Here is a 107,792-nt window from a genome sequence, read left to right on the forward strand (position 1 = left end):
AGGACTCAATGTATTTAAGTAAACTACTTAAGAACTTTTTAAAAGCTATTATTAATGCTTTTGGAGAGAGTGATTTAGATGCATATCATATTTTTACTGAGTTAAGTATTGTATGTAATTAGTTTTGCTACAACAAGTGTATGGGACATTGGAAAAAATGTTGAATTTCCCCATGGGGATGAATAAAGTATCCATCTATCTATCTATCTATCTAGAGTAAGTTACATGGTCGGTACAACATTGTGGGCCAAAGCATCGGTAATATGTTGTAGATTTCGATGATTCTATGAAATTCAAGAGAAATCTCCTACCCACGGAGTGGTGACTAGTTGCAATCTGTCATCTCTGGGAGAGTGAGAGAGGAACGGCAGAGGTAGATTTTGATATAATGATATGGAACAGACTGCAGGAGCCAGATGGGCCGAGTGGCATTTCTAGTGTACATTGTGAGTGTGGTAGAGACAATAAGTACCTGCGACACGGGACCTGATACAGAACTGATTTATCTTTCACAGATCCACAATATTAAACGCCAGTCTAGATTAAGACTAACATCAGCAGAACAGACTCCTCCAATGCTCAGTGACCAGGGTTCAGTCCTGGGTGCGATGAGCAGCCGCAAGAACTGCAGAATCTGACAGTAACCGTCCCTCATGAACCTGCAGCTGCCTTCAGTCACCGTGATGGTTAAACATTTAACACAGAGCTGATTTGAACTTCCTCCCTGATGTGAAGTTGCTGGTGTTGCAGCAGCTGGGATGATTGAGTAAAACTCTTTGCTCACTCCGGACAGAAATGTGGCCTCTATTTATTGTGAACTCACCGGAGCATCACAAGGTGGGTTAACTGAATGAGTCTCTTCGCACACACGGAGCAGGTGAACGGCCGCTTCCCAGTGCGAAGCTGTTGGTGTATCTGCGATGGCTGACTGACTGAATCCCTTCCAAAATGAGAGCCAGTGAATGACGTCACAGTGCTCTGAACGTCATGGCGGTGTATCCAATCAGATCACGGACATGGACACATGGATCACTCCTTGTAGCGGGTGGGGCGCTGTCTTCTCCAGCATCTCCGCCTCCACATTCAAGGATCGGCGGCATTCAAGCGCTGGTGAACTGACAGATACAGCGGAACTAACGAGCAATCACAAAGCAACTAACGTGTTTGTGATTCCCATACACAGATCTTTTGACTTTTCTACACTGCTAAAATTTTACAAAGCACGTCAGTGGGTGAAGGACAACAATTCAACTGAAATAATTTGAGTCTTCATGGTGCCTTCTGATAAAAACACTGTCACAACTCAAAACATTTTGAAGGAACAAAGCTTCATCTTTTAACTGGCCACAGTTCCGGTATCATGCACAATATCAAACTCTCAGCTTCCCTCTCTGTGTCAAAATGGATCACTCCTCCCCTTCATCAGTCTGTGACTTGGCTCAGTTTGTCTGTCTCCTTCGCATTCTGAGCATGCGCCACACACCTACTGAGATCACATTTTATTTACACGGCTGTGACTAGAAACTTTCTGATTATTATGTCCCTCCCGGCATTTGACGGTGGTAAACTCAGAGTCAGCAATGGTATTGAACATCGGGAGTAGGTGATTAGGCTTTTTCGTTGGAGATCGATAAACTGCCGGTAGTGTGTGTCTGGATGAGTGGGTCATTTTCAGACTGGAAGGAGGTAGCGTTTGGAGTACCCCAGAGATCAGTCCCTGACCACAGTTGTTCACAGTTTAATGTCCTGGCGGAGGCAGCGAGATGTGAGATGCCCCAGTCTGCTGGTGAGGCAGAAAGAGTGGAGTTGGGGGAGGGGAGGCCATTCACATGCAATTTCGTAGCTTTGCAATCAGTACATAGTGCACTGTGGGGAGCAGTGGCGGGTTCAAATCTGCTAATTAAATTTGCCGGATCCCAAATAATAACGAGGCAGCCTACAGAGAAGAAGTTATCACCCCGACACAGTGGTGTCAAGAAAACAACCTCTCCCTCATTGTGACAAAAACAAAGGAGCTGGTTGTGGATTACAGGAGGAATGGAGACAGGGACCAAATTCAACATTTCCAAGTCTGTTATTGACACAGAATGCACATTTTAATATTGATCATGACAAAATGTATTTTTTCATACCGTTAATGACATAAAGCATATTTAAAGATTGTTACTGACAGAGAATCGTACAATTTGTGTTCCGTGTGTTATCTGAATGTACTTGCCTGTCTGTGATGCTGCCACAAGTCAGTGTTTCTCTGTCCCTGTACCTTCCCGTTCTTGTGAACTTGGCAATAAATTCAACAGGACCTGAGAAATCTCAGTGAGATTTGATTAGTGATGATCATCTTGGCAGCTCGGTAGGTCGAATGCATGCGACAGTACACTGTTAAATGCAAAACCCTGAACAGTGTTGATGATCAGAGGGATCTTAGACTCCAAGTTCATCGCTCCCTGAAAGAGACTGCACAGATTGATCGGGTGGTTAAGAAGGCAAATGACATGGTTGTCTTTATTAGTTGAAGCATTGAGTTCAAAAGTCGGGAAGTTGTGTTGCGGCTGTTACGAGCCTGCGGTCGTACTGTGACTGTTTCTTTAAGAGCGCCGGCGTGAGGAGGCGGGACTATGACGTCAGTCACAGGCTGACAGCGCTGACTGTGGACTGAACCATAAGAGAGAGAGAGCGATCTGCAGTCAGGCAGCCGGCCAGTCTAAAGAAAGAGAGAGAGACTGGAAAAGCTGATCGCTTCAGTTAGTCGCAGCTGAGGCTTGGAACTCTCCGATGCCCACAAGAGTGGGTTGATCATCGGTACACGGAGCCACAACGAATGTGTGTGGCTGTCACTTCGTATAATCCATAGGAGTGGGTTTTGGAATATATTGTGTTAACCCTTGCCTGGGTATGTTGTGTGGTAACCCCGGGAAGACGGTATTCCTGTGACAGGTCACTTTCGCTGATAACTCGTCTGTGGACAGATTCAACGGATAAGAACTTCGTCGACGGTTATTTTGAAGTAACGGCCTTTTCTCTACGTTTCACCCTGGATTACAAATATCTCTCTCCCATCATTTATTCCGTGGATTTCTGAACTTTCCTACTTTACCATCTCAAGACTCTAAGTTTTGTTCCCTCAGGCTCGATAGTCTGGGAATTATATTTACACATATATACACATAACACTGTTAACTTTCCTTTATTTCATTAACTTACTACATCATAAGTAGATACTAATAAAGAGAGTGGTTTTAACATCAAAGTCAGACTCCACTGTGAACTATATTGCTGCTGTTTCGTTTCTAAAACGCTACAGTTCGTAACACAGTTTTATAAAACTAGTTAGACCACATCTGGAGTGTTTCATACAGTTCTGGTCGCCCCCATTCTCGGAAGGATGTCGGGGCTTTGGAGAGGGCGCAGAAGAGGTTTACCAGGACCCTGCCTGGATTAGAGGGCATGAGCTATAACGAGAGGCTGGACAAACTTGTGTTGTTTTCTCCAGAGCGGCGCAGGCTGGGTTGAGACTGGATGGTCGTTTATCAGATTACGAGAGGTATAGATAGAGTGGACAGACGATATATTTTTCCCGGGGGTTGAAATGTCTAATACATTTAAGGTGAGAGGAGAAGTGAGCGGCAAGTTTGCTTCTTTCCACAGAGTGGTGGGTAGCTGGTTCTCCGTCTGGGGATGGGAGACCCTCCACCGTCTCCTGATCCCGTTTCCTGTTCACATTTTCCTGGTCAAAGTTCCTGGAAAGTTTACGTGTACGTGTAGCTTCATCTTTCCCCGTTCAGACAAGGCAGTGAGATCCGGATCTGTCACGTCCTCTCGTTGTGGTGGACAATATGTTTTTTTCTGCAATATTTTCAGCATGTTTCATTCCACTGTTTTTACCTGCTGAAGTGCTGCCGATGTTTCTGGGTGTCTGACCCATTTATGTGAGAATTTAACCTTTTGTATTTATCTGCACTTCTCATAAATGTCTACAGTTCAGTTAAAATTCACTGCAAAATTTCCAAAGCAACAACCCGGTCAGTCAAATAGTTCCACACAATTAAAATAGTTTATTACATCTTTTTTTCCATTTTGTACTATTCTTATTTTATTCTTATTCATATTCTTATTTTAAATCACAATTGTTAAAATCTATTGTTATGAATTAGGTTCTACTGCTGCCGCAGGGACAACGAATTTCATGACATATGCCGGTGGTATTAAACCTGATTCTGATATTGATATGGGAGACCCACCACCGGTCACCTGATCCCAGTTACCGCAGACCGTAATGTGAGATTGAAGCATTTTCCATATATTTGTATTCCACAGAAATGACAACAGTTAAGTTTCCTTCTGAGGTTCCAGAACAGAAGCTCAGTCTGTCTAATTTTTCCACACAATTAAAGTGGTGAATTTGTTTATTCTCATCATGTTCTGAGCTACAGTGAAAATCTTGTCTGACGTACCATCCACACAGATTACTACTTTACAACAGTACAGTGAGCTGATATACGACAGAACAATAACTGTAACAAAGCATTATGGCTGCAGAGAAAGTGCAGTGCAGATACACATATGGTGCAGGGTCACGTCGAGTTACATTGTGAGGCCGAGAGCATTTTATCATTCATTTGGCTTATAAACACAGACAGGAATCCGTCCTTGAGCTTGTCATTACTAATAACTGCAGGTCTTTTTTCTCAGTTTCTCGTGGCACTGGACAGGGATGTCCATTAAGCCCTTTATTATTTAATCTTGTATCGGAACCTTTAGCTATAACACTACGTGAAGCTAAAAGTATTCTTGGTATCTCTATGAATAGAACCATACATAAGATTTCTCTTTATGCAGATGATCTTTTGGTTTTTGTTTCAAATTTTGAGGAATCAATTCCTAATCTTTTGGAAACACTTAAAGATTTCGCTAAATTTTCTGGGTATAAACAACTTGAAAGAAGTGAATTGTTTCCATTAAATGTCCCTGTTAGTATATATAAGGATATTCCTTTTAGAATTGTTAATACATTTAGATATTTAGGTATTATAATTACTAAAAAAATATAAAGATCTCTATAAAGCGAACGTAGTTCTTTTAATGGACTCCATGAAGCACAATTTTCTAGATGGAATCCACTTACTTTTTTTTAATAGGTCGGATTCATGCTGTGAAAATGATCTTACTTAGATTTTTATATATTTTCCAAAATATACCTATCTTTTTAACTAAAAAAAATTCAATCAAATTGACTCTCTTATTTCTTCCTTTATTTGGAACAACAAGAGACCAAGAATTAATAGCTATCATTTACAAAAATCTACAAAACGATGGGGACTTGCACTTCCTAATTTAAGCCTGTATTATTGGGCTGTGAATATTAGACAATTATGTTTTTGGTTATATTGGCTTGATAAGAACCAAAAATCATTATGGGTTGATTTGGAAATTAAAATCTGTTGAACAATTTTATTTAACTTCAATTTTTGGAGCTCCATTACGTTTACAGCTCTCTAAAATTCCAAATTTAAATCTTTACCCGGTTATTAAACAATCCCTACGGATTTGGGTTCAGTTTCGTTTTTTTTTTAAATTTTAAACAATTTAAGATGACTAGTTTTTTACATCGAAACTTCTCATTTAAACCTTCAACAACTGACCCCATTTTTCTCCTATGGAAAATAAAGGGATCCATTCTTTTACAGATTTATTTTGTGATGGTCCATTATGATCTTTGAAGAGTTAATTAACAAATTTTCTCTCGCTCATGCACATTTTTTTGCAATATGTTCAGGTTAGACATTTTTTACGATATTTACCTAAGTTTCCATATTTACAAGAATCTGATTTTTTTCGATACCATTTTGAAATTGAATCCCTTCGTGAAAGGTTCCATTGGCAGCATTTATCATTTGTTTTTGTTACAAAACGAGAACCTATCACTAAAGATTAAACAAGATTGTGACAGAGAACTTAATATGATCTTTGTTAATGAAGATTGGCTTCGAGTTTTGAAAAACGTAAATTCTTCTTCTGTATGTGCCGACCATTGTTTAATTCAATTTAAAACTGTTCACCGTTATTATTTAACAAAGGAGAGACTATCTAAAATATTTCCTACTACAGACAAATGTTGTGATAGATGTAAAACTGAAGTAGCTACTTTGTCACATATGTTCTGGTCATGTTCTTCATTAAAATCGTTTTGGAAATCATTATTTTCTACAATTTCTAAAGCTCTGAAAATTAATTTACAACCTAATAGATTGACTGTTCTATTTGGAATAGTTCCACATCATATTCAGGGAATTTCATCTTCAGATCAACATGAAATTGCATTTGTTACGCTACTGACAAGAAGGGCTATTTTATTAAAATGGAAAAATATTTCTTCCCCTACATTAATTGAATGGTTTTCTCAAGGAATGTTATGTCTTAGTTTGGAAAAAATAGAAGTAGAACTTATGATCCTCGATTCGATTTTGAGAGAAGATGGGGTTCTTTTGCCAAATATTATCATTTAATTTGAATTATGCTATATGGTTTCCGTCCAATTTTATTTTTTTATAAATATGAAATGACGGTTGATGATTCTTTTTTTAAAAATTTAGATGATGGTCAAACGTATTGCTCCGGGGGGTTCATTCCTAATGGATTCCCCCCCCCCCCCTTTTTCTGGTTAGTGGGTTTCTTTCCGAGTTAAATGGGGTACTTCTTTCCCTTATTTTTCTGTATATAGATTTTTCCATTTTTATATTTTACGATCAGTTTTTTCAGCTTTATTATGGTATACATATTAATCTATTGAAGTTTTGTATCATTTTATAGCTGTAGACAATTATGTATCAATAAAAAGATTCTAAAAATGAAAAATGAAACTGGCAAAACAATCACTAGACTTATGGTGCAGAGTCACGTCGAGTTACATTGTGAAGCTGAGTACATTTTATCATTCATTTGGCTTATAACCACAGACAGGAAGCCGTCCTTGAGCCTGGTGTTACGCGCTTTAAGGCTTTTGTATCTCTTTCCCGATGGGGGAGCGGGTTTGCAGCAAGAATGTCCAGATTGTGAGGATCTTTGAGTACATGGCCTGCTTTTCCGAGGGATGGGAAGTGTAGGAAGAGTCCATGGAGTGGAGGCTTGTTTCTCTGATGTTCTCTGCTCTCCAAAGTTCTCTGCAGTTCCTTGCAGTCATGGGCAGAGCAATAGCCATACGAAGGCGTGAAGTATCGACAAGAAGCTCAGAGACCTCGGCCTTCACCCTGCCTTGTGTAGCTGGATCCTGGACTTCCTGTCAGATCGCCGGCAGGTGGTAAGAGTGGGCTCCCTCACCTCTGTCGCTCTGACCCTCAGCACACATACCCCACAGGGGTGTCTCCTTGCCCCCTCCTTTACTCTCTGTATTCCCATGACGTGTCGCCACCCACAGCTCCAATCCGCTAATTAAATTTGCTGACTACACTACACTGACTGGCCTGATCTCAAATAATAACGAGGCAGCCGACAGAGAAGAAGTCATCACCCCGACACAGTGGTGTCAAGAAATCCACCTCTCCCTCATTGTGACAAAAACAAAGGAGCTGGTTGTGGATTACAGGAGGAATGGAGACAGGAACCAAATTCAACATTTCCAACTCTGTTATTGACACAAAATGCACATTTTAATATTGATCATGACACAATGTATTTTATATATCGTTATTAACATAAAACATATTTATAGATTGTTACTGACAGAGAATCGTATAATTTCTGTTCCGTGTGTTATCTGAATGTACTTGCCTGTGATGCTGCCACAAGTCAGTGTTTCTCTGTACCTGTACCTTCCCGTACTTGTGCACTTGGCAATAAATTCAACAGGACCTGAGAAATCTCAGTGAGATTTGATTAGTGATGATCATCTTGGCAGCTCGGTAGGTCGAATGTATGAGACAGTACACTGTTAAATGCAAAACACTGAACAGTGTCGATGATCAGAGGGATCTTAGACTCGAAGTTCATCGCTCCCTGAAAGAGACTGCACAGATTGATCGGGTGGTTAAGAAGGCAAATGGCGTGGTTGTCTTTATTAGTTGAAGCATTGAGTTCAAAAGTCGGGAAGTTGTGTTGCGGCTGTTCCGAGCCTGTGGTCGTACGGTGACTGTTTCTTTAAGAGCGCCGGCGTGAGGAGGCGGGACTATGACGTCAGTCACAGGCTGACAGCGCTGACTGTGGACTGAACCATAAGAGAGAGAGAGCGATCTGCAGACAGGCAGTCAGCCAGTCTAAAGAGAGAGAGACCGGAAAAGTTGATCGCTTCAGTCAGTCGCAGCTGAGGCTTGGAACTCTCCTGTGCCCACAAGAGTGGGTTGATCATCGGTACACGGAACCACAACGAATGTGTGTGGCTGTCCCTTCGTATAATCCATAGGAGTGGATTTTGGAATATCTTGTGTTAACCCTTACCTGGGTATGTTGTGTGTAACCCCGGGAAGACGGTATTCCTGTGACAGGTCACTTTCGCTGAGAACTCGTCTGTGGACAGATTCAACGGATAAGAACTTCGTCGACGGTTATTTTGAAGTAACTGCCTTTTCTCTACGTTCCACCCTGGATCACAAATATCTCCCGACGATCATTTATTCCGTGGATTACTGAACATTCGTACTTTACCATCTCAAGACTCTGAACTTTGTTCAGCTTTGACATATCTGTTATATGGTGCAGGGTCACGTCGAGTTACATTGTGAGGTCGAGTCCATTTTATCATTCATTTGGCTTATAACTGCAGACAGGGAGCCGTCCTTCACCCTGGTGTTACGCGCTTCAAGGCTTTTGTATCTCTCCGCCAATGTGGGAGCGGATTTGCAGCAAGAATGTCCAGGTTATGAGGTTCTTTGAGTACATGGCCTGCTTTTCCGAGGGAGGGGAAGTGAAGGAAGAGCCCATGGAGTGGAGGCTTGTTTCGCTGATGTTCTCTGCTCTCCAAAGTTCTCTGCAGTTCCTTCCAGTCATGGGCAGAGCAGTAGCCATACAAAGGCATGAAGTATCGACAAGAAGCTCAGAGACCTCGGCCTTCATTCTGTCTTGTGTAGCTGGATCCTGGACTTCCTGTCAGATCGCCGGCAGGTGGTAAGAGTGGGCTCCGTCTCCTCTGTCTCTCTGATCCTCAGGACACAAAACCCACAGGGTTGTCTCTTTGGCCCACTCCTTTACTTTCTGTGCACCCATGACTTGTGTTGCCACCCACAGCTCCGATCTGCTAATTAAATTTGCTGACAACACTGCATTGATTGGCCTAATCTCAAATAATAACTTTCAATCGATCAAATGCCTCCTGACAAGGCTCGGTCCAAACAAACTTTTCACCCTTCTTCAGGAGATTGGTCAGAGGAAGAGCGATAGCAGCAAAGTTCTTACACAACTTCCGGTAACATCCATCCATTCCCAGAAACCTTCTAAGAGCCTTCTTAACAGTCAGAATAGGAACTTGAGAAATTGCCTGGACTTTTGCCCGAAAAGGAGCCAACTTGCTTTGACCAACAACATAGCCAAGACAGGTCACAGTGGCATGGCCAAATTCACTCTTAGCTAACTGTAAGGTTGTCCTGAGAAAGCCTGTCAAACGGCTTCTCTATTGCAGAGATATGCTTTTCCCAAGTGTCACTCCCTGTGACTCTGTCATCAATACAGGCATCTGTGTTCTGACCCTCGAATTACAGAATCAATCATTCTCTGGAAGGTTCCTGGACCATTTTAACTTCCTAAAGACAAAACATTGTATTCATACAACCCAGATGGTGTCACAAATGCAGAAATTTCTCTACCTCTGTCCGTCAATGGAACACACCAGTACCCTATCAACAGATCAGTCTTTGTAAGAAATTTAGCTTTTCCAACCTTATTGATGCAATCATCCACCCTAGGGATAGGATAGGATTCTGTTATTGTTACTGCATTTACCTTCCCATAATCAGTGCAAAATCTAACACTACCATCAGGTTTGGGCATAATAATGCAGGGTGAGCTCCAATCTGATGCTGAAGGACTAATAATACCATTTTCAGCATATATTCAATTCCTTGCTCAGCCAATTTACACTTTTCTACGTTCATGCAATATGGGTATTGTTTAATTGGTTTGGCTTGACCAATATCTACATCATGTACTGCGACCGTGGTTTGCTTGGGAACATCGGGAAATAAATCTTTAAACTTCAGAATTACTTCCTTCAGCTGTTGTTGTTGCTTTGGCTGCAGATGAGCCAACTTGTTAACAATGTTTTCTGGAACAACCGAGTTCATTAGCCTAACTGGGACCATGTTTGGCTTGTGAAAAGTCTCAGACGAGTCAATTGTTTCATTCTCAGGGTTGTCAGATTCATATGTTTTGACAACAACACTCACAGACGGTGCCTGCTTGTCAAAATAAGGCTTTATTATATTTATGTGTACCACCTGTGTTAGTTTAAGTTGGTTGGGTGTTTTAATAACATTATTCAGATCATTAGTTTGAGAGACTATTTGATACGGTCTACTGAACTTCGCCTGAAATGGATTCATCAATATTGTAGATAAGGCAAGCACCTTATCTCCCACCTGGTATTTTCTTTCTGAAGCCCACTTATCAAACCAACACTTCATTTTGTTTTGAGAAATCTTTAAGTTCTGTCTCACTAGACTACAGACTTGGTGTAGTTTATTCTTGAACTTCTAAACAAAGTCTAATAGGTTAACTTGTACATCCCCATCAATCCACTGTTCCTTTAACAAGGTCAAAGGTCCCCTCACTCTTTGACCAAATACAAGTTCAAATGGACTAAAGACCAGTGATTCCTGTACCGACTCTCTTACTACAAACAAAAGCAAATGTATTCCTTCATCCCAGTCTTCTCAATTTTCAACACAGTATGTCTGAGTCATTGTTTTGAGGGCAGAATGATATCTTCCTAAAGCCCCTTGTGATTCTGGATGGTACACAGACGATGTAATTTGTTTCCCTCCCAGTTCATAAACTACCTGCTGGAATAATCCAGATCTAAAATTACTTCAGTGATCAGACTGGATTTCTTTAGGCAAACTAGATAAAGAACTTGGTAAAAGCCTTCGCCACAGTTTTAGCTTTAACATTTCTGAGAGGTATTGCCTCTAGGAATCTGGATGCAGTACACATAATAGTTAGCAGATACTGATGGCCAGCTTTAGTCTTTGGCAATGGGCCAGTACAATCCACTATAAATTTTAAAAAGGGTTCACTGAATGCAGGTATAGGCCGGAGTGGGGCCACTGGCGTGACCTGATTCGGTTTACCCACAACTTGACAAGTGTGACAGGTTCTGCAAAAGGTCACAACATCTTTCCTCAAATTAGGCCAGTAGAATTATTTCATAATCCTGTTTACAGTTTTATTCACTCCAAAATGTCGACCTAATGGCATACTGCAGGCCAAAGTTAAAATTACAGCCATATAACTTTAGGAACTACAACTTGGTGAACAATTTCCCATTCCCCACTCACTGGTATAGCAGGTGGCCTCCACTTCCTCATTATCACTCCATCCTTGAGATAATACCCTACTGGCACTTTCTTAATCTCATCATCTGAGAGAGCTGTTTCTTTTAAAGCTTGAATCTCAGGGTCTCGGTTCTGTCCTGCTATAAACTCCTTCCTACACAGGGATAAGTCTTTCTCATCAGACTTACGACCTGAATCCTGTTGAAACAATGAAGGCAGAAATTCCCTGACAAGTCATCATAACCTGAATCCCGATTTTGGCTATCATGGGTATCAGAATCATGCTGCACAGAACTGTCTGAGTCGGCATACTTTTTAGCCATACTTCGAGTTACTGCACAGGAAGGATAAATGTTAAAATCCATCTGTGGGTCATCAGTGGTTGTCTTAGTTGTCAACAGCACTGCAGGAACAACTTTAGGTCATTCCCTAACAGCAAACTAACATCTTCCAATGATAAACTGGAGTATAATCCGATTTTAACAGGTCCCCAAACCAACCCTGACAGTAAAGTTACCTTGTACAACAGCACAGAAACCATGCCACCCCCAATGCCTTTAATAAGATTTACCTCACCAGTGTTAGTCTCATCACCAAACTTTAGAACGCTGTCTAATATAAGTGACTGAGAAGCCCCAGTAACTCAAAGAATTTTCACTGGCACCGGGGTTGACCCTTCCTTTACTAATACAAACCCATCTGACATAAAATGATCGAATCCCTTCTTAACTCGGTCAGACCTCTCAGACCTTAACTGAGCCTGAAACAGAATGTTCAGAACCCTGTGGGTTGATAGGTGCTTCAACATACTGAACACAGGCATTTGGGACTGCCCCCTTTTCCTTTTTCTTATTCAGGACAGAACAATTAGCCATCATATGAACAGCTTTCTTACAATAGTAACAAGTATGACCAGAAAATCTCTCCTTTAACTGCTTCCCTTCATCCTTACTCTTGTCACTAGTCCCAGATGTAATTTCTGGTTTACCCTGGTGATCCCTGGCACTCTTTTGGAAGCTCTTATTCTGGGTAAACTTAACCTTGCAAGTTAAAGCAAACTCATCTGCTAATCTAGCAGACTCCTGCAAAGTGGCAGCATCCTTTTCATCTGAATACGTCTTTATGTGGTCAGGAGCACACCTTTTGAAATCTTCAATTAAAACTAACTCTTTCAAGCTATTAAAATCATCATATATTTATCATCATCATATATGTGCACCAGCGATCAAAACACACAGACTTCTCATAAGCAAATTACATATGTCTGGTTCACAGATTTCCTCAAATTTCTAAACTTTTGCCTGTATGATTCTGGGACCAACTCGTAAGCTTTGAGCACAGCCTGTTTCACTATGACATAATCAGCTGCTTAATCAACTGACAAAACAGAATAGGCTTGCTAAGCCTCCCCCTTAATTACACTTTGTAAGAGAACCAACCCTCTTTTGGCCACTTTAAATTCTAAGCAACCTTCTCAAAATGCTGGAAGTATTTATCAACCTCTATCTCATCAAATGGAGGTACGAATTTAATTTCCTGACTGGCCTCAAACTTATCACCAGAGTCTAACGCTAGACCCCTTTGCTGCAACCACTTTATCTTTTCCAGCTCAAATAGCCTCTGTTTTTCTGCTTCCTCCCTCTGTTTTTCTGCCTCTATAGCCTCAAACTGCCTCTGCCTTTCCGCAGCCTCCATCTTTAATTTTTGTCACTTGAACTGGAGCTCAAGCTCACTAGGTTTACTTTCAGGAAACACCTCCAACTCCTCCACTTTAAACACACCCTCAGGTATATAATGTTCAGCTGTTATCCTCTGCATCTGTGCCCTCCTCATTGTCAATTTCAACATAGCAAGTTTTAACCTTCTAGCAAGACTCAACAACTCAATCCGTCTGGCATCCTCTAATGCCTCAGAGGTTGCCGCTTCCAAACAATAATCAGCATCCGCTGCTGATTTTCCACACACAAATCAATCAAAAGCGACTTCCCCAATGAAATCGATAATTAATGACTACGCCCCCATAGCTGTTCATATCCCGGATGCAGGCCCCAATTTTGTTATGAATCGTAAAACTTCAGAAACGAATCAGCACCAATAGAGTACACCTGGAACAACACACACAAAATGCTGGTGGAACACAGCAGGCCAGGCAGCATCTATAAGGAGAAGCACTGTCGACGTTTCAGGCCGAAACCCTTTGTCAGGACTGCCTGAGACTGCCTGACGAAGGGTCTCGGCCTGAAACATCGACAGTGCTTCTCCTTATAGATGCTGCCTGGCCTGCTGTGTTCCACCAGCATTTTGTGTGTGTTTGAATTTCCAGCATCTGCAGATTTCCTCATGGAGACTACACCTGGAGTCTGTTTTTGATGTTAAAACTATCTTTATTAGAATCTACTTATAGTATAGTAACTTAAGCAAGATAAACAAAAGTTAACAGTGTTATGTGTATATATGTGTGTAAATATAAATCCAAAACTATTGAGCTTGGGGGAAACAAGGTCTGGAGTCTTGAGATGGTAAATTATGAAAGTTCAGTTCAACCACAGAATAGGTGATGAGAGAGATATTTGTAATCCAGGGTAAATGTCAAGGGAAGGCAATTATGTCGAATTCCACAGGTTCCATGGTGGTAAAACAAGAGAACAGTCACTGTAGATTTTATCTGTCATCCTTCCAAATCCACATACGAATTATCACCCAAAGTGACTTGTCACAAGGGGTATCGTCTTCAATTGAATTACCACACCACACCCAGGCAAGGGTAAACACATCGGTGGTCTTCATAGGATACCCCAAATCAGATCCACTCCTATCGATTAAACGAGGTGACAACCACACATTCGATATACGCTGAATCGATAATTAACCCACACTTGTGGGCATAGGAAAATTCCAAACAGTGACCCTTGGCACCTATTTCCCTTGTTTTGATCCTTCCATTTTTTCTCATTCATCTCCGTCTGACTCTGAGTGTCTGTGTCCTCAGTTAAAACTAAACAAGCTGGGAGTGATGAAAAAAAGCTGCAAGTCAGACTGATTCACCTTCTTAATCTCTCTCTCTCTCTTAAAATGACAGTCCACAGCAAACAAAACCTAGGGATTCATAACAACTGACTGGTGTGCCAGTAGTTCGGATGACTGAGTGAATCCTTTCCCGCATTCTCAGCAGGTAAATGGCTCCTCTCCAATGTGAACTCGCTGATGTCTCAGTAGTGTGGAAGAGCGAGCGAATCTTTTCCCACATTCTGAGCAGATGAATGGCCTCTCTCCAGTGTGAACTCGCTGATGACTCAGTAGTTGGGATGACTGAGTAAATCTCTTCCCACATACTGAACAGGTGAACGGCTTCTCCCCGGTGTGAACTCGCTGATGACTCTGTAGATGGGATGACTCAGTGAATCCCTTTCCACAGACTGAGCAGGTGAATGGCTTCTCCCCAGTGTGAACTCGCTGATGACTCTGTAGGTGGGATGACTGAGTGAATCCCTTCCCACATTCTGAGCAGATGAACGGCTTCTCCCCAGTGTGAACTCGCTGATGTCTCTGTAGGTGGGATAACCGAGTGAATCCTTTCCCACAGTCTGAGCAGATGAATGGCCTCTCCCCAGTGTGAACTTGCTGATGACTCTGTAGTTGGGATGACTGAGTAAATCTCTTCCCACATTCTGAACAGGTGAACGGCTTCTCCCCAGTGTGAACTCGCTGATGACTCTGTAGATGGGATGACTCAGTGAATCCTTTCCCACAGACTGAGCAGGTGAATGGCTTCTCCCCAGTGTGAACTCGCTGATGACTCTGTAGGTGGGATGACTGAGTGAATCCCTTCCCACATTCTGAGCAGATGAACGGCTTCTTCCCAGTGTGAACTCGCTGATGTCTCTGTAGGTGGGATAACCGAGTGAATCCTTTCCCACAGTCTGAGCAGATGAATGGCCTCTCCCCAGTGTGAACTCGCAGATGACACTGTAGTTGGGATAACTGAGTAAATCCCTTCCCACATTCTGAACAGGTGAACGGCTTCTCCCCAGTGTGAACTCGCTGATGACTCTGTAGGGTGGATGAATCAGTAAATCCTTTCCCACAGACTGAGCAGGTGAACGGCTTCTCCCCAGTGTGAACTCGCTGATGAGTCTGTAGGTGGGATGACTGAGTGAATCCCTTCCCACATTCTGAGCAGGTGAACGGCTTCTCCCCAGTGTGAACTCGCTGATGTGTCAGTAGGCTGGATAACTGACTGAATTCTTTCCCACATTCTGAACAGGTGAACGGCTTCTCCCCAGTGTGAACTCGCTGATGACTCTGTAGGGTGGATGAATTAGTAAATCCTTTCCCACATTCTGAGCAGGTGAACGGCTTTTCCCCAGTGTGAACTCGCTGATGTCTCAGTAGGCTGGATAACTGACTGAATTCTTTCCCACATTCTGAGCAGGTGAACGGCTTCTCCCCAGTGTGAACTCGCTGATGTCTCAGTAGGCTGGATAAGTCACTGAATCCTTTCCCACATTCTGAGCAGGTGACAGGCTTCTCCCCAGTGTGAACTCGCTGATGTACCAGTAGGTTGGATGACTGAGTGAATCCCTTCCCACAGACTGAGCAGGTGAACAGCCTCTCCCCAGTGTGAACTCGCTGATGTCTCTGTAGGGTAGATGACAGAGTGAATCCCTTCCCACAGACTGAGCAGGTGAACGGCCTCTCCCCAGTGTGAACTCGCTGGTGTCTCTGTAGTTGGGATAAATGAGTGAATCCCTTCCCACAGACTGAACAGGTGAATGGGTTCTCCCCAGTGTGAACTCGCTGGTGAGCCATTAGGTCAAATGACTGAGTGAATCCTTTCTCAGAAATTCAACAGATGACCAGCCTCTGCCCGGTGTGATGTGAACTGACTGGTGTGTCCACAGGTGAGAAGACCGACTGAACCCCTTCTCACACACAGAACAGATGAATGGCCTTGCCCAGTGTGAACTTGCTGATGTACCTTCAATTGTGATAACCGAGTGAATCCATTCCCACTGTCTGAGCAGGTGAACAGCCTTTCTCCTGTGTAAAATGACAGGCTTGCTATTTGGTCAAATGACCAATTGAATCCCTCTCCACAGTCTGAGCAGGAAGGATGGTCGATTGAATCTCTTGCTCCACTTCTTAAATATCCAGACAGAGACAGCAAAACTGGCGTGCCATGTTTGAGATTCCCGGCGACAAATTCCTTCTCATTTTTATCCTGTGAAAAGATTTACAAAATCCATCAATGGGTTTAGGACAACATTTCAGATGAAATTACTTTAGTTGCCAAGGTTTGATCTGGTATCACACTGTTACAGTGAGGTTCAATGAAAGTTGGACAGAGAAATCATCTCCTGACTGGGCAGAGTGCTGGAATCTGGAATGACCATCAATTCTCTGATGCTCTTCCTGTCTCTATAAGAATGGGGCATTTCTGTCATCTCCAATCTGTGCCTTGGCTCAGTTTGACTCTCTCCATTGGTATTATTCCCTGTTCCTGCTGAGCAGCATGGGTGCCTGGCCCCACAGTAACTGAAACACTCTCACACAAATAGTCTTTGTGGATGTGCATCTGGGATTTTCTTTTATGTATTATTAACTGAAAGTGCTACAGTTTTAACACCATATAAAAAAATTCCTGCTGAGAGGAATGGTTGGTCTGCACAGCTGTTAAAAGGGGTTAGAGTGAATTTTTGTAATATTTCAGGTTCTTGTAGAAAAGTACAACACAGAAACAGGTCCTTTGGGCCATCTAGTCTTGTGCTGAACTATTTAAACTGCCCACTGCCATACCCCTACCATCCAGGTACCTACACGAACCTCTTAAATGTTGAAATCGAGCTCGCATGCACCACTCGGGATGGCTGCTCATTCCAAACCTAGATGACCATCAGTGTGAAGAAGTTTCCCCTCATGTTCCCCTTAACATTTCACCTTTCACCCTTAACCCCTGGCCGCTGGTTGAAGTCCCACCCCCATCTCAGTGGAGAAAGCCAGCTTGCATTTACATTATCTATGCCCCTTTAACACAATCAAATCTCACCTCAATCTTCCACATTCCAATGAATAAAGTCCTGACCTGTTCAATCTTTCCTTATAACCCAAGTCCTCCAAACTTGGCAACATCCTTGTGAATTTTCTCTAAAATCGCTGAATCTCTTTTAAATCTTTCCTGTAGGTAGGTGACCAAAGCATCACACAATACTCCAAATTAGGCCTCCTTTACAAGTCAACATAATATCCATCTATTGTCAGTATTTGGCTCATGAAAGCCAATGGGCTAAAATCATTTTTTCCATCACTATCTAACTGTGATACCACTTTCAGTGAATTAAGGACTTGTATTCCCAGGTCCCTTTCTTCTACAACACTCCTCCGTGGCCGACCAGTCACTGTGAAAGACCTCCCTTGGTAGGTCATACCAAAGTGCAACAACTCACACTTGTCTACATTAAATTCCATTTTCCATTTCTCAAACCATTTTTCCCAGGGGCTCCAGGTCACACTGCAAGCCATGATAGTGTTCCTCACTGTCCACTACACCTACCAGTCTTGGTGGTCATGAATCTGCTATTCCAGTTAACCACACTATCATCCAGATTACTGATATAGATGACAAACAACAACAGATCCAGCACTGATCCCTGTGGCACACCACTAGTCACAGGTTCCAGTCAGAGAGGCAACCATCTGCTACCACACTCTGGCTTCTCCCAAAGACAGTGTCTCATCCAATTTTCTATCTCATCTTGAATGCTGAGTGACTGAACCCTCTTGACCAAGCTCCCATATGAGACTTTGTCAAGTGCCTTGCTAACGTCCATGTAGACAACATCCACTGCCTTGCCTTCATCCACTTTCCTGATAACTTCCTCGAGAGACTCTATAAGATTGGTTAGACATGACCTACCATGCACAAAGCCATGCTGTCTATACTTAATCAGTCCACATCTATCCAAATACTTATATTTCCGGTTCCTGCACATACGTTCCAGTAACTTTCCCACTATTCACTACTAGTCACCACTCCGTGGGTTTGGAGATTTCCCTTGAATTTCATAGAATCATAGAAATCTACAACACATTACAGACCCTTTGGCCCACAGTGCTGTGCCGTCTATGTAACTTACTCTAGAAACTGCCTGGAGTTTCCCTAGCGCATAGCCCTCTATTTTTCTGAGCTCCATCTAACTATCTAAGAAAGTGTAAAAAGTCCCTGTTGTATCCGCCTCGACAACCGCTGCTGGCAGTGCATTCGACACATCCAACACTCTCTGTGTAAAAAACCTACCCCTGACATCCCCTCGGCATATATTTCCAAGCACCTTAAAACTAAGCCCCCTCCTGTTAGCCATTTTAACACTGGGAAAAAATCCTCTGGCTATCCACACACTCAATGCCCCTCATCATCTAATACACCTAAAAAAAGGCTCTGAACATAAATAAGGAAATTATACATTGTTTTGAGGATTTGTTAGAAGTAAACAAAATTATCAGGGTATAGATAGGGTAAATGCAAGCAGCTTTTTCCACTGAGGTTGGGTGGGACGACAACCAGAGGTCATGGGTAAGTGGGGAAGGTGAAAATTTAACGGGAACATGTGGAAAAGCTCTTTGCTGAAATGGTCGTGAGAGTATGGAATGAGATGTCAGCACTAGTGGTGAATATGAGCTCAATTTCACCATTAAGAGAAGTTTGATTGGTACCTGGATGGTAGGGGTATGGAGGGTGATGATCCCAGTGCAGGTAGTTGCATTAGACAGCTTAAATGTTTTTAGCATTGACTAGATGGGCCTAATAGCCTGTTTCTGCACTGAACTTCTCCATGTTTCTGTGACAGAGAAGCTGGCCAAACTTGTTTGGAAGGGAAAAGGTAGGAGTGACAACGGAGCAGCAATGGCTGGAGTTTCTGGGAGCAATTCGAGAGCTGAGTGATCGATACATCCCAAAGACGTGGCAGCATTGGAAAGGCAGCAGGGCACAACTGTGGGTTAAATGAGAATCCAAAACCAACATAAAAGCCGAGGAGAGGGCAAACAAAAGAGCAAAAGACCGTTAGGAAGCTTTTAGAATCCAACAGAAGACAACTAAAGGAAAGTCAGATGACTTTGGGAGTGGAATTATGAAATGGTTGTCATTAATGAGTTTTGGTTGCACCCAACAGTCCGTGGCATTTAGAGGAATGAGATATCCAGGGCCTCAGTATCTGTTGTGCAACCCCCTGGGTCGCCTCAGGCTCGCTCAGCTTGTTCTCTTCTAGGGGGAGCAGCCTTCGGCCCTGCCAAACTGGGTAATCAGCTGGTGTGGATGCTGTGTGATGTCCCCGCCTTGCTCATAAACAGACAGTACACCATATGCGATTAAATGAGTACAATTTATAAAGGTTACTAAAACTAAGTTATTAATAACAATACAATATATATGAAGGAAAAAAAATAAAAAGGCGCCAAACTTATCAAAGTCCAAACCACTTCCTGCACAACCGTAGGAGCTCAATTACTGAAGTCTTCTGGCATACGATCCCCTCCGAACTCCTCGACCCGCAGCTTAGGACCACCCGAAGTGGTCCACCAAGCACATCTAGCTTCATCTCCTCTACTCGGGGTACCTCCTGGCCTCGGACTCCACCCCCCCCCCCCCCGCTTGGGGTCCGTTCCTCGCCCAGTTTACAGCATCGCGTCCTATCTCTCTCACCCCCTCGCGCCGATCTCCCCAAAAGCCCGCCAACAATAGCTTACAGACTCAGAAGCAAAACAACATGAATCCCAATTAGTTTACAAAGGAATACAATTCTCGTTATCAGTAAATTTTAACCCAAACAAGCTTCCAGCACTCTCTCGCAACAAAGAAACATTCCTACTTTTAACAAAACAAAGAAGGCATTTTGATTACATACACAGTAACAAAGAAAAAGAAGAAATCCCCTTTACAGTTGAAAACCAAGATTCCTTGCACTAGTTACCATTCAACTTTCATTTTGTCAGACACATACAGACTCTACACCCTTAAAATTTCACTTCTGAAGAACTCCCACTTACCAAGTACTCCTTTGCTAAAAAAAACAGCCTGTCCCAATCCACACTGTCCCGGGATTGCTGGCCACAGTGTCAGAAATTCACAGGAATCGTCCCGAAGTCGGAGTTTAAGGTAAAAACACAGAGAATCGCTCTTACCTGCATCCGACATTTTAAAAGCCTTCTGTGTTCTGCACGCATGCGTGATACTCGGGGACGTCATCAGCCTGACGCCTGCGCAGTTCATCAGTTCTTCAGTGCCTGATAAAAATTATTACCGCAGGGCCTTATGGGTAATAACGGTGCCATTAAACATTTCTTGAAGCACCGGTTCAATGTCCATATCTCATTCTTTTTCGGGTGTATAACAAAAACCTGCAGCTCTTTTAACGCAGAAAGCGGCTCACGTAAACAATGTACTCAATATCAACGTGTATCTAATGCCAAAGTAAAATGCAGATATAAAGCAGGAGATTCTGCAGTTGCTGGACATACAGAGACGCTCACACACAAAATGCTGGAGGAAATCTGCAGCTCAGGCAGCAACTAAGCAGCGGAGTACACAGTCTAGACATGCTGAAGAGGCTCGGTCTAAAAGTTGTTTATTTATTCCTCTCCACAATTGTTGCCTGATCTTTTGGTTACCACCAGTATTTTGCAGAAACTAACCATCTTTTTTTTTGGGTCAACCAGTTTCCAAATTTTTCTGATCTTCCTTTTGTAGCCATATCCTGCTGGTCTGTTTCCTCTTCCTCTTCCTCCTCGTAAAGTCTAGACCATTCTCTCTCTGGAGCCCCAAAGACGTGACTCAGGCTGGCAACACTTTGGTTTCTGATTCTGCAACACCGAAGTTTCACTCGCTAGTCTGCTGTCAGACTTTAGAGGTGCATTGTGTTGCGAGATCGCAGATTCGTTTAGTGTGAGTGTCGCTTTAAGTGCCTGAGTGAGGCGGGGCTGTGACGTCACACACGCGCTGCAGCAGAGACAGTGGGGGGGGAGAGAGGGAGGGGGAGGGAGAGGGAGAGGGAGAGGGAGAGGGAGAGGGAGAGGGAGAGTGAGAGTGAGAGAGAGAGAGAGAGAGAGAGAGAGAGAGAGAGAGAGAGAGAGAGAGAGAGAGAGAGAGAGAGAGAGAGAGAGAGAGAGAGAGAGAGAGAGAGAGAGAGAGAGAGAGAGAGAGAGACTTCAGCTTGTCACTGCTATGCCCAAAAGATTGGGTTGATCATCGGCACGCAGTGCACAACAGATGTGTGACTGTCACTTCGTATAATCCATATGTGTGGATTTGTTGGAGTATCCTGTGGTATCACTTTTGTTGGCCCTTACGTGGAATCGGGGTGTTCTGTGGTAACCACTTGAAGACGATATTCCTGCCACTGTCACCTGATGATATTTCTAAGTGGATTTCGGAACGAATCGAGGGATAAGATCTTCGGCGACTGTTATTTCGTTTACCCAGCGTGGAATGTGTGTGGAATTCTTCGTAATTGCCTTCTCTCTAGACGTTCGTGTGGATTTACACATCTCTCCTCTCACTCACTTATTCCGTGGATTACTGAACTTTTCCACTTTATCATCTTAAGACTTTAAGCATTGTTTCTCAAGCTTGAGAGTTCGGGAGCTGTATATAAGCAAATAAACTTCTGTTTATTTCATTTAATCTTTTATATTTGTAGCAGATACTAATGAGAGTGGTTTTAACATCGAAACCAGACTCCATTAGTGATCTGTTGCTGCTGGTCCGTAACAATTGCAACAACCCTGCTGTCTGAGGCACAGTCCTTTAAAATTGGTGAAAATGACCCAAAACTTTGAAAAGAGCGGGGAAGAAGGAGTTTAACCAACTTCGTCCGGAGCCCTGAAGAACGTCACAACCACAGTGAGCTCATCGTCTTATTCAGCCCGGAGAAAATCATGCAGGGAATTCATGCAGGTGTATAAGATGATGAGAGGCATTGGTCGTGTGGATAGTCAGAGGCTTTTTCCCAGGGCTGAAACGGCTAACACGAGGGGGAATAGGTTTAAGCTGCTTGGAAGTAGGTACAGAGGAGATATCAGAGCTAAGTTTTTTAAACAAAGAGTGGTGTGTGTGTGGAATGCATTGCCGGCGACGGTGGTAGAGGCGGATACAATAGAGTCTTTTAAGAGACTCTTAGCTAGGTACATGGAGCTTAGGAAAATAGATGGCTATGCGGTAGGGTAATTCTAAGCAGGTTCTAGAGTAAGTTACATGGTCGGCACAACATTGTGGGCCAAAGGGTCTGTAATGTGTTTTAGATTTCTATAGTTCTATGAAATTCAAGAGAAATCTCCTATCCCACGGAGTGGTGACTAGTTGCAACCTGTCATCTCAGGGAGAGTGAGAGGGGAACGGCAGGGGTAGATTTTGATATACTGATATGGAACAGAAATATGAGCAGGGACCAGATGGGCCGAGTGCCCTTTCTAGTGTACATTGTAAGTGTGGTAGAGACTGTAAGTACATGACACACGGGATTTGATACAGAACTGATTTATCCTTCACAGATCCACAATATTAAACACCAGTCTAGTTTAAGGCTAACATCAGCAGAACGGACTCCTCCAATGCTCAGTGACCAGGGTTCAGTCCTGGGTGCGATGAGCAGCCGCAAGAACTGCAGAATCTGACAGTAACAGTCCCTCATGAACCTGCAGCTCCCTTCAGTCACCGTGATGGTTAAACATTTAACACGGAGCTGATTTGAACTTCCTCACTGATGTGAAGTTGCTGGTGTTGCAGCAGCTGGGATGATTGAGTAAAACTCTTTGCTCACTCCGGACAGAAATGTGGCCTCTATTTATTGTGAACTCACCGGAGCATCACAAGGTGGGTTAACTGAATGAGTCTCTGCACACACACGGAGCAGGTGAACGGCCGCTTCCCAGTGCGAAGCTGTTGATGTATCTGCGATGGCCGACTGAATCCCTTCCAAAATGAGAGCCAGTGAATGACGTCCCACTGCTAAAACGTCATGGCGATGTATCCAATCAGATCACGGACACGGACACGTGTTCGGGCTCTCCTTGTAGCGAGTGGGGCGCTGTCTTCTCCAACATCTCCGCCTCAACATTCAAGCATCGGCGGTATTAAAGCGCTGGTGAACTGACAGATACAGCGGAATTAACGTGCTGTTGTGTTCGAGATTCCCATACACAAATTCTTTGACTTTCCTACACTGCTAAACGTTTACAAAGCAAGTCAGTGGGTGAAGGACAACATTTCAACTGAAATAATTTTAGTCTCCATGGTGCCTTCTGATTAAAAGACTGTCACATCTCAAAACAATTTAGAGGAACAAGACTTCATCTTCTAACTGGCCACATTTCCGGCATCAGGCACAATATCAAACTCTCTGCTTCCCTCTCTGTATCAAAATGAATCATTCCTCCCCTTCATCAGTCTGTGACTTGGCTCAGTTTGTCTGTCTCCTTCGCATTCTGAGCAAGCGCCACACACCTACTGAGATCACATTTTATTTACACGTCTGTGACTAGAGATTTTCTGATTATTATGTCCCTCCCGGCATTTGACGGTGGTAAACTCAGAGTCAGCAATGGTATTGACCCTCAGGAGGAGGTGATTAGGCTTTTTCGTTGGAGATCGATAAACTGCCGGTTGTGTGAGTCTGGATGAGTGGGTCGTTTTCAGACTGGAAGGAGGTAGCGTTTGGAGTACCTCAGAGATCAGTCCCTGACCACAGTTGTTCACAGTTTAATGTCCTGGCGGAGGCAGCGAGATGTGAGATGTCCCAGTCAGCTGGTGACGCAGAAAGAGTGGAGTTGGGGGAGGGGAGGCTATTCACATGCAATTTCGTAGCTTTGCAATCAGTACAGAGTGCACTGTGGGGCTGCAGTGGCGGGTTCCAATCTGCTAATTGGATTTGCTGACGGCATTACATTGATCTGCCGGATCCCAAATAATAACGAGGCATCATGACACAATATTGGTCATGACACAATGTATTTTATATACTGTTAATGACATAAAACATATTTACAGATTGTTACTGACAGAGAATCGTACAATTTGTGTTCCGTGTGTTATCTGACTGTACTTGCCTGTGATGCTGCCACAAGTCAGTGTTTCTCTGTACCTGTACCTTCCCGTACTTGTGCACTTGGCAATAAATTCAACAGGACCTGAGAAATCACAGTGAGATTTGATTAGTGCTGATCATCTTGGCAGCTCGGTAGGTCGAATGTATGAGACAGTACACTGTTAAATGCAAAACCCTGAACAGTGTTGATGATCAGAGGGATCTTAGACTCCAAGTTCATCGCTCCCTGAAAGAGACTGCACAGATTGATCGGGTGGTTAAGAAGGCAAATGGCATGGTTGTCTTTATTAGTTGAAGCACTGAGTTCAAAAGTCGGGAAGTTGTGTTGCAGCTGTTCCGAGCCTGCGGTCGTACTGTGACTGTTTCTTTAAGAGCGCCGGCGTGAGGAGGCGGGGCTATGACGTCAGTCACAGGCTGAAAGCGCTGACTGTGGACTGAACCATGAGAGAGAGAGAGCGATCTGCAGACAGGCAGTCGGCCAGTCTAAAGAGAGAGAGACTGGAAAAGCTGATAGCTTCAGTTAGTCGCAGCTGAGGCTTGGAACTCTCCTGTGCCCACAAGAGTGGGTTGATCATCGGTACACAGAACCACAACGAACGTGTGTGGCTGTCAGTTCGTACAATCCATAGGAGTGGAATTTGGAATATCTTGTATTAACCCTTGCCTGGGTATGTTGTGTGGTAACCATGTAAGACGGTATTCCTGTGACAAGTCACTTTCACTGAGAACTCGTCTGTGGACGGATTCGACGGATAAGAACTTCGTCGACGGTTATTTTGAAGTAACGGCCTTTTCTCTACGTTTCACCCCGGATTACAAATATCTCTCTCCCGTCATTTATTCCGTGGATTTCTGAACTTTCCTACTTTACCATCTCAAGACTCTAAACTTTGATCCCTCAGGCTCGATAGTCTGGGAGTTACATTTACACATATATACACTTAATACTGTTAACTTTATTTCGTTAAGTTACTGTATTATAAGTAGATACTAATAAACAGAGTGTTTTTACCATCAAAACCAGTGTGAACTCTATTGCTGCTGGTCCGTTTCTAAAACGCTTCAGTTCGTAACACAGTTTTATAAAACGAGTTAGACTACATCTGGAGTGTTTCATACAGTTCTGGTCGCCCCCATTCTCGGAAGGATGCCGGGGCTTTGGACAGGGCGCAGAAGAGGTTTCCCAGGATACTGCCTGGATTAGAGAGAACGAGGTATAACGAGAGGCTGGACAACATTTCAGTTCATTTCAGAAATGACAACAGTTCAGTTTCCTTCTGTGGCTCCAGAGCAGAAGCTCAGTCTGTCTAATATTTCCGCACAATTAAAATGGGGAATTTGTTTACTATCATCATGTACTGAACTTCCAATGAAAATCTTGCCTGACGTACCATCCGAACAGATCGATACATTGCAACAGTCCATTGAGCTGATATACGACAGAACAATCACTGTAACAAAGTATTATGGCTGCAGAGAAAGTGCAGTGCAGATAGACATATGGTGCAGGTTCACGTCGAGTTACATTGTGAGGCCGAGACCATTTTATCATTCATTTGGCTTCTAACCACAGACAGGAAGCCGTCCTTGAGCTTGCCATTACTAATAACTGCAGCTCTTCTTTTTTCTCACTTTCTCGTGGCACTAGACGGGAATGTCCATTAAGCACTTTATTGTTTAATCTTGTATTGGAGCCCTCAGCTATAACACTAAGTGAAGCTAAAAATATTCATGGTATCTCTATGAATGGAACCATACATAAGATTTCTCTTTAAGCAGATGATCTTTTGGTTTTTATTTCAAATCTTGAGGAATCAATTCCTAATCCTTTGGAAACACTTAAAGATTTCGGTAAATTTTCAGGATATAAACTTAACTTGAGTAACAGTGAATTGTTTCCATTAAATGTCCTTGTTAGTATATATAATGATATTCCTTTTAGAATAGTTAATATATTTAGATATTTAGGTATTATTATTACTAAAAAATATAAAGATCTTTATAAAGCGAATATAGTTCCTTTAATGGACTCCATGAAACAACAATTTTCTAGATGGAATCCATTTACTTTTTCTTTAATAGGTCGTACTCATGCTGTGAAAATGATTTTACCTAGATTTTTATATATTTTCCAAAATATACCCATCTTTTTAACTAAAAGAAATTTCGATCAAATTGACTCTCTTATTTCTTCCTTTATTTGGAATAATAAGAGACCAAGAATTAATAAGTATCATTTACAAAATTCTAAAAAAAGATGGTGGACTTGAACTTCCTAATTTAAGACTGTATTATTGGGCTGTGAATATTAGACAATTATATTTTTGGTTATATTGGCTTGATAAGAACCAAAAATCATTATGGGTTGAATTGGAATTAAAAGCTGTTAAACAATTTTATTTAACGTTAGTTTTAGGAGCTCCATTACCTTTACAGCTCTCTAAAATTCCAAATTTAAATATTTACCCGGTTATTAAACAATCCCTACGGATTTGGGTTCAGTTTCGTAATTTAAAAAAAAATTAAACAATTTACGTTGTATAGTTTTTATATCGAAACTTTCCATTTAAACCATCAAGAACTGACCCAATTTTTCTCCTATGGAAAAATAAAGGGATCCATTCTTTTACAGATTTATTTTGTAATGGTCGATTGATGACCTTTGAAGAGTTAATTAACAAATTTCCTCTCGCTCGTACACATTTTTTGCAATATGTTCAGGTGAAACATTTTTTACAACAATGTTTACCTAAGTTTCCATATTTACAAGAATCTGATTTGTTGGATACCATTTTGAAATTGAATCCCTTAGTGAAAGGTTCTATTAGCAGAATTTATAATTTATTTTTGTTACAAAAGGAGAACCTATCACTAAAGATTAAACAAGATTGGGAGAGAGAACTTAATATGACCCTTGTTAAAGAAGATTAGCTTCGAGTTTTGAAAAACGTAAATTCTTCTTCTGTATGTGCCAACCATTGTTTAATTCAATTTAAAACTGTTCACCGTTATTATTTTATAAAGGAGAGACTATCTAAAATATTTCCTACTACAGGCAAATGCTGTGATAATGTGAAACTGAAGTAGCTACTTTGTCACATATGTTCTGGTCATATTCTTCATTAAAATCGTTTTGAAAATCTTTATTTTCTGCAAGTTCTAAAGCTCTGAAAATGAACTTACAACCTAATAGATTGACTGTTCTATTTGGAATAGCTCTACATCATATTCAGGATATTTCATCTTCAGATCAACATGTAATTCCATTTGTTACACTACTGACAAGAAGGGATATTTTATTAAAATGGAAAGATATTTCTTCCCCTACATTAATTGAATGGTTTTCTCAAGGAATGTTATGGCTTAGTTTGGAAAAAATAGAAGTAGAACTTTTGATACTCGATTCGATTTTGAGAGAAGATGGGGTTCTTTTGCCAAATATTATCACTTAATTTGAATTATGCTATATGGTTTCCGTCCAATTTTATTTTTTTATAAATATGAAATGACGGTTGATGATTCTTTTTTAAAAAATTTAGATGATGGTCAAACGTATTGCTCCGGAGGGTTCATTGCTAACGGATTTTCCCCTTTTTTTTTGGTTACTGGGTTTATTTCCGAGGTAGATGGGGTACTTTTTTCCCTTATTTTTCTATATATATATTTGGCATTTTTATATTTTACGATCAGTTTTTTTCAGCTTTATTAATTGTATACATATTAATCTATTGACGTTTTGAATCATTTTATAGCTGTAGAAGAGCATGTATCAATAAAAAAGATTCTAAAAATGAAAAATGAAACTGGCAAAACAATCACGAGACATATGGTGCAGAGTCACGTCGAGTTACATTGCGAGGCCGAGTACATTTTATCATTCATTTGTCTTATAAACACAGACAGGAATCCCTCCTTGAGCCGGGTGGTGCGCGCTTTAAGGCTTTTGTATCTCTTCCCCGATGGGGGAGCGAGTTTGCAGCAAGAATGTCCAGGTTGTGAGGGTCTTTGAGTACATGCCCTGCTTTTCCGAGGCAGGGGAAGTGTAGGAAGAGTCCATGGAGTGGAGGCTTGTTTCTCTGATGTTCTCTGCTCTCCAAAGTTCTCTGCAGTTCCTTGCAGTCATGGGCAGAGCAGTAGCCGTACGAAGGAGTGAAGTATCGACAAGAAGCTCAGAGACCCCGGCCTTCACCCTGCCTTGTGTAGCTGAATCCTGGACTTCCTGTCAGATCGCCTGCAGGTGGTAAGAGTGGGCTCCATCTCCTCTGTCTCTCTGACCCTCAGCACACATACCCCACAGGGGTGTCTCTTTGCCCTCTCCTTTACTCTCTGTATACCCATGACTTGTGTCGCCACCCACAGCTCCAATCTGTTAATTAAATTTGCTGACGACACTATACTGACTGACCTAATCTCAAAGAATAACGAGGCAGCCGACAGAGAAGTGATCACCCTGACACAGTGGTGTCAAGAAAACAACCTCTCCCTCATTGTGACAAAAACACAGGAGCTGGTTGTGGATTACAGGAGGATTGGAGACAGGGACCAAATTCAACATTTCCAAGACTGTTATTGACACAAAATGCACATTTTAATATTGATCATGACCTAATGTATTTTATATATTGTTAATGACATAAAACATATTTACAGATTGTTACTGACAGAGAATCGTATAATTTGTGTTCCGTGTGTTATCTGAATGTACTTGCCTGTGATGTTGCCACAAGTCAGTGTTTCTCTGTACCTGTACCTTCCCGTACTTGTGCACTTGGCAATAAATTCAACAGGACCTGGGAAATCTCAGTGAGATTTGATTAGTGATGATCATCTTGGCAGCTCGGTAGGTCGAATGTATGAGACAGTACACTGTTAAATGTAAAATCCTGAAGAGTGTTGATGATCAGAGGGATCTTAGACTCCAGGTTCATCGCTCCCTGAAAGAGACTGCACAGATTGACCGGGTGGTTAAGAAGGCAAATGGCATGGTTGTCTTTATTAGTTGAAGCATTGAGTTCAAAATTCGGGAAGTTGTGTTGCGGCTGTTACGAGCCTGCTGTCGTACTGTGACTGTTTCTGTAAGAGCGCCGGCGTGAGGAGGCGGGACTATGACGTCAGTCACAGGCTGACAGCGCTGACTGTGGACTGAACCATAAGAGAGAGAGAGCGATCTGCAGACAGGCAGTCGGCCAGTCTAAAGAGAGAGAGAAAGAGAGACTGGAAACGCTGATCGCTTCAGTTAGTCGCAGCTGAGGCTTGGAACTCTCCTATGCCCACAAGAGTGGGTTGAACATCGGTACACGGAACCACAACGAATGTGTGTGGCTGTCACTTCGTATAACCCATAGGAGTGGATTGTGGAATATCTTGTGTTAACCCTTGCCTGGGTATGTTGTGTGGTAACCCCTGGAAGACGGTATTCCTGTGACAGGTCACTTTCGCTGATAACTCGTCTGTGACGGTTTCAACGGATAAGAACTTCGTCAACGGTTATTTTGATGTAACGGCCGTTTCTCTACGTTTCACCCTGGATTATAAATATCTCTCCACCATTATTTATTCCGTGGATTACTGAACTTTCCTACTTTACCATCTCAAGACTCTGAGCTTTGTTCCCTCAGGCTTGATAGTCTGGGAGTTATATTTACACATATATACACATAACACTGTTAACTTTCCTTTACTTCATTAAGTTACTACATCATAAGTAGATACTAATAAAGAGAATGGTTTTAACATCAAAACCAGACTCCAGTGTGAACTCTATTGCTGCTGGTTCGTTTCTGAAACGTTACAGTTCGTAACACAGTTTTATAAAACTAGTTAGCCCACATCTGGAGTGTTTCATACAGTTCTGGTCGCCCCCATTCTCGGAAGAATGTCGGGGCTTTGGACAGGGCGGGGAAGAGGTTTACCAGGACACTGCCTGGATTACAGGGCATGAGCTATAACGAGAGGCTGGACAAACTTGTGTTGTTTTCTCCAGAGCGGCGCAGGCTGGGGAGAGACTGGATGGACGTTTCTAAGATTACGAGAGGAATAGATAGAGTGGACAGACGATATATTTTTCCCGGGGGTTGAAATGTCTAATACATTTAAGGTGAGAGGAGATGTGAGCGGCAAGTTTGCTTCTTTCCTCAGACTAATGAGTAGCCGGAGTCTCTGCCTGGGGGGGGTCAATCAATCCTGACACGTGATCCCGTTTGCCCCTCCCATTTAACCGCAAATGGGCAGCATCTGCGTGTCTGTTTCCGAGGCCCCGCCTCCCGATGATGTAACAATCTCTTCGCGCATGCTCACAGTCTCCGGGTGGACGGTGTTTTCCTCTCCGCTCAGAGCTGAAGTGCGTCGCCTCTGTGTACGGGAAAGACTTTCGTCCTTCCGTCGGGATCACTGTCTGCGGGCCGAGATATCACTTTCCCATCGGTGAGTATTGAGACCGATCCCGAGCGGGGAGATCCGATGTTGGCCGTGAGCCCCGAACTGAGGGCCAGTTACTCATTTATTTTCCAATTATCTGGGCTCGTCAGAAATGTGTCGACTTCACTTAATCTGCATTGAACGATCCAAACCAGGAGCCCAGGCTGTCTGTTTCCGCAGAATTGTAATGGAAGTCCCGCCGACAGGTCACGTGAGGCTGTGTGCCGCAGATTCGCCCCGCCCTCCGCTTTGTGACGCCAGATGACGTGGTGTGATTTTGCCCACTGAGTGCCATTAACTTCCCCGAACTCTCCTCGTTTCCTGAGGCTCCTCACATTTGTCCTGGAGCTTTATGGCTGTTGTGTCTTCTCCCGGACTGGGGTGGGTGAGAAAGGAGAACGTCCCAGGTTGTGGGGATCTTTGATTTCATTGCCTGCTTTACCGAGGGACTGGGAAGTCTAGGGGGAGAATGGTTCGAGCCTCAGCTCCCCGCAGTAGAGCTGAGCCACACATTACTCCTGCACGTTCATAGTCCAGCGACGGTGGCCGGTCCAGTATAGACAAGACAAGATCTGTATCCTAGGATCTGTAATACAAATTTCCTGAAATGGTCCTGTTTTCACCTGGAAATGGAGTGATAGTATAACAGTAAAGGAAGCACAACTTTTCCCTGTAAATTATCCTGGAACCGATTTGTCTGTTATTCCTGGAAATGTGTTCAGTACAGTTGTTGCTAACAAGGTTTACATGAATAATCTCAGGAATGATCGGATTTATATATGAGGAGCATTTGATGGCTCTGGACCTGTGCTCAATGGAGTTCAGAGGGACAGTGGGGGTGGTGGGAGATGTATGGTTAAGTAAACCTACCGAATGCTGAAAAGCCTGGATACAGTGGACGTGGAGGGAATGTTTCCATTAGACAGAGAGTCTGTGATCTGACAGCACAGTCTCAGAATAAAGATGCTTCCCTTTAAAACTGAGATGAGAAAAAAATTTTGGCCAAAAGATGTCTGATATGTGGAATTTGTTGCCGCAGAATTTGTTTAAGGCTGCCATTTGGGTATATTTGTGAAGATTCATATACTGATGATTGCTGAGTAGCTTCAGGGTTACAGGAGGAAGGCAGGAATATGGTGTTGGATTAAAAATCAGCCCTGGTTGAATGGTTGAGTGGTGGGACAGACCAGATGGATTGAATCACCTGATTCTGTTCCTCTGTCTTGTGTCTTACCATGACTGAGTGATGGCTCCTTCTTATCCCGTATCGTCTGTGTCATGTGAGGGACAATAAAAGATTGTTCACTGAGATCATTATATTTGCCTTCAACGTTTAAATTTCAGTGAGTTTTGTCCCTAGTAACATTAAGCAGAAATGTTTGGTCCTCCTTTTCATTGTTAACGTGCTTCATTATCTTTCATGTTAAAGTTAGACCTGCGGTGAGAGATTTATTGGAAGAAAAACCACGACTGAAGACGAGGGAACTGCAACAAGTGAACCAGCCCGAGGATTGAGAGCATCAACTGGAGAGAACCCATCTGACTCGGAGATTCCAGTGATTCAGTCAGGAGAAAGTTGGTGAGTCTCATTTACTCAAACACTTGTCCTTTAGACATTACGTACCATCACAAAGGAAAGTAGGAAATAGTTGGGAGTGAGACTGAATCTGCCCAGAAGAACCAGTTATGCCAGTACCAGTCAGACCCAGTTGTGAAGAAGCTCCCCCCTCCCGCAATATTCCCTTTAAACTTTTCGCCCTTCACCCTTAACCCATGTCCTCTGGTTCTTTTTTCTCTCCCCTAGCCTCAGTGGAAAAAGCCTGCTTGCATTCACTCTATCTATACCCATCATAATTTTATATACCTCTATCAAGTCTCCCCTCATTCTTCTACACTCCTAAGAATGAAGTTCTAACCTATTCCACCTTTCTCTGTAACTGAGTTTCTCAGGTCCTGGCAACATCCTTGTAAACCTGCTCTGCACTCTTTCAACCTTATTAATATACTTCCTGTAATTCGGTGACCAAAACTGCACACAATACTCCAAATTTGGCCTCACTAATACCTCATACAACCTCACCATAACATTCCAACTCTTATAATCAATACTTTGATTTATAAAGGCCAATGAACCAAAAGCTCACTTTACTACCCTATCTACCTGTGATGCCACTTTTAGGGAATTTTGTATCAGTATTCCTAGATCCCTCTGTTCTAGTGCACTCCTCAGTGCCCTGCCATTTACCTTGTATGTTCTACCTTGGTTTTTCCTTCCATAGTGCAATACCTCACACTTGTCTGTATTAAACTACATCTGCCATTTTTCAGCCCATTTTTCCAGCTGGTCCAGATCCCTCTGCAATCTTTGAAAACCTTCCTCACTGTCCACTACACCTCCAATCTTTGTATCATCAGCAAATCGGCTGATCCAATTTACCAAATTATCATCCAGATCATTGATATAGATGACAAATAACCATGGACCCAGCACTGATCCCTGTGGTACACCACTAGTCACAGGCCTCCACTCAGAGTTGCAATCCTCCACTACTGCTCTCTGACTTCTCCCATTCTCAATTTCCAATCAAATTTACTACCTCACCATGTATACCTAGTGACTGAATCTTCCTAACTAACCTCCCATGCGGGACCTTGTCAAAGGCCTGACTGAAGTCCACAACATACACTGCCTTGCCTTCATCCACTTTCCTTGTAACCTCCTCGAAAATCTCTAATATATTTGTTAAACATGACCTACCATGCACAAAGCCGTGTTGACTCTCCCTAATAAGTCCCTGTCTGTCTAAACAATTGTCAATCCTATCTCTTAGTACTCCTTCCAATAATTTACCCATGACCGACATCAAACTTACCAGCCTATAATTTCCTGGATTACTTTTTGAGCCTTCTTTAAACAAGGGAACAACATGAGCTATCCTCCAATCCTCTGGCACCTCACCCGTAGATAACAACATTTAAATATATCTGCCAGGGCCCCTGCAATTTCAACACTAGTCTCCTTCATGGTCCGAGGGAATACCCTGTCAGGTCCTGGAGATTTATCTACTCGCCTCAAGGTAGCAAGCACCTCCTCCTCTTCTATCTGTATAGGTTCCATGACCTCAATACTTGTTTGCCTTATTTCCATTGATTCCATGCCAGTTTGCTTAGTAAATTCAGACACAAAAAAAACATTTAACATCTCCCCAATTTCTTTTGGTTCCATACATAGCCAACCACTCTGATCTTCAAGAGGACCAATTTTATCCCTTAACTATCCTTTTGCTATTAATATACCTGTGGAAGCTCTTACTCTCCTTCACCTTGACTGCCAACGCTACCTCATGTCTTCTTTCAGCCCTCCTGATTTCTTCCTTAAGTTTTTTTTGCACTTTTTATACTCCTCAAGTATCTTCTTTGCTCCCTGTTTCTTACACATGTCATACATCTCTCTCCCCTTTATCAGAGTTCCAATATCCATCGAGAACCAAGGTTCCTTATTCTTATTCACTTTGCCTTTAATCCTGAGACTTTGTTCCCAGGGTGTCCTCATGGGCCGTCCAGAAATGATTTCAGCTGGTGACAGCCCTGTTTTCCCCTATGGGGTAACCCTCATGTGGAATCGGGCTAATGGTCGTACCTTCAACCAAGTGAGTCCAGTCTCCGCTGTTAGTCTGGCCAGTTTACTCTTCAGAGTGCCGTTGCCTCTTTCCACTCTGCCAGCGGCCCGTGAGTGGTGTACACAGTGGAATTGTTGCTTGATAGCTAGTTTGTTACATACCCATTTGTTTACTTTCACCACAAAGTGTGGGCCATTGTCAGAGCTCAGCATCTCTGGCAGGCTGTACCTGGGAATTATTTCCCGTAATAATACCTTCACAACAGTCACAGCAATATTGATGGTAGTTGGAATAGCTTCAATCTATCTATTGAGCACATCTATAATATCTAAGCAGTGTTTATAGCAATGTACTCTAGGCAATTCAATAAAATCAACTTGTAGACCAGTGTGCAGGGTACAGGTTACCAACCATACCCTCCTTTCCCAGGTGTGTACAATTATGTATATAATCGACCAATATTGGTAAAAACTGTGTAGGAACACAAACCTGTCCCGCTGGGTGATCCAAAAACCTAGGTCGGGGTCTTTCTGGCACCCCATCTGGGACCACAGTTTTCACTCCTCCTCAGAGGCATCCCCCTGAAAACTACGTACCTCCCTCATGTCTGGCAAACCCGTTCTGCTTTAGTCACGGAAGGTTGTTTGACGGGAACCCGAGGGGACTACAACTTCTGAGGATTTTGCCACAGCTTTCGCTGTCTAATCTGCTAAAGCATTACCTTTAGTGACCAGGTTAGACATGCGGGCATGGGCTGCACATTTAATAACAGCCAAAACTTGAGGTAGCTGTAGAGCGGTGAGTAAGTTGTTTACAAAGGTGGCATTACTAATGGGGAGGCCAGAGGAAGTGAGGAATCCCCACGTTCCCAGAGATCCCCGTAGTCATGTACAATTCCAAATGCATAACGGGAGTCTGTGTAAACCTTCCCACTTCTGTCTGTTGCTGGGATACAGCTCAGCCTTCTGGGCGGAGACAGCTGCTTCAAAAGAGGCCTGCTCAATTACTTCACTGTCCGTCCCTATCGCATAGTCAGAATATCGGTTTCCTGATAGATCCACAAAAGAGCTTCCATCCTCGTAAAATTTGCCTCAGGCTTGAGGGGGTATTGCAGAATGGATGGGAGAGTCTGTCCTTCTTTGAGGGTGATTCAGACGGGGGCAGTCGGTGCGGACAACCATGGCCTGAAATTGCCCAGAGCTGTGGTACAGCGTCTTGCGTTCAGTCAATATTAAAAGAGTGTCTTACCAGATGTCCCGTCTTCACCTCCGACTCCTTCCAGTATTGAGGTTGGACTGCGGCCACGTCTTGCCAGTCTCTCTCAGTGATGGAGGCTTGTTTTGTCAGGGTGTGGGCAAGGAACCATAGGCTCTTTGGCTTGAACCCAGGGCAAACCCTATCGGTGGTATGGGGAACCACCAGTCCTGTCTGTTGCCAAAGGAAATCCAGAGCTTCGGCCAGTAATGCCCTGCCCGCTCTTCCTTTAACCTCTCCAATCACTGTGACTGGGAACTTCTGTCCCTCGAGGGGTGCATAATATTGGCTTTCCTCAGTGACGCACCCCGTAGGGTCATAGCACAGAGTCACATGAGAGTCGGCCACTGGCGGAATTGGTTCAAACGCAGTGGAGTCCAGATTAAGTGCCCACCACTGGGGGGTTTAGAAACTGGGGAAGCTGTCGGTTGTTCACTAGCCCCAGGGTGACACCCTTGTCTGTGTCTCTGCTCCTCCTGTCCTCCACAATCAGCTCCTTTGTTTTTGTGACAATGAGGGAGAGTTTATTTTCTTGACACCAGTCAGATGTTGTTCAGACCTCAGATAGAGTCAGCAATCAAATGGTTGAGCATGGTGCGATGAATGTGCTGAGCTGTGTATATCACAATGCAAGAAGCATCGTAGGAAAGCGAGATGAGCTCAGGAAAGGGAATTATGATATTGTAGACATTATTGGGACGCGGTTGCACCCAATAGTCTGAGGGATTTAGAGGAACAAAAGTTATTCAGTAAGTAATTTTAACTTTCCATATATTGACTGGGACTCCCATACTGTAAAAGGACTAGATGGGGTAGAGTTTCTCAAATGTGCCCATAATCGGTACGTAGAATTCCTGACGAAGAAGGGTGCAATAAGCTGTTAGGCAATGATCAGAGCTGGTGACAGAAATTAGTGATCAAAATGACATGAAGTTCAAAATAAAGATGGAAAAAGAGAGATCTGGACCATGGGTTGAGATTCTAAATTGGAGAAAGGTCAATTTTGATGGTATCAGAAAGGATCTGACAAGTGTGGATTGGGACAGGCTGTTTTCTCACAAAGGAGTACTTAGTAAGTGGGAGGCCTTGAGAAGTGAAATTTTGAGGTTATAGAATTTGTACATGCCTTACAAAATGAAAGTTGAAACGTAACTGGTTCAGGGAAACTCGGCTTTCAGGAGATATTGAGGCCCTGGATATTTCGTTCCTATAAATGCCTCAGACTGTTGTGTGCTACCAAGACTCATTAATGACTGACTCATGAATCATCTTTCCACGCTCTGAGCTCATTTGACTTTTTTTTCTTTGGTTGTCTTCTGTTGGTTTCTAGCTTCCCAATAGCTTTTGCTCTTTTGTTTGCCCTCTCTTTGGCTTTTATGTTGGCTTTGGCTTCTCATTTCAGCCACAGTTGTGTCCTCCTGCCTTTCCAATGCTTCCTCTTCTTTGGGATATATCGATCACTTATCTCCCGAATTGCTCCAAGAAACTCCAGCCATTGCTGCTCCATTGTCACTCCTACCTTTTCCCTTCCAAACAAGTTTGTCTAGCTTCTCTGTTATAGAAGTGTGGAACAGTTCACAGAGAAACTGGCTATTTGGCTCATCTTGTCAATGCCGAAAACAAAAAACATTTAAACTGTCCAATGCATGTACCTGCACCAAGACCATCACCCTCCATACCCCTACCATCCAGACTCCCATCCAAACTTCCTTTAAATGGTGAAACCAAGCTCATATTCACTACTTGTGTTGGCATTTCATTCCATGCTCACACAACCATTTCAGTAAAGAGCTTTTCCAAATGTTCCTGTTAAATTTTCACCTTCCTCACTTATCCATGCCCTCTAGTTGTTATCCCACCCAACCTCAGAGGAAAAAGCTGCTTGCATTTACCCTATCTGTACCCTCATAATTCTGTATACTTCTGACAAATCCTCAAAGTAACGCATAATTTCATTCATTATGAGAGCATTTTTTAGTTGTATAAGATGATCAGGGGCATTGACCTTGTGGATAGCCAGAGGTGTTTTCCCAGGGCTGAAATGGCTCACATGAGGGGGCACAGTTTAAGGTGATTTGAAATAGATACCGTGGGGATGTCAGGGGTAACTTTTCTACACAGAGAGTGGTGGGTGCATGGAATGCACTGCCAGCTATTTGTGTGAGAATGTTTCAGTTACTTTGGGGCCAGGAACCCATGCAGCTCAGTGGGAACAGGGAATAATACCAATGGAGAGAGTCAAACTGAGCCAGGTCACAGATTGGAGATGGCAGAAATGCCCCATTCTTATAGAGACAGGAAGAGCATTAGAGAGTTTGATGGTCATTCCAGATACCATCACTGTGCCCAGTTAGAAGATGATTTCTCTCTCCAACTTGTGTTGAACTTCACTGTAACAGTGTGATGATAGATCACACCTTGGCAACTCAAGTGACCTCATCTGAAATGTCCTACATCCATTGATGGATTTTGTAAATCTCTTTACAGGTTACAAATGACGAGGAATTTGCGGGAATCGTGAACACAACACACTAGTTTTGTTGTCACTGTCCAGATATTTAAGAAGTGGAACAAGGGATTCATTCGATCATCTTTCCTGCTCAGACTGTGGGGAGGGATTCAGTAGATCATCTGTGTGACTGGCACACCCATCATCTTACACAGGCGGGACCCGATCATCTGCTCAGACGGTGGGAATGGATTCAGTCGGATATTTCAACTGAAGGTACATCAGCAAGTACCCACTGGGCAAGGCCATTCAACTGTTCTGTGTGCGAGAAGGGATTCAGTCCATCTTCCCACCTGTGGACACACCAGTCAGTTCACTGGGCAGAGGCTGGTCATTTGCTGAATTTGTGGAGAAGGAGTCACTCAGTCATCTGATCTAATGGCTCACCAGCGATTTTGCACCGGGGAGCGGCCATTCACCTGCTTAGACTGTGGGAAGGGATTCACTCAGTCATACGAACTACTGTTACACAAGTCAGTTCACACTGGGGAGAAGCCATTCACCTGCACAGACTGTGGGAAGGGATTCACTCGGTCATCTAAACTAAAGGTACATCAGCGAGTTCACACTGGGGAGAGGCCTTTCACCTGCTCAGACTGTGGGAAAGGTTTCACTCAGTCATGGACCCTAATTGCACACCAGCGAGTTCACACTGGTGAGAGGCCGTTCAACTGCTCAGACTGTGGGAAGGGATTCATTCAGTCATACGAACTACTATTACACAAGTCAGTTCACACTGGGGAGAAGCCATTCACCTGCTCAGACTGTGGGAAGGGATTCACTCGGTCATCTAATCTAAAGGTACATCAGCGAGTTCACACTGGGGAGAGGCCTTTCACCTGCTCAGACTGCGGGAAAGGATTCACTCAGTCATGGACCCTAATTGCACACCAGCGAGTTCACACTGGTGAGAGGCCGTTCAACTGTTCAGACTGTGGGAAGCGATTCACTCATTCATACGAACTACTGTTACACAAGTCAGTTCACTCTGGGGAGAAGCCATTCACCTGCTCAGACTGTGGGAAGGGATTCACTCGCTCATCTAAACTAAAGGTACATCAGCGAGTTCACACTGGGGAGAGGCCTTTCACCTGCTCAGAATGTGGGAAGGGATTCACTCAGTCATGGACCCTAATTGTACACCAGCGAATTCACAGTGGTGAGAGGCCGTTCAACTGCTCAGACTGTGGGAAGGGATTCACTTACCCATCCCAACTGAGGGAGCATCACCGAGTTCACACTAGGGAGAGGCCGTTCACCTGCTCAGACTGTGGGAAGGGATTCACTTGCTCATCTAAACTGAAGGTACATCAACGAGTTCACACTGGGGAGAGGCCATTCACCTGCTCAGACTGTGGGAAGGGATTCACTTGCTCATCTAATCTTAAGCTACATCAACGAGTTCACACTGGGGAGAGGCCATTCACCTGCTCAGACTGTGGGAAGGGATTCACTCGGTCATCCCAGCAACTGGTACACAAGTCAGCTCACACCGGGAAGCGGCCCTTCACCTGCTCAGACTGTGGGAAAGGATTCACTTCATCATCTCAACTGAAGGTACATCAGCGATTTCACACCAGGGAGCGGCCGTTCCCCTGCTCAGACTGTGGGAAGGGATTCACTTGGTCATCTCAACTACAGAGACACCAGCGAATTCACACTGGGTAGAGGCTGATCACCTGCTCAGACTGTGGGAAGGGATTCACTGGGTCATCTCAACTACAGAGACATCAGCGAGTTCACACTGGGTAGAGGCTGATCACCTGCTCAGACTGTGGGAAGGGATTCACTGGGTCATCTCAACTACAGAGACATCAGCGAGTTCACACTGGGTAGAGGCTGATCACCTGCTCAGACTGTGGGAAGGGATTCACTTGGTCATCTCAACTACAGAGACACCAGCAAATTCACACTGGGTAGAGGCTGATCACCTGCTCAGACTGTGGGAAGGGATTCACTGGGTCATCTCAACTACAGAGACATCAGTGAGTTCACACTGGGTAGAGGCTGATCACCTGCTCAGACTGTGGGAAGGGATTCACTGGGTCATCTCAACTACAGAGACACCAGCGAGTTCACACTGGGTAGAGGCCGATCACCTGCTCAGAATGTGGGAAGGGATTCACTCGGTCATCTCAACTATGAAGACACCAGCGAATTCACACTGGGTAGAGTCTGATCACCTGCTCGGTCTTTGGGAAGAGATTCTCTCAGCCAAATCAACTAAATGTGCATCACTGACTTTTACACTGGGGAGAGGCTGTTCACCTACTGTGAATGTGGGAAGTGATTCACTGAGTCATCTAACCTTATGTAAATATCGCTTTGGCTAGCAACTTAATATAGGGGGTCATAGCCCCCCAGCCTAGAAAAGAAATCTCATTTGGGTGGATGCTGCGTGATGTGTCCCCTGTTACAAATCAGTACTGTACCCCGAAATACCAAACCGTACACAATATGTGATTAAACAATTGATCTTTATAATTCTTACTTTGACTGAGGCAATGATGTACAGTATATCAGTAAAGTTTCCCGTAACATTTGACTTCATTGTTATGTATTATCTTGCACCTTCTACCTCACTGAGTTTTCCAGGAATCAGTTTTTGCTAGAACAACAAGAGGTTTAATTGATTGCAGCACCTGGTGGGGTAAGAGTTATAAGCTACGAGCATAGGGTATGACAGGAAAGATTCTAGCATTTTGTTATGAACCAAAACACTTCAGAAACGAACCAGCAGCAATAGACTGCACCTGGAGTCTGGTTTTGATGTTAAAACCACTATCTTCATTAGTATCTTCTTATAATCTAGTAACTTAGGCAAGATAAACAAAAGTTAACAGTGCTATGTATATATATATATATATATATGTGTGTGTGTGTAGATATAACTCCCAAACTATTGAGCTCGGTGTTGGGGGGGGGGGGGGGGGGTGGGGGTGGAGAACTAGGCTTAGAGTCTTGAGATGGTTAGGTATGAAAGTTTAGTTCATTCATGGAATAAGGGATGGGAGAGAGAGATTTGTAATCCAGGGTAAATGCAGAGAGAAGGCAATTACGTTGAATTCCACAGGTTCCACGGTGGTAAAATGAGATAACAGTCGCCGTAGATTTTATCTGTCGTCGTTCCAAATACACATACGCATTATCACCGAAAGTGACTTGTCACAGGGATATCGTCTTCAAGTGAATCGCCACACCACATACCCAGGCAAGGTTTAACACATAAGTGGTCTCCACAGGATACCCCAAACAAAATCCACTCCTGTGGATTATTCGGGGTGACAGGCGCACATTCGATGTGCACTGGATCGATAATCAAACCGCCCTTGTGGGCACAGGAGAGTTCCAAACAGTGACCCTTGGCCACTAGCTTCCTTGTCTAAATCCTTTTGTTCTCTTTCTTTGCGTCCTTCTGACTGTGAGTGTCTGTGTCCTCGCTTAAAACAAAACAAACTGCGAGTAATGTAAACAAGCTGCAAGTCAGACAGTCCCGCCTCCTTGAGCTCTCTCTCTCTGTAAAAATCAAAAATGAGCTGAGAAAGTCAGCGGCTGACGTCATTGTTAGTCCCCACCTCACTCAGGCACTCTCTTAAAGTGACAGTCCACAGCAAACGAAACTTAGGGATTCATAACATTTCCCCTCTCCCCAAAAAATAATTTTTGATCTCAAAGAGCAAAATTTTAACTGCAAACTACAGTATATAAAACAATACACATACGTTTAGCATGTAACACATTGCAGAAGCGTATACAAATACCAGATTCTGCTTCACTATTAAAACTGTAAGCTCAGCATCTGGAAAGACAACCGGCAATGATATTGTCCGTGCTTTTCATATGCATTATCACAATACCATATTCTTGCAAAATCAGACTCTAGTTTAACAATCATCTGGTTTTGCCCATTACCTGAATCAAAAACACCAACAGATTATGATCAGTATAAACTACAAGCGGTTTCTTCTCAGGACAAACATCGACATCAAAATGCCGCAAGGCCAAGATGAGTGACAACAACTCTTTCGCTAAGAACCATAGAACAATACAGCACAGAAACAGGCCTTTTGGCCATTCTTGGCTGTGCCGAACCATTTTTCTGCCTGGTCTCACTGACCTGCACCTGGGCCAAATCAACTCAAACGCCTCTCATCCATATACCTGTCCAGGTTTTTCTTAAATGTCAAAAATGAGCCTGCTTACGCAGAATAATTTCTTTGATGCTCATTGAATTTTCTGGAAAAGTAAGCTACAGGATATTCAACATCATCATCAGCTTTTTGTAATAACACTGCCTCACTGGCATCATCACTGGCATCCACAGCTATAGAAAACGGCTTTGTAAAGTCAGGGCAGAGGTGAACAACATAAAAACGGCTTTCAATCGATCAAATGCCTACTGGCGAGGTTCGGTCTGAACAAACTTTTCACCCTTCTACAGGACATTAGTCAGAGGAAGAGCAATATCAGCAAAGTTCTTAACAGAACTTACGATAATATCCAACCATTCCCTGAAACCTTCTAAGATCCTTCTTACCAGACGGAATAGGAACTTGAGAAATTGCCTGGACTTTTGCCTGAACAGGAGCCAACTTGCTTTGACCTACAACATAGCCAAGATAAGTCACAGTGGCATGGCCAAATTCACTCTTAGCTAAACGTAAGGCTGGCCTGGGAAAGCCTGTCAAACAGCTTCTCTACTGCAGAGATATGCTCTTCCCAAATGTCACTCCCTGTGACTAAGTCATCAATATAGGCATCTGTGTGTTCTACCCCTCGAATTACAGAATCAAACGTTCTCTGAAATGATCCTGGACCATTTTTACATTCCAAACGGCGAGACACTGTATCCATACCACCCAGAAGGTGTCACAAAAGTAAAGATTTCTCTACCTCTGTCCATCAATGGAACACACCAATACTCTTTCAACAGATCAATCTTTGTTAGAAATTTAGCTTTTCCATCTTTATCGATGCAATCATCCACCCTAGGGATAGGATAGGCATCTGTTTTTGTTACTGCATTTACCTTCCTATAACCAGTGCAAAATCTAATACTGCCATCAGGTCTGGGCACAATAACGGGGGGTGACTCCAATCTGATGCTGAAGGACTAATAATACCATTTTCCAGCATATTTTCAAATTCTGGCTCAGCCAATTTACACTTTTCTACGTTCATGCGATATGGGTATTGTTTAATCGGTTTGGCTTGACCAATATCTGTGTCATGTACTGAGACCGTGGTTTGCTTGGGAACATTGGGAAATAAATCTTTAAACTTCAGAATTAATTCCTTCAGCTGTTGTTGTTGCTTTGGCTGCAGATGAGACAACTTGTTAGCAATGTTTTCTAGAACAACCGAGTTCATTAGCCTAACTGTGACCACGTTTGGCTTGTGAAAAGTCTCAGACGAGTCAATTGTTTCATTCTCAGGGTTGCCAGATTCATATGTTTTGACAACAACACTCACAGATGGTGCCTGTTTGTCAAAATAAGGCTTTATCATATTTATGTGTACAACTTGTGTTAGTTACGTCAGTCGGGTGTTTTAATAACATAATTCACAACATTAATTTGAGAGCCTATTTTATACGGTCCATTGAGTTTCACCTGGAGTGGATTCGTCAACATTGGAGATAAGATAAGATAAGATATCCCCCACCTGGTATTTTCTTTCGCAAGTCCGCTTATCAAACCAACACTTCATTTTGTTTTGAGAAATCTTTAAGTTTTGTCTCAGTAGACTACACGCTTGGTGTAGTTTTTATTCAACTTCAAAACTTGGTCTAACAAGTTAACATGTACATCCCCATCAATCCACTGTTCCTTTAACAAGGTCAAAGGTCCCCTCAGTCTACAACAAAATAGTTCAAGTGAACTAAAGCCCAGTGATCTCTTACTGAGAACAAAAGCAAATATATTCGTTCATCCCAGTCTTTCCATTTTCAACACAGTATGTCTTAATCATTGTTTTGAGTGTAGAATGAAAACTTTCTACAGCCCTTCTGATTCCAGATGGTACACAGATGATGTTATTTGTTCAGCTCCTAGTTCATAAACTATCTACTGAAATAATCCTGGTGTAAAATTACTTTCTTTATCAGACTGGATTTCTTTAGGCAATCCAGAAAAAAGTGAAAAAAAAAACAACTTGGTAAGAACTTTCGCTACAGTTTTAGCTTTAATATTTCTGAGAGGTATTGCCTCTGGGAATCTGAATGCAGTACACATAATACTTTGTAGTTACTGATGGCCAGCTTTAGGCTTCGGCAATGGGCCAACACAATCCACTATAACTTTAGAAAAGGGTTCACCGAATGCAGATATAGACCCCAGTGGGGCCACTGGTGTGACCTGGTGGGGTTTACCCACAACTGGACAAGTGTGACAGGTTTGCAAAATATCACATATTTCCTCAAATTAGGTCAGTAAAATTATTTCATAAACCTGCTTACAGTTATATTCACTCCAAAATGGCCACCTAAGGGCATATTGTGGGCCAAAGTTAAAATTTCAGCCCTATAAACTTTAGAAAATTCAACTTGGTGAACAATTTGCCATTCCTCACTCGCTGGTATAGCAGGTGGCCTCCACTTCCTCATTAACACTCCGTCCTTGAGATAATACCCAACTGGCACTTTCTTAATCTCATCATCTGAGAGAGCTGTTTCTTTTAAAGCTTCAATCTCAGGGTCTCGGTTCTGTTCTGCTATAAACTCCTTCCTAGACAGGGATAAGACTTTCTCATCAGACTTACTACCTGAATCCTGTTGAAGCAATGAAGGCAGAAAAGTTCCTGACAAGTCATCATAACCGGAATCCCGATGTTGGCTATCATTGGTATCAGAATAAAGCTGCACAGACCTTTTAGCCATACTTCGAGATCCTGCGCAGGAAGGATAAATGTTAAAATCCATCTGTGGGTCATCAGTGGTTGGCTTAGTTGTCCACAGCACTGCAGGAACAACTTTACCATCTGCCAGGTCATTCCCTAACAGCAAAGTAACATCTCCCACCGGTAAACTGGAGCACAATCCGATCTCAACAGGTCCCGAAACCAATCCTGACTGTAAAGTTATCTTTTACAACAGAAACCATGCTGCCCCCAATGCCTTTAATAAGATTTACCTCACCAGTGTTAGTCTCATCACCAAACCTTACAACACTGTCTGATATAAGTGATTGAGAAGCCCCAGTAACTCGAAGAATTTTCACTGGTACCGGGGTTGACCCTTCCTTTAACAATACAATCCCATCTGACATAAAATGATCGAATCTCATCTTAACTGGGTCAGACCTCTCAAATCCTCATCTGAGCCTCAACAGAATGTTCAGAACCCTGTGGGTTTACTGGTGCTTCAACAGACTGATCACAGGCATTCGGGACTGCCTCCTTTTCCTTTTTCCTTATCTGAGTCTCAAACAGAATGTTCAGAACACTGTGGGTTTACCGGTGCTTCAACATACTGAACACAGGCATTTGGGACTGCCTCCTTTTCCTTTTTCTTCCCCAGGAGGCAACAATTAGCCATCATATGACCAGCTTTCTTACAATAGTAACAGGTAACATGAGAATATTTCTCCTTCAACTGCTTCCCTTCATCCTTACTCTTGTCACTAGTCCCAGCTTTAATTTCTCGATTACACTGGAGATCCCTGCTACTCTTTTGGAATCTCTCATTCGGGATAAACTTAACCTTATGAGTTAAAGCAAACTCATCTGCTGATCCAGCAGACTCCTGCAAAGTGGCAGCATCCTTTTCATCAAAATATCTCTTTATGTCATCAGGCACGCACCCTCTGAATTCTTCAATTAAAACCAACTCTTGAAAGCTGTTAAAATCATCATTCATATTTTTATATGTGCACCAGCGGTCAAAACACACAAACCTCATAAGCAAGTTCCATATAAGTTTGGTTCACAGACTTCCTCGAGTCTAACACTCGACCCCTTTGCTGCAATGTCTCTATCTTTTCCAGCTCGAACAGCCTCTGCCTTTCCACAGCCTCCGCATTTAATTTTTTTCACTTGTACTGGAGCTCAAGCTCATTAGGTTTACTTTCAGGAAACACCTCCAACTCCTCCACTTTAAACACACCCTCAGATACATAATGTTCAGCTATTACACTCTGCATCTGTGCCCTCCTCATTGTCGATTTCCCCTTAGCAAGTTTTAACCTTTTAGCAATACATAACAACTCAATCCTTCTGGCATCCTCCAATGCCTGGCACTTCGAGACAGCTATCAACATCCATTGCTACTGATTTTTCACACACAAATAAATCAAAAGGAATTTCCCCAGTGAAATCGATAATTAATGACTACTTCCCCAAATCTGTTCTTATCCCAGACGCAGGCCCAAATTTTGTTATGAATTGTAACGCATTAGAAACGAACACCAGCAGTAGGCTACACCTGGAGTCTGTTTTTAATGTTAAAACCATCTTTATTTGAATCTACTTATAATATAGTAACTTAAACAATATAAACAAATGTGTTATGTGTATATATATGTGCAAATATAACTCCCAGACTATTGTATTCGGGAGGAACAAGGCTTAGCGTCTCGAGATGGCAAAGTATGAAAGTTTAGTTCAACAATGGAATAGGTGATGAGAGAGATATTTGTAATCCAGCGTAAATGTTGGGAGAAGGTAATTATGTCGAATTCCACAGGTTTCATTGTGGTAAAACGAGACAACAGTTGCTGTAGATTGTATTCGTCATCATTCCAAATCCACATACGAATTATCACGGAAAGTGAATTGTCACAAAGGGTATCGTCTTCAAGTGAATTACCACACCACACCCAGCAAGGGTTAACACATCAGTGGTCTTCACAGGATACCAAAAATCAGATCCACTCCTACGGATCAAACGAGGTGACAGCCACACATTTGAGTACGCTGAATCGATAATTAACCCACCCATGTGGGCATAGGAAAGTTGCGATCAGTGACCCTTGGCCACCAGTTCCCTTGTTTTGATCTTTCGATTTTTCCTTCTTCGTCTTCGTCTGACTCTGAGTGTCTGTGTCCTCGGTTAAAACTAAACAAACTGCGAGCGATATAAAGAAGCTGCAAGTCAAACTGATTTAACTTTTTAATTTCTCTCTCTTAAAATGACAGTCCACAGCAAACGAAATCTAGGGATTCATAACAACGGCAACTCCCCATTGTGAACTGACTGGTCTGCCAGTAGTTGGGATGACTGAGTGAATCCTTTCCCACATTCTGAGCAGGTGAAATGCCTTTCTCCAGTGTGAACTCGCTGATGACTCTGTAGGTTGGCTGACCGAGTGAATCCCTTCCCACAGGCTGAGCAGGTGAATGGCTTCTCCCCGGTGTGAACTCGCTCATGACACTGTAGGTTGGATGACTGACTGAATCCCGTCCCACAGAATGAGCAGGTGAACGGCTTCTCCCCAGTGTAAACTCGCAAGTGACTCCGTAGGTTGGATGACTGAGTGAATCCCTTCCCACAGACTGAGCAGGTGAATGGCTTCTCCCCGGTGTGAACTCGCTGATGTCTCTGTAGGATGGATGACTGAGTGAATCTCTCCCCACAGACTGAGCAGGTGAATGGCCTCTCCCCGGTGTGAACTCGCTGATGACTCTGTAGGGTGGAAGAGTGAGTGAATCCCTTCCCACATTGTGAACAAAGGAAGGGCTTCTCCCCAGTGTGAACTCGATGGTGTCTCTGTAGGTCGGATGACCGAGTGAATCGTTTCGCACATTCTGAGCAGGTGAATGGCCTCTCCCCAGTGTGAACCCGCTGGTGTGCCATTACGTCAGATGATTGAGTGAATCCTTTCCCACAAATTCAGTAGATCATCAGCCTCTGCTCGGTGTGAACTGACCGGTGTGTCCGCAGGTGGGAAGACCAATTGAATCCTTTCTCACACACCGAACAGGTGAATGGCCTTGCCCAGTGTGAACTTGCTGTTGTACCTTCAGTTGAGAGGACCGAGTAAATCTATTCCCACTGTCTGAACAGGTGAACGGCCTTTCTCCTGTGTAAAATGACGGGCTTGCCAGTTGGTCAGATGACCGAATAAATCCCTCCCTACAGTCTGAGTAGGAAGGATAGTCGATTGAATCCCTCGCTCCACTTCTTAAATATCTAGACAGAGACAGCAAAATTGGCGTGCTGTGTTTAAGATTCCTGGAGACAAATTCCTTCTCGTTTTAACCTGTGAAATGATTTACAAAGTCCATCAATGGCTGTAGGACAACATTTCAGATGAGATTGCTTGAGTCGCCAAGTTTTGATCTGGCTGTTCCTCACTGTTACAAAGAGGTTGAACCCAAGTTGGACAGAGAAATCATCTGCTGACTGGGCAGAGTGCTGGTATCTGGAATGACCATCAATTCCCCGATGCTCTTCCTGTTTCTATAAGAATGGTGCATTTCTGCCATCTGCAATTTGTACCCTGGCTCAGTTTGACTCTCTGCATTGGTATTATTCCCTGTTCCCACTGAGCTGCATGCGTGCCTGGCCACACAGTAACTGAAACACTCTCATGAAAATTGTCTTTCTTGACGTGCATCTGGATTTTCTTCTACGTATTATTAACTTAAAGTTCATAATTTTAACGCCATATAAAAAAATCCCTGCTGAGGTGAATGGTTGTTCTGCACAGCTGTTAAAATGACTTAGAGTGAATATTAGTGTTACTTCAGGCTCTTGTGGAAAATTACAATACAGAAACAGGCCATTTGGGCCAATCTGGTTTGTGCTGAACTAATTAAACTGCCCACTCCCACATCCCTACCATCCAGGTATCTACACGAACCTCTTAAATGTTGAAAACATGCTCACATGCACCACTTGTGCTGGCTGCTCATTCCACACCCGGATAACCATCTGTGTGAAGAAGTTTCCCCTCATGTTCACCTTAACATTTCACCTTTCACCCTTAACCCATGGCCTCTGGTTGTAGTCCCACCACATCTCAGTGGTAAAAGACATCTAAGGGGAGTAGGGGGCGACCGTGGATGACAAGGGAGGTCAGGACAGTATAGAAAAATAAAAGAGAAGATGTATAACATAGCAAAGATGAGAGGGAAAGCAGAGGATTGGGAAACTTTTAAAGAGCAACGGAGGATATCTAAAAGGCAATACGTTGAGAAAATACTAAATTCTAATTTTCCTTCTAAATTCCTGTGTATACAAGCCTGGCTTTCCCGGCTCCTGTTTGATTCTTACTGAGAGAGAGAGAGAGAGAGAGAGAGAGAGAGACAGAGAGAGAGAGAGAGAGAGAGAGAGAGAGAGAGAGAGAGAGAGAGAGAGAGAGAGAGAGAGAGAGAGAGAGAGAGAGAGAGAGAGAGAGGGAGAGAGAGAGAGAGAGAGAGAGAGAGAGAGAGAGAGAGAGAGAGAGAGAGAGAGAGAGAGAGAGAGGGGCGGAACTATTTGACGATGCAGCGTGTTTACACTTGCTTGCAGCTTGTGTTTACATAGCTCACAGTTTGTTTTATTTAAGCAAGGACGGTCACAAACACAGTCAGCCAGAGAGAAAGAAAGAAGATAGAAAGTTCGAAACAAAGGGCCTAGAGGCCAAAGGCCACTGTTTGGACTCTCCTGTGCCCACAAGGTGGGTTGACTATTGATCCAGCGTATACCGAATATGTGATTGTCACTTTGTTTGATCCATTGGAGTGGATCTGTTGGTTTGGGAGTATCCTGTGAGGACCACTTGTGCTAACCCTTGCCTGGGTGTGGTAATTCACTTGAAGAGGTACCCCTGTGACCAATCACTGTTGGTGATAATTCGTATAATCCATCCGGGGATTTTGTTGGAGTATCCCGTGGCTACCACTTTTGGTAACCCTTAGGTGGATTCGGGTGTGTTATGTGGTAAACACTAGTGAGAAGGGATATTCTGTGGAAATCACTGTCGGTAATACTTTGTGTGTTGGGTCTGGATTGGGAGTACCTTGCGGAATCTACCTGTGTGTTAACCCTTGCTTGGGTGGTAGTTCCTTCTGAAGACAGTACTCCTGTGATAAGCTACTTTTGGAGATAATTCGTATGTGCATTTAGAACAACAACGGACAAGACCTACAGCAACTGTTATCCTGTTTTACCACTGTGGAATTTGTGGAATTCAACGTAATTGCCTTCTCTTGACATTCACCTTGGATTACAAATATCTCTCTCTCGTCATTGATTCCGTGGATGAACTGAATGTCATACTTTACCATCTCAAGACTTTAAGCTTGGTATTCCCTGCGCTCAGTGACTTGGGAGTTATATTTACACATATGTGTCCTCATAACACTTTTAGCTTTTGATTATTTTGCTTAATTTGTTATATTATAAGTAGATACGAATAAAGCCAGTGGTTTTAACATCAAAAGCACACTCCAGGTGTGGTCTATTGCTGCTGGTTCATTTAAACCGTTACAGGAATGTAACAGAGGTGTTCGTGTTTATGTCTTTCTGAGGGCCCCCATGTTAACACCTCTCTCTCTCTCTCGGTCACACCTTGCCAAACAGGTAGAACTAGGGGCCTGCTGGGTAAAACTATGATTCCAATGTCTGTAATCCTGCTCAACCAGAGTGAGGAACTCTCAGCCTGGGCTTCCTCAAATAACACCTGGGGAAGAGAGTGAGGAACTGTGGTCCAGTCAGAGATGACTGTGGCTGTCGGTGTTTTGAGGGATGTTTCTCAGGCCCCCACCAAACGGAACTTCCTATACTGGGAAACATGCATCCTGGCCAGAACCGATCAGCCGAGAGGAATAACTGAGACTGAGCGATTTTGGATGATCGCTTTTCTCTCCTATGGAGTAGCCAGTAATTCACGAGAGATAATCAATTTGGCTATAAGCACTTGAGGAGCTGGCCACAATACTGCAGGGGCCCTGACAGAAACACAGGCCCAGGTAACAGAAATATCCACTGAAATGATTGCAATCCGGCAAATAGTCGTACAGAATTGTACGGCTTTAGATTTTATCCCAGCTGAGAAAGGGGGAACCTGTGCTATTACTGACACAGAATGCTGCACCTATATCCCTGATGAGTCTACATCCCTCTCCAAGCACACTGCCAAGGAGACTGACAGCATCAAGAGAGTAGGGTAGGATTTACACGGGTTCACCGAAGGGTCGAAATGGTGATCTTCGAAGACCTGTCGGTAATATGTGGGGCATGATATTGCATTATGTCCAAATGGTTGTACATATCATTGTTATAATTACTGATGTATGCCGTTTTTACCCACTGAGAAGTTAATGCTGTACTTGGTTGCTTTCTCCGTAAAAAGTTACTACTTTGTTGATCATAAATGATCTAAAGGAGGGAATGATAAAGTATGTAAAAGGGTTAACACTACATTAAAAAATAGCAGCCTGTTTTTCTGAAAGAAACTTCTGATGATCAACCAATGTGCTAAGCCGTGCTGAGCCATATTTCTTCTTGAGGGTAGCTAGCTAGGGTTTCAGGATGCTTATCTCCTTGTGCACTCATGTGTAGAGATAGGACAGCTTCAGTCTGTTCTCTGTGTGTAAGCCATTATGATTATTTTGTAATTTGTCTTTAGGGTCTGTAATGTAGTAAATATTTTTGGCTCCAGCCTGACTTGTGTGGAGAGTATCTGGACAGATATATCTGTGGTGTAAGGGGAATTGGTGAACCGGGTGGGAGCATTCACAGACTGTTCCTATCTGAGTGACTAACTAAGTAAGTCCCGCTCGGAGTGGATAGTTCAAAGGTTAATTTATTATCAAAGCAGGTATTCATAAATAACGCTGTTTTTTTTTCTTCTCCAGAGAACCAAGAAACAAAGAAAACATGAAAGTCGTTCAGGGAGAAAAAAAAATGAAACTCCCTCCACACCCCCCGCATCAAAAAGGACGGTATCCCGATCATCAACCTCCAAAACCCACCCCTCTCGCACAAAAGGGAAGAAAAATATCGACACCCGTTAAAAAACATTCCTACCCCGCACAACTGCGGAGGATCCCGTGTCACCAGTGTAGAGGCGGCCGAATCGGGAGCAGCGGACACAATAGGCGACCCCGGAAGATTCACAGGTGAAGTGTCGCCTCACCTGGAAGGATGATTGGACAACGGAGAGAGTTCGGCCGTCCCGCCCTTTCACTGTGACACCCCGAACTCCACATCAAATCCGTCCAAACGAATCTGGGCGAACTTTAATGACCAATAAATATTATTCCTCTCAGCGATCAGCTGTCTGAGTGATTCCCTGACTCTGAGAGGTAGTGGTATTTATGGTCCACACTGTCAGCGTGTTGAGTTTACCAGGAGACAAAGACTGCAGGGACGAGAGGTTTTCTGTTGACTAATACTCTGTGTGTGGACCCCGCTGGCAATTCTGGTGTTGTGACCCGAATCGAGACAAACACCACGCTGCCCACTCCACCAACAACACGGCACAGCCGGACACATAACAGGGGACTTTACATCCCACAACACTGGATTCAGCGATGAAACCCGTGATTAATGTTGTTCTCTCACCGAAAAGTCCATTAACCCTAACCCTGCAATATGGTGTAAAATCCCGCTCCCCATACTAACACGGGTTATACAGACCAAAGAACAAACTGCCGGAGGAACTCAGTGGGTCGGACAGCATCTGTGGAGGGAAGTGGACCGTCAGCATTTCGGGCCGAGACCCTCCCTCTGGACAGAGTGTGGACGGGAAATAGTCAGAGAAAAGAGGTGAGGGGTGGGGATGGGGCAAGAGCTGGGGAGTGAGAGGTGGATCCAGGTGAGGGGGAGGTGGAATGTGAAAATAGTGACAAGGGTGGGAGGTGAGTAGTTGGGGCAACACGGGGCTGCAGAAGATGGAAATTAATTCCATAGAGGATGAACAAAGAGGTTAGAGAGTATTTGTTATAGAGAGTGCAATGAAGATTCACCTGACTGATCCCTGGGGTGGTGGGGTCATAACTTGAAGAAAGATCAAATGTGATAACTCTGAACATCATTACCGGTTGAACCAGGGATTCCAGTCTCTGAAAAAGGGGGTGGACTGTCCGGGACTGTAAAGAGGGGAAAAGTCTCCATTCCGAGGGTGGTGAATATCTGTAAATCCCCTCCACAGAGGGCGGTGAAGACTCAATGGTCGTCCTCACGTAGAAAAGAGGCCGGCAGATGTGTGGTGACCGAAGGGATCGAGGAAATGAAGATCGGACAGAAACGTGGCTGAGATGGGAGAGCAGCCGCCATCTTGTTGATGGTTAGATGGGCCGAATGGCCACCTCCTGCTGTTTCTCACTTGATGTTTCAGTGTTCCTGTCCACTGAAGCCGGAGGAATGTGAATAGAAATTAGTGTTTATAAACACAGAACTGATTTAAATGAAACGTGAACACTTCCTGTTTGGGATTGAATTATGTTTCGGACCTGGATGGGAATCGAGCCTGTGACTCTGTGACCGGAGGGGGGGGGGTAGAGGGAAAGGGTTCGGGGTAGATATGGTGTGGAAAAGTAGACATGTATCTGGTGTAAATATGGAATAATTTTTGGAATGCGGCGGATGGTTCGGGCAGCGTGTGAGTGGAGAGGAGCAGTGTCACCGGTTCAGGAGGGAGACCTTCCACCCGTCACCTGATCCCGTTTCCTGTTCACGTTTTTCTGCAGATCTGCAGCATCTGCGGGTCACTGCTCTACGTGTACGTGTAGCTTCATCTTTCCCCGTTCAGACAAGGCAGTGAGATCAGGATCTGTCACGTCCTCTCGTTGTGGGTGGACAATGTTTTTTTTTCCTGCAATATTTTCTGCATGTTTCATTCACTGTTTCGACGTGCTGAAGTGTTGCCAATGTTTCTGGGTGTTTGACCCATTTATGTGAGAATTTAGCTATTTGCATTTATCTGAGCTTCTCGTAAATGTGTAAAGTTTAATTCAGCTTCACTTCAGAATTTCCAAAGCAACAACCCAGTCAGTCAAATAGTTCCACACAATTAAAATAGTTTATTACATTTTTATTTTTTCTATTTTTGCACTATATATATTCTTACTTTAAATCACAATTGTTAAAATCTTTTGTTAAGAATTAGGTTCTACTGCTACCGCAGAGACAACGGATTTCATGGCACATGCCGGTGCTATTAAACCTGATTCTGATATTGATATGGGAGACCCACCAGCGGTCACCTGATCCCAGTTACCGCAGATCGTAATGTGAGATTGAAGCATTTTCCAGATATTTGCTTTCCACAGAAATGACAACAGTTCAGTTTCCTTCTGTGGTTCCAGAGCAGAAGCTCAGTTTGTCTAATATTTCCACACAATTAAAATGGGGAAATTTGTTTATTATCATCACGTACTGAGCTACAGTGAAAATCTTGCCTGACGTACCATCCACACAGATTGATACATTACAACAGTGCATTGAGCTGATATACGACAAAACAATAACTGTAACAAAGCATTATGGCTGCAGAGAAAGTGCAGTGCAGATAGACATATGGTGCAGGGTCATGTCGAGTTACATTGTGAGGTCGAGTCCATTTTATGATTCATTTGGCTTATAACTGCAGACAGGAAGCCGTCCTTCAGCCTGGTTGTACGCACTTAAAGGGTTTTGTATCTCTCCGCCAATGTGGGAGCGGGTTTGCAGCAAGAATATCCAGGTTGTGAGCTTCTTTGTGTACATGGCCTGCTTTTCCGAGGGAGGGGAAGTGTCGGGAGAGTCCATGGAGTTGAGGCTTGTTTCTCTGATGTTCTCTGCTCTCCAAAGTTCTCTGCAGTTCCTTGCAGTCATGGGCATAGCAGTAGCCACCTCGGTTGTCTCTTTGGCCCCCTCCTTTACTTTCTGTGCACCCATGAGTTGTGTTGCCCACAGCTATAATCTGCTATTTAAATTTGCTGACAGCACTACATTGATTGGCCTAATCTCAAATACTGGTAACAATCGATCAAATGCCTTCTGACAAGGCTCTGTCCAAACAAACTTTTCACCCTTATTCAGTAAATTAGTCAGAGGAAGAGCAATACCAGCAAAGTTGTTACAGAACTTACGGTAACATCCATCCATTCCCAGAAACCTTCTAAGATCTTTCCCAGCATTTCTAGAACAACCAAGTTCATTAGTCTAACTGGGACCATGTTTGGCTTGTGAAAAGTCTCAGACGAGTCAATTGTTTCATTCTCAGGGTTGCCAGATTCATATGTTTTGACAGCAACACTCACAGATGGTGCCTGCTTGTCAAAATAAGGCTTTATCATATTTATCTGTACCACTTTTATCCCCACTCATGGGGTCTCAGGTGTCAATCAGGTTTGACTGACGTAACCCATCAAACCAACCCACTCTGGCTGTCCCCTGAGGGATTTCAATGAATAGAACAGTACCAAGTAAGCAATCCTTCTCCAAAAGACAATAGCATTAAATCTCCTCTTTTGTCAGTAGGAGACGTTCCTCCTTAGCTGTGTCTCTCAGCTGTCTCTCTCTCTCTCTCTCTCGTTCCCTTTCATGAGCTGTTATCAATAACAACTGCCCTGGCAGATTTCCTTCTGTCTCTCTTACTTCCTTGGTAGCAGCATCGAAATAGTAGTGATTTGCGATTCTCCAAAAGGGGGGGGGGGGAGCAGGGGCCACTCTGCACCCTTCTGCCCATCAGAGTTGTTCATTCTTCGTAACAAAACCAGCACTTCATTTTGTTTTGAGAAATCTTTAACTTTTGTCTCGCCAGACTACAGGTTTGGAGTAGTTCATTGTTGAACCTCAAAACATAGTCAATCAAGTTAACATGTACATCCCCATCAATCCACTGTTCCTTTAACAAGGTCAAACGTCCCCTCACTCTATGACCAAATACAAATTCAAATGGACTAAAGCTCAGTGATTTCTGTACCGACTCTCTTACTGCGAACAAAAGCAAATATATTCCTTCATCCCAGTCTTTTCCATTTTCAATACAGTATGTCTTTTTTTGGCGTGTGGGTGCATTCGTCCGATGATGTATTTTTCAAGCCCTTACAAGGCACGGACTGAGAGAGACAGTGTGGAACACATTGTGTCTTAATCATTGTTTTGAGGGGAGAATGAAATCTTTCTAGAACCCATTGTAATTCTGGATAGTACGCAGATGATGTAATTTGTTTAGCTCCCAGTTCATAAACTACCTGCTGGAATAATCCAGAAGTAAAATTGCTTCCTTGATCAGACTGGATTTCTTTAGGCAAACCAGATAAAGTAAAAAAAACTTGGTAAGAGCCTTCGCCACAGTTTTAGCTTTAATATTTCTGAGAGGTATTGCCTCTGGGAATCTGGATACAGTACACATAATAGTTAGCAGATACTGATGGCCAGCTTTAGTCTTTGGCAATGGGCCAACACAATCCACTATAAATTTTGAAAAGGGTTCACCACATGCAGGTATAGACCGCAGTGGGGCACTGTCGTGACCTGATTAGGTTTACCCACAGCTGGAAAAGTGTGACAGGTTCTGCAAAAGGTCAAATCTTTCCTCAGATTAGGCCAGTAGAATTATTTCATAATCCTGTTGACAGTTTTATTCACTCCAAAATGGCCACCTAAAGGCATACTGTGGGCCAAAGTTAAAATTTCAGTCCTATAAACTTTAGGAACTACAACTTGGTGAACAATTGCCCATTCCTTACTCACTGGTATAGTAAGTGGCTTCCACTTTTGCATTAACACTCCATCCTTGAGATAATACCTATCTGGCACTTTCTTAATCTCATCATCTGAGAGAGCTGTTTCTTTTAAAGCTTCAATCTCAGGGTCTCGGTTCTGTTCTGCTATAAACTCGTCAGCGTCGGCAGACATTTTAGCCATACTTCGAGTTCCTGCGCAGGAAGGATAAATGTTAAAATCCATCTGTGGTCGTCAGTGGTTGGGTCAGTTGTTTACTGCACTGCAGGAACAACTTTACCATCTGCCAGGTCATTCCCTAACAGCAAAGTAACATCTTCCACCGGTAAACTGGAGCATAATCCAATATTAACAGGTCCCAAAACCATCCCTGAATGTAAAGTTACCTTGTGCAATGGCACAGAAACCATGCCGCCCCCAATGCCTTTAATAAGATTTACCTCACCAGTGTTAGTCTCATCGCCAAACTTTAGAACGCTGTCTGATATAAGTGACTGAGAAGCCCCAGTAACTCGAAGAATTTTCACTGGTACCGGCGTTGACCCTTCCTTTACTAATACAAACCCATCTGACATAAAATGATCGAACCCCTTCTTAACTCAGTCAGAACTCTCAGACCTTAACTGAGCCTGAAACAGAATGTTCAGAACCCTGTGGCTTTACAGGTGCTTCAACATACTGAACACAGGCAATTGGGACTACCTCCATTTCCTTTTTCTTCTTCAGGATGGAACAATTAGCAATCATATGACCAGCTTTCTTACAATAGTAACAAGTAAGACCAGAATATTTCTCCTTCAACTGCTTCCCTTCATCCTTACTCTTGTCACTAGTCCCAGCTTTAATTACTGGTTTAACCTGGTTATCCCTGGTACTGTTTTGGAAGTTCTTACTCTGGGTAAATTTAACCTCATGAGTTAAAGCAAACATCTGCTAATCTAGCAGACGCCTGCAAAGTGGAGGCATCCTTTTCATCTAAATACGTCTTTATGTTATCATGGGCGCACCTTTTGAATTCTTCAATTAAAAGCAACACTTTCAAGCTGTTAAAATCATCACTTATATTTTTATATATGAACCAGCCATTAAAACACACAAACTTCTCATAAGAAAATTCCATATAAGTATGGTTCACAGATTTCCACAAATTTCTAAACTTCTGCCTGTAGGATTCTGGGACCAACTCGTAAGCTTTGAACACAGCCTGTTTCACTGTGTCATAATCAGCTGCTTCATCGATTGTCAAAGCATAATAGGCTTGCTGAGCCTTGCCCTTAATTACAATTTGTAAGAGAACAAACCCTCTATTGGGCACTTTAAACTCTGAGCAACCCACTCAGAATGCTGGAAGTATTTATCAACCACCGCCATGTCAAATGGAGGTACCAATTTAACTTCACGACTGGCCTCAAAATTATCACCAGCGTCTAAGGCTAGACCCCTTTGCTGAAATCTATCTTTTCCAGCTCGAACAGCCTCTGTCTTTCTGCTTCCTCCTTCTGTTTTTCTGCCTCTCCAGCCTCAAACTGCCTCTGCCTTTCCGCAGCCTCCTTCTTTAATTTTTCTCATTTGTACGGGAGTTCAAGCACACTAGGTTTACTTTCAGGAAACACCTCCAACTCCTCCACTTTAAGCACACCCTCAGATACATAATGTTCAGCTATTATCCTCTGCATCTGTGCCCTCCTCATTGTCGATTTTAACCTTTTAACCTTTTAGCTCAACAACTCAATCCTTTTGGCGTCCTCCGATGCCTCAGAGGCTGGCACTTCCCGACATCTATAAGCATCCATTGCTGCTGATTTTCCACACAGAAATAAATCAAAAGGGATTTCTCCAATGAAATCGATAATTAATCAATACGCCACTAATCTGTTCATATCCTGGACGCCGGCCCCAATTTTGTTACAAACCGTAACGATTTAGAAATGAACTAGCAGCAATAGATATACGTGGAGTCTGTTTTTGATGCTAAAACTATCTTTATTAGAATCTACTTATAATATAGTAACTTAACAATGTTAACTTTTATTAATCTTGCTTATGTGTATATATGTGTGTAAATATAACTCCAAAACTATTGAGCTCGGGGGAAACAAGGCTTGGAGTCTTGAGATGGTAAAGTACGAAAGTTCAATTCAACAACAGAATAGGTGATGAGAGGGAGATATTTGTAATCCAGGGTCAATGTTGAGAGAAGGCAAATATGTCGAATTCCACAGGTTCCATGGTGGTAAAACCAGAGAACAGTCACTGTAGATTTTATCGGTCTTTGTTCCAAATCCACATACAAATTACCACCTAAAGTGACTTGTCAAAAGTGGTATTGTCTTCAAGTGAATTACCACACCACACCCAGGCAAGGGTTAACACATAAGTGGTCTTCACAGGATACCCCAAATCAGATACACTCCCATGGATCAAAAGAGGTGACAACCACACATTCGATGTATGCTGAATCGATAATTAACCCACACCTGTGGGCATAGGGAAGTTCTAAACCATGAGCTTTGGCCATATTTCCCTTGTTTTGAACCTTCCATTTTTCCTCCTTTGTCTCCGTCTCACTCTGAGTGTCTGTGTCCTCGGTTAAAACTAAACAAGCTGCGAGCGATGTAAATAAGCTGCAAGTCTGACTGATTCACTTTCTTAATCTCTCTCTTTCTCTCAAAATGACAGTCCACAGTAAACGAAACCTAGGGAATCCTAACAACGGCCACTCCCCATTGTGAGCTGACAGGTGTGCCAGCAGTTGGGATGACTGAGCGAATCCTTTCCCACATTCTCAGCAGGTGAACGGCTTCTCCCTGGTGTGAACTCGCCGATGACTCTGTAGGTGGGATGACTGAGTGAATCCCTTCCCACAGACTGAGCAGGTGAATGGCCTCTCCCCAGTGTGAACTCGCTGGTGTCTCTGTAGGGCGGAAGAGTCAGTGAATCTCTTCTCACAGACTGAGCAGGTGAATGGTTTCTCCCCAGTGTGAACTCGCTGGTGTTTCAGTAGTTTAGATGACAAAGTGAATCCCTTCCCACAGTCTGAGCAGGTGAACGGCCGCTCCCCGGTGTGAACTCGCTGGTGTGCCATTAAGCTAGCTGAAACAGTGAATCCCTTCCCACAGTCTGAGCAGGTGAATGGCTTCTCTCCAGTGTGAATTCGCTGATGACACTGCAGGTTGGATAACAGAGTGAATCCTTTCCCACAGACTGAGCAGATGAACGGCTTCTCCCCAGTGTGAACTCGCTGGTGACTCTGTAGGTAGGATGAATCAGTGAATCTCATCCCACAGACTGAGCAGGTAAACGGCTTCTCCCTAGTGTGAACTCGATGGTGTCTCCGTAGGGTGGAAGAGTTAGTGAACCTCTTCTCACAGACTGAGCAGTTGAATGGCTTCTCCCCAGTGTGAACTCGCTGGTGTCTCTGTAGGTGTGATGACTCAGTGAATCCCTTCCCACATTCTGAGCAGGTGAATGGCTTCTCCCCAGTGTGAACTCGCTGATGATTCTGCAGACTGGATGACTGAGTGAATCCCTTCCTACAGACTGAGCAGGTGAACGGCTTCTCCCCAGTGTGAACAAGCTTGTGTCTCTGTAGCGTGGAAAAGTGAGTGAATCTCTTCTCACAGACTGAGCAGGTGAACGGCTTCACCCCAGTGTGAACTCGCTGATGTGTCAGTAAGCGAGAAGATAAAGAGAATCCCTTCCCACAGTCCGAGCAGGTGAACGGCCGCTGCCCGGTGTGTACTCGCTGGTGAGCCATTAGGTCAGAAGACCGAGTGAATCTCTTCCCACAGTCTGAGCAGGTGAACGGCTTCTCCCCAGTGTGAACTCGCTGGTGACTCTGCAGGTTGGATGACTGAGTGAATCCCTTCCCACAGTCTGAGCAGGTGAACGGCCTCTCCCCAGTGTGAACTCGCTGGTGACTTTGTAGTTCAGACGACCAAGTGAATCCCTTCCCACAGTCCGAGCAGGTGAACTGCCTCTCTCTGGTGTGAACCCGCTGGTGTGCCATGAGGTCAGATGATGGAGTGAATCCTTTCCCAGAACTTCAGCAGATGACTAGCCTCTGCCCGGTGTTAATTGACTGATATGTCCAGAGGTGGGAAGACCAATTGAATCCCTTCCCACACACAGAACAGATGAATGGTCTTGCCCAGTGTGAACTCGCTGATGTACCTTCAGTTGAGATGACCGAGTGAATCCATTCCCACTGTCTGAGCAGGAAGGATATTTGATTGAATCCCTTGCTCTGCTTCTTAAATATCCAGACAGAGACAGCAAAACTCGCATGCCATGAGTGAGCTTTCTGGAGACAAATTCCTTCTCGTTTTGAACCTGTAAAAACATTTTCAAAATCCATCAATGGGTTTAGGACAACATTTCAGATGATATTACATGAGTTGACAAGGTCTGATCTGGTATCACACTGTTACAGTGAGGTTCAACCCAAGTTGGACAGAGAAATCATCTCCTGACTGTGCAGAGTGCTGGTATCTGGAATGACCATCAATTCCCTGATGCTCTTCCTGTCTCTATAAGAATGGGGCATTTCTGCCATCTCCAATCTGTGCCTTGGCTCAGATTTACTCTCTCCATTGGTATTATTCCCTGTTCCTGCTGAGCTGCATGGGTGCCTGGCCCCACAGTAACTGAAACAGTCTCACACAAATAGTCTCTTGACGTGCAGCTGGGATTTTCTTTTATGTATTATTAACTTAAAGTGCCACAGTTTTAATGCCATATAAAAAATTCCTGCTGAGATGAATGGTTGGTTCGCACAGCTGTTAAAAGGACTTATAGAGTCCATCTGTTTTGTGCTGAACTATTTAAACTGCCCACTCCCATACCCCTACCATCCAGGCACCTACACGAACCTCTTAAATGTTGAAATTGAGTTTGCATGCACCACTCGTGATGGCTGTTCATTCCACATCCTGATGACCGTCTGTGTGAAGAAGTTTCCCCTCATGTTCCCCTTAACGTTTCACCTTTCACCCTTAACCCATGGCTTCTGGTTGTAGTCACACACCATCTCAGTGGAGAAAGCCAGCTTGCAGTTACCTCCATCAAAATCAAGTCTCCCCCAAATCTCTAATTTTCCAAGGAATAAAGTCCTGACCTGTTCAATCTCTGCTTATAACCCAAGTCCTCCAGACCTGGCAACATCTTTGTGAATTTTCTCTGAACTCTTTCAACCTCTTTTACATCATTCTTGTAGGTTGGTGACTAAAACTGCACACAATACTCCAAATTAGGCCTCACCAATGTCTGCTACAAGTCAACATAACATCCACTTATTGTTGCCAGTACTTTCGTTCATGAAGCCCATTGGGCTGAAATCTTGCTTTCAATCACTATCTAACTGTGACACCACTTTCAGTGAATTAAGGACTTGTATTCCCAGGTCTCTTTCTTCTACAACACTCCTCCATGCCCGACCAGTCACTCTGAAAGACCTCCCTTGGTAGGTCAGACCAAAGTGCAACAACTCACACTTGTCTGCATTAAATTCCATTTTCCATTTCTCAAACCATTTTCCCAGCTGGTCCAGATCGCACTGCAAGCCATGATAGTCTTCCTCACTGTCCACTACACCACCAATCTTGGTGTCATCCACAAATTTGCTGATCCAGTTAACCACACTATCATCCAGATTACTGATATAGATGACAAACAACAACAGATAAAGCACTGATCCCTGTGGCAACCACTGGACACAGGCCTCCAGTCAGAGAGGCAACCATCTGCTACCACACTCTGGCTTCTCCCAAAGACCGTGTCTCATCCACTTTACTATCTCATCTTGAATGCTGAGTGACTGAACCTTCTTGACCAAACTCCCAATGAGACTTTGTCAAGTGCCTTCCTCAAGTCGATGTAAACAACATCCATTGCCTTGTCTTCATCCACTTTCTTGATAACTTCCTCAAGTAGCTCCATGAGATTGGTTAGACATGACCTACCATGCACAAAGCCATGCTGTCTATCCTTAATCAGTCCACATCGATCCAAATACTTATATATCCGGTTCCTGCACATATGTTCTAATAACTTTCCCACTACTGATGTCAAGCTCACTAACATAACATTTTCTCATTTATCCTTAGAGCCCTTCTTGAACAGTGGAACAACATCGGCTGTCCTCCAATCCTCCAGTACCTCACCTGTCACTAAGGATTATTTAAATATCTCTGCTTGGACCCCGACAATTTCTGCACTTGTCTTCCACAGGGTCCTAGGGAACAACTTGTCAGGCCCTGGGGATTTATCCACACTAATTTGCCTTAAGACAGCAAACACCTCCACCTCTGTAATCTGTACAGGGTCCATGAAGTTGATGCTGCTTTGCCTCACTTCTATAGACTCTGTGTCCATCTCCTGAGTCAATACGGATGCTAAACTACTATTTAAAACCTCCCCCATCTATTTTGTCTCCTGTATAGATTACCATTCTGATCGTCCAGAGTGGGCATGTTTCTGTTCTGACCTTCTCCATGTTTCTGTGACAGAGAAGCTGGCCAAACCTGACTGGAAGGGGAATCTGGTAGGAGTGACGATGGAGCAGCAATGGCTGGAGTTTCTGGGAGCAACTCAGGAGGTGAATGATAGACACATCCTAAAGAAGTGGAAGCATTGGAAAGGCAGGAGGACACAACTGTGGCTGAAATGAGAAGCCAAAGCCAACATAAAAGCCAAAGAGAGGGCAAACAAAAGAGCAGAAACTATTGGGAAGCTTTTAAAAACCAAGAGAAGACAACTGAAAAAATTGTCCGATGAGCTCACAGTGTGGAATTATGATATTGTAGTCATTAATGAGTCTTGGTAGCACCCAACAGTCTGAGGCATTTAGAGGAACCAAATATCCAGGGCCTCAATATCTCTTGAAAACCAAGGTTCCCTGCACCAGTTACCTTTTAACTTTTAGTTTTGCAGGCACGTACAAACTCTACACCCGCAAAATTTCACTTCTGAAGAACTCCCACTCACCAAGTACACATTTGCCAGAAAACAGCCTGTCCCAATCCACATTTGTCAGATCCTTTCTGACGCCATCAAAATTGACCTCTCTCCAATTTAGAATCTCAACCTGTGGTCCAGACCTCTCTTTTTCCATATTTACTTGGAATCTCATGGCATTATGATCACTATTCTGTGTCACCAGCCCTGGATCATTTCTTAACAGTTATTGCACACTTCTACATTGGGAATTCTACATCCCGATTAAGGGCACATTTGACAAACTCTACCCCAACGAGTCCTTTTACAGTATGGGACTCTCAGTCAATATATGGAAAATTAAAATCACTTAATATATCAACCTTTGTTTCTTGGCATAGTCTGCGATCACTAGAGAAAAAATTGTCCCTCTAAATTCCTCAGACTGTCGGCTGGAACCAAGTTCCGGTCATGGCTACAATGTCACAATATATGGTCCATACATACTGGTTGTGTGGTGAAAAAAAACACAACAGTGCCTCTTTCACGTCAGAGCATTGAAAAGTTTGAAATGAGGATCTAAATCCTAAGAACTTTCAACAGGGTTACAATTGAGAGTATTGTGACTGGCTGTGTCACTGCCTGGTATGGGAACTGTACTTCCCTCAGTCGCAGGACTCTGCAGAGAGTGGTGCGGACATCCCAAAGCCAGGACCAGCAGGCTCCGGGACAGCTTCTTCCACTAAGTCATCAGACTGATTAATTCATGCTGATACAACTGTATTTCTATGTTATGTTGACTGTCCTGTTGTACATACTGTTTATTATAAATTACCATAAATTGCACATTGCACATTTAGTCAGAGACGTAATGCAAATATTTCTACTCCTCATGTATATGAAGGATATAAGTAATAAAGTCAATTCAATTCAATTCAATTCCATTCACCCCCTCCATTATTTGTTCTGTCATTCTGGCTCCCTCCCTGCCTGCAACTTTAGTTTAACTCCCCCACTAGCACTTGCAAGCCTTACCACTAGGATATTAATCCTCTTTTAGTTATGTTCCGCTAACTATCGAATCCCCTATCACACCTTTGACTTACCTCTGCCAGATAATTCCTCCCCCAACAGTTTCTAAAGTGGCCCACCTGTTGTTGTGTGGGATGGCCACAAGAGTACTCTGCGATGGATATTTAACCTCATTCCTCTTCCTGACTCTCAACCAGTTTAATGTGTCCTGCACCTTGGGTGTAACTCACCTCTCTTCATGTTGTATCTATCACCCCTTCCGACTCCCAGCTGAACTGGAATTCACTCATTTCAAGTTCCAGCTCCTTAAAGTGCAGGGTTACAAGCTGCAGCTGGATGCACATCTTGTAGGTGAGGGTATCAGGGACACTGAAGGTCTCCCCACCTTCCCACCAATGTTCCCTCCAATTTGTAATCACCAGTGTGCACAAAATCCTTGTGCTGTGCAAATTTTTGCCCAGTGACAACAATATGTACACACTGAATTTTATATAGAGAGGTATTTATTTCTACAGCTAGCAAATCACTGTTAATAAGCACTTTGATCTCCTCTGGGTTTCACCGACTTCATCCGCACTCTAACACAGCCTATGTAACAGGCCTGTAGCAGTAATGAGGGATTTTCTCGCCAGTGCTTTTGCACACCATATATACATTGGTAGGCAAAGGTTTGGGCACCCCGGTCAAAATTTCTGTTATTCTGAATAGTTAACTGAGTGGAAGATGAACTGATCTCCAAAAGTCATAAAGTTAAAGATGAAACATTCTTTTCAACATTTTAAGCAAGATTAGTATATTATTTTTGTTTTTACAATTTTAGAGTGAGAAAAAAGGAAAGGAGCACCATGCAAAAGTATGGGAACCCCAAGAGATTTGAGCTGTCAGATAACTTTTACCAATTACCTTTTTAATTACCTTGTTAGGGCTATGACTTGTTCACAAACTTCATTAGGAAAAGCCAGGTGTTGCAAATTTCAAAGCTTTATAAATACCCTGACTTCACAAACTTTGTCTCAACAATCAGCAGCCATGGGCTCCTCTAAGCCCCTGCCTAACTCTCTGAAAGTTAAAATACATGAGGCCCACAAAGCAGGAGAAGGCTATAAGAACACAGCAAAGTGTTTTCAGGCAGCCGTTTCCTCAGTTCGTAATGTAATTAAGAAATGGCAGTTAACAGGAATGGTGGAGGTCGTTGAGGTCTAGAAGACCAAGAAATCCTTCCGAGAGAACTGCTCGTAGGATTGCTAGAAAGGGAAATCAAAACCCCCATTTGACTGCAAAAGGCCTTCAGGAATATTTAGCAGACTCTGAAGTGGTGGTGACACCTGCACAAATATGACCTTCATGGAAGAGTCATCAGAAGAAAACCTTTCCTGCATCCTCACCACAAAACAGCATCACCACAAAACTCAGCATCAGAAGTTTGCAAAGGAACATCCAAACAAGCCTTATGCATTTTGGAAACAAGTCCTGTGGACTGATAAAGTTAAAAAAAAGTACTTCTTGGCCGCAATGAGCAAAGGTATGTTTGGAGGAAAAAAGGTTCAGAATTTCATGAAAAGAACACCTCTCCAACTGTTAACCATGGGGATGGATCGATCATGCTTTGGGCTTGTGTTGCAGCCAGTGGCACGGGGAACGTTTCACAGTTACAGGGAAAAATGAACTAAATTCAATACCAGCAAGTTCTGGAAGCAAACGTCACAGCATCTGTAAAAAAGCTGAAGATGAAAAGAGGATGGCTTCTACAACAGGATAATGATTGTAAACAGACCTCAAAATCCACAATGGACTCCCTCAGGAAGCGGAAGCTGAAGGTCTTGCCATGGCCCTCACAGTCCCCCGACCTAAACATCAACGAAAACTGTGGATAGACCTCAAAAGAGCAGTGCATGCAAGACAGCCCAAGAATCTCACAGAACTAGAAGCCTTTTGCACGGAAGAATGGGCAAAAATCCCCAAACAAGAATTGAAAGACTTTTAGCTGGCTACAGAAAGCATTTAGAAGCTAGGATACTTGCCAAACGGGTTGCTACTAAGTACTGACCATGCAGGGTGCCCAAACTTTTGCTTTGGGCCCTTTTCCTATTTTGTTATTTTGAAACTGTAAAAGATGGAAATAAAAGAGTAATCTTACTTAAAATATTAAAGAATGTGTCATCTTTAACTTTATGCCTTTTGGAAATCAGGTCATTGTTTTACTCGCTTAGCTATTCACAGGAACAGAAATTTTGATTGGGGTGCCCAAACTTTTGCATATCACTGTATGCAATTTTCTTGCTAAATGGTGCTTTAAAAAGTTGGACTTCCAAATATCACTCCTCTTCTTCCCACTTGCAAATTATCCAGCAACTTTTGCATCACCACAATGCATACAGGTAACACCAGTTTCTGTATTTTACATAAATATTTCCCTGAACCCTCCCTCAGGTGACTGACAATGATGAACTCGGTGATGACAATCCCAATGAATATGAAGGGAAGGACAGTAGACGGTCTCAAAATCCACAATGGACTACCTCATGGGGCATATGCTGAAGGTTTTGCCATGGTCCTCACAGTCCCCCTGACCTAAACATCATCGAAAATCTGTGGATAGACCTCAAAAGAGCAGTGCATGCAAGACGGCCCAAGAATCTCACAGAACTAGAAGCCTTTTGCAAGGAAGAATGGGCAAAAATCCCCAAACAAGAATTGAAAGACTTTTAGCTGGCTATAGAAGGCATTTAGAAGCTGTGATACTTGCCAAAGGGGTTGTTATTAAGTAATGACCATGCAGGGTGCCCAAACTTTTGCTTTGTTTGCTTTCCCTTTTTTGTTATTTTGAAACTGTAAAAGATGGATATAAAAGAGTAATCTTGCTTAAAATATTAAACACTGTGACATCTTTAACATTTGCCTTTTGGAAATCCCGTCATTGTTTTACTCGCTTAGCTGTTCACAGGAACAGAAATGTTGACCAGGGGTGCCCAAACTTTTGCATGTCACTGTATGCAATTTTCTTGTTGAATGATGCTTTAAAAAATCGGACTTCTAAATATCACTCCCCTTCTTCCCACTTGCAAATTACCCAGCAAATTTTGCATCACCATAATACACACAGGTACCAGTTTCTCTATTGTTCATAAATATTTCCTCTGAACCCTCCCCCAGGTGACTGACAGTGGTGAACTCCATGATGGCAATGAATATGAAGGGAAGGGCAGTAGTTTGTCTCACTGGAGTCTGGCACATTTGTGATCTGAAAGCTACTTGCTGCCCAGGGCAAAGTTGTTTGATATCATTATGTACCCAGAGAGAATGGGCCAAAACATGTCCTCACGTGTAGAAAACTCCAGAACAAGAGCAGGCAGAACAAGCAACACACACAAAATGCCGGAGGAACTTAGCAGGCCGGGCAGCATCTATGGGAAAGTGTACTAATGCTGAGTTCCTCCGGCATTTTGTGTGTGTTCCTTGGATTTCCAGCAGCTGCAGATTTTCTTTTGCTGCGGTTGGATGCAGAACAAAGGTGATTTTCTCAACAGCTGATAGAAAGATTTTGTTCTCTTTTTCCGAGTACCTAATCCTTGCATTCAGATAGCTGGAGCTCAGCTCTGTCTGTGAGATCTATCTGCTCCGGTTCCCTGATTAGCCGGAAGCTCCCCGGGGCCCGTATACGGATCTTGGGGCTGAGAGATAGGATAAAGACCTGGTCTGTGCCGAGTTTGCGGGCCACAGTCTCCGGTTCTAACAGCAATGGTCACTCAATTCGAGTCGAAAAAGTCCTTACCTTTCCGCTCCTCCCGACATTTTGTATACTGCGCGCATGCGTAGTTATCGGAGACGGCAGCAACACTGCGCCTGCGCATTTGATCGGTGCTTCAAACGACAGCGACATTTTACACGCGCGGCTTTATGGGTAATCATGGTGCCATTAAAATTTTCTGCAAGCACCTGTTCCATTTCCAGATCTCAGTTTTTTTTTGTGTGTAGAAAACTTAGTAGCTTTTTTTAACGCAGAAAGCGGCTCCCATAATCGATACGCTCAATATCAACAGGCATTTCGTGTATCTAATGCCAAAGTACAATCCTCTTACAAATGCAGATGTGAAACAAAAGAGATTCTGCTTTTGCTGGAAATACAAAGACGCACACACACACAATACTGAAGGAGCTCTGCAGTTCAGGCTGCAACTAAGCAGAGGAGTACACAGTCTAGACATGCTGAAGGGGCTCGGATTAAATGCTGCCCATTTATTCCTCTCCACATTTGCTGACTGATCTGCTGATTACCTGCAATGTTTTGTAGAAATTAACCATTTTGTTTTTCAATTAACCAGTTTCCAAATGTTTCTCATCTTTCATTCATAGCCACATCCTGCTGGTCTGGTTCCTCTTCCTCCTCCTGCTCGTAACCTCCAGACCCCATCTCTTTCCGGAGCCCCAAAGCCCTGACTCAGGCTGGCAACACTTTGATTTCTGACTCTGCACCATTGAAGATTCACTCGCTAGTCTGCTGTCAGACTTTAGAGGTGCATTGCAACAGCCTAGGTGTCTGAGGCACAGTCCTTTGAAATTGGTGAAAATGACACAAAATTTGAAAAGAGCAGTGAAAAAGGAGTTTAATCACCTTAGTCCGGAGCCATGGGGAAGGTCAAATACTCAGCGAGCTCATCGTGTTAACTAGCCTGGGGAAAATCATGCAGGAAATTCATGCAGGTGTATAAGATGATGAGAGGCATTGGTCGTGTGGATAGTCAGAGGCTTTTTTTTCCCCAGGGCTGAGCTGGCTAACATGTGGGGGGCATAGTTACATACACAACGCTGGAAGAACTCAGCAGGTCAGGCAGCATCCGTGAGAAAGGAGTAGCCAAAGTTTCAGGCCGAGACCCTTCATCAGGAATGGGGGGAAAGAGAGGGCCGAAGCCCAGTAAAGAGGTGCCAGGTGGAGAAAAGATAAAGGGGGAGGGGATAAGCATGAAAAGGGGTGAGGGCATCGTTAAGTAGCTCAAGGGAGATGTCAGAGATATAGTTTTCAAGGGAGGGGTCACAGATAGTGATGGGTGTGAGGACTGCCCTGCCAGCGACGGTGGTAAAGACGGGTACAATAGAGTCTTTTAAGATAATCTTAGAGAGGTACATGGAGCTTAGGAAAATAGAGGTTTCTGTGGTAGGGTAATTCCAGGCATTTTCTAGAGTAGCTTACATGGAATGAACAACATTGTGGGCCGAAGGGCCTGTAATTTGCTGCAGATTTCTCTGATTCTAAGAAATTCAAGGGATATCTCTTCTCCCACGGAGCCGTGACAAGTTGTAACAGGGAGAGTGAGAGATAAATTTTAAAATACTGATATGGAACAGAAACATGAGCAGGGAGCAGATGGACCGAGTGGCCTCTCTAGTGTACATTGTGAGTTTGGCAGTGACAGTAAGTAGCTGCGACATGGGATTTGATACAAACTGATTTATCGTTCACAGATCCACAATATTAAACACCAGTCCAGTTTAAGGCTAACATCAGCAGAACAGACTCCTCCAATGCTCAGTGACCAGGGTTCAGTCCTGGGTGCGATGAGCAGCCGCAAGAACTGCAGAATCTGACAGTAACAGTCCCTCATGAAGCTGCAGCTGCCTTCAGTCACCGTGATGGTTAAACATTTAACACGGAGCTGATTTGAACTTCCTCCCTGATGTGAAGTTGCTGGTGTTGCAGCATCTGGGATGATTGAGTAAAACTCTTTGCTCACTCCGGACAGAAATGTGGCCTCTATTTATTGTGAACTCACTGGAGCATCGCAAGGTGGGCTAACTGAATGAGTCTCTTCGCACACACGGAGCAAGTGAACGGCCGTTTCCCAGTGCAAAGCTGTAGGTCACGGTCTTCGGTCTCGGCCCGAAATGTTCACTGTTCGTTTTCACCGATGCTGCCCAGCCTGCTGAGTTCCTCCAGCATTTTGTACGTGTTGCTTTGCCCACAGCATCTGCAGTGTACTTTGTGTTCAAGCTCTGGTGAACTGAGAGATACAGCGGATCAAACGTGCTGTTGTGTTTGTGATTCCCATACACAAATCCTTTGAATTTTGTACAGTGTTAAAGGTTTATAAAGCACGTCAGTGGGTGAAGGACAACATTTCAACTGAAATTATTTTAGTCTCCATGGTGCCTACTGATAAAAACAGGGTCACAGCTCAAAACAATTTGGAGGAACAAAACTTCATCTTCTAACTGGCTACAGTTCCGGTTTCAGGCAGAATATCAAACCCTCTGCTTCCCTCTCTGAATCAAAATGGATAATTTCTCCCCTTCATCAGTCTGTGACTTGGCTCAGTTTGTCTGTCTCCTTCGCATTCTGAGCATGCGCCACACACACACATTGAGATCACATTTTATTTACACGGCTGTGACTAGAGACTTTCTGATTATTATGTCCCTCCCGGCATTTGACGGTGGTAAACTCAGAGTCAGCAATGGTATTGATCCTCAGGAGTAGGTGATTAGGCTTTTTCGTTGGAGATCGATAAACTGCCGGTAGTGTGTGTCTGGATGAGTGGGTCGTTTTCAGACTGGAAGGAGGTAGCGTTTGGAGTACCCAGAGATCAGTCCCTGACCACAGTTGTTCACAGTTTAATGTCCTGGCGGAGGCAGCGAGCTGTGAGATGTCCCAGTCTGCTGGTGACGCAGAAAGAGTGGAGTTGGGGGAGGGGAGGCTATTCACAGGCAATTTCGTAGCTTTGCAATCAGTACATAGTGCACTGTGGGGCTGCAGTGGCGGGTTCCAATCTGCTAATTACATTTGCTGACGGCACTACATTGATCCGCCGGATCCCAAATAATAACGAGGCAGCCTACAGAGAAGAAGTCATCACCCCGACACAGTGGGGTCAAGAAAACAACCTCTCCCTCATTGTGACAAAAACAAAGGAGCTGGTTGTGGATTACAGGAGGAATGGAGACAGGGACCAAATTCAACATTTCCAAGTCTGTTGTTGATACAAAATGCACATTTCAATATTGATCATGACACAATGTTCTTTAAATATTGTTAATGACATAAAACATATTTATGGATTGTTACTGACAGAGAATCGTATAACTTGTGTTCCGTGTGTTATCTGAATGTACTTGCCTGTGATGCTGCCACAAGTCAGTGTTTCTCTGTACCTGTACCTTCCCGTACTTGGCAATAAATTCAACAGGACCTGAGAAATATCAGTGAGATTTGATTAGCGATGATCACCTTGGCAGCTCGGTAGGTCGAATGTATGAGACAGTACACTGTTAAATGCAAAACCCTGAACAGTGTCGATGATCAGAGGGATCTTAGACTCCGATTTCATCGCTCCTTGAGAGAGACTGCACAGATTGATCGGGTAGTTAAGAAGGCAAATGGCATTGTTGTCTTTATTAGTTGAAGCATTGAGTTCAAAAGTCGGGAAGTTGTGTTGAGGCTGTTACAATCCGCGGTCGTACTGTGACTGTTTGTTTAAGACCGCCGGCGTAAGGAGGCGGGACTAAGACGTCAGTCACAGGCTGACAGCGCTGACTGTGGACTGAACCATAAGAGAGAGAGCGATCTGCAGACAGGCTGTCGGCCAGTCTAAAGAGAGAGAGAGAGAGAGAGAGACTGGAAAAGGTGATCGCTTCAGTTAGTCGCAGCTGAGGCTTGGAACTCTCCTATGTCCACAAGAGTTGGTTGATCATCGGGACACGGAACCACAACGAATGTGTGTGGCTGTCACTTCGTATAATCCATAGGAGTGGAATGTGGAATATTTTGTGTTAACCCTTGCCTGGGTATGTTGTGTGGTAACCCCTGGAAGACGGTATTCCTGTGACAGGTCACTTGCGCTGATAACTCGTATCTGGACGGATTCAACGGAAAAGACCTTCGTCGACGGTTATTTTGAAGTAACGGCCGTTTCTGTACGTTTCAGCCTGGATTACAAATATCTCTCCTGCTATTTATTCCGTGGATTACTGAACTTCCTACTTTACCATCTCAAGACTCGAAGCTTTGTTCCCTCAGGCTCGATAGTCTGTGAATTATATTGACACATATATACACATAACACTGTTAACTTTCTTTTATTTCGTTGTTACTATATTATTGTTACTATATTACTGTATTGTCCCGGTACCGAAGAAACCACAACCAAAGGAGTTGAATGACTTCAGACCTGTTGCCTTGACGTCGCACGTGACGAAGACCATGGAGCGGCTGATAATACAGAATCTGAGGCCACAAACCAGGCACGTCCAGGATCCTCTTCAGTTTGCTTATAAGGAGAAGGTGGGAGTGGAGGATGCTATCACGTATTTGCTGCACAAATCACTCTCTCACCTAGAGGGGGTCAGTTGTGCTGTGAGGATTACATTCCTTGACTTCTCTAGTGCCTTTAACACCATCCAGCCCAAGATCTTAAGGCACAAACTAACGGAGATGGGAGTAGACTCTCACATGGTGGATTGGATAGTGGACTACTTGACAGATAGACATCAGTATGTGCGGTTGGGAGAGTGCAGGTCTGACACGGTGGTCAGCAGCACAGGGGCGCCGCAGGGAACCGTATTCTCTCCGGTCCTGTTCACCCTGTACACATCAGACTTCCAATATAACTCGGAGTCCTGCCATGTGCAGAAGTTCGCTGATGACACGGCCATAGTGGGGTGTGTCAGGAATGGACAGGAGGAGGAGTATAGGAAACTGATACAGGACTTTGTGATATGGTGCAACTCAAACTCCCTGCGTCTCAATATCACCAAGACCAAGGAGATGGTGGTGGACTTTAGGAGATCTAGGCCTCATATGGAGCCAGTGATCATTAATGGAGAACGTGTGGAGCAGGTTAAGACCTACAAGTATCTGGGAGTACAGTTAGACGAGAAGCTAGACTGGACTGCCAACACAGATGCCTTGTGCAGGAAGGCACAGAGTCGACTGTACTTCCTAAGAAGGTTGGCGTCATTCAATGTCTGTAGTGAGATGCTGAAGATGTTCTATAGGTCAGTTGTGGAGAGCGCCCTCTTCTTTGTGGTGGCGTGTTGGGGAGGAAGCATTAAGAAGAGGGACGCCTCACGTCTTAATAAGCTGGTAAGGAAGGTGGGCTCTGTCGTGGGCAAAGTACTGGAGAGTTTAACATCGGTAGCTGAGCGAAGGGCGCTGAGTAGGCTACGGTCAATTATGGAAAACTCTGAACATCCTCTGCATAGCACCATCCAGAGACAGAGAAGCAGTTTCAGTGACAGGTTACTATCGATGCAATGCTCCTCAGACAGGATGAAGAGGTCAATACTCCCCAATGCCATTAGGCTTTACAATTCAACCGCCAGGACTTAAGAACTTTTTAAAAGCTATTATTAATGCTTTTTGAGATAGTGATTTAGATGCATATCATATTTTTTACTGAGTTAAGTATTGTATGTAATTAGTTTTGCTACAACAAGTGTATGGGACATTGGAAAAAAAGTTGAATTTCCCCGTGGGGATGAATAAAGAATCTATCTATCTATCTATCTATCTATCTATCTATCTATCTATCTATCTATCTATCTATCTATCTATCTATCTATCTATCTATAAATAGATACTAATAAAGAGAGTGGTTTTAAGATCAAAACCAGACATCCAGTGTGAACTCTTTTGCTGCTGGTTCGTTTCTAAAACGTTACAGTTCGTAACACAGTTATATAAGACTAGTTCGACCACATCTGGAGTGTTTCATACAGTTCTGGTCGCCCCCATTCTCGGAAGGATGTCGGGGCTTTGGAGAGGACACAGAAGAGGTTTACCTGGACACTGCCTGGTTTAGAGGGCATGAGTTATAACGAGAGGCTGGACAAACTTGTGTTGTTTTCTCCAGAGCGGCGCAGGCTGGGGTGAGACTGGATGGACGTTTATCAGTTTACGAGAGGAATAGATAGAGTGGACAGACGATATATTTTTCATTGAATAAAAATACATTTTAATGAAATGTCTAATACATTTAAGGTGAGAGGAGATGTGAGCGGCAATTTTGCTTCTTTCCACAGAGTAGTGGGTAGCTGGGCATCTGTCTGGGGTGGGAGACCAAAGCGGCCACGTGATCCCGTTTCCTGTTCACGTTTCTCTGCAGATCTGCAGCATCTGGCGGTCGCTGCTCTACGTGTACGTGTAGCTTCACCTTTCCCCGTTCAGACAAGGCAGTGAGATCCGGATCTGTCACGTCCTCTCGTTGTGGTGGACAATATGGATTTTTTTTTTCGGCAATACTTTCAGCATGTTTCATTTCACTGTTTTTATCTGCTGATGTGCTGCCAATGTTTCTGGGTGTCTGATCCATTTATGTGAGAATTTAGCCTTTTGTATTTATCTGCGCTTCTCATAAATCTCTATAGTTCATTTAAGCTTCACTCCACTACTTCCAAAGCAACAACCAAGTCAGTCAAATAGTCGACACAATTAAAATAGTTTATTACTTCTTTTTTAATGTTGTACTATTTATATAATTTAACTCTGTGATATTTATATTCTTATATTAAATCACAATTGTTAAAATCTACGGTTATGAATTAGGTTCTGATGCTGCCGCGTGGACAACGAATTTCATGACACATGCCGGTGCTATTAAACCTGATTCTGATATTGATATGGGAGACCCACCACCGGTCACCTGATCCCAGTTACCGCAGATCGTAATGAGTGATTTGAAGCGTTTTCTATTCCTTTGCATTCCTCAGAAATGACAACAGTTCAGTTTCCTTCTGAGGTTCCAGCAGAAGCTCAGTCCGTCTAATATTTCCACACAATTAAAATGGGGAATTTGTTTATTCTTATTACATACTGAGCTATAGTGAAAATCTTGCCTGACGTACCATCCACACAGATGGATACATTGCAACAGTACATTGAGCTGATATACGACAAGACAATCACTGTAACAAAGTATTGTGGCTGCAGAGAAAGTGCAGTGCAGATAGACATATGGTGCAGGTTCACGTCGAGTTACATTGTGAGAACGAGTCTATTTTATCATTCATTTGGCCTATAACTGCAGACAGGAAGCCGTCCTTCAGCCCGGCGTTACGCACCTTAAGGCTTTTGTATCTCTTCCCCGATGGGGGAGCGGGTTTGCAGCAAGAATGTCCAGGCTGTGAGGGTCTTTGAGTACATGGCCTACTTTTCCGAGGCAGGGGAAGTGCAGGAAGAGTCCATGGAGTGGAGGCTTGTTTCTCTGATGTTCTCTGCTCTCCATAGTTCTCTGTAGTTCCTTGCAGTCATGGGCAGAGCAGTAACCATACGAAGGCGTGAAGTATCGACAAGGAGCTCAGAGACCTCGGCCTTCACCCTGCCTTGTGTAGCTGGATCCTGGACTTGCTGTCAGATCGCCGGCAGGTGGTAAGAGTGGGCTCCATCTCCTCTGTCTCTCTGACCCTCAGCACACATATCCCACAGGGTTGTCTCTTTTGCCCCCTCCTTTACTCTCTGTGCACCCATGACTTGTGTTGCCACCCACAGCTCCAATCTGCTAATTAAATTTGCTGACAGCACTACATTGATTGGCCTAATCTCAAATAATAACTTTCAATCAAATACCTCCTGACAAGGCTCGGTCCAAACAAACTTTTCTCTCTTCTTCAGGAGATTACTCAGAGGAAGAGCGATACCAGCAAAGTTCTTACAGAACTTACGATAATATCCATCCATTCCCAGAAACCTTCTAAGAGCCTTCTCAGCAGTCAGAATAGGAACTTGAGAAATTGGCTGGACTTTTGCCCGAACAGGAATCAACTTGCTTTGACCTACAACATAGCCAAGACAGGTCACAGTGGCATGGCCGTATTCACTCTTAGCTAAGTTAACTGTAGGGCTGGCCTGGGAAAGCCTATCAAACAGCTTTTCTGCTGCAGAGATATGCTCTTCCCAAGTGTCACTCCCTGTGATTAAGTCATCAATATAGGCATCTGTGTTCTAACCCTCGAATTACAGAATCAATCATTCTCCGGAATGTTCCTAGAGCATTTTTCATTCCAAATAGCAAAACATCGTATTCATACAACCCAGAAGGTGTCACAAATGCAGAAATTTCTTTACCTCTGTCTGTCAATGGAACACACCAATACCCTTTCAACGGATCAATCTTTGTAAGAAATTCGTGTTTCCAACCTTATTGATGCAATCATCCACTCTAGGGATAGGATAGGCATCTGTTTTTGTTACTGCATTTGCCTTCCTATAATCAGTGCAAAATCTAACACTCCATTACGTTTGGGAACAATAACGCAGGGTGAGCTCCAATCTGATGCCAAAGGAGTAATAATATCACTTTCTAGTATATATTCAATTTCTTGCTCAGCCAATTGACACTTTTCTACGTTCATGCGATATGGGTGTTGTTTAATCGGTTTGGCTTGACCGATATCTACGTCATGTACTGCGACCATGGTTTGCTTGGGAACATCGCGAAATAAATCTTTAAACTTCAGAATTAATTCCTTCAGCTGTTGTTGTTGCTTTGGCTGCAGATGAGCCAACTTGTTAACAATGTTTTCTGGAACAACCGAGTTCATTAGCATAACTGGGACCACGTTTGGCTTTTGAAAATTCTCAGACAAGTCAATTACTTCATTCTCAGGGTTGCCAGATTCATAAGAATTGACAACAGCACTCACAGATGGTGCCTGCTTGTCAAAATAAGTCTTTATCTTCTATTTGTGTACCACCTGTGTTAGTTTACATCGGTCGGGTGTTTTCATAACATAATTCAGATCATTAATTTGAGAGACTATTTCATACCGTCTATTGAATTTCACCTGAGCTGGATTCATAAGCATTGGAGATAAGGCAAGCAGCTTATCCCGCACCTGGTATTCTTTTTCGCGGGCTCACTTATCAAACCAACACTTCCTTTTGTTTTGAGAAATCTTTAAGTTTTATTTCGCTAGACTACAGACTTGGTGTAGTTTATTCTTGAACTTCTAAACATAGTCTAACAAGTTAACATGTACATCCCCATCTATCCACTGTTCCTTTAACAAGGTCAAAAGTCCCCTTGCTCTATGACCAAACACAAGTTTAAATGGACTAAAGCCCAGTGATTCTTGTACTGAATCATTTACTGCGAAAAAAAGCAAATATATTCCTTCATCCCAATCTTTTCCTTTTTCAACACAGTATGTCTTAATCATTGTTCTGAGGGCAGAATAGAATTTATTTAAAGCCCCTTGTGATTCCGGATAGTATGCAGACGATGCAATTTGTTTAGCTCCCAGTTCATAAACTACCTGCTGGAATAATCCAAATGTAAAATTACTTCCTTGATCAGACTGGATTTCTTTAGGCAAACCAAATAAAGTAAAAAAAAAACTTGGTAAGAGTCTTCACCAGAGTTTTAACTTTAATAGAGTTATTACCGCTGGGAATCTGGATGCAGTACACATAATAGTTAGCAGATACTGATGGCCAGCTTCAGTCTTTGGCAATGGGCCAACACAATCCACTATAAATTTTGAAAAGGGTTCACCGAATGCAGGTATAGGCCGGAGTGGGGCCACTGGGGTGACCTGCTGTGGTTTACCCACAACTTGGCAAATGTGTCAGGGCTCTTCAAAAGGTCACAACATCTTCCCTCAAATTAGGCCAATAAAATTATTTCATAATCCTGTTTACAGCTTTATTCACTCAAAAATGTCGACATAAGGGCATACTGTGGGCCGAAGTTAAAATTTCAGCCCCATAAACTTTAGGAACTACAGCTTGATGAACAATTGCCCATTCCTCACTCGCTGGTATAGCAGGTGGCCTCCACTTCCTCATTATCACTCCATCCTTGAGATAATACCCTACTGGCACTTTCTTAATCTCATCATCTGAGAGAGCTGTTTCTTTTAAAGCTTCAATCTCAGGGTCTCGGTTCTGTTCTGCTATAAACTCCTTCCTGGACAGGGAGAAGTCTATTTCATCAGACTCACTACCTGAATCCTGATGAAACAATGAAGGCAGAAAGTCCCTGACAAGTCATCATAACCGGAATCCAGATTTTGGCCATCATCGGTATCAGAATCATGCTGCACAGAACCGTCTGCGTCGGCAGACTTTTTAGCCATACTTCGAGTTACTGCGCAGGAAGGATAAATGTTAAAATCCATCTGTGGATCGTCAGTGGTTGGGTTAGTTTTTAACTGCACTGCAGGAACAACTTTACCATCTGCCAGGCCATTCCTTAACAGCAAAGTAACATCTCCCACCGGTAAACTGGAGCATAATCCGATTTTAACAGGTCCCAAAACCAACGCTGACTGTAAAGTTACCTTGCACAACGGCATGGAAACCACACCGCCCCCAATGCCTTTAATAAGATTTACCTCACCAGTGTCAGTCTCATCACAAAACTTTAGAACGCTCTCTAATATAAGTGACTGAGAAGCCTCAGTAACTCGAAGAATCTTCACTGGTACCGGGGTTGACCCTTCCTTTACTAATACAAACACATCTGACATAAAATGATCGAATCCCTTCTTAACTCGGTCAGACCTCTCAGTCCTGAACTGAGACTCAACAGAATGTTCAGCATCCTGTGGGTTTATAGGTGCTTCAACATACTGATCACAGGTATTTGGGACTGCCTCATCTTCCGTTTTCTTCTTCAGGTCAAAACAATTAGCCATCATATGACCAGCTTTCTTACAATAGTAACAAGTGAGACCAGAATATTTCTCCTTCAACTGTTTCCCTTCATCCTTACTCTTGTCACTAGTCCCAGCTTTAATTTCTGGTTTACCCTGGTTATCCTTGCTACTCTTTTGGAAACTTTTATTTGGGATAAACTTAACCTTATGAGTTAATGCAAACTCATCTGCTAATCTAGCAGACTCCTGCAAAGTGGCAGCATCGTTTTCATCTAAATGCATCTTTATGTCATCAGGGACACACCTTTTGAATTCTTCAATTAAAACCAACTTTTTCAAGCTGTTAAAATCATCATTCACATTTTTACATGTGCACCAGTGGGTAATACACACAAACTTCTCTTAAGCAAATTCCATATAAGTCTGGTTCACAGATTTCTTCAAACTTCTAAACTTTTGCCTGTATGATTCTGGGACCAACTCGTAAGCTTTGAGCACAGCCTGTTTCACGATGTCATAATCAGCTGTTTCATCAACTGTCAAAGCAGAATAGGCTTGCTAAGCCTTCCCCTTAATTACACTTTGTAAGAGAATAGGCCGATCTTTTTTTTTGATTTGTTAAGAGGAGTTGAGGTTTCTTGATTATATTTATAACAGCGTAACATTCTACTTCAAGTCAAGTCACCGTTATTGTCATTTCGACCATAACTGCTGGCACAGTACATAGTGAAAATGAGACAACGTTTTTCAGGACCATGGGGTTACATGACACAGTAAAAAAAAAACTTCTGATTTTCACAATATATATTTGTTTTGCTGTTTATACATCTTTCGTATTATCTGTTTGCTAAAACCTCATCTGATTTGTATTTTTTATTGGAAAATCAATAAAAAGATTGAAAAATGAATGAAATGAGAATAGGCCCACCTTCTTTTGGCCACTTTAAACTCTGAGCAACCTTCTCAAAACGCTAAAAGTATCTAACAACCTCTGCCTAGTCAAACGCAGGTACCAATTTAACTTCCCGACTGGCCTCAAACTTATCACCAGAGTACCTTTCCTGCAATCTTTCTATCCTTTCCAGCTCGAGCAGCCTCTGTCTTTCTGCTTCCTCGCTCTGTTTTTCTGCCTCTCTACCCTCAAATTGCCTCTGTCTTACTGTAGCTTCCATCTTCAATTTTTCAAATTTCTACGGGAGCTCAAGATCACGAGGTTTACTTTCAGGAAACACCTCCAAATCCACTTTAAACACACGCTCAGATATATAATGTGCAGCTATTACAGTCTGCATCTGTGCCCTCCTTATTGTCGATTTCACCTTAGTAAGTTTTAACCTTCTAGCAAGGCACAACAACTCAATCCTTCTGGCGTCCTCTAATACCTCAGAGGTTGGCGCTTCCACAATCCTATCAGCATCTGCTGCTGATTTTCCACACACAAATAAATCAAATGGGATTTGCCCAATGGAATTGATAATAAATCAATCAATACACCCCAAATGTGTTCAGATTTCGGATGCAGTCCCCAATTTTATTACGAACCATAACGCTTTAGAAACAAACCAGCAGAAATAGAGTTCACACTGGAGTCTGGTTTTTATGTAAAAACCACTCTCTTTATTAGTATCTACTTATTATATAGAAACTTGAGCAAGATAAACAAAAGTTAACAGAGTAATGTGTATATATGTGTGTAAATGCAACTCCCAAACTATTGAGATTAGGGGAATCGAGGCTGGGAGTCTTGAGATGGTAAAGTATGAAAGTTCAGTTCATTCACGGAATAGGTGATGAGAGAGATGTTTGTAATCCAGGCTAAATGTCGAGAGAAGGCAATTATGCCGAATTCCACAGGTTCCACGGTGGTAAAACGAGAGAAGAGTCGCTGTAGATTTTATCCGTCGTTCCAAATCCACATAAACATTATCACCGAAAGTGACTTGTCACAAGAGGCATTGTCTTCAAGTGAATTACCACACCACACCCAGGCAAGGGTTAACACATCAGTGGTCTTCACAGGATACCCCAAATCAGATCCACTCCTATGGATCATACGAGGTGACCACCATACATTCGATGTACTTTATGATGAATTGATAATTAACCCACCCTTGTGGGCATAGGAAAGTCACAAATAGTGACCCTTGGCGACTAGTTCCTTTGTTTCAGCTGTTCCATTTCTCCTCCTTAGTTTCTGTCTGACTCTGAGTGTCTGTGTCCTCGGTTAAAACTAAACAAACTGCGAGTGACTTAAACAAGCTGCGAGTCAGACTGATTCGCCTACTTAATATCTCTCTCTCTCTCTCTCTCTCTCTCTCTCTCTCTCTCTCTCTCTCTCTCTCTCTCTCTCTCTCTCTCTCTCTCTCTCTCTCTCTCTCTCTCTCTCTCTCTCTCTCTCTCTCTCTCTCTCTCTCTCACAAAATAACAGTCCACCTCAAACGAAACCTAGGGATACTTAACAACGACTACTCCCCATTGTGATCAGACTGATGTGCCAGTAGTTGGGATGACTGAATGAATCCGTTCCCATATTCTTAGCAGCTGAACGGCCTCTCCCCAGTGTGAACTCGCTGATGACTCTGAAGGCTGGATGACTGAATGAATCCCTTCCCACAGACTGAGCAGGTGAATGGCCTCTCCCCAGTGTGAACTCGTTGATGTCTCTGTAGGTGGGATGTCTGAGTGAATCTCTTCCCACATTCTGAGCAGGTGAACGGCTTCTCCCCAGTGTGAACTCGCTGATGACTCTGTAGGTGCGATGACTCACTGAAACTCTTCCCACATTCTGAGCAGGTGAATGGCCTCAACCCAGTGTGAACTCGCTGATGTCTCTGTAGGGTGGATGACTGAGTGAATCCCTTCCCACAGTCCGAGCAAGTGAATGGCCTCTCCCCGGTGTGAACTCGCTGATGTCTCTGCAGGTGGGATGACTGAGTGAATCCCTTACCACATTCTGAGCAGGTGAATGGCTTCTTCCCAGTGTGAACTCGCTGATGACTCTGTAGGCGGGATGACTGAGTGAATCTCTTCCCACAGACTGAGCAGGTGAACGGCTTCTCCCCAGTGTGAACTCGCTGATGACTCTTTAGGCGGGATGACTCAGTGAATCTCTTCCCACATTCTGAGCAGGTGAACGGCTTCTCACCAGTGTGAACTCGCTGATGTCTCTGTAGTTGGGATGACTTAGTGAATCTCTTCCCACAGACGGAGCAGGTGAGCGGCTTCTCGCCAGTGTGAACTCGTTGGTGTGTCTGTAGGTTGCATGACAGAGTGAATCTCTTCCCACATTCTGAGCAGGTGAACGGCCTCTCTCCAGTGTGAACTCGCTGATGAATCTTTAGGGTGGATGACCGATTGAATCCCTTCCCACAGATGGAGCAGGTGAACGGCTTCTCCCCAGTGTGAACTCGCTGGTGTCTCTGTAGATGGGATGAGTGAGTGAATCCCTTCCCACATTCTGAGCAGGTGAACGGCTTCTCCCCAGTGTGAACTCGCTGATGACTCAGTAGGTGGAATGGTTGTGTGAATCCCTTCCCACATTCTGAGCAGGTGAACGGCTTCTCCCTAGTGTGAACTCGGTGATGACGCTGTAGGTTGGATGACTGAGTGAATCTCTTCCCACAGTCTGAACAGGTGAACGGCTTTTCCCCAGTGTGAACTCGCTGATGTCTCTGCAGTTTGTATGAAAGAGTGAATCTCTTCCCACAGTCTGAGCAGATGAACGGCCTTGCACCAGTGTGAACTCGCTGATGACGCTGTAGGTTGGATGACTGAGTGAATCCCTTCCCACAAGCCGAGCAGGTGAATGGCCTCTCCCCAGTGTGAACTCGCTGATGACTCACTAGGGTGGATGAATGAGTGAATCTCTTCCCACAGTCCGAGCAGGTGAACGGCTTCTCCCCAGTGTGAACTCGCTGATGACTCTCTAGTTTTGATGACTGAGTGAATCCCTTCCCACAGTCCGAGCAGGTGAACGGCTTCTCCCCAGTTTGAACTGACTGGTATGTCAGTAGGTGTGATGACAAAGTCAATCCCTTCCCACAGTCTAAGCAGGTGAATGGCCGCTCGCCAGCGTCAGTTGACTGATGTCTCAGTAGGGGAGTTGATTTAGTGAATACCTTCCCACAGACCGAGCAGGTGAACGGCTGCTCTCCAGAGTGAACTCGCTGGAGAGCCATTAGGTGAGATGACCGAGTAAATCCTTCCCCAAAAATTCAGCAGATGACCAGCCTCTGCCCAATGGAAACTGACTGGTGTGTCCACTGGTGGGATGACCCACTGAATCCCCTCTCACACACAGAGCAGGTGAATGTCCTTGCCCAGTGTGAATTTGCTGATGTAGCTTCAATTGAGGTGACCGAGTGAATCCATTCCCACTGAGTGAGCAGGTGAACGGTCTTTCTCCTGTGGAAAATGACGGGCGTGCCAGTTGGTCAGATGACCGAATGAATCCCTCCGCACAGTCTGAGCAGGAAGGACGGTCGACACCACTTTATAAATATCTAGATAGAGACAGCAAAATTGGCGTGCCGTGTTTGAGATTCCTGGAGACAAATTCTTCTCGTTTTTAACCTGTAAAAAGATTTACAAAATCCATCAATGGGTGTAGAACAACATTTCAAATGAGATCACTTTAGTTGCCAAGGTGTGATCTGACATCACACTGTTACAGTGAGGATCAGCCCAAGTTGGACAGAGAAATCATCTCCTGACTGGGCACAGTGCTGGTATCTGGAATGACCATCAGACTGTCTGATGTCCTTCCTGTCTCTATAAGAATGGGGCATTTCTGCCATCTCCAATTCATGACGTGGCTAAGTCTGACTCTCTCAATTGGTATTATCCCCATTTCCCACTGAGCTGCATGGGTTCCTGGCGCCACAGTAACTGAAACACTTTCCCGTAATTAGACTTTATTTGACATGCAGCTGGGATTTTCTTTTACCTGCTGTCAATTTAAAGTTCCAACAGTTTTAAAGCCATCTGAAGATTTCCTGCCCGGATGAATGGTTGGTCTACACAGCTGATAAAATGAATTAAATTAATAATAGTATTATTTCATGTTCTTGTCACAGAGTCATAGAAAGGTACAACACAGAAACAGGCCCTTTGTTCCATCTAGTTTGTATGCATCTATTTAAGCTCTCTACTCCCATACCCCTACCATCCAGGTACCTATACAGTCCTCTTATATGTTGAAATTGAGCACGCATGCACCAGTTAGATTGTCTGCTCATTGCACACCTGGATGATCGTCTGTTTGAAGAAGTATCCCCTCATGTTCCCCTTAATGTTTCACCTTTCACCCTTAATCCATGGCCTCTGGTTCTCGTTCCACCCAATCTCAGTGGGAAAAGCCATTTTTGAAAAATGAAAAATCTTCCATTTACCCCATGTATAACCCTCATAATTTTGGTACAACTCCATCAAATCTTCTCTCAATTCTTCTACATTCCAAGGAATAAAGTCCTGACCTGTTCAATCTTTCCTAATAACCCAAGTCTTCTAGACCTGGCAACATCCTTGTGAATTTTCTCTGAACTCTTTCAACCTCTTTTACATCTTTCATGTAGGTAGGTGAACAAAACTGCACACAATACTCCAAATTAGGCCTCACCAATGTCTTCTACAAGTCAACATAACATCCATTTATTGTTTTCAGTACTTTGGTTCATGAAGGCCAATGGGCTGAATTTTTTTCCATTACTATCTAACTATGATACCAGTTTCAGTGAATTAAGATCTTGTATTCCCAGGTCTCCTTCTTCTACAAAACTCTTCTGTGCCTGACAAGTCACTGTGAGAGAGCTCCCTTGGTAGGTCATAACAAAGTGCAACAACTCACACTGGTCTGCATTAAATTCCATTTTCCATTTCTCAAACCATTTTCCTAGCTGGTCCAGTTCGCACTGCAAGCCATGATAGTCTTCCTCACTGTCCACTACACTACCAATCTTGGTGTCATCTACAAATCTGCTGATCCAGTCAAACACACCATTATCAAGATTCTTGATATAGATGACAAGCAACATCAGATTCAGCACTGATCCCTATGGCTCACCACTAGTCCCTGGCCTCTGGTCAGAAAGGCAACCATCTGCTACCACACTCTGGCTTCTCCCAAAGCCAGTGTCTCATCCAATTTACTATCTCATCTTGAATGCTGAGTAACTGAACCTTCTTGACCAACCTCCTATATGACACTTTGTCAAGTGCCTTGCTAACGTCCATGTAGACAACATCTACTGCCTTGCCTTCATCTACTTTCCTGATAACTTCCTCGAGAGACTATAAGATTGGTTAGACATGACCTACCATGCACAAAGCCATGCTGTCTATCTTTAATCAGTCCACATCTATCCAAAAACTTTTATCCGGTTCCTGCATATACTTTCCTATAACTTTCCCACTACTGATGTCAAGCTCACCAATGTACAATTTCATAGATTACTTGAAAGAATGCAGAGAACTTTTACAAGCATGTTGCTGGGACTTGAGAAACTGAGTTACCGAGAAAGGTTGAATAGGTTAGGACTTTATTCCCTGCAGCGTAGGAGAATGAGGGGTGATTTGATAGAGGTGTATAAAATTATGGTGGGTATAGATAGAGTGAATGCAAGCAGGCTTTTTCCACTGAGGCCAGGGGAGAAAGAAAAGCAGAGGTCATGTTTAAAAGGTGAACGGGGAAAAGTTTAAAGCAAACATGAAGGGGGGGGGGGGCTTCTTCAGAAAGAGAGTGCTGGGAGTGTGGAATGAGCTGCCAGATGAAGTGGTGAATGCAGGTTCACTTATAACATTTAAGAAAAACTTGGACAGGTACATGGATGAGAAGGGTATGGAGGGATATGGTCCAGTTGCAGGTCAGTGGGATAGGCAGAAAAATGATTCGGCACAGCCAAGGAAGGCCAAACGGCCTGTTACTGTGTTGTAGTGTTCTTTGGTTCTACGGATCTAGCCATTTAGGAGTATCTTAAAAAGACCCTATCGTTTCCAACTCCATCAGCGCCATCGACAGCCCATTCCACGCACACCACTTGCGTAAAAAAAACTACCGCGACATCTCCTCTGTACCTACTTACAAGCTCCTTAAAACTATGCCCTCTCGTGCTAGCCATTTCAGCCCTGCGAAAAAGCCTCTAACTATCCACTCGATCAATGCCTCTCATTATCTTCTATCCCTCTATCAGGTCACCTCTCCTCCTCGGTCGCTCCAAGGAGAAAAGGCGGAGTTCACTCAACCAATTCTCATAAGGCCTGCTCTCCAATCCAGGCAACATCCTTGTAAATCTCCTCTGCACCATTTCTAGGGTTTCCACATCCTCCTTGTAGTGAGGCGACCAGAATTGAAAACAGTACTCCAAGTGGGGTCTGACCAGGGTCCCATATGGCTGCAACATTAACTCTCGGCTCTTAAACTGAATCCCATGACGGAGGAAAGCTAATGTGTTGTATGACTTCTTAACCACAGAGTCAACCTGCGTAACTGCTCTGAGTGCCTTATGGACTCGGACCCCAGGATCCTGCTGATCCTCATATACAAAGACCATAACCGAGGATCTGGAACCCAGAAAGATCCCAGCTACAAACGGCACTTGGCATTTCAGTACTGTTGATGTATGTACAGTATGGGATGAGGTGGAGAACGCAGGGTGTGACGAGAGGGAAGGAGAGAGAGAGAGGGAGGGAGGAAGGGAGAGGGGAACAGGGGTGTGTTGAGAGAGAGTGAGAGAGAGCGAAGAGGGGGAACGCTTAGGACGAGCGGTGCATTTAGAGGGTGAGAGAGAGGAGAAGACCGTGTGGGATACGGATGCCAACAGGGAGATTGCTTGGGAGAGCGAGGGGGAGAGGGTAGGACATTGGGAAAGAGATAGCGAGGGTGAGGGTTAAAAATGGAGGAGGTTACAGACAGGCAGAGGTGAGTGAGTGAGAAAGACGAGTTTGAGTGAGGTGAGAGGGTGCATGAGAGAGGAGGAGATGGAGAGGGGAAGACAGAGGGTGACTGAGATTGGGAGTGGGACGACAAGTGATAGGGGTAGAGACAGGGATTGTGGGATAGGAGAGAGAATGGAAGAGTAAGAGAAACAGATGGACAGAGGGGAGAGAGTGTGAGAGAAATTAAAACAGGCATGAGAGAGTGAAGAGATGAAGAGAGACGAGAGAGGAGTACGATTTGTTAATAGAGGAGTAGAGACAGTGGTGAGAGTAGAAAGCGAGGAAAGGGTGATAGAGAGTGGGAGACTGGTCGAATAGGGGTGTAACAGAGGGATAGAGAAGGGGGAGAGGGAGAACGGCGATGAGGAACCAAGGATGATTGAGAGGGGCGATGATAAGGAAGGGGTGAGGGACAGGCGAGACGGTGAGGGCGAGAGGGAGAAAGAAGTAAGCGCTGGGGTAGAGGGCTGGATGATGAAGAGGGACTGGGAGGAGGGAGTGGTGAGGGAGAGGTGGTAAGTAGCCAGGGGTGAGAGAGAAAGGCGAGGAGATAGTGTGTCTGATTAGAATTGTTAGACTAAATATTTATTCAGTCCGCAGTTGCAGGGTCGTTAATCACATATGTTCACAAGTCACCGAACAAATCCACCATGCGATTACGTTTCCAAGCCGGGAGTTTTACCGCGTACGGTTCGGGTCTCCATTTCCGACAGCGGGGAGTTTGACCGCGAACGGTTCGGGTCTCCATTTCGGACTGCGGGGAGTTTGACCCCGTACGGTTCCGGTCTCCATTTCGGATAGCGGGGAGTTTGACCACGTACGGTTCGGGTCTCCATTTCCGACAGCGGGGAGTTTGACCACGTACGGTTCAGGTCTCCATTTCCGACAGCGGGGAGTTTGACCACGTACGGTTCCGGTCTCCATTTCGGACAGCTGGGAGTTTGACCACGTACGGTTCGGGTCTCCATTTCCGACAGCGGGGAGTTTGACCGCGTACAGTTCCGGTCTACATTTCCGACAGCGGGGAGTTTGACCGCGTACGGTTAGGGTCTACATTTCCGACAGCGGGGAGTTTGACCGAGTACGGTTCGGGTCTCCATTTCCGACAGCGGGGAGTTTGACCGAGTACTGTTCTGGTCTCCATTTCGGACAGCGGGGAGTTTGACCGCGTACGGTTCTGGTCTCCATTTCAGACAGCGGGGAGTTTGACCGCGTATGGTTTGGGTCTCCATTTCGGACAGCGGGGAGTTTGACCACATACGGTTCAGGTCTCCATTTCCGACAGCGGGGAGTTTGACCACGTACGGTTCGGGTCTCCATTTCCGACAGCGGGGAGTTTGACCGCGTACGGTTAGGGTCTACATTTCCGACAGCGGGGAGTTTGACCACGTACGGTTCCGGTCTCCATTTCGGACAGCTGGGAGTTTGACCACGTACGGTTCGGGTCTCCATTTCCGACAGCGGGGAGTTTGACCGCGTACAGTTCCGGTCTACATTTCCGACAGCGGGGAGTTTGACCGCGTACGGTTAGGGTCTACATTTCCGACAGCGGGGAGTTTGACCGAGTACGGTTCGGGTCTCCATTTCCGACAGCGGGGAGTTTGACCGAGTACTGTTCTGGTCTCCATTTCGGACAGCGGGGAGTTTGACCGCGTACGGTTCTGGTCTCCATTTCAGACAGCGGGGAGTTTGACCGCGTATGGTTTGGGTCTCCATTTCGGACAGCGGGGAGTTTGACCACATACGGTTCAGGTCTCCATTTCCGACAGCGGGGAGTTTGACCAAGTACGGTTCCGGTCTCCATTTCCGACAGCGGGGAGTTTGACCACGTACTGTTCTGGTCTCCATTTCGGACATCGGGGAGTTTTACCGCATACGGTTCTGGTCTCCATTTCAGACAGCGGGGAGTTTGACCATGTCGTGTTCAGGTCTCCATTTCGGACAGCGGGGAGTTCGACCATGTACGGTTCTGGTCTCCATTTCGGACATCGGGGAGTTTTACCGCGTACGGTTCTGGTCTCCATTTCAGACAGCGGGGAGTTTGACCACGTACGGTTCTGGTCTCCATTTCGGACAGCGGGGAGTTTTACCGCGTACGGTTCTGGTCTCCATTTCCGACAGTGGGGAGTTTGGCCACGTACGATTCTGATCTCCATTTCGGACATCGGGGAGTTTTACCGCGTACGGTTCTGGTCTCCATTTCAGACAGCGGGGAGTTTGACCATGGCGCGTTCGGGTCTCCATTTCGGACAGCGGGGAGTTCGACCATGTTCGGTTCCGGTCCCCATTTCGGACATCGGGGAGTTTGACCGCATAAGGAGACCTACTGCAATTCGCAGGACGATGTCAACCGCAGCTAATGCCGGGGTGTTTCCTGTTCAGATGACGTGAGGACGGTGTTGATCTCAGGTTTGTGTAAATCAAGGGCTGGTTGCAGTGGGAAAGGGCCCGGCCCGAGCCGGACAGCTGGAGGCTCCGGGCTCTCCAGTCTTGCATCCCTGGTTTTAGTTTTGCACTGAGTCGAGATTGCGGGATCAGTTTGCTCTGGTTCCCCAAGCTGGGAGGGTGGACGTGGGTGAAGGGGACCTGTCTATGTGTCGGTGTGGGGTGAATGGTCAGAAGGGTGTGGGGCCACTGGAGGGATGGAGGGTGGTTGGAGTACTGTGGGTGATCGGAAGTAACATGACCTGGGTGGGTGGGAAAGGGGTAAATTAGGTTGTCAACGAGGGTGGATCTGGTCCAATGAATCAGACAGCTCAGCTCACGTGTCCTTTCAGGAGGCCACAATTCTCTCTTCATCTTAATCACTGACTAATCTTCCTGTTAACATTGAGTTTGTTACAGAGCCCCAGGGTCTGCAAACAGATGATTCGTAGGAAGCAGAGGGTGAGAGGCTGTTTCATGAAATCGAGTCCCGAACTTAGTGACGTTCCCTGGGGTTACGCCCATTGCTACTCGTCATCTAGGTCAATAATTTAATTGAGAAAGTATAGGGTATGGGTAGAGAGTTTGCAGCAAGTTCAAATAATTACTCTTTTTGAAAGACAGTCAGTATAAACACTCTTTCCCTCTCCCCACTCAGAACTGACCAAAAGTTACTTCAGGAGATGCAAGATCTAGAACTGAGTAAACACTGTGAGTGAGAGGGACTGTTTTTAAACGGCTGTGCTGCTCGAAGCATATTACCAGACCTGGAGTGATTGGAACTGGGTCTGACAGAGGCATAACTGTTACTTCTGGGCACATTCAGTCTCACTCCAACTATTTCCTACCTTCCTTTGTACAGGTATGTAATGTCTAAAGGACCAGTGTTTGAGTAAATGAGACTCACCAAACTTTGTCCTAACTAAATCCTGGCATCTCCGAGTCAGATGGGTCCTCTCCAGTTCATTCTCTCAATCCCCGGGCTGGTACTTGTTGCTGTTCCCTCGTCTTCAGCTGTGGTTTGCTTCCAGTTGGGTTTTTCTTCCAATAAATCTCTCACCGCAGGTCTAACTTTAACATGAAAGATAATGAAGTACATTATCCATAAAAAGGAGTACCAAACTTTTCTACTAAATGTTACTAAAAACAAAACTGACTGATATTTAAACTTTGAAGGCAGATGTAATGATCTCAGTGAACAACCTTTTATTGACCCTCACACATCACAGAACGATATGGGATAAGAAGGAGCCATCATACAGTCCTGGTAAGACATAAGACACAGGAACAGAATTAGGTGATTCGATCCATCTGGTCTGCCCCACCACTCAAACATGTCTGAGATTGATTCCAACACCATATTCCTGCCTTCCTCCTGCAACCCTGAAGTGACTTAGCAATCATGAATATGTAATCTATGTCATAAATACACTCAATGGCACCATCAACCTACCTCTGCGGCAACAGATTCTACAGATCAGACAGCTTTTGGCCATTTTTATTCTCATCTCAATTTTAAACGGAAGCATTTTTATTCTGAGATTGTGCTGTAAGATTACAGACACTCCGTCTGATGGAAACATCCTCTCCATGACCACTGTATCCAGGCTTTTCAGCATTCGGTAGGTTTACTTAACCATACATCCCCCCACCCACCACCCCCATCGACCCTCTGAACTCCATTGAGCACAGGTCCAGAACCATCAAATGCTCCTCATACATAAAGCCAATTATTCCTGTGATTATTCTTGTAAACCTTCTTAGCAATAACTGCACTGAACACATTTCCTGGAATAACAGACAAATTGGTACCAGGATAATTCGCAGGGAAAAGTTGTGCTTTCTTTAATGTTCTACTATCACAGATGAGTCATTTCCATTCCCAGGTTAAAATAGGTGCATTTCAGGAAATATAAACCAGTCCAGGGTGAATGTAATAAAAAGAAACTGTAATTACCAGAAACTCTAAGCAGGTAAGGAACACCTGGGGGGAGAGGAACAAACTTTACAATTCAGTTTAATAATGTTTTGTCAGAATGACTTCAAACGTTTACAGTTTTTAGTGCAGATCTCCAGCAACGTGAGATTCTGCCTGATTTCCACCGAGTGAAAGACAGGTATCAGTGGGGGGGGGGGGGGGGGGGGGGAGGGGGGGAATTTCCAAACACAGTTTGAACACCAAAACTCACGAGTCTATTTCTATTGGTGTAAACACAGAACAACACATTTACTCATAGCCTCTCCCTGTGAGGATGGACTGGTAACCCATCTTCTCCTCAGTAGCAGTCTTTGCTTCCAAAGGAACTCCAGAAAAAAAAACCATCTGATCCCAGACCAGGAATACTCTCTCAACACCTCTTAAGTCCAAGCAGCTCGATTCCTGCGTCCTTTTTACATGGATCAAAAACTGTGATATCCACTTCCCAACCTCACAGGGTCAAACAGCTGAACCTGTCATTTAACAACCCTGAGAGTCTCACACATCGTCCCCCACCTATCTCACAATCCCGGATTTCCCCACAACCAATGTCCAGCTGCTCGAAATTTCTGCTTTATTGCAGAAGGACGACTATCCAGCCCCATCTGTAGAAGCACAATCCAATGTTAAAGCTAAATCATCCACAGTTCCATATGGCTGGAACGCTGATCACAGGATTATAGCCCAAGTACCAACTCTCCCAGTACTCTTTGGTGCCAGTAAAATGCTGCAGTGTGTCAGCCCGTCACTGTTCATAAACTAGCACCTCCACACCAATGCACAACAGAACTGGTACCTGATGACCCTCCGGCATTCCAGCTAACAATAACCGATTCTGGAAATGACTCAGCGAGGCCGAAGTTACAAAAGAACACTTCACAATGAAGACAAGGGTTGGAAGAAAGTTTGCTGATATATAACATTGAGGAGGTGGGATACAAGGCGGACTGAGGATGACCCAGATGGTTGATGTACATCACTGAAGCAGGGTTGGGGGGTGTGAGGAGACTGGACAGAGGTTGAACAAGATGAGCAGATGGAACCAGGTGGGAGAAGGGATCAAGGACGATCACTGATGGTCCTCCAGCAACACATAGGTACTGAATGAATAGTACATACTATTGTACAAAAGATTCTAAAATGACAGAATTAGCAAAAATAACAAGAACTTTGCCAGATATACTTTGACCCTCACCAAAATTTTATCAACATGCCATAGAAATCTTCCCATCCGGACACTTCACGCTTTGCATGGTAACTCAACTCTGCTCCACCACTCAACCATGGCTGATATTTATTTCAACACCATATTCCCTCCTTTTCCATTTCGTAACGTTTAAGCTAAAATTGTAATGGCTGCCTTTACACTTCCTTGTGCTGCATTCAACAAATTCTCTGGTATTTCCTGGTAACAAAAACAAAATTCAGAAATAACTCAGTAAGTCAAAATACTTCACAATGAAGACAACGCTAGGAGAAAGATTGTTGATGAATAATCATTGGTGGGATACAGGCCGGACAGAGGTTGAACAAGATTCTTGATATTTCTCATTGAGATGGTGAGATACAGGCTCGACAGAGGTTGAACAAGATGGTTGATATTTCTCATTGAGGTGGTGGGATACAGGCCGGGCAGAGGTTGAACAAGATGGTTGATATTTCTCATTGAGGTGGTGGGATACAGGCCGGGCAGAGGTTGAACCAGATCGGCAGGGGATGAGCAAATGGAGCCAGATGGGAGAATGGGATGAAGGGCGATCTCTGATGTTCCTGCCGCAATACACAGACCCTGAAATAATAGTACGCACTAGTAGATAACAGATTCCAATATAACAAATCCAGAACAAACAATAAGAACTTTGGTATATGTCCTTTTCTACTCTACACACTTTTTCAATGCACAGCAGAAAGTATTCCATCCCGATTCTTCATATATTTGTATGGCTACTGCTCTTCCTTTAACTGAATAAAATAGCGGAGAACTGTGGACACAGCTGAGCACATCATAGATACCAACCTCCCCTCCGTGGACTCTGTCTACACTTCTCACTACCACAGTAAATCAAACAACATAATGAAAGATCCTCACAACCTTGGACATTCTCATTTCTAATTCCCCATAGGGGCGAAGAGAAAATAAAACAGAAACATTCCACCAGGCACAAGGACGGTGTCCATTCTGCTGTTAGAAGCGAACAGCGTGATGAGTGGACTCGTGACCTCACAGTCTAAATCGATGTGACCTTGCACCACATATCTACCTGCACTGCACTTTCTCTGTAACCAGAATGATTTGTTTTACCTCAATGTACTGCTGCAATGTATTGATCTGAGTGGAGAATACCGGAGACTCGATTTTCACTCAACCTCTGTACATGGAAAACAAAATAAAGATTCCCCATTTCAATCGTGTGGAAATATTAGACAGCCTGGGTTGCTCCTTTGGAAATTCCGGAGGGAGTGTACACATTTCCGAGAAACTCGGGTAAATGAAAAAAATACTTAATTCTTGCATTAATAGGGCCAGATATCGGGAAACGCTGTCAGTATTTTGACAGGTCGTAGTCATGGAAAGAAGACGGATGTAAACTTCCCAGCCCCCCGGGAGGACGTGAGAGATCTGGATCTCACTGTCCTGTCTGAACGGGGAAAGATGGAACTACTCATACACGTGGAGGAGTCTCCCGAGGGTGCGATTACTCTGTTTAACCCTCGAGTCTGCAAGAACAAAACAGGCCGAACGGCCGCTTCCAGCGAGCTGGAAATATGTAAATCAATTATCGACCCCAGGCGTCGATCCAGGTGAAGTTTGGATCCGATACCGGGCCGGGTGATGGAGGTAAAGTTCTCCAGGCACATCTTAATGCTTGGGTTCAGTCTCGGCATCAACACCTCATCCCGCTCCTGGGACCAGAACACCAGGGGCTGAGCGGCGGCTCAACTCAGTCGGTTCGGTGTGAAGGTCCCATAACCCGGACCGACCACGACAGGTTGTGTCCAGGAAGCGGGACGAGGCCGCCAGTTCAGGGAAGTTAACGGGACTCTCTGCCCAACATCAGGTTTCCCTCCCCCGGGATCGGCTTCAGTATTCACCGATGTGAAATTGTCAACCCCTAGTGACCGGCCTCAATACTCACCGATGAGAACTTGATCAATTTGTCCCACAGACAGCGATCGTTCCTCCGGCTCCCAGCAGACGATCCGCTTCAACAGAGAACGGAACGAAAACCCCGCCCATCCGGAGACTGTGAAACGGGGGCGGGGCCTCGGAAGCGAAAACCTGAGATACTGCAGATCTGCGTCTGAAATGGGAGCGAGAAACTGGATCACGTGACGGGTGGAGGGTCTCCCACCTGAACCGGTGACTCTGCTCCTCGCCCCTCACACTCTGCCCGAACTACCTGCGGCATCTTATACCAGCTACATTTTTGATTTTTCCTGCTGTACCTTCCCGTCCCCATCTCTCCACCCCCCGGTTCTCAGAGTTACGAGTTTGATTCACATCCGGTCCGATCCACAATTCCCAGCCGATTTGTGCAGGTTTCATTGAAGTCGCTTCTATATTTATAAACACTAATTCCTAATCACATTCCTCCGGGGCCTCACTGGACAGGAACACGGAAACATCAAGTGAGAAACAGCAGCACCAACACCGTCAGCAAGATGGCGGCTGCTCTCCCTTCCCAGCAACGTATTTCTATCTAATCCTCGATCCCGTTCGGTCTCCACGCATCTGCTGTCCTCTGTCACTATTTCCACCTTCCCACTTCCCCGTCACCTGGATTCACTGACTCCCCAGTTACTGCCCCGTCCCCACCCCTCACCTCTTTTCTCTATTTCCCGTCCATTCTGAGTCCAGAGGGAGGGTCTCGGCCCGAAATGTTGACGGTCCATTTCCCTGCACAGATGCCACCCGACCCACTGAGTTCCTCCGGTGGTTTGTTCTTTGGTCGATATAATCCGTGTTAGTATGGGGAGCGGGAGTATGGAAACGAGCAGTCAACGTTTCGGGCCGAGACCCTTCGGCAGGACTGAGAGGGAGGGGGCAGGGGCCCTATAAAGAAGGTTGGGGAAGGGTGGGAAGGATATGGCTGGTAGGTGCCAGGTGAAAACGTAGTAAAGGGAAAGATTGAGGGGTGGGGATAGGGAAGCAGAGAGGTGATAGGGAGGAAAGGTAAAGAAGGTAAAGCACTATGTGTAGTAGAAGCAGGCAGAACGATGAGAGAGGTGATAGGCAGCTGGAGGAGGAGGCAGAGTGAAACTGGGATGGAGCCACATGCAAAAATGTTTTTCCCTATTCCCAGTTCCTCGGTCTCCGCTGCATCTGCCCCCGGGACGAGGCTTTCCATTCCAGGACATCTCTAATTTCCTCTTTATTTAAGAATCGTGGTTTCCCTTCTGCCGTCATCAATGATGCTCTCACCCGCACCTCCTCCATTACCCGCACTTCGGCCCTCACCCCATCCTCCCTTCACCACAACAGGGACCGAGTTCCCCTTGTCCTGACATACCACCCCACCAACCTCCGGATCCAGTATATTATACTCAGCAACTTCCACCACTTTCAACAGGACCCCACAACTAAGCACATCTTTCCCTCTCTACCCCTCTCTGCTTTTCGCAGGGATCGTTCCCTCCGCGACTGCCTGGTCCCCACGTCCGTCCCCACAGATCTCCCACCTGGTACTTATCCCTGCAAGCGTAAGTGCTACACCTGTCCCTACACCTCCTCTCTTACCACCATTCAGGGCCCCAAACAGTCCTTCCAGTTGAGGCAACACTTCACTAGTGAGTCAGTTGGGGTCATCTATTGCACCCGGTGCTCCCGGTGCGGCTCCTCCACATCGGCGAGACCCGACGCAGATTGGGCGACCGCTTCTTCGAGACAGGATCTGCCGGTTCCCACTCACTTCAACTCTGCTTCACATTCCCATTCGGACATGCACATGCATAGCTTCCTCTACCGCCACGATGAGGCCAAACTCAGACTGGAGGAGCAACACCTCATACACCGACTGGGTAGTCTCCAGCCCCTTGGCATGAACGTTCAATCCAAAGCAACACGCACAAAATGCTGGAGGATCTCAGCACAACAGGCAGTGTGTATGGAAAAGAGTAAACAGTCGACATTTTGGAACACCAGCCTTTTTCATTCCTGAGGAGGAGGGGAGGTGATCTGAATGAAAAGGTCGGGACGGAGAAAGAGGGGAGGTGGAAGGTGATTGGTGAAGTCGTTATGGCCAGGTTAAGGGCTGGAGAATAAAGAATCAGAGAGTTGTCAGTAGGAGAAAAGGAGGAGGGGACCCGGAGGGAATTAATAGGGTGGTCAGCAGAAATGAAAGTTCAGAGTGGGGAATAGAGAAGTGGGTGCACTGATCTGTTTACTGGAAGGAGAATTCAGTATTCATACAACCAGGTTGGAGGGTACCCAGATGGAATATAAAGTGTTGTTCCTCCACCCTGAGGCCGGTCTCATCTTGGCACAAGAGGAGGACATAGATCAAGCGTCGGAATGGGAATCAGAAATAACATGTTTGGCCACTGCAAAGTCTCCCTTGTGGCAGATGATACAGAGATGCTCGACAAAACGACCTCCCAATTTATTGCGGGTCTCACCAGTGTGAAGGAGGCCGCATCGGGAGCACCGGACACAATAGATGACCCCAGCCGATTCCCAGGTGAAGTGTTGCCTCACCTGGAAGGACTGTTTTGTGTCTGAATGGAGGTGAGGGAGGCGGTGTACGGGTAGGTGTAGCACTTAGGCCGTATGCAGGGATAAGTATCTGGAGGAAGATTAGTGAGGAGGGATGTATGAACAAGGGGATTGTAGTTTGTGACGTCCTAAACAGATTTGCATAAATGCATTCCCTACCATCATTAGTTATCTTTTTATTGCAACATAAACATCATATATTCCATACAGTGATTGCTCAAGGCATCCGGGCCTCCACACCGGCTCCTGAGGCCACTGAGGGGCAGTGACCAGAGAGCGATAAAAATGTTCAACATTCTGCAGCTCTGCTGGGCTGTTACCCTGGTGATGGAGGAAGTGGCTCAGCAGAACTAACTGAAAATAGGAAATAAGGAACAACCTCACATACTTTGAGTTTAATTGTGACAAAGATGAATACTGAGCTCTCAGCCATTTTGTAATGTGGAGCTGAAATTCTAATGGCTGTTTTAACCCTGTCATGAGATGCCTCCAGTAAATCTGTTGGTAGTTTCATCTCGACAGAACTTCCAGCAGTGCAGAAGCTGTTCCAAAATCAAAACACATTGTTGGATGCGGCCTGTCTGTTTCAAATGTCAGCTATAGGATATTTACAAAGGACATCACACAATACATTGTGGTGATTATCATTAAGTGTCCTTCTTTGTTCAATTAAATGGTTAAACATTCCATTAAATTCTTGTGTCTCCGAATAACCAAAGCATCAACCCCCCCCCCCACCAAACAAAAATCATCTGGAACCCCCACCGAACACTTTGGCGTGCAGCAATGCATCAATAAAATTACAGATTTGCAGTACCATGTGAATACAGCCCTGTTCAAATGGGTGTTGGACTACTGAAACAACCGGCTTCAGAAAGTCAGGATGTAGAACTGCTCCTCACTCCCAATCATCCTCAACACAGGCCGTGTGCTGAGCCCATTGCTGTACACTCTGTTCACACATGACCGCACGGCCAAACACCCGGGGAATCACATTGTCAAGATCGCCAAAGACACGACAGTTGTGGGGTCCATCACATATTAATGAGATGACTTATAGAGAGAAGGGCTCAAGACCGGGTACACCTCAACCCACAAACTTACCCACCACACCCTCATTACCACGAGTTTAACATTTCCTGGCACTCACCATATGTACAGATACTCCTGTGCCTAACGTCACTTTATGGACATACTACCAATGTTTTAAGCTATGACATGTTTTTATATAATTCTGATATTTATCTCTGCGATTTTTGTTCCTGCATGAGATCCACAGCAACAATGATTTATGTTCCCCTTTATTTGTCGATTTGTGGAGTTTGATGCAACAGATGGTGATTGAGGCTGTTACTGGGTGTATTCACGGCAGTGGTTAATATATTATTGATGGCTAAGTATTGATCATTTTTGTTAGCCAGAGCTACTAGACGATTAATTGAAAGTTGCACGTCAAAAGCAGACTTCACAATTTTAGATTTTTCATTTCAAAATGGCTGCAGTGTTAAACTTTATCATAATTAAACTCTCAGCATACGATGTTGAGTTTGTTATTTCCCTTTTCGGTTATTTTTGGTGAGCCACTTCCTCTGTTTCCAGGGTAACAGCCCACTAGAGCTGCAAGAAGAGTTGCACATTTTTTATCGCTCTGTGTTCACTGCCTCTCAGGGTAGGGAGAGTGGCCTCGGGAGTAAATACAGCAGCATGATAGTGTGAGGAAAGGATGCTGTGAGCATTGGCCTTATGGAATGAACTGAGAACACAGAAGCATAGAAACATAGAGAACCTACAGCACAATGCACAGACCCTTCGGCCAACAGTGCTGTCCCAAACATGAACATACTTTAGAGATTTCCTAGGGTTACCAGCCCTCTATTCTTCTAAGCTTCACATACCTATCCAAAAGTCTCTTAAAAGACCGTACTGTATCCGCCTCCACCACCGCCGCCGGCAGCCCATTGCTCGCACTCACCACTGTCTGCGTAAATGAAACTTAGCCCTGACATCGCCTCTGTACCTGCTTACAAGCATTTGAAAACTGTGCCCTGGGAAAAAGCCGCTGACAATCCACAGGATCAATGCCTCTCATCATCTAATACACCTCTATCAGGTCACCTCTCATCCTCCATTTCAAGAAGAAAAGAACAAGTTCACCCAACCTATTCCCATAAGGGTTGCTCCCAATCCAGAAAAATCCTTGTAAATCTCTTTTGCACCCTTTCTATGTTTTACACATCCTTCCAGTAGTGAGGTGACCAGAACTCAGCACAGTACTCCAAGTGGGGTCTGACCTGGATGCTGTATAGCTGTAACATTACCTCTTGGGTCTTGAACTCAATCCCACGATTGATGAGGTTCAACACACCACATGCCTTCTGAACCACAGAGTCAACCTGCGCAGCAGTTTTGAGTGTCCTATGGACTCGGATCCCAAGATCCCTCTGATCCACCACACTGCCATGAGTCGCCTTTAATTCTATATTCTGCCGTCATATTTGATCTACCAAATGAACCACTTCACACTTATTTGGGTTGAACTCCGTCTGCCACTTCTCAGCCCAGTTTTGAATCCTATCAATGTCCCGCTGTAACCATGGACAGCCCTCCACACTATCCACAACACCCCCGACCTTTGTGTCATCATCAAATTTACTAATCCATCCCTTCACTTCCTCATCCAGGTCATTTATAAACATTACGAAGAGAAGTGGTGCCAGAACAGATCCTTGAGGCACAGCACTGGTCACCGACCTCCATGCAGAATATGACCCGTCTACAACACTTTGCCTTCTATTGGCAAGCCAGTTCTGGATCCAGAAAGCAATGACCCCTCGGACCCGGTGCCTCCTTACTTTCTTAATAAGCCTTGCATGGTGTACCTTATCAAATGCCTTGCTGAAATGCATATACATTACATCTGCTACTCTTCCTTCATCAATGCGTTTCATCACATCCTCAAAAAATTCAATCAGGCTCGTAAGGCACGACCTGCCTTTGACTAACCCATGCGGACTATTCCTTATCATATTATGCCTCTCCAAATGTCCATAAATCCTGCCTCTCAGGATCTTCCCGATCAATTTACCAAACTCTGAAGCAAGGCTCGTTGGTGCATAATTTCCTGGGCGATCTCTACTGCCTTTATTGAATAAAGGAACAACATCCGCAACCCTCCAATCAGTTAATATCTTTGCATTAAAAATAAGAGAAACTGCTGTTGCAGGAGATTTAAAGTAAAATGGTTGAATGATGGAAACATTCAGCAGATCTGCAGTATCTCGGACAGTCCCAGTTCTGAAACTGGGTCTTCAACCATTTCTCCTTCACGGATGTACCCTGATGTACTGAGTTCCCAGCATTTTCTGTTTTATAATTTTACATTGTGTTTCTGCTACCCTTGGGAAACATCGCAGCCAACTGTGCTGGGCAAGATCCCACAGTGCAAGAAGACAGTGATCAAAGATAGTTTAGCTGCTGGAGACAAGCTGAAGAGTATCCGTATCCTCTCACAATCTACAGCCTGGTAAACCAGCCTGGACAACAACGCAGGCAGAAGATACTGAGGGTCTCCTCTCACCTTAGTTTGTGAAACGAAAATGGCAGGAACACAACGTCAAATGGCCGGCAACAAAGCATCTGTGACTGGGTTATAATGTAGGGATGGAGTCTCTAAGAACATGCAACTCACAGTATATGGACTTCGATCCAGGCTGGTAATTCTACAGCTCGGGTTGGAATTTCCTCAATCTGCAGTGAAGCTGAGGTCTCGGGTGGTTAGACGGTGGTTATGGGGAAATCACCGACCACAATTCCCAGTGGGACATCATACCTCTCAAATATTTTGGGACATCGTACCTCTCAGATATTCTGGAGATGTCCGAAAAGGTAACGATGGAGATAGATGACGTAGGGCAGAGATTTTGTCTAAATGGACTTCGGTAAAGCCTCTAATAAGATCCTGCGTGGCAGCTCATCTGGACGGTTGGGTCACGTGGGATTCGCGGGGACCTTGCGAGGTGGATTCACACCGGGTTCAATGACAGGAAGCAGAGGGTGATGACTGCAATTCGATTTAGCGAATGGAGGCCTGTGACGAGTGGGATATGCGTGTCAGTATTGAGACCTCTGTATTTCATTATTCATGCCATTGATTTGACATGAATGTATCTGGCACCGTTAGCAAGTTTGATAATAAATTTGAGAGTCTTTTTTCATATTGCGACAGGTTACAAATAATTTCAAGGGGCCCTTGAGTCAGTTATAGAGATAGGCTGAGAAATGGCAAATGGTTTCGACTTGGACAAGTGAGAGATGGTGATTTTTGGCAGTCAAACCAGGGTGGGACTGGTATAGTGAATGGGAGGTCATGGAGTGCTGTGGAACAGTGCGATCTGGGAATACAGGAGTACAGTTCACTGAAAGTGGACGGTCAAGTATAGAGGGGGGAAAAGACGGCTTTAATCATGCTGGCCTTCATCAGTTTGGCATTGAATTCTCGATTATGGACATTGTATTGTAGTTATATAAATTGTTGGTAAGATTACACCGAAAATTAAATACGTGTTTTCTTTTCATACTATCGTAGGAAAGCCATTATCAGGGCGCAGAAGAGTTTGGTTAAGATGATGCGTGGACTAGAGGGCCGAGTTATATGGAGTGGTTGGCCGAGCTGGATCTTTATTCCACAGGAGAATGGCGGTAACATTATCGGAGTTTATAAAATCAGGAGGGTGTACAGATAATGTGGGTGGTCGTGGTATTCTCCCCAGGGTTCAATACACAGGATTGTTTAATGTCAATCCAGTGAACTGTTGTAAAGGGGAACATAAATCATTGTTGCTGTGGATCTCATGCAGGAACAAAAATCGCAGAGATAAATATCAGAATTATATAAAAACATGTCATAGCTTAAAACATTGGTGATATGTCCATAAAGTGACGTTAGGCACAGGAGTATCTGTACATATGGTGGGTGCCAGGAAATGTTAAACTCGGGGTAATGAGGGTGTGGTGGGGTGAGTTTGTGGGTTGAGGTGTACCCGGCCTTGAGTCCTTCTCTCTCTACGTCATCTCATTGATATGTGATGGACCCCACACTGTCGTGTCGTTGGCGAACTTGACAATGTGATTCCCCGGGTGTTTGGCCGTGCGGTCATGTGTGCACAGAGTGTACAGCAATGGGCTCAGCACACAGCCCGTGTTGAGGATGACTGGGAGTGAAGAGTGTTCTACATCCTGACTTTCTGAAGCCGGATGGTTCAGTAGTCCAACACCCAGTTGCACAGGGCTGTATTTAGATGGTAGAGTTGGAATTTGTTACAGAGCGGTTCTGTCAGTAAGAATATTGGTGAGTAACCAGTGCGGCAGGATTGGAGTTATTGATTTGTGTCATTACCGGCCGTTTCACGCTCTTTGTGATGATTGGTGTCAGTTCCACCCGGCGGTAGTCGTTTCATTCTGAAGGTATATAGTTCTTTGGTGCAGGGACGATGCTGGCCGATGTGAAGCCTGCTTAAGTGAAGTGTTGACGATGGCCGTGAAGTCATCAGTGAGCTGGTGCCCACACTGCCGGAGCACTCGGCCTGGGATGTTTCTGCCCTGGCAGCCTCACAGGGGTTGGAACTCGGCAGAGTCTGTTCATTGTTGTTACAGAGAGTGGCTGCTCACCTGTGAAATTATGACACCTTTTTTCCCTTATTTGGAGGGGGGAGAGGTGGGAGAGAGAGGGGGAGAAAGAGAGTGGGAGGGAGAGAGGGGAAGGGAGAGCGAGAGAGGGAGGGAGAGAGAGAGAGTGTCAGTGAGACAGAGGTGAGAGAGAGGGAGAGAGACAGGGTGCGAGAGAGAGACAGGGAGAGAGAGAAAGAGAGAGAGGCGGAGAGAGGGGAAGAGAGTGTGAGAGCGAGGGTGAGAGAGAGAGGGTGAGAGAGAGACACACACACTGTGGTATTTCGAATTATCAGGTGAACGAGTAGTCTTTGGGGTTCTGCAAGTCTGTGTCTTTATTGATGCTTTGCTGCGGGCTTGATTGTTCCATGGGGGTTGCCGATGTTTTTTTTTGCTCGGGGGGGGGGAGTGGTTGTTGCTTTGCTGCTGCTTATGCATGGGAGGGGAAGCTTGAGGGGTGGGATTTGGGATTCTAACATTTAACTGTCATTCATTCTTCAGGGCACTCCTCTGTTTTCATGGATGTTTGCGAAGAAAGATAATTTCAGGATGTATATTTTATACACTTCTTTGATATTAAGTGTACCTATTGCAATCTATTCAAACGTAGGAGCGGGTAGCTTTCGTGGCTGGTTTGTGTTGGGTGCCTCGAAGCACGGGGGGCCGGGGAGGTGGTATTACTGGTACAGTCAAAGCTTTTTTTTCTAACGTAGTCTGTATTGCCTTTGATGTCCAGTCAATATATATCAAGGATTGTTTCTCGGGGTTGGGGAGTCCAAACCCAAAGGGCACAGATACAATGGAGCGGAGAGGCCAGAGAGGCCTGAGGGGTAATCTCAAGACACAGAACGAGTGAGTGTCTGGAACGAACTGTTCAGTGTTTGCATTCTTGTTTATCTACCCTGGGTTCAGTATTCTCTCCGTGTTTGGAAATCCCCACTCACTGTCGTCTGTCTGTGAGCAGCTGGAAATTAAAGAAACATTCAAGTTGATTTGATTTGAAATCAAATCAGAAATTGTTTGAAACCATTCCGACATAGGGGGTTGGAGCATTAACTTTGTTCCTCTCCACTGATATTCTTTATCTGTAGAGTGTTCCTTGAGCTTGCAGGATTCTCGAACATTAAGTTGGAATGATTTAGTCTCCTGGTAAATAGACTTGTGTAGGACATTCAATTTAAATTCGCCATTTCACAGCACCGAAACAGGGCTTTCGGCCCATCTCGACTGTGCCTTCCTCTGCCTGAACCCATCCACATGCACCCAGACCATATCCCTGAACACCTCCCTCATCCATGCGCCCATACAGACTTCTCCTATTTGCATTTGAAACCTGCATCCGCATTCATGTCACCCTCTGAGTGAGATTGTTCCTACTCCGATTCCCGTTTAATATTTCACTTTTTGCCCCAAACCCATGACCACACTGAACATGAGGGGCAAAACCCTACCAGCATTCACCCTATTTCTACCATCATAGTTGTCTTTACCTCTAGCCGGGGTTCCCAACCTGGGGCCCACAAACCCTCCAGTTAATGGTAGGGATCCATGACAAACAAAAAATTTGGGAACCCCTGCTAGTATCTCCCCTCATTCTCCTGTGTTTCAGGGAATCAATTTCTAACCTGTTCAACCGACCCCTGTAACTCTACTCCTTAAATACCAGCAACATCCGTGTCCGGCAGGGCTCCTGCAGCCTCTACCCTATTCATGGGGATTTATCCATCCTAATTTACTTCAAGACAGCAAGCACCTGTTGTGTAATCCGTACACAATCCATGATCTGGCAGGCTTTCGTCATTTCCACAGTCTCTTCCTGTCTCCCAAGGAAACACAGGCACACAGAATTTGTTGAAAATCTCTCCCATCTCTTTCGGCTCCATGCATAGATTGGCACACTGAACATCGGGAGATATCTTGTGACCGTTAACAGGGCAGTAAGGAAAGCACAGTTTCTCTCAATAAATTATCCTGCCACCAATTCGTGGAAATGTGCTCATTACAGTTGTTGTTTACAAATTTCACAAGGGTGATTATGGAATGAAAAGTTTTATGTATGACGGGCATTTTGTGTCTCTGGGCCTGTTCTCAATGGAGGGGTGGTGACTCTGGGAACAGAAATGTCAATGAAATCCTGAGTGCTGGATATAGTGTTAGGACAAGATGTTTTAAACAGGAGAGGAGTCTAGGATCTAAGATCACACTCTCAATGTATTCAGTTGTATATAGGGACTTTATCTTCCATACTTCTGGCCAGTAACAGGATCTGAATATCACCTGTATGAATACCTAGTGTTGAACGTAGTTATAGGTTAATTTCAGGCACAAGAATATAATGGCATTTTAACTACTTAATTGAATAAATAAGGACCCTTAATGGTTATCACCACAATGCATTGTGTGATGCCCTTTGTAAATATCCTACATTTCACATTTGAAACAGAAATTTCGAATCCAACAATGTGTTTTGAGTTTGTAACAGCTTCGGCACTGCTGTAAGTTCTGTAGAGATTAAACTACTAACATATTTAATGGAGGCACCTCGAGACAGGGTTAAAACAGCCATTAGAATTGTAGTTTCCCAATTACAAAATGGCTGAGAGCTCAGCTTTCATCTTTGTCGCAATGAAACTCAAAGTATGTGAGGTTGTTCCTTATTTCCTATTTTCAGTTAATTCTGCTGAGCCACTTCCCCCATCACCAGGGTAACAGCCCAGCAGAGCTACAGAGTGTTGAACATTTTTATCGCTCTCTGGTCACCGCCCCTCAGTGGCCTCAGGAGCCGGAGTGGAGGCCCGGATGCCTTGAGCATTTACTGTATGGAAATATATGATATTTAAGTTGCAATAGAGAGATAACTAATGAATGTAGGGATTGCATTGATACAAATCTGTTCAGGATGTCACAAACAGGGGTCAACAGGGATCACTCCCTCCACAATCCCCTTGTTCATTCACCCATCCTCACTAATTTTCCTCCAGATACTTATCCCTGCATACGGCCTAAGTGCTACACCTACCCGTACCCCTCCTCCCTCAGCTCCATTCAGACACAAAACAGTCCTTCCAGGTGAGGCAACACTTCACTGCGAATCTACTGAGGTCATCTATTGTGTCCGGTGCTCCCGATGCGGCCTCCTTTACATTGGTGAGATCCGCCATCAATTGGGAGACCGTTATGTCGAGCATCTCTATATCATCTGCCACAAGGGGGACTTCGCAGTGGCCAAACATTTCAATTCTGATTCCCATTCCGACGTCTCGATCAATGGCCTCCTCGTGTGCCAAGATGAGACCACCCAGAGGGTGGAGGAGCAACACCTTATATTCCATCCGGGTACCCTCCAACTTGATTGAATGGATATTGAATTCTCCTTCCACTAATCAAATCCCCCCCCCCACCCACTTCTCTATTCCCCACTCTGAACTTTCATTTCTGCTCACCAGTCTATTACTTCCCCCCGGTTCTCCTCTTTCCCTTATTCCTATTGACGACGCTCCAATTCTTTCATCTCCTGCCCTTGACCCGCTCATGGCTTGACTTCACCTATCACCTATCAGCTTCCAGTTCGCCATTTTCGCTTCCCCGACCTTTATATTCAGATCACTTCTCCACCCCCCATCCCTCAGTAATGAAAAAGGCTCGTGGTCCAAAATGTGGACTATTTACTCTTCTCCATAGATACTGCCTGTTGTGCTGAGTTCCTCCAGCATTCTCTGTGTGTTGCTTTGGACTTCCAGCCTTTGCAAGCTTTCTACTGTTTAAGTATGATAATTACCGTAACAATTATTTGGGTTTTGTTAAGATTGTACCTGGAATATGGTGTAAAATCCCGCTCGCCATACTAACACGGGTTATACAGACTAAAGAACAAACTGCCGGAGGAAATCAGTGGGTCGGGCAGCATCTGTGGAGGGAAATGGACCGTCAACACTTCAGGCCGAGACCCTCCCTCTGGACTGAGTGTGGACGGGAAATAGTCAAGGAAAAGAGGTGAGGGGTGGGGATGGGGCAAGAACTGGGGAGTGAGAGGTGGATCCAGGTGAGAGGGGAGGTGGGAAGGTGGAAACAGTGACAGGGGTGGGAGGTGAGTGGTTGGGGCAACAAGGGGCTGCAGAAATGGAATTTAATTCAATGAAGGATTAACAAAAAGGTTATAGAGTATATGGTTTAGAGATTTACCACACTGATTCCTGGAGGACGACGAAGTCTCACTGATCGTCTTCACATAAAACAGTCCGGCAGATGTGTGGGGACCGAGGGGATCGAGGAAATGAGGACCGGGCAGAAACATGTGGCTGAGATGGGAGAGCAGCCGCCATCTTGTTGATGGTTAGAGGGGCTGAATGGCCTTCTCCTGCTGTTTCTCACTTGATGTTTCAGTGATCCTGTCCAGTGAGGCTGGAGGAATGTGAATAATATTATTACTTATAAAGATAGAAGTGATTTGAATGAAACCTTTTCGCGTCTGACTTGTGTATCGGATCGGGATGGGAATCGAATCCGTAACTCCGAGATCGGAGAGGTGGAGCGATGGGGACGCCAAAGGTACCGAGGGCAA

General features: G+C 44.3%; 2 protein-coding genes across 2 annotated transcripts; one reads left to right on the forward strand and one right to left on the reverse strand.

Moving 5' to 3' along the window:
* Nucleotides 1-13,840: 13,840 nt before the first annotated feature.
* On the reverse strand, nucleotides 13,841-83,698 carry LOC140722422 (uncharacterized). Its single transcript, XM_073037166.1, has 7 exons — nucleotides 83,520-83,698; nucleotides 82,727-83,021; nucleotides 82,068-82,657; nucleotides 60,329-61,015; nucleotides 59,764-60,244; nucleotides 47,595-47,990; nucleotides 13,841-16,313 (listed from the first exon to the last, which is right to left on the reverse strand). The coding sequence occupies exons 1-7, from the start codon at nucleotides 83,696-83,698 to the stop codon at nucleotides 14,643-14,645; spliced, it is 4,299 nt and encodes a 1,432-aa protein (XP_072893267.1). The 3' UTR covers nucleotides 13,841-14,642.
* LOC140722429 (uncharacterized) lies at nucleotides 30,979-40,916 on the forward strand. Its single transcript, XM_073037171.1, has 3 exons — nucleotides 30,979-30,994; nucleotides 32,418-32,567; nucleotides 38,350-40,916. The coding sequence occupies exon 3, from the start codon at nucleotides 38,750-38,752 to the stop codon at nucleotides 40,037-40,039; it is 1,290 nt and encodes a 429-aa protein (XP_072893272.1). The 5' UTR covers nucleotides 30,979-30,994; nucleotides 32,418-32,567; nucleotides 38,350-38,749; the 3' UTR covers nucleotides 40,040-40,916.
* Nucleotides 83,699-107,792: the final 24,094 nt, after the last annotated feature.

Source organism: Hemitrygon akajei, unplaced genomic scaffold (genome assembly GCF_048418815.1).
Source record: "Hemitrygon akajei unplaced genomic scaffold, sHemAka1.3 Scf000077, whole genome shotgun sequence".
In the NCBI taxonomy this organism is placed as follows: domain Eukaryota; kingdom Metazoa; phylum Chordata; class Chondrichthyes; order Myliobatiformes; family Dasyatidae; genus Hemitrygon; species Hemitrygon akajei.

Bases quoted from the DNA above. Each gene is read 5' to 3' on its own strand.
- LOC140722429 (XM_073037171.1), top strand. From the start codon at position 38,750: ATGGCTCACCAGCGATTTTGCACCGGGGAGCGGCCATTCACCTGCTTA.
- LOC140722422 (XM_073037166.1), bottom strand. From the start codon at position 83,698: ATGGCTCTCCAGCGAGTTCACTCTGGAGAGCAGCCGTTCACCTGCTCG. The intron at 61,016-82,067 runs GTTCAGCTGCTA...AGTCATCTGCTG, and splicing joins GTTCACACTGGGGAGAGGCC to AAGTTCTGGGAAAGGATTCA. The intron at 60,245-60,328 runs GTTCACTAACTC...CTGTGGGATGAG, and splicing joins TGCTCAGTCTGTGAGAAGAG to ATTCACTGATTCATCCTACC.